Source organism: Salmo trutta, chromosome 24 (assembly GCF_901001165.1).
Source record: "Salmo trutta chromosome 24, fSalTru1.1, whole genome shotgun sequence".
Lineage (NCBI taxonomy): Eukaryota > Metazoa > Chordata > Actinopteri > Salmoniformes > Salmonidae > Salmo > Salmo trutta.
Window position 1 is genome coordinate 29195914 of NC_042980.1, and position 144068 is coordinate 29339981.

At 43.9% G+C, this 144068-nt stretch overlaps 2 protein-coding genes across 9 annotated transcripts; one reads left to right on the forward strand and one right to left on the reverse strand.

Moving 5' to 3' along the window:
- Positions 1-37711: 37711 nt before the first annotated feature.
- Positions 37712-41375, forward strand: LOC115161056 (stress-associated endoplasmic reticulum protein family member 2). Its single transcript, XM_029711750.1, has 3 exons — positions 37712-37902; positions 40160-40232; positions 40412-41375. The coding sequence occupies exons 1-3, from the start codon at positions 37819-37821 to the stop codon at positions 40450-40452; spliced, it is 198 nt and encodes a 65-aa protein (XP_029567610.1). The 5' UTR covers positions 37712-37818; the 3' UTR covers positions 40453-41375.
- A 2100-nt stretch (positions 41376-43475) lies between these two features.
- tsc22d1 (TSC22 domain family, member 1) lies at positions 43476-107713 on the reverse strand. 8 transcript variants are annotated; one of them, XM_029711753.1, is made up of 5 exons: positions 107478-107688; positions 104303-106961; positions 67696-67728; positions 46608-46659; positions 43476-45130 (listed from the first exon to the last, which is right to left on the reverse strand). In XM_029711753.1, the coding sequence occupies exons 2-5, from the start codon at positions 106936-106938 to the stop codon at positions 44870-44872; spliced, it is 2982 nt and encodes a 993-aa protein (XP_029567613.1). In that variant the 5' UTR covers positions 106939-106961; positions 107478-107688; the 3' UTR covers positions 43476-44869. The 8 variants fall into 8 exon arrangements, with proteins under 8 accessions (XP_029567613.1, XP_029567611.1, XP_029567612.1 ...); XM_029711751.1 differs by having other exon boundaries at positions 104303-107689; XM_029711752.1 differs by lacking the exon at positions 67696-67728 and having other exon boundaries at positions 104303-107687.
- Positions 107714-144068: the final 36355 nt, after the last annotated feature.

The window sequence follows — 144068 nt, forward strand, 5'->3', positions numbered from 1 at the left end:
CGGGCAGACGGGCCACTCTGGCAACTCCGGGCAGACGGGCCACTCTGGCAACTCCGGGCAGACGGGCCACTCTGGCAACTCCGGGCAGACGGGCCACTCTGGCAGCTCTGGGCAGGTGAATCCTGAGCCGGATCTGCCAGAGTGGCCCGCCTGTTCGGATCTGCCAGGGTGCTCCGCCTGTCCGGATCTGCCAGGGTGCCCCGCCTGTTCGGATCAGCCAGAGTGGCCCGCCTGCCTGGATCAGCCAGAGTGGCCCACCTGTCCGGCGCTGCCGGGGTGGCCCGCCTGTCCGGATCAGCCAGAGTGGCCCACCTGTCCGGATCAGCCAGAGTGGCCCGTCTGCCCATGTCTCCCCCCCAGGCTGGGGAGACATGAGGGAGGCCTGGCTCTGGGCGCAGGCCCTGGACTCACCAGGCTGGGGAGACCTGCTGGAGGCCTGGTCTGAGGAGGCGGCACAGGAGAGACCAGGGTGGAGGGATCCACCGGGGGACTGGTCCTTGGAGGAGGCACAGGACGAACCAGGATGGGGAGACCCACTGGAGGACTGGTCCGAGGAGGAGGCACGGGCTTGACCAGGATGAGGAGACCCACTGGAGGACTGGTCCGTGGAGGAGGCACGGGCTTGACCAGGATAGGGAGACCCACTGGAGGACTGGTCTGTGGAGGAGTCACGGGCTTGACCAGGATGGGAAGACATGCAGGAGGCCTGGTTCTGGGCGTAGGCACAGGACGTGCAGGGCTGGGAAGACATGCAGGAGGCCTGTTTCTGGGCGCAGGCACAGTCTTCACCAGACAACCAGCACGCACCTCAGGACGAGTATGGAGAGCTGCCTCAGGTGACATCATTTCCACGACACGCTCCGTAGGGCGAATGCCGTGCCTTATGCACCAAACTAGCAGCTCTCTCATCTCTCTCTCCTTTAATTTCCCCATTAACTCCGTCACAGTCTCTGCCTCGTACCTCTCGCTCACCTCCAATGTCAACCCGGCTGGCTCTGGTTCCGACCTCGACTCCGCCGACTGTCCCGTGTGCCCCCCCCAAAAAAAATTATTGGGGCTGCCTCTCGTGCTCGTTGCGCTCTCTCTCCTCATAATATCTTCTCTCCGCTCTCGCTGCTTCAATCTCCCACTGCGGGAGGCGATAATCCCCAGCCTGAGTCCATGGTCCCTCTCCGTCCAGGATTTGTTCCCATGTCCACGAGTCCATCAAGCTGTACTCCTGTTGCTCCTTCCTCCTCCGCTGCTTGGTCCTGGTTTGGTGGGTAATTCTGTAACGGCTGCCTTTAGAGAGAGTGGACCAAAATGCAGCGGAGTTAGTGTTCATGATATATTTAATGAAACACTATACAATCACAAAAACTATAAACAGACAGCCAAACAGTCCTGTCAGGTGAAACACACTAAACAGAAACAGAAACAATTACCCACAAACCCCAACGGAAAAACATGCACTTATGTGTGACTCCCAATCAACAGCAACGAACTACAGCTGTGCCTGATTTGGGAGCCACACACGGCCCAAAACAAAGAAATACAAATGCATAGAAACGGAACATAGAACGCCCACCCAATGTAACACCCTGGTCTAACCAAAATAAAGAACAAAAACCCCTCTCTATGGCCAGGGCGTTACAACAACAAAGAGCAAAACGTGCCGCTCTGTTCTGGGCCAGCTGCAGCTTAACTAGGTCCTTCTTTGCAGCATGACCATATGACTGGACAATAATCAAGATAAGATAAAACTAGAGCCTGCAGGACTTGCTTTGTGGAGTGTGATGTCAAAAAAGCAGATCATCTCTTTATCATGGACAGACCTCTCCCCATCTTTACAACCATTGAATCAATATGTTTTGACCATGATAGTTTGCAAGCTAAGGTAACACCAAGTAATTTAGTCTCCTCAACTTTCTCAACAGCCACACCATTCATTATCAGATTCAACTGAGGTCTAGAACGGTTTGTAACAAATACAATGCTCTTAGATTTAGAGACGTTCAGGACCAGTTTATTTCTGTCCACCCATTTTAAAACTGACTGTAACTTTGTTTGGGGTTGCAATGATTTCATTAGCTTTGGTTGCTGAAACATATAAGGTTGAATCATCAGCATACATGACACACAGGCTTTGTTTAATGACATTGGCAGGTCATTTGTAAAAATGGAAATGAGTAGATGGCCAAGAGAGCTGCCCTGCGGTACACCACACTTTACATGTTTAACATTAGAGAAGCTTCCATTAAAGAAAACCATCTGTGTTCTATTAGATAGATAGCTGTAGGGACCTCCTGAGTGGCGCAGCAGTCAAAGGCACTGCATCGCCGTGCTTGAGGCGTCACTAAAGACCTGAGTTAGACTGTGTCACAACTGACCGGGAGTCCCATAGGGCAGTGCACAATTGGCCCAGCGTCATCCGGGTTGGGGAGGCTTTACTTGGAATGGAGGAGAGAGTGTTTGTGTGACTCAGAGACATGAAGAAAAGAGGGTTGTTGTAAGCAGGACAGGTGTGTTGGTTAATTGGCTGTTCCCATGCGATGCACTCATTAGGGGGATCAGTGACAGTGTCTGGTGTCACTATACACAGGGTCAATCCCCAGGGACTGCATACACACATTTTCTAATACACACAAACCCACAACAGACTGGGCACAAACACACTATCCTATCTATACACTCAGTGCTACCTAACATTTGGACTGAGGTGTCAGTAGTACTACTGTACATGAGAAGAGCAGTGTGTTTGTCAGATTTTTCACCTACATTTGTGATAACTCAACGCCTTCAGCATTCTGTCCCTCCCAGAGACATACAGACTGTCTGGCTATATGGTCCAAATCTATCCCCATTGGACTCCCCGTCTCTATCTGCCTTTGTCTGTTAAAGTGATGCCAAGGAGCTTCAGCTGAGCAAGGCAGGGAAGAAGAAGAAGGAGAGAGAGGTCTGAGCACAGCACAGCTACACAAACAGCTACAGAGGAGATAGGTCTGTTTTACCTCTGGGAATATAAATAGTGGGAAAAAAGGTTTGTTTGTTTGTAGCTGGTTGTCAAGCTGGTTGTCGAGCACTGTGAGTGACATCACTTTCCTATTGACTCAACTGTCACTCCTAGAAAGACAAACTAGTTTCTTACTCTCTAGAAACGTTGTTTGTTTTGTTTAGAAAACGATAACGCTGATATGGAATAGTGCATACATGCCACATGTGTGTTCAAATATACATAATTGCAGACTTGTAAGTAGCAACGGTCATCAATATTGTTAAAATGTTTTTAAAACAATTCTAATAAATGCAAGTTGGACAATGGATGAAGATATTCCAAACTATTAGAATTGTTATAATCCATCAGATATTTACTGAATTATAGAACATAAAACATTTTACTGGCACGGACAAATAATGAATGGAGTTCAGGGATTTCGGTGGGAATTCAGGTATTCAAAAAATCTTAAAATGCACCCATATATACATTACCAGTCAAAAGTTTGGACTCACCTACTCATTCAATGGTTTTTCTTTATCTTTACTATTTTCTACACTGTAGAGTAATAGTGAAGACATCAAAACTATGAAATAACACATATGGAATCATGTAGTAACCAAAAAGTGTTAAACAAATCAAAATATATTTTATATTTGACATTCTTCAAAGTAGCAACCCTTTGCCTTGATGACAGCTTTGCACACTCTTGGTCTAATGTCCACAATTCAACAAGTGTGTCAATAAGCAGGATACCCTCAGATTAAAAATCAATACGGTTGGCTCTAGATTACATGTATCTAAACATACTTTACATTGTTTGTGAGATCAGACATAATCATCACCGTAATCCGAGTGTTCATTTTCGTAAGTTCCTTTAATTTCAGCGCTTCTAATTTGTAAACATTTCAACTGAACTAAATTATTACTTTTTTAATTGCACAAAAAATGAATACACATGAAAATAAAATTATCTTTCTTCTCTTTCCTTGTGATTTCCAATGCCTTCAGAAAGTATTCACACCTGTTGACAATTTCCACATTTTGTTGTGTTACAAGTTGGGATTAAAATAGATTTAACTGTAATAATTTTTTCAATGATCTACACAAGATTCTCTCATGTCAAAGTGAAACAACAATTCTAACATTTGTAAAAAAAAAAATATATGAAAAATGAAACACTAATATACACTACATATACAAAAGTATATGGACGCCTCTTCAAATTACAGGATTCGGCTATTTCAGCCAGACCCGTTGCTGACAGGTGTATAAAATCGAGCACACGACCATGCAATCTCCATAGACAAACATTGGCAGTAGAATGGCCTTACTGAAGAGGTCAGTGACTTTCAATGTGGCACTGTAATTTATTTTTATTTATTTTTTATTTTTATTTAACCTTTATTTAACTAAGAAAGTCAGTTTCAATAACGGCCTACCAAAAGGTAAAAGGCCTCCTGCAGGGACGGGGGCTGGGATTAAAAATAAAAATACATTTGGTAAAAATATAGGACAAAACACACATCACGACAAGCGAGACAACACAACATTACATAAAGAGAGACCTACGACAACAACATAGCATGGCAGCAACACATGATAAAACAGCATGGTAGCAACACAACATGACAGCAGCACAACATGGTAGCAGCACAAAACATGGTACAAACAGTCTTGGGCACAGACAACAGCACAAAGGGCAAGAAGGTAGAGACAACAATACATCACGCAAAGCAGCCACAACTGTCAGTAAGAGTATCCATGATTGAGTCTTGGAATGAAGAGATTGAGATAAAACTGTCCAGTTTGAGTGTTTGTTGCAGCTCGTTCCAGTCGCTAGCTGCAGCGAACTGAAAAGACGAGCGGCCCAGAGATGTGTGTGCTTTGGGGACCTTTAACAGAATGTGACTGGCAGAACGGGTGTTGTATGTGGAGGATGAGGGCTGCAGTAGATATCTCAGATAGGGGGGAGTGAGGCCTAAGAGGGTTTTATAAATAAGCATCAACCAGTGGATCTTGCGACGGGTATACAGAGATGACCAGTTTACAGTAGAGTATAGAGTGCAGTGATGTATCATATAAGGAGCATTGGGGGCAAATCTGATGGCCGAATGGTAAAGAACATTTAGCCGTTCGAGAGCACCCTTACCTGCCAATCTATAAATTACGTCTCTGTAATCTAGCATGGGTAAGATGGTCATCTAAATCAGGGTTAGTTTGGCAGCTGGGGTGAAAGAGGAGCGATTACGATAGGTGAAACCAAGTCTAGATTTAACTTTATCATGCAGCTTATATATGTTCTGAGAGAATGACAGTGTACCATCTAGCCATACTCCCAAGTACTTGAATGAGGTGACTACCTCAAGCTCTAAACCCTCCTGTGGGGGGCGGGGCATTCTTCTTACCGAACCACATGACCTTTGTTTTGGAGGTGTTCAGAACAAGGTTGAGGGTAGAGAAAGCTTGTTGGACACAAAGAAAGCTTTGTTGTAGAGCGTTTAACACAAAATCCGGGAGGGGCCAGCTGAGTATAACACAGTATCATCTGCATATAAATGGATGAGAGAGCTTCCTACTGCCTGAGCTATGTTGTTGATGTAAATTGACAAGAGCGTGAGGCCTAGGATCGAGCCTTGGGGTACACCCTTGGTGACAGGCAGTGGCTGAGACAGAAGACGTTCTGATGTTATGCACTGCACTCTTTGAGAGAGGTAGTTAGCAAACCAGGCCAAAGACCCCTCAGAGACACCAATACTCCTTAGCAAGGCCCACCAGAATGGAATGGTCTACCATATCAAAAGCTTTGGCCAAGTCAATAAAAATAGCAGCACAACATTGCTTAGAATCAAGGACAATGGTGACATCATTGAGGATCTTTAAGGTTGCAGTGACACATCCATAACCTGAGCGGAAACCAGATTGCATACCAGAGAGAATACTATAGACATCAAGAAAGCCAGTCAGTTGATTATTGACAAATTTTTCCAACACTTTTGATAAACAGGGCAAAATAAAAATAGGCCTATAACAATTAGGATCAGCCCATCTCCCCCTTTAAATGAAGGACGAACCGTGGCTGCCTTCCAAGCAATGGGAACCTCCCCAGAGAGGAGATACAGGTTAGAAAGGTCAGAGATAGGCTTGGCGATTATAAGGGCAGCAACCTTAAAGAAGAAAGGGTCTAAACTATCTGACCCAGATGTTTTTCGGGGGTCAAGTTTAAGGAGCTCCTTTAGTGACCGCCTGCAGGGACAAACTTTGTAGCAGGGCAGGGGAAAAAGAGGGAGGAGCATCGGGGCCAGTCGCATTAGAAGGGGTGGGAGATGAGGAAATGTTGGACGGGCAAGGAGGCATGGCTGAGTCAAATAGGAATCCTGACTTAATGAATTGGTGATTAAAAAGCTCAGCCATGTGCATCTTGTCAGTAACAACCACATCATCAACTTTAAGAGACATGGGCAGCTGTGAGGAGGAGGGTTTATTCTCCAGGTCTTTAACCATTTCCAGATCTTCTTGGGGTTAGACCCACAGAGAGAGAACTGCTCCTTAAAGTAACTAACTTTGGCCTTCCAGATAGCCTGAGTACACTTATTTCTCATTTGCCTGAACATGAGCCAGTCAGCCTAAGTATGCATGTGCCGAGCCTTTCGCCAAATGCAATTATTGAGGTAGAGTAACACTGCAAGATCACGGTCGAACCAGGGGCTTGAACCTTTTTTAAATTTTAATTCTATTTATGGGGGTGTGTTTGTTAACAATACCACTGAAAATTTAAAAAAAGAAGGTCCAAGCGTCTTCAACAGAGGGGATCAAGCTGATTCTATACCAATTTACAGAGGCCAGGTCGTTAAAGAAGGCTTGCTCATTAAAGTTTTTTAGCAAGCGTCTATGACAAATCAGGACAGGTCATTTCACTGAGCAGCCATTATGAACACAGGCTGTAAAACAGTGATCACTAAGGTCATTATAGAAAACACCAGACTGATACCTATCAGGATTATTTGTGAGGATAACATCGAGGAGAGTTGCCTTTTCTGGGTGTTTGGAGTCATACCTTGTGGGATTGGTGATAATCTGAGAAGTATTTAGGGAGTCCCATTGCCTTAGGACTTGGCCAGGTGGTTAAAGCATATCCCAGTTTAGGTCACCTAGCCGGACAAATTCAGACTTAGTGTAAGGGGCCAGGAGAGAGCTTAGGGCAGGTAGGGTATAGGCCGGTGCTGATGGAGGACAATAACACCCAGCAACAGTCAACAAAGAGCTATTTGAAAGTTTAATGGTTAAAACCAGCAAATCAAATTGTTTGGGGACAGACTTGATGAAGAGAACCGAGCACTGAAGGTGATCTTTGGTAAAGATTGCCACCACCACCTTTGGAAGATCTGTCTTGTCGAAAAAGCTTATAACCAGAAAGGTTAACATCAGTGTTCAAAACACTCTTTCTTAACCATGTCTCAGTAATGACCAACTCATCTGGATTGGAGCTGTGAACCCACACTTTAAATGTATACATTTTAGGTATTAAGCTTCTAGTGTTAACGTGCAGAAAACCCAGGCATTTACGAGAGCAGTAATCAGTGAAACAGATATCAGAGCACAAGTCAGAATTGGGGCTAGCAACAGTAGATGGGCCAGTGTGTACATGCACATTTCCAGATATCATCAGCAGTAATTCAATCAAGGCACGGCATAGTACAGGGAGAGCTCTGCAGTGCTGATTTATGACATTTGAATGTGCATTAGATGGCAACAAGATCATATTATACAGCAATTTCATCAGGTAACATGAATACAAAGCCGGCGAGAGGTGGTTAGAATAGGATGGGAGGCCAAAAGTCTGTGTAACCAATAGAGAGTCAGAGTCCCGAATGTGGGAACAAACATAGTCTGTCCCACAGTTGGGTAAACAAGAAGTTCATAATCAACAAAGCATACAGGAGTCATGAGGCAAATAGCAAAATAGCAAAATTCACAAGAAAAAATGTATAACGACTTGGGGCTAGACATTGTAAGTTCAGAGTCACTCAACCCAACAGTGCCTGTGTGCTGGAGGCGAGTTAAAGCTCGGGAGAGAGGGGTGAGTGTGGTGGAGGTACCTGTACCAGACAGGGGGAGACAGGCCAGGGCAGACGGTGAACAGATCGCCAGGTAGAATCCAAGCAGCAGTGCAGCCGGCAAAAAAAGTAGGTGTCACACCCACTTGGGAGAAGCTTTTATTTCTGGAACATGCCAGTGGATGGCTTCAAGGCCTCTGGATTTGGGTGGGTTAGCCTGCCATTTGTAGGCTCAAAGGCTTCGACACCTCTCACTTCACACTTCAGTGCTAATTGAAGTTGTATCTGGTCTGTCTCAGTTCCATGTTGAATGGTGTATTAATCCTTCCAGGTAATTTTGTACAAAATTAGGTTGTAGATTTGGGGTTTTGATCTGGAGTAAAGGTTATTCTGTATATGTCCCTGACAAAAAATCTAAGTTCATCTCACTCTAAATCTATATTTTTTGCAAAAACATGCTGGAAAATGTAGGAGCTCATCTGCTCATGACCTCTCTCTCCAGCAGCCGATGGCAAAGGATGTCACCTTTCCAACAAGTCAGTTCGTCATATTTCTGCCCTGCTAGAGTGGCCTTGGTCAACTGTAAGTGCTGTTATTGTGAAGTGGAAATGTCTAGGGCAACAACGGCTCAGCCACTAAGTCGTAGGCCCAGCCACTAAGTCGTAGGCCACACAAACTCACAGAACGAGACCGCCGAGAGCTGAGGCGCTCAGCGCGTAAAAATCCTCTGTCCTCGGTTGCAACATTAACTACCGAGCTCCAAACTGCCTCTGGAAGCAACGTCAGCAGAATAACTGTTTATCGGGAGCTTCATGAAATGGGTGTCTATAGCCGAGCTGCCGCACACAAGCCTAAGAACACCATGCACAATGTCAAGCGTCGGCTGGAGTGGTGTAAAGCTCGTCGCCATTGGACTCTGGAGCAGTGGAAATGCGTTCTCTGGAGTGACGAATCACACTTCACCATGTGTCAATCCGATGGACGAATCTGGGTTCGGCGGATGCCAGGAGAACTCCACCTGCCCGAAAGCATAGTGCCAACTGTAAAGTTTGGTGGAGGAGGAATAATGGTCTGGGGCTGTTTTTCATGGTTCAGGCTAGGCCCTTTAGTTCCAGTGAAGGGAAATCTTAATGCTACAGCATACAATGACATTCTAGACGATTCTGTGCTTCCAACTTTGTGGCAGTTTGGGGAATTCCCTTTCCTGTTTCAGCATGACAATGCCCCACTGCACAAAGTGAGGTCCATACAGAAATGGTTTGTTGAGATCGGTGTGGAAGAACTTGACTGGCCTGCACAACGCCCTGACCTCAACCCCATCAAACACCATTGGGATGAATTGGAACACCGACTGCAAGCCAGACCTAATCACCCAACATCAGTGCCCGACCTCACTAAAGCTCTTGTGGCTGAATGGAAGCAAGTCCCCGCAGCAATGTTACAACATCTAGTGGAGGCTGCTATAGCAGCAAAGGGGGACCAACTCCATATTAATGCCCATGATTTTGTAATGAGATGTTTAACGAGCAGCTGTCCACATACTTTTGGTCATGTAGTGTATCTTGATTAGATAAGTATTCAACCCACTGAGTCAATACATGTTAGAATCACCTTTGGCAGCGATTACATCTGTGAGTCTTTCTGGGTCAGTCTCTAAGAGCTTTGCACACCTGGATTGTACAATATTTGCACATTATTCTTTTTAAATTCTTCAAGTACTGTCAAGTTGGTTATTCTTATTGCTAGACAGCCATTTTCAAGTCTTGCCATAGATTTAAGTCAAAACTGTAACTAGGCCTCTCAGGAACATTCAATCTAGTCTTGGTAAACAACTCCAGTGTATATTTGGCCTTGTGTTTTAGGTTATTGTCCTGCTGGAAAATGAATTTGTCTCCCAGTGTCTTGTTGGAAAGCAGACTGAACCAGATTTTCCTCTAGGATTTTGCCTGTGCTTAGCCCTATTACATGTATTTGTATAAAAAAAACTCCCTAGTCCTTGCCGATGACAAGCGTACCCATAGCATGATGCAGTCATCACCATGCTTGAACATGAAGAGTGGTACTCAGTGATATGTTGTGTTGGATTTGCCCCAAACATAATGCTTTGTATTCAGGACATGAAGTTAATTTCTTTGCAATCTTTTTGGTTGCAGTTTTACTTTGGTGCCTTACTGCAAACAGGATGCATGTTTTGGAATATTTTTATTCTGTACAGGCTTCCTTCTTTTCACCTTGTCATTAAGGTTAATATTGTGGAGTAACTACAATGTTGTTAATACATCCTCAGTTTTCTCCTACCACGGCCATTGAACTCTGTAACTGTTTTGAAATTAACCATTGGCCTCATGGTGAAGTCCCTGAGTGGTTTTCTTCCTCTCTGGCAACTGAGTTATGAAGGACGCCTGTATCTTTGTAGTAACTGGGTGTACTGATACACTATCCAAAGTGTAATTATTAACTTCACCATGCTCAAAGGGATATTCAATGTCTGCTTTTTTATTTTTATCCATCTACCAATAGGTGCCCTTTTTTGCAAATCATTGGAAAACCTCCCTGGTCTTTGTGGTTGAATCTGTGTTTGAAATTCACTGCCTTTGTCACGCCTGCTCCCACTCTTCCCTCCCTGGCTCTCGAGGGCGCCAGGCTGCCCTGCATTACGCACTCCTGCCACCATCATTTGCGCACACCTGCGCTTCAGCGATATTGGACTCACCTGGACTCATTCAATCACCTGTTTATTACCTCCTCTATATTTGTCAGTTCCCCAGCTCTGTTCCCCTCTGCTGCATTGTTTATCATATGTCTGTGTTACCCGTGTGCTGACGCTGTTCCTGTCTTGTTCTATGTCTGTTCCCGTAATAATGTCTGACTCCCCGTACCTGTTTCTCCTGTCCGGCGTCGGTCCTTACAGCCTTAATTGAATCTGTATTTGAAATTCACTAACTTTACAGATAATTGTATGTCTGGGGACCACAGATGAGGTAGTCATTCAAAAATCATGTTAAACACTACTATTACACACAGAGTGAGTCCATGCAACTTATTATATGACTTGTTAAGCAAATATTTACTCCTGAACGTATTTAGGCTTGCCATAACAAAGGGCAAGACATTTCAGTAACACAACAAAATGTGGAAAAAGTCAAGGGGTGTGAACACTTTCTGAAGGCACTTTAAGTGTCGAGACTGTGCGTTAAATCACAGACGTAGCTTTAGCGTTCTTATAGAGACAATGGCAAGACAATGTATTCCATTGAGCCCATTTCAGCCATTACCGGGATTCGTTTAACAGGTCATTACAACATTTCCGCGGGTGTAATGTTAAAGGGGAAAAACAACAGGTACAAGCAAGAGTATAAAACTGTCGCAGGAGTAAAATTAAAGCAATCAATCCAGCGAGATTTAAGTGACAAGTGGATTTTGCTCTCATTAAACAGGAAATAGATGGTTGAAAAGACAGATTCTCAGTTGGGCGAGGCATGCACGTTGCTATTGTAAGTCTGGTTGTCAGAGCGTAAAGGTTAGGGCAATAGGGTTAGTATTGTAGTGTCTGAAAGAGGGGGATGTGTGAAAAGCCTCTCAGATTACTGAGCAGAGAATAGGATGTTCTGAGCAATTTTCAGGTTCACATACAATTACCATCAAATCCACAGGTGGCTGTGTGTGCGCGCGTGTTCTGTTCTGGCTCTGCCTGATACTGAAGTCCATTAGCAGTTACAGTGGATGATGATTCCTTCTGAGGGAAACCAGTGGAGACAGCTGGAGCCTCTCTGCCAACTCACTCTGTCTCATCTTGCAGCCATCAGTCCCAACCTGGTGAGCACTACCAGACCATTCATATTCTAGTACATTCCAATACTGTTCATGTGGAAATACTGTACATCACGGCTTTCCTATCCTGTGTAGCATCACAGGAGCTGGCAGGCAGGAGTGGGGAAGGAGGGTGCCACATACCTTTGTAATGTCCCATACACACACACACTGGCACACCGTGTATGGCTCCGCTCTCACACTTCAATGAGGAATGTCCAGTTCAAACACTTCAAAAACACACACACAAACAAATGGCCACCTCAAACATTACCTCACGGATGTCACTCGTGAGGGTACAGATATGTGTGTCTTATGGGGTCAAACCAACGTTCCCAAATAGCAACTCCTAACTCACTGCTGACAAACCTTGGCAGAGTCCTATGGCCAGGCACTAGGTACTGTTAGCAGAGTCCTATAGCCAGGCACTAGGTACTGTTAGCAGAGTCCTATGGCCAGGCACTAGGTACTGTTGGCAGAGTCCTATGGCCAGGCACTAGGTACTGTTGGCAGAGTCCTATGGCCAGGCACTAGGTACTGTTGGCAGAGTCCTATGGCCAGGCACTAGGTACTGTTGGCAGAGTCCTATGGCCAGGCACTAGGTACTGTTGGCAGAGTCCTATGGCCAGGCACTAGGCACTGTTGGCAGAGTCCTATGGCCAGGCACTAGGTACTGTTGGCAGAGTCCTATGGCCAGGCACTAGGTACTGTTGGCAGAGTCCTATGGCCAGGCACTAGGTACTGTTAGCAGAGTCCTATGGCCAGGCACTAGGTACTGTTGGCAGAGTCCTATGGCCAGGCACTAGGTACTGTTGGCAGAGTCCTATGGCCAGGCACTAGGTACTGTTAGCAGAGTCCTATAGCCAGGCACTAGGTACTGTTAGCAGAGTCCTATAGCCAGGCACTAGGTACTGTTAGCAGAGTCCTATAGCCAGGCACTAGGTACTGTTGGCAGAGTCCTATGGCCAGGCACTAGGTACTGTTGGCAGAGTCCTATGGCCAGGCACTAGGTACTGTTGGCAGAGTCCTATGGCCAGAGACTAGGTACTGTTGGCAGAGTCCTATGGCCAGGCACTAGGTACTGTTAGCAGAGTCATATGGCCAGGCACTAGGTACTGTTGGCAGAGTCCTATGGCCAGGCACTAGGTACTGTTGGCAGAGTCCTATGGCCAGGCACTAGGTACTGTTGGCAGAGTCCTATGGCCAGGCACTAGGTACTGTTGGCAGAGTCCTATAGCCAGGCACTAGGTACTGTTGGCAGAGTCCTATGGCCAGGCACTAGGTACTGTTGGCAGAGTCCTATGGCCAGGCACTTGGTACTGTTAGCAGAGTCCTATGGCCAGGCACTAGGTACTGTTAGCAGAGTCCTATGGCCAGGCACTAGGTACTGTTAGCAGAGTCCTATGGCCAGGCACTAGGTACTGTTGGCAGAGTCCTATGGCCAGGCACTAGGTACTGTTAGCAGAGTCCTATGGCCAGGCACTAGGTACTGTTAGCAGAGTCCTATGGCCATTCACTAGGTACTGTTGGCAGAGTCCTATGGCCAGGCACTAGGTACTGTTAGCAGAGTCCTATGGCCAGGCACTAGGTACTGTTGGCAGAGTCCTATGGCCAGGCACTAGGTACTGTTGGCAGAGATAATGTCGATAACTTCAAAGTGTCTGTTAGCTGAGAAAGTGTGTGTGTGTGTGTGTGTGTGTGTGTGTGTGTGTGTGTGTGTGTGTGTGTGTGTGTGTGTGTGTGTGTGTGTGTGTGTGTGTGTGTGCCTGTTCATCACAGGCAGGTGTTGTGGACAGTGACAGAGCCTGTCTGGTATCCAGCTCCATGACCTCATCCATCCAAACCGTCTTATGACATCATCAAGATGAGACGCTGTTTCTCTTGGAGGCTGTTTTCACAATTATTATTCAAAACATGTTTTAACAGGTGGAAATGGAAATGTTTTCCTGGAAATAGAATGTTATAGTGGTCGAACGTTGTTTCCAAACATGTCGACACATTTCAGACAGAAGGCACATCAGGGAGTGGGATGACGTTGCTACCTACTGATCTGTGGTCAGTTTAGAGTTTATTAAGTAAGCTGATCCTAGATCTGCCCCTGCAGCTACAAGCAACTTCTACCCAGGGCACCCAGACATGAAAGTCGATCTGATTGACTGGTTCAGCAGACAGGATGGTGTGTGATTTTAAAAAAGTATGTGAAGTAAGGAAGTTGAATCCTTGGATGCGGTTTAATTAGGGGCATACCTGGAATCAGCTGCCCTCTGGGTGTGTTCTATTTCTTTAAACCATAGGCCGTCACAGGACTTGAGACCGGCGAGAAAGACCATAAGAGGAGACAGTGGCCTTCTTACGTTGGCCTCACATGCTGCAACACACGCACTGGTTGAACCAACATTGTTTCCACGTCATTTCAATGAAATGATGTTGAGCCAACGTGGAATAGACGTTGACTGGATGTCCCTGCCCAGTGGGGTGGCATTAGTGTATGCTCCATCCACCCATAAAAGGCTAAATAAATACATGGTGGAAGGTCAAAATAAATACATCATCTCTTCATAACAACTTTACTGGATGGACCTCACGCTACACATAAAACAGGGATCATTTCTGCACCTCACCCGTGCAAGACAAATGTGTGTGTGTGTGTGTGTGTGTGTGTGTGTGTGTGTGTGTGTGTGTGTGTGTGTGTGTGTGTGTGTGTGTGTGTGTGTGTTTGGCCTATCAGAGCACAACCCAGTTTCCCTGCTGTGGGTTGGCAGCAAGGCTCAGCGCTAACAGACGTACAGTGGGTCATTCACCAAGACGTGTGTGCGTGTGTTGTGGAAACACTGCGTGCCGTGTGTGCGTGTGTGTGTGTGTGCATGTGGAAACCTGCCTTATGTGTGTGTTGACCTTGGCTGCCTGTAAGTGATCCAGCTGTCTTTGAACAGGCCTCAGCGTTTTACAGCAGGGCCGGTCCGAGGAGGGAACTCATTTACCAACCTGTTTACCTAAAACACACTGACACGCACACACACACACACACACACACACACTGGGACTGATTGTAATTCCATTGATCCAATCTGATGCTAATTTAGTTTTTGCTGCTATTCCTGCCAGTCTGTCAGAGAGTGTGTGTGTGAGAGAGAGAGAGAGAGAGAGAGAGAGAGAGAGAGAGAGAGGTGGTTGATGTTTATCTGATAAACGTGAGCTAACCTAGGTATCTCATTATAGTTTATGTGTGTGTACTGCCTCATGTGTGCAGAATGATGAGCAGGGTCTTTGAAAACATATACGCAGAGATTCACTCACACCTACAGTACCAGTCAAAAGTTTGGACAAACCTACTCATTCAAGGGTTTGCTTTATTTTTTACTATTTTCCACATTGTATAATAATAGTGAAGATATCAAAACTATGAAATAACACATGGAATCATGTAGTAACCCAAAAAGTGTTAAACTAATCAAAATATATTTTATATTTGACATTCTTCAAAGTAGCCACCCTTTGCCTTGATGACAGCTTTGCACACTCTTGGCATTCTCTCAACCAGCTTCACCTGGAATGCTTTTCCAACAGTCTCGAAAGAGTTCCCACATATGCTGAGCACTTGTTGGCTGCTTTTCCTTCAATCTGCGGTCCAACTCATCCAAAACAATCTCAATTGGGTTGAGGTTGGGTGATTGTGGAGGCCAGGTCATCTGATGCAGCACTCAATCACTCTCCTTCTTGGTCAAAAAGCCCTTAGACAGCCTGGAGGTGTGTTGGGTCATTGCCCTGTTGAAAAACATGATAGTATCAAATCAAATTGATTTATATAGCCCTTCTTACATCGGCTGATATCTCAAAGTGCTGTACAGAAACCCAGCCTAAAACCCCAAACAGCAAGCAATGCAAGTGTAGAAGCAAGGTGGCTAGGAAAAACTCCCTAGAAAGGCCCAAACCTAGGAAGAAACCTAGAGAGGAACCAGGTTATGAGGGGTGGCCAGTCCTCTTCGGGCTGTGCCGGGTGGAGATTATAACAGCACATGGCCAAGATGTTCAAATGTTCATAAATGACCAGCATGGTCAAATAATAATAATCATAGTAGTTGTCGAGGGTGCAACAAGTCAGTAACACAAGAGTAAGTGTCAGTTGGCTTTTTCATAGCCGATCTTTGAGAGTATCTCTACCGCTCCTGCTGTCTCTAGAGTGTTGAAAACAGCAGGTCTGGGACAGGTAGCACGTCCAGTGAACAGGTCAGGGTTCCAGCAGGTCTGGGACAGCAGGTCTGGGACAGGTAGCACGTCCGGTGAACAGGTCAGGGTTCCATAGCCGCAGGCAGAACAGTTGGAACTGGAGCAGCAGCACGGCCAGATTCACTAAGCGCAAATCAGGTGGGATAATGTATCACTGCAGAATGCTGTGGTAGCCATGCTGGTTAAGTGTGCCTTGAATTCTAAATAAATCAATGACAGTGTCACCAGCATAGCACCCCCATACCATAACACCTCCTCCTCCATGCTTCACGGTGGGAACCACACATGCAGAGATCATCCGTTCACCTACTCTGCGTCTTACAAAGACACGGCGGTTGGAACCATAAATCTAAAATTTGGAATCATCAGACCAAAGGACAGATTTTCACCAGTTTAATGTCCATTGCTCGTGTTTCTTGGCCCAAGCAAATCTCTTCTTATTACTGGTGTCCTTTAGTAGTGGTTTCTTTGCAGCAATTCGACCATGAAGGCCTGATTCACGCAGTCTCCTCTGAACAGTTGATGTTGAGATGTGTCTGTTACTTGAACTCTGTGAAGCATTTATTTGGGTTACAATATCTGAGGCTGGTAACTCTAATGAACTTATCCTCTGCAGCAGAGGTAACTCTGGGTCTTCCTTTCCTGCGGCGGTCCTCATGAGAGCCAGTTTCATCATAGTTCTTGATGGTTTTTTCGACTGCACTTGAAGAAACTTTCAAAGTTCTTGAAATGTTCCGTATCGACTGACCTTCATGTCTTAAAGTAATGATGGACTGTCATTTCTCTTTGCTTATTTGAGCTTTTCTTGCCATAATATGGACCTGGTCTTTAACCAAATAGGGCTATCTTCTGTATCATACCCCTACCTTGTCACAACACAACTGATTGACCCAAATGCAAATTAACTTTTAACAAGGCACACCTGTTAATTGAAATGCATTCCAGGTGACTACCTCGTGAAGCTGGCTGAGAGAATGCCAAGAGTTTGCAAAGGTGTCATCAAGCAAAGGGTGGCTACTATGAAGAATCTCACAGTTAAAATATATTTTGATTTGCGTAAGACATTTTTGGTTACTACATTATTCCATTTGTGTTATTTCATAGTTTTGATGTCTTCACTATTATTCTACAATGAATGAGTAGGTGTGTCCAAACGTATGACTGGTACTGTACATATACACACAGAGACACATACACACAGAGGTTTTTTTATTTATTTTATTTCACCTTTATTTAACAAGGTAGGCCAGTTGAAAACAAGTTGTCATTTACAACTGCGACCTGGCCAAGATAAAGCAAAGCAGCGCAACAAAAACAACACAGAGTTACACATGGGATGAACAAACGTACAGTCAATAACACAATAGAAAAATCTTTATACAGTGTGTGCAAATGAAATAAGGAGGTAAGGCAATCAATAGGTCAATAGTGGCGAAGTAATTACAATTTAGCAATTTACACTGGAGTGATAGATGTGCAGGTGAGGATGTGCAAGTAGAAATACTGGTGAGCAAAAGAACAGAAAAATAAAAACAAATATAGGGATGAGGTAGGTAGTTGGTTGGATGGGCTATTTACAGATGGGCTGTGTACAGCTGCAGCGATCGGTTAGCTGCTCTGACAGCTGACGTTTAAAGTTAGTGAGGGAGATATAAGTGTCCAACTTCAGTGCTTTTTGCAATTCTTTCCAGGCATTGGTAGCAGAGAACTGTAAGGAAAGGCGGACAAAGCAGGTGTTGGCTTTGGGGATGACCAGTGAAATATACCTGCTGGAGCGCATGCTAAGGGTGGGTGTTGCTATGGTGACCAGTGAGCTGAGATTAGGTGGAGCTTTGCCTAGCAAAGACTTATAGATGACCTGGAGCCAGTGGGTTTGGCAACAAATATGTAGCGAGGACCAGCCAACAAGAGCATACAGGTCGTAGTGGTGGGTAGTACATGGGGCTTTGGTGACAAAACGGATGGCACTGTGATAGACTGCATCCAATTTGCTGAGTAGAGTGTTGGAGGCTATTTTGTAAATGACATCGCCAAAGTCAAAGATCAGTAGGATAGTCAGTTTTACGAGGGCATGTTTGGCAGCATGAGTGAAGGAGGCTTTGCTGCGAAATAGGAAGCTGATTCTAGATTTAACTTTGGATTGGAGATGCTTAATATGAGTATGGAAGGAGAGTTTACAGTCTAGCCAGACACCTAGGCATATGTAGTTGTCCACATATTCTAAGTCAGAACCGTCCAGAGAAGTGATGGTAGTCGGGCGGGCGGGTGTGGGCAGCGATCGGTTGAAGAGCATGCATTTTGTTTTACTAGCATTTAAGAGCAGTTGGAGGCCACGGAAGGAGAGTTGTATGGAGTTGAAGCTCATTTGGAGGTTTGTAACACAGTGTCCAAAGAAGGGCCAGATGTACTGTATACAGAATGGTGTCGTCTGCGTAGAGGTGGATAAAAGAATCACCAGCAGCAAATCGATATAATTGATATATAAAGAGAAAAGAGTCGGCCCGAGAATTGAACCCTGTGTCACCCCATAGAGACTGCCAGAGGTCAGGACAACAGGCCCTCCGATTTGACACACTGAACTCTATCTGAGAAGTAGTTAGTGAACCAGTCGAGGCAGTCATTAGAGACACCAAGGCTGTTGAGTCTGCCAATATGAATACGGTGATTGACAGAGTCGAAAGCCTTGGCCAGGTCGATGAAGACGGCTGCACAGTACTGTCTTTTATCGATGGCGGTTATGATATCGTTTAGGACCTTGAGCGTGGCTGAGGTGTGGAGCCCCTAGTGCACCCATGACCAGCTCGGAAACCAGATTGCATAGCGGAGAAGATATGGTGGGATTAGAAATGGTCGGATATCTGTTTGTTCACTTGGCTTTCAAAGACTTTAGAAAGGCAGAACAGGATGGATATAGGTCTGTAACAGTTTGGGTCTAGAGTGTCTCCCCCTTTGAAGAGGGAGATGACCGCGGCCACTTTCCAATCTTTAGGAATCTCAGACGATACGAAAGTGACGTTGAACAGACTGGTAATAGGGGTTGCAACAATGGCAGCTGATAATTTTAGGAAGAGAGGGTCCAGATTGTCTAGCCCAGCTGATTTGTAGGGATCCAGATTTTGCAGCTCTTTCAGAACATCAGCTGTCTGGATTTGGATGAAGGAGAAGCGGGGGGCTTGGGCCAGTTGCTGTGAGGGGTGCAGAGCTGTTGGCCGGGGTTGGGGTAGCCAGGTGGAAAGCATGGCCAGCCGTAGAGATATACTTATTGAAATTCTCAATTATCGTGGATTTATCAGTGGTGACAGTGCTTCCTAGGCTCAGTGCAGTGGACAGCTGGGAGGAGGTACTTTTATTCTCCATGGACTTTACTGTGTCCCTAAACTTTTTGGAATTAGTGCTGTAGGATGCAAATATCTGTTTGAAAAGGCTAGCATTTGCTTTCCTAACTGAATGTGTGTATTGGTTCCTGACTTCCCTGAAAAGTTGCATATCGCGGGGGCTATTCGAAGCTAGTGCAGTACGCCACAGGGTGTTTTTGTGCTGGTCAAAGGCAGTCAAGTCTGGAGTGAATCAAGGGCTATATCTGTTCTTAGTTCAACATTTTTTGAAAGGGGCATGCTTATTTAAGACGGTGAGGAAAGCACTTTTAAAGAACAACCAGGCATCCTCTACTGACGGGATGAGGTCAATATCCTTCCAGGATTCCTGGGCCAGGTCGATTAGAAAGGCCTGCTCGCAGAAGTGTTTTAGGAAGCGTTTGACAGTGATGAGGGGTGGTCGTTTGACCACGGATCCATAACGGATGTAGGCAATGAGGCAGTGATTGCTGGTTGAAAACAGCAAAGGTGTATTTAGAGGGCAAGTTGGTCAGGACGATATCTATGAGGGTGCCCATGTTTACGGATTTGGGGTTGTACCTTGTAGGTTCCTTGATAATTTGTGTGAGATTGAGGGCATCTAGCTTAGATTGTAGGACGGCTGGGGTGTTAAGCATATCCAAATTAGGTCAGCTAGCGGTACGAGCTCTGACGATAGATGAGGGTCAATCAATTCACATATGGTGTCCAGGGCACAGCTGGGAGCTGAGGGGGTCTTTAACAAGCGGCAACAGTGAGGGACTTATTTCTAGAGAGATGGATCTTTAAAAGTAGAAGCTCGAACTGTTTGGGCATAGATCTTGTTCCGGCGCCGACAGAGATGGCCGCCTCGCTTCGCGTTCCTAGGAAACTATGCAGTATTTTGTTTTTTTTGTGTATTATTTCTTTGCAAGCGTTTCGCTACACTCGCATTAACATCTGCTAAACATGTGTATGTGACAAATAAAATCAGATTTGATTTGATTTGATCTGGATAGTATGACAGAACTCTGCAGGCTATCTCTAAAGTAGATTGCAATTCCGCCCCCTCTAGCAGTTCTGTCTTGATGGAAAATGTTGTAATTGGGGATGGACATTTCTGAATTTTTGGTGGCCTTCCGAAGCCCGGATTCAGACACGGCTAGAACATCAGGGATGGCGGAGTGTGCTAAAGCAGTGAATAAAGCAAACTTAGGGAGGAGGCGTCTGATGTTAACATGCATGAACCCAAGGCTTTTACGGTTGCAGAAGTCAACAAATGAGAGTGCCTGGGGACACACAGGGCCTGGGTTAACCACTACATCACCAGAGGAACAGAGGAGGAGTAGGATGAGGGTACGGCTAAAGGCTATAAGAACTGGTCGTCTGGTCCTTTGGGAACAGAGAATAAAAGGAGCAGATTTCTGGGCGTGGTAGGATAGATTCAGGGCATAGTGTACAGACAAGGGTATGGTAGGGTGTGAGTACAGTGGGGCTAAACCTAGGCATTGAGTAACGAGAGAGGTTGCATCTCTGGAGGCGCCAGTTAAGCTAGGTGCGGTCTCCGCATGTGTGAGGGGTGGGACAAGGGGGCTATCTGAGGCATGATGAGTAGGACTAGGGGCTCCGCAGTAAAATAAAACAATGAGAGCTGCCCTAAACAACAGTATACAAGGCATATTGACATTAGAGAAAGGCATAAAGCAATCATAGGTGTTGATTGGGAGAGCTAAGACAACAACGGGTGAGACAACAATGGGTAAACAGCTAGGACAACAACAACAGGTAAATGGCGATAAATGGGCAGAGAGGTTCAGTTAGCTACACATAGGGATGTAGCCGAGTGATCATAGGGTCCAATGAGCAGCAATAGATGAAACAGGGAGCCGTTCGGTAGTCGATTACTACGCTAGGCGATCAGGAGACACGGCGTTCAGGAAGCTAGCGGGCCGGGGATAGCAGATGGATCATCACCAACATCCATGACGCAGAGGCCGGTTGAGAGCACATCGGCCGAATTACGTCAGCAGACCAACAGACCAGTCGTGATGGATCGGCGGGGCTCCGTGTCGACAAAGGGTCCAGGCCAATTGGAAAGAGAGGTATTGTAGTTGGTGTACTTTGTTTGCTAACCGGGAGATGGGCCTAGCTTGAGGCTAGCTCGAGGTTAACTGGTTCATGCTTCTGGACAAAGGCGTTAGCCACAATAGCAACTCAGTAGCAACTAGCTAGCTGCGAAGATCCGGTGTAATGGTCCAGAGCTTGAGGCAGGAAACCAGTGTTGTAGTGGGAAAAAAAGCAGTACGATATGCTCAGGGCTGATATCGCGCTGTGCAGACTGGCAGGTATTATCCGGGCTATCTGGGCTAAAGCAGCTGGATTCCGAGCTAAAGGTAAAGAACGCTAGCAGTGACTAACGATGACTAAATTGCTAGTAGCTAAATAGCTAAATTGCTCGTAGCAAGAGAAGGAATGTTTTGGTGAACTGGAAGAGGGCACGACAAAACCTATTCCCCCTCAGGAGACTAAAAAGATTTGGCATGGGTCCTCAGATCCTCAAAAGGTTCTACAGCTGCAACATCGAGAGCATCCTGACTGGTTGCGTCACTGCCTTGGTATGGCAACTGCTCGGCCTCTGACCGCAAGGCACTACAGAGGGTAGTGCGTACGGCCCAGTACATCACTGGGGCCAAGCTCCCTGCCAATCAAGACCTCTGCACCAGGCGGTGTCAGAGGAAGGCCCTAAAAATTGTCAAAGACCTCAGCCACCCTAGTCATAGACTGTTCTCTCTGCTACCGCACGGCAAGCAGTACCGGAGCGCCAAGTCTAGGACCAAAAGGCTTCTCAACAGCTTTAACCCCCAAGCCATAAGACTCCTGAACAGGTAATCAAATGGCTACCCGGACTATTTGCATTGTGTCCCGCCACAACTTTTGATTTGATTTGGATGCTACTACAGGAGAGAAAGGGGCAGAGTAGAGATACAGAGAGAGAGAAGGGAGGAGATATACAGTGAAAACAGAGAGAAGAATGATATTGTTAACACAAGTACAAAGGAGGTCATGTCTCGCCTTACTGAGGGAGGAACAACAAAGTAGCAGAGAGTTATACAGCATTATACTGACACCCTCGATAGAGCGATAGAGGGAGGAAAGAGAGGGGGAGAGAGGCACACAGCAAGTGCAAGCTTCAATCCTTCCATATAGTGCTGTGTGCTTTTGTGCACATATTTCAACATTTGAGTGCATGTCACATCTTGCTGAACTCAGAAATCCCTGTGTGTTTGTGTGTGTGTTTGTGTGTGTGTGTGCTTCAGCCTATGTGTACCTCATTCTTGCGTTCTCTGGGTTTTTCAGGCCTGTGGTCATTGTGGTTCTATTGTCCAATGCTGCTTTGTCCCTGTAAAGGTTAGCAGCTAAAACAGTGAATGCAGCGCTGGTGTTTTGTAATGCACTGCAGTGTGGACAATATGAGCTGTGTGTGTGTGTGTGTGTGTGTGTGTGTGTGTGTGTGTGTGTGTGTGTGTGTGTGTGTGTGTGTGTGTGTGTGTGTGTGTGTGTGTGTGTGTGTGTGTGTGTGTGTTTCAAATCAAATACAATTTTAGGGTTAGAATTAGGTTTAGGGTTTAGTGGTTAGGTTTAGGGTTATGAGTTAGGGTTAAGTTAGGGGTTAGGGAAAATGGGAATCAATTGTTGGTCCCCAAAAAGTCCTCCACAAGTATAGTAAGACATAGCTGTGTGTGTGTGTGTGTGTGTGTGTGTGTGTGTGTGTGTGTGTGTGTGTGTGTGTGTGTGTGTGTGTGTGTGTGTGTGTGTGTGTGTGTGTGTGTGTGTGTGTGTGTGTGTGTGCATATTTACATTTACTTTTATAGTCATTTAGGAGACGATCTTATCCAGAGCGAATTACAGGACCAATTAGGGTTAAGTGCCTTGCTCAAGGGCACGTCAACATATTTTTTACCTTGTTGGATCAGGAATTTGTATGAGCTCAGAATACCCTACAGAACCACTAGAAGTTCTGGACAAAGAGAGAGAGACGGTTAATCACTATACAAAGAGAGAGAGAGACGGTTAATCACTGGACAAAGAGAGTTAAAAGCAGAGACCCAAAACCAACTGGTGCCCCAAAACCTGGGGGTACCACTCTCTCTGTTCCCCTAGCATCCTCTATTCCTGTCCACCTCTGCTGCTCTGTGCTATCTCTCTCTATCTCTCTCTCGCTCGCTCTCCCCCTCAATTCAATTCAATTCATTTCAAGGGGCTTTATTGGCATGGGAAACATATCTTAACATTGCCAAAGCAAGTGAAGTAGATAATATACAAAAGTAAAATAAACAATAAAAATGAACAGTAAACATTACACTCACAGAAGTTCCAAAAGAATAAAGACATTACAAATGTCATATTATGTATATATACAGTGTTGTAACGATGTGTAAATGGTTAAAATACAAAAGGGAAAATAAATCAACATAAATATGGGTTGTATTTACAATGGTGTTTGTTCTTCACTGGTTGCCCTTTTCTTGTGGCAACAGGTCACACATGTTGCTGCTGTGATGCGTTGCCAAAGCAAGTGCGTTTCTTGTGGCAACAGGTCACACATGTTGCTGCTGTGATGCGTTGCCAAAGCAAGTGAAATAGACTATAAACAACAAGGAAATAAACAAGGAAATAAAACATCTGAAATAAACATTAAACATTACACTTAAATAACTATAGACATTTACAATGTTATATTATTGCCTATGTACAGTGTAGTACATCAGTAGTGTACATCTCTCTCTCCACCTCTCTCTGTCTCTCTCACTCTCTCTCTCTTTTGCTCTCTTCCCCCCTCTCTCTCACTGTCCCCACCCCTGCTCACTCTGTCTCTCTCTGCCTCTCACCATTAGCTGATTATAGTCTCTGAGCCCCTGCTGCTGCTCACATGGCGAAGTGCTGCTGCTAACCACTTTCTCTCATCCTCATCTATCCTTCTCGCCTTCTCCCTCTCTCTCTCTCACCCTCGTCTCTCCTCTCTCTTGCTCTCGCTCTCTCACTCTTTTAGTGGCAGTCTAAAAACAGGCAGTTATTCTGAGGCGTAGCTGTAGACTGAGGCAGTGTTCTCTCCTGTTATTAAATATTGATTCCAGCTGTGAGAGAGATTAGAGACTAGCTCCTCTGGTTGTGGCTGCAGCAGACACCTGTTGATTCAGCCTCTGGCTGGGGGAATATAGTGAATCAGTAACCAGTGATTAAGTAGCTTACTAATATTACACTGATCTCCTCTACCCTGCCTCCATATCTCTGACCTCAATCGCCCTCCAAAACACCCCACCCCTCTCTCCTCTCTTTCTCTCTCTGTGTGTGTGTGTGTGTGTGTGTGTGTGTGTGTGTGTGTGTGTGTGTGTGTGTGTGTGTGTGTGTGTGTGTGTGTGTGTGTGTGTGTGTGTGTGTGTGTGTGTGTGTGTGTGTGTGTGTCCAGCCGTGCACACGTGCCTGCACGATGTGTGTGTGTCCTGTCTGGTACCCTGTGTTCTTTGGGATCAATACTACATTCAACTGAACTGAAGTTTCATTTCAAGCCTATTACTCAAGCGTTGCTGATGCACCAAGTCTGGAACCAACAGGACCATGAACAGCTTCTACCCCCAAGCTATAAGACTGATAAATAGTTAGTTAAATAGTTAACCACATAGCTACCCAGACTATCTGCATTGACCCTTTTTGCACTAACTCTTTTGACTCATCACATATGTTCTGTTATTATCTTTCCTGTTGCCTAGTCACTCTACCCCTGTCTGTATGTACATATCTACCTTAATGACCTCGTATTCCTGAACATGGACTCGGTCCTGGTACCAGGTGTATATAGCCAAGTTATCATGACTCATTGTGTATTTATTCCTTGTGTTATTCATTTTCTATTATTTCTCCTTTTTTCTCTCTGCTTTGTTGGGAAGGGCCGTAAGTAAGCATTTCACTGTTAGTCTACACCTATTGTTGAACAAGCATGTGACAAATCAAATGTGATTTACATGTGAAGGGAAAGAGAAAGCGAGAGAGAAAGAGAGAGAGAGAGAGAGAGAGAGAGAGAGATAGAGATGTGTCTGCTGCAGCCACAACCAGAGGGGCTAGTCTGTCTTATTCTCAATTCAATTCAAAGGGCTTTATTGGCATGGGGAACATCTTAACATTGCCAAAGCAAGTGAAATGATCTTTCTCTCTCTCTCTCAGCCCGTGACCCCCACCCCTTGTCACCTGCCCTACAGACACTTGTTTAAAACTTGTGTTGCAAAAGCTTAGAATTCAGAGGCCTTGCCGTCTCTACCCTCTTTCATCTTTGGCCTATGTCCTGTTTTCCTTTCTGAGAGTGTTTTTTCTCCTACCCTCTTTCTCCTCTCACCCTTTTCTTGCCCCTCATGTCCTTGTGTGACTGGTGTCTGAGGTGAACTTCAGTCAAATGGTCTGGGGCCACTAGGACAAGGGTGTGTATGCATGCCTGTGTATGAGTCCACATGTGCTGTCTTTAAGATGAGCCACATTCCTCTCTGTCATCCAGACAGGGTCAACAACAGTATAGGCTTATAATTGATGGCTTAATAAGGTACCATAACAATAACATTGTTAAAAGTGTCACTCTGTTGCTGGCAGCCCTCTATTAACTAGGGTTGCCTGTCTTGTCTGTCAGCTGTCATGCTGTTTGTGTTTGTGTGCTTGCTTAAGTGCACTATTGTTAACAAAGTGCATACATGCATGTGAGGGTAGAGAGCTGTGTGTGGTTGCAGCCCCAGCTCTAGTCCAGTCAGTCAGCCCCAGCTCTAGTCCAGTCAGTCAGCCCCAGCTCTAGTCCAGTCAGTCAGCCCCATCTCTAGTCCAGTCAGTCAGCCCCAGCTCTAGTCCAGTCAGTCAGCCCCATCTCTAGTCCAGTCAGTCAGCCCCATCTCTAGTCCAGTCACAGCCCCATCTCTAGTCCAGTCAGTCAGCCCCAGCTCTAGTCCAGTCAGTCAGCCCCAGCTCTAGTCCAGTCAGTCAGCCCCATCTCTAGTCCAGTCAGTCAGCCCCAGCTCTAGTCCAGTCAGTCAGCCCCATCTCTAGTCCAGTCAGTCAGCCCCAGCTCTAGTCCAGTCAGTCAGCCCCATCTCTAGTCCAGTCAGTCAGCCCCATCTCTAGTCCAGTCAGTCAGCCCCAGCTCTAGTCCAGTCACAGCTCCAGCTCTAGTCCAGTCACAGCCCCAGCTCTAGTCCAGTCAGTCAGCCCCAGCTCTAGTCCAGTCAGTCAGCCCCAGCTCTAGTCCAGTCACAGCCCCATCTCTAGTCCAGTCAGTCAGCCCCAGCTCTAGTCCAGTCAGTCAGCCCCAGCTCTAGTCCAGTCACAGCCCCAGCTCTAGTCCAGTCAGTCAGCCCCATCTCTAGTCCAGTCAGTCAGCCCCATCTCTAGTCCAGTCAGTCAGCCCCATCTCTAGTCCAGTCAGTCAGCCCCAGCTCTAGTCCAGTCAGTCAGCCCCATCTCTAGTCCAGTCAGTCAGCCCCAGCTCTAGTCCAGTCACAGCCCCGGCTCTAGTCCAGTCACAGCCCCAGCTCTAGTCCAGTCAGTCAGCCCCAGCTCTAGTCCAGTCAGTCAGCCCCAGCTCTAGTCCAGTCAGTCAGCCCCAGCTCTAGTCCAGTCACAGCCCCAGCTCTAGTCCAGCCACAGCCCCAGCTCTAGTCCAGTCAGTCAGCCCTAGCTCTAGTCCAGTCACAGTCCCAGCTCTAGTCCAGTCACAGTCCCAGCTCTAGTCCAGTCACAGCCCCAGCTCTAGTCCAGTCAGTCAGCCCCAGCTCTAGTCCAGTCAGTCAGCCCCATCTCTAGTCCAGTCAGTCAGCCCCATCTCTAGTCCAGTCACAGCCCCAGCTCTAGTCCAGTCACAGCCCCAGCTCTAGTCCAGTCAGTCAGCCCCAGCTCTAGTCCAGTCAGTCAGCCCCAGCTCTAGTCCAGTCAGTCAGCCCCAGCTCTAGTCCAGTCACAGCCCCAGCTCTTGTCCAGTCACAGCCCCAGCTCTAGTCCAGTCAGTCAGCCCCAGCCAGCCTAGCCCATGAGAGGGAACAATCCACAGCGGAGAGACACCCCAGGGAGAAAGCTGGGGAGGGGAGGTGGTCTGACGGAAACGCTTGGGCCACTTTCCACTTCTGACCTACATATCTGCTGCTGCTTCCTTTCTCTTTACTAGCCTGCTGCTTCCCTTCTCTTTACTAGCCTGCTGCTTCCCTTCTCTTTACTAGCCTGCTGCTTCCCTTCTCTTTACTAGCCTGCTGCTTCCCTTCTCTTTACTAGCCTGCTGCTTCCCTTCTCTTTACTAGCCTGCTGCTTCCCTTCTCTTTACTAGCCTGCTGCTTCCCTTCTCTTTACTAGCCTGCTGCTTCCCTTCTCTTTACTAGCCTGCTGCGTCCCAGCTGTGTCTGTCAAGAGACGGTGGGAGAAAGACTGTGGATTCGCTCGAGATATCTGGCTGTGCAGAAAGGTTGCTGGTTTTGAAGTTAGATGAATATTGTATCAACAAGGATGTTGCCACGTTGGATGGCTGTGCCTGCAGGTGCAGTGGTTAGAAGTGGTGCCCTAGCTTAGGATGTAGTTGAGTTTCTTGTGAAGAGGGACAATAACAAGCTGTGTCCTGTTGAAAAGGACTGTACATAAAGAGAGCTGTAGGAATTCAAAAGCAGGCCCATGCCAGAACAACAATGTATGTCATACCCGACACACACCTTACCAGTGGTGTAAAGTACTCAGTAAAAATACTTTAAAGTACTACTTAAGTACTTTAATATTTATATTTTACAGGGGGACTTTCACTTTTACTTTAGTAATTTTCTAATACAGTTTTTTTCAATTGCTAACAAGCATCGGTCAATACTGAAGCCACTTTTTCAAAACTCGTCACAGTCTGCATTACCAACATGCATCTTGGCCAAACAGTTAATCTCACCTCCAAAACTCACTCAAACCACCAAAACACTTCATACATGTCTCAAAATAAGCTCATTCGACCATAACACTGGCAACAATTCTCCCTCAGAAAGCATACAGTCACTCATAACACTCTGACCTACAAAACACTAACAGGGAGCATTACTTAAATGACAAACTTTTCTCTTTTGAAGTTGGAATGATTTTTCCCATAAATCAGTATTTTATTATAGAATAAGAATAACACCTTTTCACTTTATTGACTGTACTAAAGTATATGGAACAAGAATGAATCAGTAAAGCAGCAATATGCTTCAATAGCCTTTACTTTTTCTATATCTTTGCATATAGTAATTTACTTGTGAAAAAAAATTCTAACAAAATACAAATTCCTGAAATTCCAGGGCTGCAATAATAATACATGAAAAAACCATCAACAACATGTATAGTATAATCACTCATACTGTACAGTACTGTGAGGGTTCTAGTTCTCATCAACATGTGTAGTATAATCACTCATACTGTACAGTACTGTGAGGGTTCTAGTTCTCATCAACATGTATAGTATAATCACTCATACTGTACAGTACTGTGAGGGTTCTAGTTCTCATCAACATGTATAGTATAATCACTCATACTGTACAGTACCGTGAGGGTTCTAGTTCTCATCAACATGTGTAGTATAATCACTCATACTGTACAGTACTGTGAGGGTTCTAGTTCTCATCAACATGTGTAGTATAATCACTCATACTGTACAGTACTGTGAGGGTTCTAGTTCTCATCAACATGTATAGTATAATCACTCATACTGTACAGTACTGTGAGGGTTCTAGTTCTCATCAACATGTCTAGTATAATCACTCATACTGTACAGTACTGTGAGGATTCTAGTTCTTATCAACATGTATAATCACTCATACTGTACAGTACTGTGAGGGTTGTAGTTCTCATCAACATGTGTAGTATAATCACTCATACTGTACAGTACTGTGAGGGTTCTAGTTCTCATCAACATGTCTAGTATAATCACTCATACTGTACAGTACTGTGAGGGTTCTAGTTCTCATCAACATGTATAGTATAATCACTCATAATGTACAGTACTGTGAGGGTTCTAGTTCTCATCAACATGTATAGTATAATCACTCATACTGTACAGTACTGTGAGGGTTCTAGTTCTCATCAACATGTATAGTATAATCACTCATACTGTACAGTACTGTGAGGGTTCTAGTTCTCATCAACATGTATAGTATAATCACTCATACTGTACAGTACTGTGAGGGTTCTAGTTCTCATCAACATGTGTAGTATAATCCCTCATACTGTACAGTACTGTGAGGGTTCTAGTTCTCATCAACATGTATAGTATAATCACTCATACTGTACAGTACTGTGAGGGTTCTAGCTCTCATCAACATGTATAGTATAATCACTCATACTGTACAGTACTGTGAGGGTTCTAGTTCTCATCAACATGTATAGTATAATCACTCATTCTGTACAGTACTGTGAGGGTTCTCATCAACATGTATAGTATAATCACTCATACTGTACAGTACTGTGAGGGTTCTAGTTCTCATACAACATGTATAGTATAATCACTCATACTGTACAGTACTGTGAGGATTCTAGTTCTCATCAACATGTATAGTATAATCACTCATACTGTACAGTACTGTGAGGGTTCTAGTTCTCATCAACATGTATAGTATAATCACTCATACTGTACAGTACTGTGAGGGTTCTAGTTCTCATCAACATGTATAGTATAATCACTCATACTGTACAGTACTGTGAGGGTTCTAGTTCTCATCAACATGTGTAGTATAATCACTCATAATGTACAGTACTGTGAGGGTTCTAGTTCTCATCAACATGTATAGTATAATCACTCATAATGTACAGTACTGTGAGGGTTCTAGTTCTCATCAACATGTATAGTATAATCACTCATACTGTACAGTACTGTGAGGGTTCTAGTTCTCATCAACATGTATAGTATAATCACTCATTCTGTACAGTACTGTGAGGGTTCTAGTTCTCATACAACATGTATAGTATAATCACTCATACTGTACAGTACTGTGAGGGTTCTAGTTCTCATCAACATGTATAGTATAATCACTCATACTGTACAGTACTGTGAGGGTTCTAGTTCTCATCAACATGTATAGTATAATCACTCGTACTGTACAGTACTGTGAGGGTTCTAGTTCTCATCAACATGTATAGTATAATCACTCGTACTGTACAGTACTGTGAGGGTTCTAGTTCTTATCAACATGTATAGTATAATCACTCGTACTGTACAGTACTGTGAGGGTTCTAGTTCTTATCAACATGTATAGTATAATCACTCATACTGTACAGTACTGTGAGGGTTCTAGTTCTCATCAACATGTATAGTATAATCACTCATACTGTACAGTACTGTGAGGGTTCTAGTTCTCATCAACATGTGTAGTATAATCACTCATACTGTACAGTACTGTGAGGGTTCTAGTTCTCATCAACATGTATAGTATAATCACTCATACTGTACAGTACTGTGAGGGTTCTAGTTCTCATCAACATGTCTAGTATAATCACTCATACTGTACAGTACTGTGAGGGTTCTAGTTCTCATCAACATGTGTAGTATAATCACTCATACTGTACAGTACTGTGAGGGTTCTAGTTCTCATCAACATGTATAGTATAATCACTCATACTGTACAGTACTGTGAGGGTTCTAGTTCTCATCAACATGTATAGTATAATCACTCATACTGTACAGTACTGTGAGGGTTCTAGTTCTCATCAACATGTATGTTATAATCACTCATACTGTACAGTACCGTGAGGGTTCTAGTTCTCATCAACATGTATAGTATAATCACTCATACTGTACAGTACTGTGAGGGTTCTAGTTCTCATCAACATGTATAGTATAATCACTCATACTGTACAGTACTGTGAGGGTTCTAGTTCTCATCAACATGTATAGTATAATCACTCATACTGTACAGTACTGTGAGGGTTCTAGTTCTCATCAACATGTATAGTATAATCACTCATACTGTACAGTACTGTGAGGGTTGTAGTTCTCATCAACATGTATAGTATAATCACTCATACTGTACAGTACTGTGAGGATTCTAGTTCTCATCAACATGTGTAGTATAATCACTCATACTGTACAGTACTGTGAGGGTTCTAGTTCTCATCAACATGTATAGTATAATCACTCATACTGTACAGTACTGTGAGGGTTCTAGTTCTCATCAACATGTATAGTATAATCACTCATACTGTACAGTACCGTGAGGGTTCTAGTTCTCATCAACATGTGTAGTATAATCACTCATACTGTACAGTACTGTGAGGGTTCTTGTGTCTACCGGACCTCTGTCTCCTGCAATTGACTCTGACTCTCTACTGATCCTGGTAACTCGTGACAGTATGGTATAATCACTCATACTGTACAGTACTGTGAGGGTTCTAGTTCTCATCAACATGTCTAGTATAATCACTCATGTTGTACAGTACTGTGAGGGTTCTAGTTCTCATCAACATGTCTAGTATAATCACTCATACTGTACAGTACTGTGAGGGTTCTAGTTCTCCCTCTCTCTTGCATTTGGCCACAATTTCTCATCAACATCACATCTTATGTCTTCTCTGGCGATGCATCTTGGAAAGTATCTTCTGGAATGTCTAATCCAACCCTGGCAGTCTTCAGGAGAAGTGTCTCCACACCCTGGCAGTCTTCAGGAGAAGTGTCTCCACACCCTGGCAGTCTTCAGGAGAAGTGTCTCCACACCCCACATTCATGGCATCCAGTAAGGACATCTGGTCATGTGGATGGTGGTCATAAACCTTCCACCTCCACGCAGAGAGACACTCCTCTATGGGGTTTAGGAAGGGGGAGTACGGAGGAAGGAATAGTACTGACATCCTGGGATGTGCAGTAAACCAGTCTGACTGCAGCAGAGTGGTGGAATGTCACATTATCCCACACAACAACGAAGGTAGGAGAGTTTCTTGTCCCTCTCTCCTCCGCTGGCACAAATCAATTATGCAGGTCAACCAGAAAATAAAGTAGCCTCTCTGTATTGTAGGGGCCAATGAGTGGTTTGTGTAACAGCAAACCATCATTGGACAGTGCTGCACACATTGTGATGTTAACTCTTCTCTGGCCTGGGACATCCACGGTTGCTCTCTGTCCAATCACATGTCTTCCCCTGCGGTGTGTTTTCACCAGGTTGAATCCAGCTTCATTCACAAAGATGAATGTATGTGCAGTTTGCACTTCTATCTCCATTACTCTCTAAAATACAGTAAATACACAGTTTTACAGTAATTTACATTATGCATAGCTGTGTATGTACCCTGTTTGGTTACTGAACAGATGTCTTACCTGGACATATTGATACCGGAGTTCTTTCACACGTTCACCATTTCTCTCAAACTGCTTCATCCTTATTTTATGTTTCTCTAGGACTCTGGCAAATGTCATTGTGCTGACCGTATTCACATTCCCAAAACTGATATTGTCTGCCAACACTCTGTCCCGAATATCCTGCAGTTTTATTGCAAAACACAAAACAATCAATATATTTTAAAATCTCAGTACATGTAAAAATGTGAACATACTGTATTGTACTGTAATATGTAGTTAAATTATCCTTGAAGGATGCACATCTCACCTGTTGTTTTGCCAGAAAATTCGTACTATTGATGAAACTGTTGAACGCTGCAGATTTGGTTGCACCCTTAAACCGGCCTCTCTCAAAGAGAGAGTCCTCCACGCATTCACCCTCTCCCTGCCACTTTTCTGCCCCACCAACCTGTCTTCCTTGATCCATGTTTCCAAACTAAATCATTCCGAAGCCGTCCTCTTTTGTCTGTTTGGTAATGAGACTAAGAACAGGACACTTGGGTAGGCTTTCAGCTGAAATTGCAATCAGCTGTGTTTGGAATGATTAAATATTCTACTGAGATTTTCTATATGTTTCAATCTGGTTACTGCAGAAATGCACAACATTTGCCCTCCTTCTGTTTTGAATGTGTTTTTAACAGTTTTGTGTTAGCATTTGAAAACATGTGCTGCAAATATATAGTTTTGCAGGTGGTGGAGTGTGAATGAGAAAAGAGTTCATGGATTTTGGAGAATGTGGTGAATGGATGCATTTTGTGTGAAAGCAATGAAAAATGATTCACAGTTTGGTCCACACACACTTCTGTTTGCTGACTGTGTGGAGTTTTGACAATGTGACTTCAGTTTTGACTAATGCATGTTAGCAATTGAAAAAAACTGTAAGGTATCTTTACTTTTACTCAAGTATGACAATTGGATACTTTTTCCAGCACTGCACCTGACACACATGTCCATTGTTCCTTTCCCATTTCTCCCGCCGCCTCCCTCTCTCTCTCCCTCTCTCTCTCCCTCTCTCTCTCCCTCTCTCTCTTCACCCTTGTTCCCCTTCTCCTTCTGGCTCTCTTCAAGGCTTTCATGGGGTTAATTCAGTTTTCAATTCAGAAAGTGAATACAAGTAAATTATTAAAAGAAATTATCATATACATATACACCAATCAATGTATGTATGTATTGCTGTAGCATAGTAGCTTCGTACCATCCTGATCTGGCGAGGTTAGTGGCGTAGTGGGATGCAGAGCCAGTGTGGTAGTGCGGCAGGTTGAACCCAGGACACCAAAACACTCAGAGACAGAATAGAACGGCAGCAGGTAAAAGCTGGAGCTGTATGTGTCATCTCTTATTCAGCACCAGAGCAGAGTAGCACTACAGGAGCCTACCATACAGGGCCTGGGGAGAGTGGCAAGGAGAGCAGCACACAGAGACATGATGAATAAGATTAGCTCAAACAGTGCAGCAGGCAGATGCTGAGAAAGCCTTCCCTCCTTCCTGATTGCAGTGCTTGATAGGACTCTGAGAGCATCATCTAGTTGTATCTAAGATCAGTATGTTGAGTGTGTGTGTGTGTGTGTGTGTGTGTGTGTGTGTGTGTGTGTGTGTGTGTGTGTGTGTGTGTGTGTGTGTGTGTGTGTGTGTGTGTGTGTGTGTGTGTGTGTGTGTGTGTGTGTGTGTGTGTGTGTGTGTGTCAGACCTGGGTTTAAATACTATTTCAAATATCTCAATTACTTTCACATATAGTACATTCGATGTAAGTATTCAGATATATTTTATTTGAAAAGACAAGTAGTTTAATAGTTTCATGTATTTGGAAATACACTTAAAAAGTATTTGAAAATACTCAAATACACTCTTATGCATTTAACCCCTGTATTTGAAAATAGTTTTTGAAATATGCATTTGAAGACACTCCAATACAATTTGGTAGACAATTTGTTTTTTTACAAATAATCATTCAAATACTGAAATAAAAGTACTTGTTTTGGGCTGTGTATTTGAAAATACTGAAATACACAGAATACTTAAATGCAGAGAGCAAGAGAGGTAGAGAGAGAGCGAGAGAGATGGCCTGTTTAGATGTAAGTTGGATATAAACAGGTTTGAAACTAGGTCAGATATTTTCTCTGTTTCTCTCTAGAAATAAATGGTTTAGTGCAGAAGATAAAGTTGTCTTGCAGTGGAAAGGGAATTACTGTCAGGATGGGGTTGCACTGGTGCCTGGACTGTATTGTATAATGGGTTATTAGCACTGCATATAATCATTCCTAACAACAGTGTATGCATGCATGTGTGTGTGTGCAGGTGTGTGCAGCTGGGATCTATGGGTCTGTGTGTGTCCACTTCTTCATAATTGTCAACTATAACAGAATACACTTCCTGTCCTGCAGGTATTTTGTTTTCTATGACAAAGAAAACATCAGAGAGTTGGCCTCATTCCATATTGTGAGATGGGTTAGAATGGGGTTAAAGCAGTCAGAGGATAAATCAAAGTCTGACCCAGCCATGGGTAAGAGATAACAAAGGCTACAGGGAACTACAGGGAGAAAGATGACACCACATAACCAGGGTTGAGTTTCTGTTTGCCCAACATACCATCATCTTCGACAATGTTCAGACTGCCATTGAGATGATTTCCCCAGGCATTGACTGTCTAAGGAATGTTCTGTTGTACGAGTCTGTTAGACTATGCGACAGTGTCCTACTAGCACTATAACAACCCAGTATATTACTGTGAGATCCATCCTCATTCCCATTGATTAGAGCCCTGGGAAACAGTGTGTGTGTGTGTGTGTGTGTGTGTGTGTGTGTGTGTGTGTGTGTGTGTGTGTGTGTGTGTGTGTGTGTGTGTGTGTGTGTGTGTGTGTGTGTGTGTGTGTGTGTGTGTGTGTGTGTGTGTGCGTGTGAGTTTGTGCATGTGAGTTTGTGTATGTGAGTTTGTGTGTGTGAATGTGTCGGGTCACTTTCAGCCTCTTTACACGAGAGGAATCATTGGTCCTCAGTGCTGCTCGAGGGGTTGCGGGTAGGCTGGGACAAGCAATATAGTGGATCCCCATAGGAGCAGGCATGAAGGACCCCAATCTCCAATCTCTCTCTCTCTGTTCACCTTCTCTCATCTCCCCTTGCTGCCTTTTCTCCTTTAACTTCCCTTGCTCCCTCCTCTACTACCCTCTCTCTCTGCCCATACCTCCTTTCCCCTGTCCCCTCCTCTCCTCTTTCCCTATCCCCTTCCTCTTCCCCTGTCCCCTCCTCTTTCCCTGTCCCCCTCCTCTTTCCCTGTCCCCTGCTCTCCTCTCCTCTTTCCCTGTCCCCTGCTCTCCTCTCCTCTTCCCCTGTCCCCTGCTCTCCTCTCCTCTGCCCCTGTCCCCCTCCTCTTTCCCTGTCCCCTGCTCTCCTCTCCTCTTCCCCTGTCCCCTGCTCTCCTCTCCTCTGCCCCTGTCCCCCTCCTCTTTCCCTGTCCCCTGCTCTCCTCTCCTCTTTCCCCTGTCCCCTCCTCTTTCCCTGTCCCCCTCCTCTTTCCCTGTCCCCTGCTCTCCTCTCCTCTGCCCTGTCCCCCTCCTCTTTCCCTGTGCCCTGCTCTCCTCTCCTCTTTCCCCTGTCCCCTCCTCTTTCCCTGTCCCCCTCCTCTTTCCCTGTACCCTGCACTCCTCTCCTCTTCCCCTGTTCCCTTCTTTCATCTTCCCCTGTCCTCTCCTCTTCCCCTCCTCTCATGTGTCCTTGGGCTGGGCTGAGAATTCCCTCCACACGGTATAAAGCTGGTAAACTCATACAGGAGCAAGGCAGACCACACACACTCACTGAATGGTCACAATAAACACACACACATCTGTGCGTGTCAAAGCTGAGTTCTTCGTATTGGAGGTTGTTGCACTGCCCTTCAGTTTGGCTGAATATGGGCCTAGAATATAGATACTGAGGGCAAGAGGAGCCAAACTGTTGTTGCAAAGGGAACTGTCTGGATTACATGTGTTTGGGCTCACAATGTTCAGTGCTGTGCAACACCAGAACAACCCAATTAGTAAAACAGAGCATGAAGTCAACATTACACACTGTGCACATACAACACACACTTCATTGGTTGAAATTACTGGAAATCTTACATACAGTAACAGACTTTTAATAGACAAAGACAATGTTATTAGACGTTTATTAATTGTATGTAAATAAAGTAAAGATAATGAAATCCATCCATGGGTTGAGCTGTTGGACCCATGGTGCTGATAAGAGTGGTTGCCTATCAACTGCATCTAGGGGTGGGCCAGCTATGTCTGAAGTCCTCCCTGCCAAGGCACAGTGCGGCTGTGAAACCCTGGTTGGCCCACCCCTAGATGCAGTTGCTAGGCAACCACTCTTATCAGCACCATGGGTCCAAGTGCAGCACTGCTGTTCTCTTCTCCTCTCTCATCTTATTCTTATTATCTCTCTCCTCTCTTTCTCTGTACTTAAGCTAATCACATTTGGAGATATGATATCATTTTGTGAGTATTAGAAACCCCAGAAGCTGATAGTTATGAGTGGTGTAAGCTGTTGTAATTATAATTTATACTTTTGTCTTTAAAATAAATAAAAAACTGGTCACTCAAATGTTTCTAACCTACTTTTGCACCATTTTCTAGGCCACCACACTCAATGTCCTGTATGTAAGGTATTTGTCAGATGAACACATGGTGCTGTTTCTCCAGACATTCCAGGCATGTGCAGCACACAGACAAGACCCTGGCAACAGCTTCTGTTTGAGAAAGGTAGAAGAACTTTAGCCTACTGATTGAGTACTGGTGACAATTGAGGGTTATGCTACTGTTAAAAAGTTTCTATGGCAAATGAGAGAACTATTCATGCATGCCATGTTGAAGAATAAATAGTTTGACTAACTGCTAATGGCTGGTTGGATTGAGAGGTGAGGCAGAAAAAAGCTCTGTACCGGATCGCGCGCGCCACGCTTCATGGAAGAGCACTTCCGCCCGCGCGCACGTCAGCAGGTGCAGAGAGCAGTGGGGGTCTTGCGGCTTCATCATCACTGCATCGAAATTACGCCGGCATATAACAATTTTTACATCAATATTACATTCTCAGAAAATGGTAGCAAAACAAAGGATCCGTATGGCAAACGAAAAGCACAGCAAAAACATCACGCAGAGAGGCAACGTTGCAAAGACCCTGGTGAGACGAAGCTTTTCTTCATGCTGTGTGTGTTCCATCATCAGACGAAAGGAGATGCAAGCATGATGACACCGATTCAGTTAATCATCACTGAGAATTGCATGATTTCAATAAATGTGATCCATCCATTTGATAATGATAAATGATTGATTGTGTAGGCCTATCTGATGTTATGGTTCTAATTGGGTATCATCAAAAAACCCGCATGTTGTAGCCTATCTAATATGATTCATTTCAAACCATTCTGATCAATCACACGAAACATGAAAGCCGCAATTAATGCGTTTTCAAGCCCTTCTACATTCATTGTAATTCATGGGCCGTTGGTTGGGTGGTTTACCAATACTGATGGCTGTATGTTATATAATGGTCGATTATCTTGAATCGGCGGTTTGCCACAGGGTTTACAACCCGGTATTCTCCCGATCAATAAATAATGAGAGATCAATGCCACGTAGATAAAGATCGAGATTGTCGATAAGGATGATGTCATCATCTGATTGAACAGTCCATATAGAAGGCTTGAGGTTGTTGATGAACTCGATGGTCCATCTGTATCCTGACTGGGTCACAAATACACGCACAGTTTTGTATTGCTATGCTTGTAGGGACCATAGAATTCCCACCCAAAATCCTGTTTCCCCTAACCCTAAATCTAACCCTAACTCTAACTTTAACCCAAAACTAACCCCTAACCTTAATTATATTCCTAATTGTAACCCTAAACTTAACCCCTAAATCTAAAATAGCATTTTATGTCCCCACTTGACTGAATTTTCCTTGTTTTACTATTCTTGTGAGGACTTCTGGTACCCACAAGGATAGTTAAACAAAAACACACACACAGATAATATAGGACAGGTAGTGATACTGATTATTTTGTAACTCTGGAATTTAGGTTTCACCTCCTCATGGGAATTGGTTACACTGGCCTGTATTAGTTTAGATAGTGTACATTAAACACTTGTATAATTGTGCTGTAATAGCCTTAGGGGAATGGGAGGTGTTCATCATTTATTAAATGATCATAACTGCTGACTATAATGTTATAGTATTTGTTATAGTATTCCCAATTTATACACCGTCTAACTGATTCCTTTTTATGGCAGGCTGATTTGTTCTCTTGGTGTTCCTTAAGATGTCGGTTTTTCTTCTGACAACCTTGAATTATGAAACTATACCAGAAATCTTTACATCCCTTCAACATGACTTCATTGTGCAAGGTGACACTGAATGGAATAGCTCACTGTGGAATAGAGATTGTTTTCATTGTTTGTATTAGAATAAAGGAATACTTGGGGTTTGCGCTGTACATTCTAGATAGCTATTGTGTCATCCACAATAATAGTATAGCATAATCAGAAAGCACATGGGTGCTATCCAACTGTATTATGACATCACCCACACCAGACCACATCTTGTGGTTGTGATAGTTTATGATGGTGAGTCTCATGCTGCTGGTCTAGACAGCCAGGCAGGCTGAGGGTTTCCAGAGACATATTGTATATCATGTGTTTTTACATCAGTGGTTTGGTTTCCACTCCTGTTTTCCATAAGAACTAGATGTGTTCATAGCTGTCTGAGGGGCTACATGCTAACTCTGCAGAACTCAGTTTATTATTAGATCCAGTCTATTCTGGTGTAACTGGGTACAAAACACCCACACCGTGATGAGGACAGGGTTTAAAACAGTCAGACAGACTGGACTAACATGGTTTGAAACGTGTCCTATTCAGCATGTTGTTGATGTAGGCCTAAAGGTCATAACACTGTATGAAACTTCATCTAATGGATGTTTGTTCAACCTGCTTGGTCTTCCTCCACCAAGCTGTGTCCTGTAGTCGCATATTCTGCACAGTTTTGACCGCCCTTAAACAACAACTGTCCGACCTTGACCGTCATACTAACTCTGACCTTACGTCCGACCTTATGTCCGGTGTATGTGGCCAGTCGGAGGAGGATGCCTCTCAAGATTTCCTCCTTCTGTAGTGGAGGTTTCCTGGCCATTGTTACACTAAACTTGCTCACTGGGGTTTAAGGCCCTATCAGGTCCTAAAATGACATCTCTAAAACTAAAATAGTTAACTAACGGAAGAACACCGATAACAACTGTTTATTTCAGAAGGATCATGTTGTTTCCAAAGGGGTCCTAAGACAAGACATGACATAAGTAGTGACATTTGGATGACATTTGACCTGTACAGTATGTCTCAGTGGTTGAACATTCTTGTTGTTTTCTCTCCCCACTCCCTCTCAGCGACCTCAGGAGGAGAAGTACCCCGTGGGGCCCTGGCTCCTGGCTCTGTTCGTCTTCGTCGTCTGTGGATCAGGTAAGGCACAAACATCCAGTGTTCAACATTCTGTTTCACATTAGCCTTGATATTACTCACCTAGGGAACATTGGTTAACCACAGAACTAAACCAATTTTAGTTTCACTTCAGTTTTCTGCTCAATTATTTTGCTTAACTGGATGTTGTCTTGTGTAACAACAGCCACTTTCTCTCTAAGCCATCTTTCAGATCATCCAGAGCATCAGGATGGGAATGTGATCCAGAGGCCCCACAGACTCTCCCCACACCCGCTCATCAGACCTGAGGCTGCTCGCCACCCTACGTACCTCCCTAACACCTCCAGGAGGCCTGGAGGTCCGGACGGCTCTGTGTCCATCAGGGAAGGCCTGAGAGATGAGTGGACCACCCCCCTTCCCCCCTCGATTTTCTCGATCACATGTTTACAGAGTTCCAGACCGTGGAGATGAGAGCTTTTCTACTGACAGTCTAAACCACAACCAATGGCTGGCTCAATCTCGTACAGTGTGTTTTACACCTGCTCATATGTGTGAGTGTGAGACTGTGAGTGTATGTGTATGTGTGTGCAGTCAATGATGTGACTGGCTGCTGTGCAATACTGCTGTGTTTCTATATACACTCACCGGACAGTTTATTAGGTACACCACCTCTTTCACGAAAATGGATCGCTCCTACTGACAGTGACCATGGCTTGCTATATAAAGCAGGCAGACAGGAATCTAGACATTCAGTCACTGTTCAATTGAACGTTAGAATGAGCAAAACAATTGACCTAAGCGACTTTAAGCGAGGTATGATTGTCGGTGCCAGGCGCACCGGATCCAGCATCTCAGAAATGGCCGCCCTCCTGGGCTTTTCATGCATGACAGTGTCTAGGGTTCACCGAGAATGGTGTGACAAACAAGAAACATCCAGTCAGTGTGGGTGAAAACAGCTCGTTGATGAGAGAGGTCGTAGGAGAATGGCAAGAATCGTGCAAGCTAACAGGCGGGCCACAAACAGACAAATAATGGCACAGTTTAACAGTGGTGCGCAGAACGGCATCAAGGGACGCACAACTCGTCGATCCTTGTCCCGGATGGGCTATTACAGCAGACGACCACACCGGGTTCCACTCCTATCAGCTAAAAACAAGAAGAAACGTCTCCAGTGGGCACGCCATCACCAACACTGAACAATTGAGGAGTGGAAAAACATTGTCTGGAACATGACAGCGAGTTCAGTTTACTTGATTGGCCTGCGCAGTCCCCAGACCTCAACCCAATAGAGCCTAATGGGATGAGATGGAACGGGGTTCCGACCCAGTACTAGATGGAAGTACTTAATAAACGGGCCGGTGAGTGTATATCTGTGTTGTGTGAGAACCTTTTTCAAATAAATGTGACTCATTTGGGACATGTCTGTTGTCTGCTTTCAGTTCCACTTTGGCTGCTTCTATCCCAGCGCATGTTGTGCAGATTCAGCTTGCTAACAGTGTGGTTAATTTGGGGCTTCCTGGTGTGTGTGTGTACATATGTGAGTGTTATATAACTTAGCACTAAAGAACCACGGCTTCATGGAATGTCAGGTGTCTTAATGTTTAAATTCCAGGTGCTAAACCGTCACGACTATTTACCAGGATTCTGTCATGTCCTTTCTCCAACATACCTGTATGACACCAGGGTTATGTCATGTCCTTTCTCCAACATACCTGTATGACACCAGGGTTATGTCATGTCCTTTCTCCAACATACCTGTATGACACCAGGGTTATGTCATGTCCTTTCTCCAACATACCTGTATGACACCAGGGTTATGTCATGTCCTTTCTCCAACTTACCTGTATGACACCAGGGTTATGTCATGTCCTTTCTCCAACATACCTGTATGACACCAGGGTTATGTCATGTCCTTTCTCCAACATACCTGTATGACACCAGGGTTACGTCTTGTTACTCAGCCTCTCAAACTTATGTCTCCCGAAACCATCCTCTTCAAGGCAGATGCCAGCTTATCGTCATTTGAATGGAATGCTGTTCACACATTTATCCAGTGTGGTGAGTTGTGGCGTTATACAATCGCTGTTTGTTCACTTGAAGTAATGGGCGGGAGCAAGGTGCTGTTCCTGCTCAATTGGAGTGATTTGTGGACCATGTAATCTATGCAGCTGTTAACTAAGGCCGACCCTGGTGAGAAGCAGAGAGGAAAAACTTAACCTACAGCTTGCAGTATACAGGCAGTGCTCTGTTGCTGTCTGTTTCATATGTTCTCTTTTCAGTGTACAGTAGGATGATGTGGCCCCAGACACTGAACTAAGGTTAGTTTTACATTTCCCCTCCATAATGGTTAAGGTTGAGACTAAGGTTAAACTGCTGCCTACTTCTGCTGACAGCCCTGGCACAGCAGTGTTGAAGCATGCTACAGAATGAGGACAGAGAGAGACTCTGCAATAAGTAATCAGCAGACACACAGGTCTGATTGTTACAACAGTAACCCACAGCAAAGGTCTTTCTGCTGAACACCATGAGGTCAATGCTCGGCCTGGCATTTCTCTGCCTCGGGGAGATGGAGAACGCGAACACTGCCTGGCCCTTTCCTACACAGATCCCTGTGTGCATTTCCTATCCTATATAAACAGGTTTTCCCTAACTCACCCCTGAAACACAGGACATAACATAACCATGGCAATATGTTTTTTGTATTTATTTTATTTCACCTTTATTTAACCAGGTAGGATAGTTGAGAACAAGTTCTCATTTGCAACTGCGACCTGGCCAAGATAAAGCATAGCAATTTGACACATACAACAACACAGAGTTACACATGGAATAAACAAAACATAGTCAATAATACAGTAGAACAAAAGAAAACAAAAAGTCTATATACAGTGAGTGCAAATATGTGTCAAAGCTCATCTAGCAGCCCGGCTATAACATGCCTCCAATCCTACAAGTTGAGATGCAGCCAGCTGAACTGAAGCATGCCAATAGCCTACGTGACTAGAAAAAAGGTGGAGGAGACTACCATTGGACTGCAGGGGAGAGAAAAAATGGCAATCAGGGACCAGGTGCTGGTTTGTTATTTACATAAACATATGGTATCCATACAACCAGTAGGCCAAGGAGGACCACCAGTTCATCCACAAGACCTCAACTTTTGTTCACTTGGCAGGTCAGCACTAAGGAAGAAGTTGATGTTAAATGGCCTATAGGTTAAGGTTAATGATTTAAACTACAGAAGTAAATGAAGACTAAAGTAAACATGAAGAGGCATGAACAAGTTCATTATTCCTTTAACATTTTTATTGAAAGTTGTGAAGTGAAACTGTCAAGTGTAATTGTGTTATGTATGTTTACAATACCTCATCTGGTTTGAGGAAACATGCACGGAACATGAGATACAACTTATACATAGAATGCAAAAAATCCATTTCAGTTTTTCTTTATGATATTCAGAGTAACGTGTTTGTTATGTTTAAGAGTTGATCATCCGAAAGTACTTTACTGTCAAAAAATGAAAACAAAAGAAATTTACTTCAAATAATTTCAAGTGAATGATGGTTTACAGTAGGCGTTAATGTTGCAGCCGAAGATATGGATACTGGATATTTGTCAGTTAAATAACCTCCACAGCTCTCTATTGTCCTGAATTACAGCATTAAAAAGACAGCACATATCTTCAGACCAGCCCATTACTAGGCCTAGATCACTCACCATTTGTACTTCACCTAAATAGCATCTTGTCTTCTCTCCTTGTCACTATATTACACAGTACTTACACTAAATATACAGAAATATACACAATGTAGAAAGCCCATCAACTCCTCTTTGAAAATGCAGCTTAGCCAAACATTTCAGCCCGTGCTCCTTTACATGAGAAGAGAAGCCGCCATGATAGGTTTAACAGGGCGCAAGGCTGAGGGGTTCAAATGAAAATAATAAAAGAATATCATAATCATCATCTCTTTTAATAAGCAAGTGTAGGCTACTATACTCCATTCAATCCCACAGTTTAAATGATGTCCATGGAAATGTTGTCGTGTTCTCCCTTCAGATCTCCTCCCCCTCCTCCGCTCCACTCCACAAATGCCAGATGGGGACCATCACACCATGATAATCCTCAGATTTTTCACGTTGTCACCATGAGAGGTGCTCCATTCTCTGTCTGTCTCTCTTTAGCGCGCAGGCAGAAGAGAACCGCTGTATTTATTTACATTATCAGGATTCAGCAAAGCATGGCCGTTACTCTCTCCCTCCATCATCGTTACCAGTGAAGTCGACATCACTTGAAATCCATTGACACAGGCACAGTAACTAAGTCATGTCCACTTTTTGTTGGTTTTGTTTTTCTTAGTCAGACAATCTTGGTTTTTTTCTCTCCTAAGTCCATGAATTTTTTGGCAATGTTCATTCTTCTATAACAGCCCCTTTCCCTCCTCTCCTAGGCAGATTGTCTTTGATAGTGTTTTTAATAGTCTTGAAACGATGACACCACCCATCGCCGCTCTCAAAGTTAAATATGTGCAAATTCTTGTCTTAACAGCGTAGCCCCGTGCAATGAAGGCCTGGTTGTTCTGCAGCGTTAGAACAGGAGTCTGTCTGAGGACTTTCAAGTCAGTCAGGTCCTGGTTGGTTGATAGACTTTCTCATCTACCCCTCTCCGGGGGTAGGAGGTGATGCTACGCAGAGGGTCCAGAGTTGTGTGATGGTTGGGTCGGGGGTAGGGTTGGTGCCTGGGCTGGAGGCTGTGTGGAGGTGGGAGGGGAGCCTGTCTGGGTCTGGGCCTGGAACTGAGCCATCTGCTCTGGGCTGGCCAGGGTCTTCAGAAGGCTGTTCTCCTGCTCAAGCTGGGAGTTCCTTTCAATCAGCTCCTTGATCTGCTCCTTCAGAACCTCCACTTCCTCCCTCACTGCGTACATCAGGTGGCTCTTCACCAGGTCCTAAAGGGACAGAGAGATGAACAAACACAACAGGGACTTTAATATCTAGTTTTTTTTAACATGACAATTAAATATATCATATGAAAGAAGACAAAGATAGTGTTTTGCATAGTCATTTCACCCCTACCTACAAATTACCTCAACTAGCCTGTACCCCCCACACATTGACTCAGTATCGGTATATATATAGCTATTTTATTGTGTTACTTTTTATTATTTTTTTACATTAGTTTATTTGGCAAATATTTAACTCTTCTTGAACTGCACTGTTGGTTAAGGGCTTGTAAGTAAGCGTTTCCCGGTAAGGTCTACACAGGTTGTATTCAGCGCATGTGACAAATCAAGTTTGATTTGAAATGACATACAAAACAATGTTAAGTTTGTGTGTTCTGTTTTTTAAATGACCATGCATATACATTATTCTCTTGATGGAATCATAATAATGTATGCATAGCATTACTACTGTTCTCTGTGGGAATTACTATTACTATGTAATACATGTTTATTATTGTAGCTAGCTTCTGTTTGTTTTAATATAAGAAGTGGGTCTGATATTAAACACATAACCTGTTTGAGCATATGGTTAAAATCAAGACAAAGATTCTGTAGATTCTGGGCCAAATATTCCCAGGGTCTAAAACTCCCCTTCCTCTACAGCCAGGGCCGAGGACGCAACGTCACCAAACAGACAAAATGGCCGGCCCACATACACGTTTTAGCCAATCAGAGCCTGAGATATTTATATCCTATATCCAGGCGTCAAATATTTTCTGTTTGCCTAGCAACAAAGGGAAGCACAGTATGGCGCGAGTGAGAGAACGTCCTTAGCGGGCAGGGATCCAGAGACAATAAAACATTAGAATACTGAGGAAATTAAAATAAAATCCTGCACGCACGCTCATCTCGTTTTCCTTGTGCAAACTCAAATAAATGGTAACTTCAGGTAGAAATCGAAACAGTGTTTTACAGAAGTGGATAGTACACATTACATAAATGTACATATGGCCCATGTGCTACCATGGTAATGTGGATGTGAAATTGCATGTAATTTTGATACGACTTTGCGTGATGACAAACCTGGCTAACGTCTAGGCCCCCATAAATACACTTTGGCAAACTAAATATTACATTGACGTCAAGGCGCATAATAACACAATATGCTGCCTCATTGTTGCCTGAGCATCAAGCTATTCTCGATCTATGTAACAGCGCCAAATTAAATAGGTTACAAAGTAACGTGCAAATCGAAAGTGATCCGAGATTTTTCAAATCCAGTAGCGTTTAGAAAGACAAGCAGCAAAAGGCTGTATGTTGCGTGACTTCCCAGTTCTCGCTCGTTATGTGGTTATGTAATCCATTCATTGCGCTAACTGAAGCAACCTTTTCATTTAACTGATCATTCTCCGAATGCATTCTTCGAAATAAGTTATATTCGCATGTGATTTGTGTAGTATAGTTGTAGATTGCATAAACTTACCATAGCCTGTTCAATTTTGTTGTCTATGGCCACCACACTGGCTCCTGACGAACTGCAAGAATGAAAAGAACAGAAGTCTTAATACACTGCATCGGTAAGAATGAATGAAAGCAAGTACTGTCGATGTTGCAGGTCTAACACCAGTCATTTCAATACAATGAAATACAGTATAAATATCCTTATACAGGTGACATCACTTCGACTGAAGACCATTCTAGAGCCAAGTGTTCAGGGTGTACTGAGTAGACCGCAGACCATATTCCTCTCAAATGCCACAAATAAGCCGTACATGTTCTATTACTGTCATCAATGTAAATCAACTAATGTTCTTTTACTGTCTTCAATGTAAATCAACTAAGGGGCTTAGCTACATCATTTCCTGGGCCAGCAATAAGCAAAGACATTCTAGTGATGCCCCATCACGACAAGTGCATTTTCTCTCACTGAGCCCAATCAAAATGGCAGCCTCAGCATTAACGTCATACAAAGGCATTTGGCTATACTTTTATTTTAATAATCAAGTTCTCTATAATACATAGACTCAGTGTTGTATGATCAGTGTATAAAGTAGAGCTTATTTTGGGAATACAGAGAGAATATTAGCTGCCAGCAATAGGCATCCTCCTTGCAGCACAATGTCATCGTAAAATATATTTACCTATTGTCGAGCCTTACAGGTGAACTATCCGTGCCCAGTAACGAAGATAAAAACGAGATAGAAAAATTCCTTAACTGGCAAACACCGAGATCCATCGCCACTGTTGTATAGTACGGACTATTCATGCTATATCACAGATATAAAACAAGCTTTAAGCAACGAAAACTCCTCTCTCGACGATTATCGTGTATCACAAATCACATTATCTAGTTCCGTGGTTCGGAAAGGCGTTAGCAGGCACTTTGTGTCTCTTCAGAAAAGCCTCGTATCCCGGGAAGCCTGAACATCTATCTATCGCTGCAGCACAAAGAATCTCCAAGGTCAGCTCATCTCCGCTCGGCTGAAAATCTGCAGCCCGGGGACATTTGCATAATGCATCTAAGAAAAACAGCGCTCCGATGCACCCGATTGGTGGCGGGATACTAATATTTGCATAATCTATGTAGGAAACGCCCCTACCTGCGGCTCAGCTGATTTTATTTTCATAAATTATTTAGAGGATGCACCCGCTGCCGAAACTGGGAAAAACCGGATGAGATGGTGAGGAACACTACAGTACTTCAAAGACACAAAGAAGGGACATGTTTACTTGTCGAGAATCAGGCTACCAAGAATTGTCCGAATACCAGGAATTATAGACGAGAAATGGACAATGAAAACTGATGTATTTGGTACATTTACAACTACCAAAATGACTAAACGCGATGAAAGTGTATATTATGAACAAAAACGAATCAATCATTCACACAATAGAAAATAACCTTTCAAGATCCAAAAACAACTGAACATATCTGAATTGTATACAAGTTCTGCACGTCAACATACCGCCCCCTGGCGGTTACTATGAGCACAGCGGTTACTATGAGCACAGCCCCACACAAGGATAACACTCCAGTCCACACAGGGTTTACTCAAACCATTTAAGAATACCCAATTACAACAAGTAAACAAATGCATTCAGAACTCCTCCAGCACGTTTTGTATATGTGCCAGGGACACAGGCCCCTCAAACCATAGATGAGTCAGAGACTAACCCAATTCACTTGAAATGCTCCTTGCACCATGCCTCTATTTTAGATAGAGAAACATTGTCATTTTATTAGTGCTCCAGAAATTAGAAGAACTGTTGTGTGTCAGTCTCCCCCAAAAACGAATTTTAGCCACAAAAGACCTATTGACTGTAAGCAAAACACTAAGGAGTGGGTAAGTGAATTGACAGGTAAGATTGATAATAACATGTACTTGTTTTGTTAATGTCCTCGTTAGAAAAATCAAATCAGAGACCGTAGACCAGTGTTAACCAAACCTCCTCGAGTACCCTCAGCCAGCATTTGATGTATTCCAGAACTAGCACAGCTGATTCAAATGGTCACCTAATCATCAAGCCTCTCATTAGTTAAATCAGCTGAGGAGAGGTTTGGGAAACACTGCTGTAGACTATCCATCCAGAGTCCTTGACTTGTCTACACTAAGTCAGACATTTACCTGCCCTGTGCCCTACACACCTTACGACAACCATTACTGGAGATATTGGGCTTTTCCTACTCATGCCACCATGGCAAAACAAGATAACATTACCACCCATTCTATCAAAGACAGCACAAACACACCATCAGACCCAGAGCACAGATTCAACTGATCACTTCCTCATATTTACAGACTCAGAAACTATACTATAGGCTAGTGCCTGGTGAGGTGGCTTCTCCCTGACCCAAAGCTACACCTCTGAAATAAGAGCTGTAAGAACCTTTAAATGTTTTGATTCTGAGGTAGGAGATATCCATCAACTTAATTAAGGGGTTCATTTTAAATAGCACTTTCTATTGTATGGGGCAAAGAAACACACCATATCCATTATCTGTGTGTAGCAAGCAACTGGGTGATGCCATGGCAGCCATTTTGCACCAGAGATAAGCTCATCACACATCAGCCATCACAGGCTGATATCTGTTCAGTGCTGCTGAAACATTGGCATCTGAACTATACCAAACTATAGCTTGAAATCAAAGAAATATACTTTCTCTTGTTATACAACTTCAGTACTTGGATGTACAGAATACCCATGGACACATGCCTTGCTTGTCACAGAAGACACCGTAAAGGCCTAAAGGTTGTCTTTTATGGTGATCCATCAACAGTAACTGTCAGTAAAATAGCCTCGAGTTAGACAAAAAAAAACAGCTTCTGTTCATTTGCGTAAAAGTTTTGGCTCCACATGCGCAGGCTTGCCTCAGGGAGCTAGAATCTGCGAATATGGACGTTCCAGGGTAGAGAGGATTGCAGATTCTCCCTATGAGGACTTCTGAACAACAAGTCCCTAAAGTAGGCCTAAAGCTATGAGAGCACAGTTTATTTCAAAAGACAGGACTTAGGGAGGGTTTCATTCTTGTTGAACTCCAGAACATTAACATAGAGATCCTAGTTTCTATATTAATTTTAATGCAAACCAAACCATAACACGACAAGGATGTGGATGAGTATCCTGGTTGGCCTACTATGTGCAGCAGACAAAGCCTTCACACATACAGGGGATTGAGTGTTGCTGTCTCAGTACTTCTGGGGGAAGAATGGAAGTGTGGAACACTCATCCAAGACATCATATACACACAGATCTCAAACACACCCTAAACACAACTCAAAAACAGACATTACCCCTACACGCAGCCATAACACTCTTCACACACTGATTTCATTCACACAACTCGACCCACCCCACATCTTACATTCCACACACAGACACATATGACAGAAATCTGACCCCCGCTGTGTACAGGCTGTGTGCTGAGCTGGGGTAATTTATGCATGTGCCCCCTTTAACATAACCTACCTGGGAGGAAAGGAGGGAGAGAGGATGGGTGGGATACCTGGGAGCAAAGGAAGAAAGGTGGGCACTGTTGAAGAATGTCTTAATCCTGCCAGCAGGGTGTAGAGATTAATACCAGAGAGTTAGAGACACACTAGAGCCTTACACACTAAGAAAAATAGAACACGAAGTAGGGGTGTGTGGTTTCATAGGAAAGACAAAAAGGCTCATGTGTTTGGGCATGCAGAGGTGGTCCAATATCACCACATGATATTAAGATCCCATACAAAAATACAAAAAAATGTAGTATTTTATTTAACTAGGCAGGTCAGTTAAGAACAAATTCTTATTTACAATGACGGCCTACCCCGGCCAAACCCTAACCCGGACGAAGCTGGGCCAATTGTGCGCCGCCCTATGGGACTCACAATCACAGGCGGTTGTGACACAGCCTGGAATCGAACCAGGGTCTGTAGTGACGGCTCTAGCACTGAGATGCAGTGCCATAGACCGCTGCGCCACTTGGGAGCGCATTAACGATAAACAGAAAATAGGCTACTACATAGTAATTAAGGCCACCCTTTCATCCAGTTATTCACAGATCTATCAGTCATAGGAAAGGCATCCATCTTTACACACAATTCACAGAAAGTTATCTAGTTCTGCAGAACTTGGGTTGGTGTTAGTCTGAGGTTCAAACATAGCCCAGTGCTCAGTACAGAGTCCATCCAATAGTAACAGTGAATATACATTGAGTGTACAAACATTAGGAACACCTTGCTAATATTGAGTTGCACACCCCTTTGCCCTCAGACTGGCCTCAATTTGTCAGGGCATGGACTCTACAAGGTGTCGAAAGCATTCCATAGGGAGGCTGGCCCATATTGAGTGCAATGCTTCCCACAGTTGTGTCAAGTTGGCTGGATGTCCTTTGGGTGGTGGACCATTCAATCAAATGCAGTAGATGTCAAAGTGGTATACAGAAACCCATCCTAAAATCCCCAACAGCAAGCAATGCAGATGTAGAAGCACAGTGGCTAGGAAAAACTCCCTAGAAAGGCAGGAACCTAGGAAGAAACCTAGAGAGTAGCTATGCTCTGACTGTGCCGGGTGGAGATTTATAACAGTACATGGCCATTAAGGACAGATTTTTCTAAGATGACCAGCAAGGGCAAATAATAATCACAGTTGTTGTAGAGGGTGCAACAGGTCAGTACATCAGGAGTAAATGTATCTTGGCTTTTCATAGCCGGGCATTCAGAGGTTGAAATGGCAGGTGCGGTAGAGAGTGTTGAAAACAGCATTCTTGATACACACAGGAAACTTTTGAAATGGAAAAACCCAGCAGCGTTGCAGTTCTTGACACTCAAACCAGTGCGCCTGGCACCTACTACCATACCTCGTTCAAAGGCACTTAAATATTTTGTCTTACCCAATCACCCTCTGAATGGCGCACATACACAATCCATGTCTCAATTGTCTAATCCTTATTTAACCAGTCTCCTCCCCTTCATCTACACTGATTGAAGTGGATTTAACAGGTGACAATAAGTGATCATAGGTTGACCAGGTGAAAGCTATGTCATGGAAAGAGAAGGTGTTCCTAAATGTTTCTACACTTCCTGTCCTCTTTGCCTGGAGGTGTCTTTAACCTATTAGACAGACCCAAGTATACACCTGGGAAGAGCACAACCTAACCTCAGTCTACCTAAACACACACAACACGGTAACACTGCGACCAAAGCTACTTAGCCCTGAGCTATACTGGGCTCCATTCATAAAGCACCCAGGGTCATACTGGGACAGGCTTTCAGGAAGCTGCGCTTAACCAATGTTCTGTTCTGTACCTTCTCAGTGTCACTGACCTGTACGTACGCAGCCAATGACAAGCAGCATATAGCTGAGGTCAGAGGTCACTATCTGGCATAATGGAAAGGTTGGAAGCACAGTATTTTCCAATCACAGAAGTGATTTATCAACCCCACCCTTAACCCAAACCCTAAATAAAAATGAATTCTAATAAAAAAATAAGTAGTTAATGTACATGGGCCATTCTGGCTCGGACCCAGGTATTTGAGCCCCAATTCTGACAATACTGCTTCTTTTGTCCATTCAATATGTGATTTACTGACAAGCAGTTTCTAGGATGATGGCATGGAGTATGGGCTCAATAGGTAGATGTAGAGGTTCCCTAAACACAGATCTAAGATAAGCTCCATGTAGTCTAATATTTTGACCACTATGTAGCAGGGCCTTTAGTGCCATATGGCTGCATATTGCATAGTTAGGTTGGAGACCTACTGAAGTCAGTGATTCTCTGATCCCAATCCCACACTAATATCAGGACAAACACTCACCTACATCATGCATGCACCAACCACATACTGACCAACGCCATGCAATCAGCATGCAACCTCCACACAACCATCACACAACTAAAATGACAAATTAAGTGACACACTTTAAAGTAGTATTACTACTACACTAGGCCTATAGGCATTACCTACACTGTGTTGTATGCCTCGAGTAAATCTGAGCTGAAATTCTTTTTGACTCTATTCCGTTAAAACAGAAAGAGCCTATGCGCATGTTGTAATCAAAATTCTAATCTTAATTGGCGCATTTCAAACTGCCCTTTTGTGATGTGCAGCCAGGAACTATGTATGTATGATGGCGAGTGGTAGGGTCGATAAACCAGTAGGCTTCTCCATCACCGTTTAACCATTTAAGGTCGATGCCCAAATATAATTTGCATAATAATAAACAAATCCCCATAAAAAATGGGTCAGTTTAAGCTAGAGATATGCTTTTTTGCATTGGCTGGGTCACAATCCACCGCTTCCACCTAAGTAATACTTCCGAATCTGCGGTGAAAGGTGACAGAGCTAGAACGGCGTTTGTCAGACCATGAAACATCCCGAAAATCTGTCTTCTCACAAAATCGTCTGTAGTGTCCGAGCGGTTTGGCTCTACAAACCCCAAAAGCGTCTTGGGACTTGTCTGAAATCGGTACAGCCGATCTGCCAACTTCTGTCTGTAGCGTCCGAACAGTTTTGGCTAGACACTAATAAGACCCCTCTGTGTAAAGGTAAAACTCTCACGAACATGCTTTGTTCTACGACGCCCACAGGTCTCACAAGACTCGCCTGAAGGTCCCCCAGTACCAGTCGAAAAAATTGAAGTATATATGGAAACTTCAAGGAGTCTTAAAATTCAAAATCAATTAGCAAAATTATTATTGGTATGACCTTCTTAAACCAATTCCATATAGCTAAGTAGTAACTAGTAGTCGACTGATTAATCGGAATGGCAGATTAATTAGGGCCAATTTCAAGGTTTCATAATAATCGGTAATCGGCATTTTTGGACGCCGATTACGACCGATTATATTGCAATCCACCAGGAGACTGCGTGGCAGGCTGACCACCTGTTACGCGAGTGCAGGCAGCAAGGAGCCATGGTAAAGTTGCTAGCTAGCATTAAACTTATTTAAAAAAAATCTATCTTAACATAATCACTAGTTAACTACACATGGTTGATGATATTACTAGTTTAACTAGCTTGTCCTGCATTGCATATAATCAATGCTGTGCCTGAAATTGTGTCACTTCTCTTGCGTTTTAGTGTAAGCAGTCAGGGTATATGCAGCAGTTTGGGGTCGCCTGGCTCGTTGCGAACTGTGTGAAGACCATTTCATCCTAACAAAGACCATCATTCATTTTCCATAATTTTCCATAATTATGACATAACATTGAAGGTTGTGCAATGTAACAGCAATATTTAGACTTAGGGTTGCCAACGACGGTTCCGTATTTCACTGGAAGAACAAACGTTTTGTTTTCTAAATGATAGTTTCCGGATTTGACCATATTAATGACCTAAGGCTCGTATTTCTGTGTTTATTATATTACAATTAAGTCTATAATTTGATATTTGATAGAGCAGTCTGAGCGGTGGTAGGCAGCAGCAGGCTCGTAAGCATTCATTCAAATCGCACTTTCCTCCGTTTGCCAGCAGCTTTTCGCAATGCTTGAACCACAGCGCTGTTTATGACTTCAAGCCTATCAACTCCTGAGATAAAGCTGGCAATGCAATAGTGCCTATAAGAACATCGAATAGTCAAAGGTCTATGAAATACAAATGGTAGAGAGAGAAATATATAGCATTCTACAGCGATATAGCAGTCTGCAGCGTGGGCAAAAAGTTGCTCCAGAACACCCCACCACGAAAAAATACGCTGCACCAACACCCCCTAAGTACTTTCCGCAGCTATGCTTGCTACTGTAGCTAGCTAGCTTATTTGCAATGATTTGATGCAGTCAAGACAGGCACTACCAGATGGTATGATAGACAAACTTGTTGATGCCATAGGTAATCTAACTAGCACGAGTCGGTTTGGCTACTTTCGCTATCTTCCTCCGTGCCACACACAGCCTCTCACACACACCGGCTCTTGCACCTCTTGCCCTTCCCCCACCCTTCTACTAAAACGAGTGCAGCGCACCAGCTCTCTCAAGTCGCGCGATCAAGTCTCCATTGACATTTGAAAATTACGTTATGGAAAAATAACATATTTAGACTATTCGGATGTCTGAAAAAACATATTCATATTCTGAAATCATTTCAAATGCCCATCTCTACACTTAACACCAATCGTCAGACCAATCATTAGGCTGACCAAGACAAAAGAAAGACAATGCAGCTTAGTGCATCCCTTCCTTGGCTTGTTTCCAGACTCCTGTACAGTAAGAGCAGACATACAGTCTATACCTCTTCAACTACAGTATTAAGACACTAACCCTGTTAGCAGGCATGGTAGGGGAGGACTAGGTCGGTATAGTCAACAGTAGACTAGCTCCAGTATGGGAGGACTAGGTCGGTATAGTCAACAGTAGACTAGCTCCAGTAAGGGGGGGACTAGGTCAGTATTGTCAACAGTAGACTAGCTCCAGTAAGGGGGGACTAGGTCAGTATTGTCAACAGTAGACTAGCTCCAGTAAGGGGGGACTAGGTCAGTATTGTCAACAGTAGACTATATCCAGTAAGGGGGGACTAGGTCAGTATTGTCAACAGTAGACTAGCTCCAGTATGGGAGGACTAGGTCGGTATAGTCAACAGTAGACTAGCTCCAGGAAGGGGGGACTAGGTCGGTATAGTCAACAGTAGACTAGATCCAGTAAGGGAGGACTAGGTCAGTATAGTCAACAGTAGACTAGCTCCAGTAAGGGGGGACTAGGTCAGTATAGTCAACAGTAGACTAGCTCCAGGAAGGGGGGGACTAGGTCAGTATAGTCAACAGTAGACTAGCTCCAGGAAGGGGGGGACTAGGTCAGTATAGTCAACAGTAGACTAGCTCCAGGAAGGGGGGACTAGGTCAGTATTGTCAACAGTAGACTAGCTCCAGGAAGGAGGGACTAGGTCAGTATAGTCAACAGTAGACTAGCTCCAGTAAGGGGGGGGACTAGGTCAGTATAATCAACAGTAGACTAGCTCCAGTAAGGGGGGACTAGGTCAGTATAGTCAACAGTAGACTAGCTCCAGGAAGGGGGGGACTAGGTCAGTATAGTCAACAGTAGACTAGCTCCAGGAAGGGGGGACTAGGTCAGTATTGTCAACAGTAGACTAGCTCCAGGAAGGGGGGACTAGGTCAGTATAGTCAACAGTAGACTAGCTCCAGGAAGGGGGGACTAGGTCAGTATAGTCAACAGTAGACTAGCTCCAGGAAAGGGGGACAAGGTCCAGTAAGGGTGGAATAGGTTGGTATTGTCAACAGTAGACTAGCTCCAGGAAAGGAGGACAAGGTCGATATTGTCTATCTCCAGTTTCAGTCTTAGTTTACCTCTTGAGGTGCTGCTCCAGTTCCCAGAACAGCAGCTTCATGGCCATCTCGTCCTGGCCTTGCACCCGGACCACCCGCTCTCTCATCGGGCTGTCTGTTCACTCTCCTCCAGTAGAATCAGAAATTCCTCTTTTCTAGTCCCTAGCACCCTTTCTTTTTATCTTCTCTGAGTCCCACCGGAGTGTGGAGAGCATTGGTAGAGATGAGGGGACAAGCCAGGGCTGCGTGTGTCAGTTGGTGTGTGTGTGTGTCAATCCTCTGCATGCATCTCCAAGGCAGGAGAACTAGCGACTGATTGAACAAAAACAAGTGTAGGGCAGACGTGACATCACAGCACTGCAAGGTCATGTGACCTAGTGTTACATAAAAGCATCAACACAGATTAGCTTCTGCCTTGATGAGCATCGCTTCTCCTCCTCTCCCTGGTGAGCCCTCTCCCTCCAGAATGGGGTACATTTGGAGCCCTCTGTGTTTAGGACGGACCCCTGACCCCCCCTCCCTTATCTAAGGCAGGGAGTCTGGCCCCTGTACTTGAGCCAGGTCTTTTCCCGTCACTTCTCATCAGTAGGGTGGGCTAACAGTGGGCTTAACACCTGCACGCACAGAACGAGTACAACACACACGACTGCAGACTGTCAGCCAGCAGCCTGGGTTAGGGGAACACCACAGGCAAGGACAAAGCAGGGGGGGCTTACCTGTTCAAATACACTGAGGGCTGAGTCAGAGGGGGGCTTTCTGTTGGTCACATGTCCAACTGTGGCAGTTTAGACTAAAGAACACTGACCTGACCCATGATGAGACATTAAATCATACACAACTGACCACATACTTCATGCTCTATCCAATAACTTATGTTGATTACGACACCTTTAGGGCTACAAGTGCTCTGATTGTTTGGTAAATTCAAGTGAATGGTTATGGAGGACTAGTGAGGCCCACAGATGGCGATTTGGTGGAAAATAATATGTTGTAGAACATCATACTGTATTTTTATTGTTAATTGTTCTCCTAATTATGCCTGGCCAAATTAACCCTAAGGGGATTGATCCAGTCATATTGTATTTGTTTGGGAAATTTGGGAAACAGCGGGTTAAAGATGCTGCCCCTGTCCTTTCAGTGTAATCCCTACCATATATAATAGCCTACTTATTACACAACTCCCAGTTTATAAATAGCAAGTCTTAACATTCACTGTCTGATGGTGATTCCATGTAGGTCTATTTTACAAATATCCCCCAGTTTATACTGTCATATCACCAATGGGACATCTAGGCTCTCATTTCCATAGCCCAAAAATGCAGACTATACCGGAAGTTTCAAGCCTGGATAGGACAACTATGGGTGGAGTAATTCACTGTGGCAAAATGATGAGTAGCCATTTTGGCATTACGTTGTGGCGTGAGAGAGGTAGAAAGGGAGAGGGTGAGAGGTGCCATTTGAACATTTGGGCTGACAGCAGCAGGTCAAACAACAGAGCCGAGTCCTGCTCTCTCCGGCTCTCACCAGGGGAGAATGGACCAGATACACCACCTCAGCATGTTGCTCTGTCTCAGAGAGCGACAGATAGGAATTGCCAGGGACCTCACGATACGGTATTATCACGATACTTAGGTGCCGATACGATATGTATTGCAATTCTCACGATTCTATATGTATTGAGATTCGATACTGCAATTCTATTGTGACTTGATGTTCGAAACATATTGCTCACTATATGTCTGCTGCAGAGACAAGAGAGCATGATAAAATTAGTTGATCATTCATGGAAATAAAAAGTGCTGAAAACATGTTGGCCCACTATTTAAAAAAAGATGGAGAACAAGCTATGATAAATACCGGAGTTTTGATGTAGGTACACCCTACTAGCATTCGATAATTCTACCTAGTGAAAAAAACAAGTATGGAGTCAAGTATCGATATAATATCATCCAAAATAATACTGTGATAGGTTACTGTATAGTTTCCCCCTCCCCCCATCACTAAACATCATGTGGTCAACTGGATCCAATACATCTTGACAGGTTCAGATAGAGCTTTACAGTGCACCATTCAACAAGTATGCTCAAACATTACTATCAGTACAGGTCAGTACAGGTCTACTAAGCTGAGTTATCACATAGGTGCTCTGCTAGGCGCATGCATGGTCTGATAGAGATCAATGGAGAGGTGTCTGATTGAAAGTGCAGGCTGATCCGCACAGCGGTCACTACAAAGGTGTTTGTAAGAAAAACAAGAGCAGCAGGTATGACTAATGTGGCGTGATACCTGGTATTAGCAGGACTAACACTCCGAAAACACAAACGCATGATGCACTGCTCAAAGACCTGTTGAACACACACAGCGCTCAAAGAGAAAGACCTGGGGCGGAAAAGCTGGCAATTCTTACATGAACCATGAAGAGAGGAGGGGCAACAGAGAGAGGGAAGACAGAAAAGTCAGACAGAAAGCAGAAAGAGAGAGGAGGACAGAGACAAAGAGAGAGGGGGACAGAAAGGGAGAAGGGGACAAACAGAAACCGAGAAAGCAGAGAGAGAGGGAGAGAGAGAGGGACAGAGAGATGGGGAAATTAACAGTCAGTCGTGCCTGCATCTGTAACAGTGGTGTCCCTCCAGTCTGTCTTTGTGGAGCCACTGGGCTGTTGATGAGAAGTGACACGAGGGGGGTGGTGATGTGAGAGGCCTTTACTATAGCCTAGAACCAACTGCTGCTCCCCTCCACATGCAACCACCAACACGGCTAGGCCACATCAATGTGTGTGTGGTATGAACTGGGGCTTATCCACAGAGACAAATGGTAGATCTGTCCGATTTGGGGCGATGGGAGATAAAGAGGTGACAATGACGCTAGAGGGAAGAGGAGGAGAGGGAAAGGGGGGGGGGGATCTATACATTGGCCTAGAATACATTGGCCTAGAACTCCAGACGGCTAGCCAAACCAGAACATTACTTCCACTTTCCACTGTAGCAGCTGAGGGGATTGGGAGGGCTAAGCTGAGTTGGATGTATAATACTGCACACTCATCAAGTGTTAGGGGTCAGTCACATGTTATAGTGCATTAAATGGACCCCCTGCGTGATAGCTTAATCAAACAGGATTGGTCGGCGCTTCCACACTATTAGCCTGGGGACACACACACACACACACACACACACACACGAGACAGAAAGACAGACGGGGCAGATGGATGGTTTGTGATTGTAACTCCAGACCAGGCCTTCACACTACCTGCTGGTTTGAACCAGATAATAGATCATAATCCATAATCTATTATGTACCAATTGTTTTTCTTTTCTGGGAAATTAGACTGGATAAGTCTAGATAAAAATGCATAAAAACAATCATACAGTATTCATGTGAAGTAACCAAGTACAGGTCCTCATCAATATACTGTCATTATAAAACTAGATATCTAAATGAACAGTGTGTCAGTAATCAACAATGCCAAATTCAGCACATACAACCTCACACACAATTAGGCTGATTTTTTCACAAATAGGTATTTTGGCCAACCAGATCTGATGTGAAAAAAATATCAGAATTGGGTTGCCTGTGAGAACGCAGACATATTACCTGCCACAGTTAACAGAAGGGTTATGCTAAGGGCAGATGTGTACCATTCATGTAGAGCATGCCTGGACAATTATTTTCCATGGAGGGCCACATTAGAATATATTTTTGCCATCGTGGGCCAGAATCATATTACAGGATTATACATCATGTTTATGACTGTGTTGACAGACATCTACTATAAATCACATCCAGATATGCTACTTATTTTACTTTTCTAACATGCACAGAAATAAACCTCTTCCATGTTCTCCTTTTGGTAGGTATTTTCATTATTAAACAGGCAATGAACTACACGGAGGGACAAGTACACTGTTCATTCAGCACCACGGACAGAACTCTTGTTAACGGGTATGCACAAAAACACAAGAAAGAGAGAACGCTCAAGATTACATTTAAACTACTCAATCAACTCTCTGATGGACATTGACTAGAGCAGTGAAGTCAGGTATAGTTTCTGACGTCACTATGTGCAGGATTGCTGAGAGGTGAGAGTCTGTAACGGATTATCTGTGCCTTGACGTGTTATATTCTGTTCACATACATAGGTTGACCCAAACATCTTCTGAGCATAACTCCTAATCTTTAGAACGTTTTGTTCATCCAGGGATGCATAGAACCTCGTCAGTGACATTGTTTGAATAGTTCTCCAATCACTGCATCAGACTGAAGATCGATAAGCTCAAGTTGCAGGTCAGTAGAAGCGTTATCCACATTGAAGGTGAAAGGAGAGGAAACCAACACCATGTCATTTCCAAAACTTTGAAATTCTCAAAATTCACCGTTCAAAGCACGCAGCAGCGATGTATGCTTCTCCCGCTGGTCATCTGATAGGGAACAGACTAGTCGTGTCAGGTGAGTGAGATTGTTGGCTTCTACTTGGTGGGTCAGGATGAGTCATTTTCCCTTGAAGGCTTTGACAAGGCTGTACATCTGATGTGCAAAAAGGACCTTCCCTTGTAGTTTGGAATTCAGTTCATTCATGAGGGCCATGATGTCCACAGTGAAGGCAAAATCAGCCAACCATTCTTTATCTTGCAGTTGAAGGAAATCCACATATTTCCTTTCATTTGTAAAAACTCAGCAATCTCCGACTTCAGGTCCCACACCCTTTTAAGCACCTTCCCCAAACTCAGCCATCTCATGTTTGTGTGGAAGGGGAGATCTGCATGACCCGACTGTCTCTTCCAACAGTGAGACAAACTGGCTGTGGTTTAAAGATTTTGCTCTTAAGAAGTTTACCACTTTAGTGACTGTATCCACAACATGGCTCATTTTCAGAACACATTTACAGAGCACCTCCTGATGAATAATGCAATGCAGGAAAATTATTTTCTGATCTGAGTTCAGCTCAGCTACTTGATGTATCCTTTTCAGAAGGCCAAAGTTTTATCCTGTCAAGTTTGGGCACCCTTCAGTGGTCACACTAGATAACTTTTCAAAACTCAGTCCCAGCTTTGCCACACACTTATTAACCTCCTCCAATAAATATTTCCTTGTGGTTGTGCTCTTCATTGAGTGCACTGAAGCAAGCTCCTCTGTAATTTAACAGTCTGGGGTTATGACTCGTAAGAAAATCAACAATTGCACCGTGTCACGTGCATCACTGCTCTCATCCAGGGCCAAGGAGAAATAGGAGAAATCCTTTACCTTGTCTTTCAACTGTTGTTCCATATTCTCTGCGATGTCCTCAACACGCCGTGTCATTGTTCGTCTTGACAGGGAAACATTTTCAAACAGCTCTTTTTTTGTCGGGGCAAAGTATTGCTGCAGAGTCAATAAAAAAATGATTTAATGAATTCGCCCTCAACGAATAGCTTGCTATGTTTATCAATTTTGTGGGACAGTACATAGCTAGCTCTTATGCAACTGAGAAAGCAACTCTTTCGATGCCCTCTGCTCAGAAGACATTCCTATATTTCTCTGCATGCTTTGTCTGGAAGTGTCAGGACAAGTTGTAGTCTTTCAAGAAAGCAATGCTCTCTTGCACACTAAGTACACAGCTTTACCTGATACCTCAACAAATAAATATTTCAATATCCACTCTTGGCTGGAACACCCTACATTCATTGTCTACTTTCCTTTCCTTTGAAAAACTCATTTTTGCACAATTTCTAGCTAGCTACTATTTGTAACTGTGACGTGTGTCAGCCTGTCAGTCACTGTCTGTCCCCGTGCATTTATTTATATATTTATATTGTGCCTTCGAAATAAAAGTCCCACAAGCGGTGGGAGTTAAATCATGACAAAGGTGAGTATTCATTGGGCTTTTAATTTGAATAACAAATACATTCTTCAAAACTTTACAAGCCAAATTCTTTGTGACCGGAGCATGATTACGCATACCGCCCCCGGGCCGGCCTTTGCCCATGCCTGACGTAGAGTGTAAACCAGCCACCTGCTTTTAAATGCATTGGACAGGCTGTGTGTTTGTGCTTTTTCCAAAGATTCTTTGGAACTAGAGCAAACACAAACGTGTCAAGTGTACTATAAGTTGGGGACATTGTGTTCTTGTGGACTGTTGCTCTATTAGAGGGGAGTGTGTTCATGCATGCATGCATGCGTGTCTGTGGATGCATTTGTGTGATGTGCTCTGTACTCCTGTGCAGCTCATGTTCTACTGAGCAGCTTTTACCTGGCATCGGCAAGGATACTTCAGAACACAAAACTGCAATAAAACACACAACCCATCCCCCACTGACATACACAAGAGAGAAAGAATAGTGTGTGAAGTGAGTTAAGTACACAGACTGTAGTCAGAACTGTGTGATATTTCAGAAAAGCAAGGCCAAACCTCCCCATACATAATGTTTGTGTTTATCTCTAACCTCTTCAAATAGAACATCCCCATTCTAATCCCAATTCTCCACAATATAGCCTCTCTGTGTCCGAACTAAGGGATTTAATTTGTATGTAGTTCTATCCTTGAGCTGTTCTGGTCTATTAATGTTCTGTATGACGTCATGTTTCATGTTTAGTCTGGACCCCAGGATGAGTAGCTGCTGCTATCACAACAGCTCATGGAGATCCCCAAAAATAACACTTACTACACTACCAGATTTACGGCTCATCAAACTCCCCCTGCCCTCCCACCCTTCCCCCCTCCATCCCTCTCTTCATCTGTCCATCTGTCTGGTCTAGCATATCAAATTGGGTGTCAAATGAAAGCTAAGAGTATAGATTTTTGGGAAATTAAGGCATATACATTTTTTAACCCTTTCCCCATCAAAAATGAGGCATAAGTAAAGGCTTTGATTTCTGGATAAACATGGAAAAGGGGTTTTAGAAAACATCTACCAGAAAAAGCTATCAGAAATGCATCAAAACAATAATGTTCACAGAATATCAACACATATATAGTTAAATTGATTGCCGCCTTTAAGAAATATTGCCTTGTAATTCCGTTACCAAAACCCTGCATATCTTCAAGATATTTTCTAATTTCTCACTCATGAGGGAGGATAATGAAAGTTCAGAGTAACAAATAATGAAAGACCTACCAATCATAGTGATTTTACTGATATCAATTTTATTCATGAATTATTAAGTGATTAAAACGCATAACTCCGTTACCAATTTGGGAATGGAATTACCCAAAAAACCAAATGGAATTACTGCAACTAAATTGGCTACAATGGGAAATCATAAGTCACAAACCACAGTTGGGTCACCTACTAATGTCCTCCCTTCTACTGGCATGCTGTTATGTTCCGCTCATAGCGGTTCTCTTACTCTTTCTGTTGTCTGGTTGTCAAACCAAGAGAGTTAAAACAGTCTGGACAACCCCTCCCTCTCACTCTCCAGTGAATATCACCTCTTCCCAGCTCTTACTGACACCTACCCATGAGCCCACTATTTCCATTCACTGTGACCAGTATCCACACCCGCTGAGCACTGACCAACACCGGACATCCATGGACGTTGAAAAGTAGTTGAAATATGGTCACTCCACCCTGGCCTTGATGTTAACATCCACAGACGAACCTGACTGGACCAAATCTGAACCCATCATAGAATTATGTTTCACACGTTTGGATAGCACAGTACATTACAGTACAATGAGTAGAGCACAGTACAATACTACAGTAAAACATAGTACAATACTGTACAGAAAAGTAGAAGAGTACAGTATATTGTACTGTACTGAACTCTACCCTACTCTGCTGTATTGTACTGCACTGTAGTCTACTGTGATGTCCAGATTTGTGAAACATGAAAATGACATTCATATCCATAATTATGCATTTCTGTGTAGTAGAGATCAGGGATCCATGATGTAATTCCGTTGCCATAATTCCATTACAAGGTGTAAATCCACTTCACTTACAGTAGTTCAATAACCAAAAGAGATTTCTTTAAACTCAAGGTGCCATGTCATAGCTGACATCCCATTCTTTCTGCAGACATCTATAAATCTTAATTCGGAGCAGATATTTAACAGTCTTTGAAAAACGTGGTTGCATAAAAAAACCTGAGGGGGATTTTACCGTAATTCCGTTTCCAAAGATTGCATCTGTACATTTCTTGCACTAAATTCATTTTTGTACATTTTTCAGTAGAACTTGTTAAACGTAGTCCTTGTGCATAGATTTGTATGGTTTGTTAAACTTCGATAATGTTTTTTGTGTGACATACATTTTAAAGTGAATGAGTCAAAGCGTAATTCCTTTACCGTGGAATTGCCCTGCTCTGTCCTACTTCTGACTGGAACAGTAGTGGAAAACCGGTACAATCTGGTTTGGATGAAGAGAGAGAGAGAGAGGACAGCCAAATAGCTTTCCAACCTACAGCTCCATGACACAGCAGAGAGCTGAGGGTAGAGGGTATAGAGAGGACATAAGATGGCAGTGGGCAGCCACAATCACCCAGCCCTGCCCATCCATGCCCTCTCACAGAGACACATTAACTATGTGGCTCAGTGATATACCAACTTATCATTCGCTCTATCAGACTTGAATACTCATGTACACAGAGAAAACAAAGGTAGGCTACTACCAAGAGACACAAACAAGCCTAACGGAGCCCCGAAATTCTTCTGAGCCAGAGGGTCTCAATATGGCTTTTCCTCACCGGTTCTCTGAAATGCCACAGTAAAGCCTAATAATAAGTATCCAAAAAAGTGACACTTCACTGTAGTCACTCTCCAGGTTATTTTTCTATTGCCTACACTATGCGTGCTCTACCCTCTTGGTTAAAGTGGATGTAAGATTTTCTTATGGCATGCATAACCAACGCAGACATACAGTGCCTTCGCAAAGTAGTCACACCCCTTGACTTTCTCCACATTTTGTTACGTTACAGCCTTATTCTAAAATGGATTAAATTTAAAAAAATTTAAAACTCTGCAATCTACACACAATACCCCATAATGACAAAGCGAAAACAGATTTTTAGAAACGTTTGCAAATTTAATACAAATAAAAAACAGAAATACCTTATTTACGTAACTATTAAGGCCCTTTGCACTATTAAGGCACATAACATGTCTATATAATGATCTCACAGTTGACCGTGCATGTCAGAGCAAAAACCAAGCCATGAGGTCGAAGGAATTGACTGTATAGCTCCAAGACATGATTGTGTCTAGGCACAGATCTGGGGAAGGATACCAACAAATTTCTGCCTCATTGAAGGTGCCTAAGAGCAAACGGTGAAAAAGGGCCTTGGTCCTTTTTCAAGGGAGGTGACCAAGGGAGGTGACCAAGAACCCGATGGTCACTCTGACAGAGCTCCACTGTGGAGATGGGAGACCCTTCCAGAAGGACAACCATCTCTGCAGCACTGCACCAACCAGGCCTTTATGGTAGAGTGGCCAGACAGAAGCCACTCTTCAGTAAAATGCACATGACAGCCTGCTTGGAGTTTGGCAAAAGGCACCTAAAGACTCTCAGACCATGAGAAACAAGATTCTCTGGTCTGATGAAACCAAGATTGAACTCTTTGGCCTGAATGTCAAGCATAACGTCTGGAGGAAACCTGGCACCATCCCTATGGTGAAGCATGGTGGTGGCAGCATCATGCTGTGGGGATCCTTGATGAAAACATGCTCCAGAGCGCTCAAGACCTCAGACTGGGGCCGAAGGTTCACCTTCCAACATGACAACGACCCTAAGCACGCCGCCAAATCAACGCAGGAGTGGCTTCAGGACAAGTCTCTGAATGTCCTTGACTGGCTCAGCCAAAGCCCTGACCTGAACCAGATCAAACATCTCTGGAGAGACCTGAAAATAGTTGTGCAAGCAACACTCAACATCCAACCTGACAGAGCTTAACCTCTCTAGGCAAAAGGACCATTTGTGATGTTTCTGGGACATATTGGCGTGCCAACAGAAGAAGATATCAAAAAGGTAAGGCATGAATTATATCGTTATTTCTGACTTTTGTGTCGCCACCTGCCTGGTTGAAAATGATTGTTATGCATTTGTATGATGGGGCTCTGCAGAGAAGAATGGGAGAAACTCCAAATACAGGTGTGCCAAGCTTGTAGCGTCATACCCAAGAAGACTCGAGGCTACCTAAAGGTGCTTCAACAAAGTACTGAGAAAAAGGTCTGAATACTTGTGTGATATTTCAGTTAATTTTGGACACATTTGCATTATGGGGTATTGTGCGTAGATTGAGGGAAAAAACAATTTAATCAATTTTAGAATAAGGCTGCAACGTAACAAAATGTGGAAAAAGTCACGAGGTCTGAATACTTTCCGAATGCACTGTATGATGGGATTTTTATTGGCCTTGTGGGCATGTCCAATGCACTTGTACATGTGGCTTGTCATTTCTATACTGAAACAGGATTAACAAATCCTCACACATTGTTTACATTTTGTTGAGATGTTTCCTCCATTATAAATGATACAATTAGATATAGGAACAGCACTCACATCTGAGAACTTGTGTGGAAAATAATTTGCTGATACTAGCAAGATCACTGGGTTTTTGTTTTTTTATCAGACAATTAACGAGGCTAACCATGTTGAAGGACGACAGCTACTGTACATGCCGACATGAAATGGATTAGTGCAAGCCCCACCCTTGTAATGAAGGTAGGCTCAGGAGAGAGACATCACTATCATGAGGGTGTGCAGAATGGAATATTTTAAGGTTAATTTGCAATTTGTTTGCTTCATGTTATATATCATCCTGGTCTAATTAATATGCAGTTCACAATTATTACCACAAGGTGTCAGCGCTAGCATTTGTAAACAAACCACTGGCTAGGTCTCATAACGTGAGGTTGATAATACATGCCTAGCACAAGCTAGCAGTTCATTAAAATTACAGTATGTTTGTTGAAACTAAGTGGGCAATACACCTGGGTAAAATATAGTTGCGTTTTGGAGGAAGCAAACAAAGACCTAGGAGAGAGACTGGTGACGGGGGGGAGGTTGATTGTACTGCTGCTAGCCAACTTTTGATGTAAACAATTAGTTATTTTGTTGGCTGTCGTGAGGGAACTTCATCTATCTAGCTGAATAACCAGGTTAAGCTCAGCTTTCTATACCGTCACATCACGCTAGCTATGTGGTTATTCCTGTGCTAGCCAAATGTAGCCAACACCACCAGAGATAAAACAGGAAATAAACATTGATCATTTTGTTTAGTAGATCTGATAGCAACAAGTCAGTGTGTGAATATAACTCGCTTGTTCAGTTTTTTGGTTGGCTCAAGAAATATGAACTTGTCATTTTGTGCTAGCAAGCCAACAAACTAGCAAGCTAGAAATGATGGGGTGCCGCAGCACCGAATGTTTACTGGGGAACCTCTTGGTTGTGCGTGCATATAGAACTTGCTATTGTTTTGACAGTTGAAAAGGTCTTCATAATAATAGTTCTCCCTGAACGAGCCGACTGAAGCTCCTGATTACATGCTCCAATACACCCAGTCTCCATAAGTCTGTCAGGCCAGAATATAGGAGAAATTACATCATTTACACATTAAATGATGAACACAGAGCAGTCACTGCTCACTCTCAAATCCTCCTGTGTTCACTGTGTGAGAAACTGGACCTGTAGAAAACCTAAAACGCAGGTGGAAGAGTGAAAATTGGTACACTACACCCGCAATAACATCTGCTAAACACGTCTATGTGGCCAATACAATTTGATTTGATTAACACTTGAATATTGACTTAAAGAGATGAGTTTTGTTGATCTGTAATCTGCAGTTCATTCTGGGAGGCCGTCAATCTTAAACCCTGGCCTGTAGAACTATAGGATCTTACCCATTCCTTCCTTCCTCCGTGTGTGCGTTGTATCTTATTAGATGTCCAGAGAGAGAGAGAGAGAGAGAGAGAGAGAGAGAGGGAGGAAGAAGTGAGTGGATTAACTAGAGACTGCGTCAGGCCAAAAGGCAGTGACGACGGAGGGCTAACATAAGAAGTGCGTGATCCCACACACACACGGCTCAGTGGCTGCAGCGCCATACATGGACTACGGAAGTTTACATACACTTAGGTTGGAGTCATTAAAACCTCTTCGGGATAGGGGGCAGTATTTTCACGGCCGGATGAAAAACGAACCCAAATTAAACTGCCTGCAACTCGGGCCCAGGAGGTAGGATATGCATATTATTAGTAGATTTGGATAGAAAACACACGTTTCTAAAACTGTTTGAATGATGTCTGTGAGTATAACAGAACTCATATGGCAGGCAAAAACCTGAGAAAAATCCAACCAAGAAGTGGGAAATCTGAGGTTGTAGCTATTTCAAGTGATTGCCTTTACAGTATACAGTGACTATGGGTTCATTTTGCACTTCCTAAAGCTCCCACTAGACGTCAACAGTCTTTAGAACCTTGTTTGAGGATTCTATGGTGAAGTTGATGGGAATAACAGCCCAAGGAAGTAGGTGTCCCATTATAAGGCATGGTTACAGTCACGCGCAAGGACTTGGGAGCGAGCTGAGTTCATATTCACTCCTAAAGAGAATGGATAGGTCCGGTTGGAATTTTATTGAAGATATATGTTAAAAACAACCTAAAGATTGATTCTATACATCGTTTGACATGTTTCTACAAACTGTAGTATAATTTTTGTCTGGACTAAGTAAGCACGCGTTATGGGTTTGGATAGTGAACCTAACGCGCAAACAAAATGGATGTATTTGGACATAAACATGAACTTTATCGAACATTTATTGTGGAGCTGGGTTCCTGGGAGTGCCTTCTGATGAAGATAATCAAAGGTAAGTGAATATTTATAATGTAATTTCTTAGTTTTATTGATTCCACGATGGCGGGTTTCTGTTTGCTAGTTGTTGGTGTCTTCTGGGCTGTACTCAGATTATTGCAAATTGTTCTTTCGCCGTGAACCTTTTTTGAAATCTGACAAAGCGGTAGCATTTAGGAGAAGTCCATCTATAATTCTGTGCATAACAATTGTATATTGATCAAAGTTTACGATGAGTATTTCTGTAATATGTGTGCTCATTCACCAAGAGGTTTGGAGGGAAAACATTTCTGGACATTACGTGCCAATGTAAAATGGGGTTTTTGGATATAAATATGAACTTTATCGAGCAAAACATACATGTATTGTGTAACATGAAGTCCTATGAGTGCCATCTGATGAACATCAAAGGTTAGTGAATATTTTAGCTGTACTTTTGGTTTTTGTGATGCATCTAGTTGCTTGAAAAATGGCTGTGTGGTTTTTCTTGTGAAGTTTATGTCCTAACATAATAAAATTTTATGCTTTCGCCGTAAAGCCATTTTGAAATCGGACAATGTGGTTGGATTAACGAGAGTCATCTTAAAAATGGTGTAAAATAGTTGATTGTTTGAGAAAATGGAATGAGATTTTAGCTGTTTTGAATTTGGCGCTCTGATTTCCCACTGGCTGTTGTCAAAATCAATCCCGTTAACGGGATCCTATCTCGAAGGGGTCCTCAACAGGTTAACCTCTCTAGGGTAGGGGGCAGTATTTTCACCGCCGGATGAAAAACGTACCCAAATTAAACGGCCTACTACTCAGAATATGCATATTATTAGTAGATTTGGATAGAAAACACTCTGAAGTTTCTAAAACTGTTTGAATGATGTCTGTGAGTATAACAGAACTCATATGGCAGGCAAAAACCTGAGAAAAATCTAACCAGGAAGTGAGAATTCTGGTGCTTGTAGTCCTTTCAAGTTATTGCCTATCGAACACACAGTGACTTAGGGTTCATTTTAGAAAGTTGTTTGAGACGTCTATGATGAACAGAGAGCGAACAGAGGAAGTTGGAAGTTGTTGACTCAGGAAAGTGCTGGCGTTCATTGGCACGCGTTCAGGTGAGAGTTAGCTGTGTTCCAAAACGTTTTTCAAGACATTGCAATCGTCCGGTTGGAATATTATTGAAGTTCTAAGTGATAAAGGCCCTAAAGATTGATGCTATACAACGTTTGACATGTTTGAACGAACGTAAATATAACTAACTGAACGCGCTAACAACAAGGAGCTATTTGGACATAAATAATGGACTTTATCGAACAAAGCAACATTTATTGTGGACCTGGGATTCCTGGAAGTGCCTACTGATGAAGATCATCAAAGGTAAGTGAATATTTCTAATGCTATTTATGATTTTAGATGACTCAAATGGTGGGTATCTGTATTGCCTGGTGTATTTTTCTGAGCGCAGTACTCAGATTATTGCAAAGTGTGCTTTCCTCATGAAGCTTTTTTGAATTCTGTCACAGCGTTTGCATAAAGGAGATGTTCATCTATAATTCTTTGAATAACAGTTTAATATTTTATCAACGTTTATGGTGAGTATTTTTGTAAATTGTTGTGCTGTTTCACCGCAAGTATTGGAGGCAAAATATTTTCTGAACATCATGCGCCAATGTAAAATGGGGTTTATGGATATAAATATGAACTTTATCGAACAAAAAATGCATGTATTGTGTAACATGATGTCCTAGGAATGTCATCTGATGAAGATCGTCAAAGGTTAGTGCATCATTTTAGCTGGTTTTCGTGACGCCTGTCCTTGCTAGGAAAATGGCTGTGTGCTTTTTATTGTGGTGGAACTGTCCTAACATAATCTAACTTTATGCTTTCGCCATACAGAATATTTGAAATAGGACTGTGGTTACATGAAGGAAACGTGTACCTTTAAAATTGTGTAAAATAGTCCTTTGTTTGAGAACTTTGAATTATGACATTTTGTGGTTTTGAATTTGGCGCTCTGATTTTTCACTGGCTGTTGAATAGTGTGAACCGCTAGCGTCCCACCTGCCCAAGAGAGGTTAAGTGTATGTAAACTTCTGACCCACTGGGAATGTGATGAAAGAAATAAAAGCTGAAATAAATCACTCTACTATTATTCTGATGAGTTGCTATGCGCATATGAGTGTGTTTATATTATGATATTAAGAAAGCAGAGGCCAGAGGGACAGAGGAAAAAGAGAATATCAAAGGAAGAAAAAGCCAGAGGGATGGAGCGAGAGAGAGTAGCTGTGGTGCATGGGTGGAAGCGACCGGTTTGAACCGGTCAGCTGTGACTCTTACTGAGTGTCGATAGGACAGCCCCTTTTACACCAATGCATCCCTGCAGGACAGTTAGAATGCTTTAGCCAGAGAATGCTTTAGCAGAATGCTTTAGCCTGCAGTAGTAAGTAAATACATGGGGCCTGGGGCCATTTGGGGTCCACCAACTGATGCCATTACTGGTCAACGCTGTCAAGTGGTCAAAGTGAAGTCTTAAATTAACATTTAACACACGTCACAGTTTTATGCAATGGCAGAGGAAGAGAACTCTTACCTACAGATGGGTAGCGAAAGGGCAGGTCAGGAGAGAACATGGAAAAAAGAGAGGGAGACAAACAGATTAACATATAGTACACAGATCTACAATTGTGCGACTGTGCCACAAGTCACTTCTGAACAACGAAATTATGCCGAGACTCTGATTTTTCACTTTAAAAAGGTATGCCAAACAAAAAAACATTGATTTCAAAGTCTAACAAATCATACAACTCTATTAACAAGGACTACTTTGAACAATTTCTACAGAAAATTTCACAAAAACACATTTACTGGAAGAATGACGGTAAAATCTGTTTCATTCTGTTACCAAATGTATATCTGCATAGTTATTCATGTAAATGTCTTTTTGTAAAATGTTCATTGAAAATTGTTAAAAGTATTCCTTGTGCATAGAGTTGTATGGTTTGTTAAACGTTGAAATCAATGGTTTTGTTGGTATACATTTTAAAGTGAAAAATCTGAGTTTCAGTGTAATACCATTGCCATGGAAGTTCCCTTAGGTTTACAGTAAATATGTCTGTATAATACACAGGCAAATAGTGTGTATGTGTTGATGTATGAGGGGTTTCATGTTAGGCAAGGGCAGGACCAGTGACTAGGCCAAAGGGGAGGGTAGAGCAAAACAAATAATGGCTGTTCCTGTGTGTAGGCTACACACCCTTACACCACAGAAAAGCACTTTCTAATAAAATGCCCATATAGTATATATGCCACCTGTGAGTCACCCCACTCATGCACACACCCTCTTGCTCTCGTTCTTTCTCTAGTCCCTAAGCCTGCTGACTCATTCAACCCAGAGCCATAGGGCCTATCCTCACTCTACATCATTACTATAAATAGGCATACATTGTGTTCCATACATTCAGAGGCAGACTGAGGCCAGGGTGTGGTTTTGTCATGGTTAATCATCCTTAAAATCAATCAAAACAGTCACCTTGCAGGTGTTTCCCGGGCTCAAAGTGGGGCTAGGAGATATCGAATTAATCCGAATGCATGTTTTTGCACTATATTACATTTTACATTTTTACATAGTCATTTAGCAGACGCTCTTATCCAGAGCGACTTAAAGTAGTGAATACATTTCATTTTTCATTTCATGCATTTTTTTGTACTGGCCCCCCGTGGGAATCGAACCCACAACCCTGGTGTTGCACACACCATGCTCTACCAACTGAGCCACAGGGAAGGCCATATTCTAAAATGCCTGTATTGCAGAATCTAGGTTTTTTGTATTTTATTTTTTTATGTGCATTTATGTCCGCTTGTTCTCATGTCTTTTTGGTCTTGTCTCATTTGCTCTTTCTGTGCACCTTCCCATTTAAACCAGAGATCTGTATATAATGATGTCTCCGCCCTAACAATGGGAGTTGTCCCAAAGAAGGGGAAGGCATGCAACAAGCTTAGGTTCAAAATAAGCGCATCGAAATGCATTGGGCTTATTTTGGACAGATATCGACGAGAGTGAAACCTCTCGCTTCGCCTATTTCTCCCAAGCCCTTCCCTCTACCACTCACAACAACAAAGATGAAAGATCACTTCTTCCTCTCTGACAAACGGTTTCAACTCGCTATTTGCATTGGAGGTTTAGTCCAACAGAATCGGTTATATGGACACATTATTTGACTGTAAGAGAGGAGAAATTAACCTTTCGATCCCTACCCTGTTTATGTTTCAACTACTCAAATTTCGAGCAGAACAGACACTACTAAAACAGATCTACCAATGAACATTCATTCTGGAAAATGAATGCTTAGTTTGTCACGCGCACGTTAACTTCTTTGGGGTAGGGGGCAGTATTTTCACGTCCGGATGAAAAGTGTGCCCAGAGTAAACTGCCTGCTACTCAGACCCAGAAGCTAGGATATGCATATTTATTAGTAGATTTGGACAGAAAAATCTCTGAAGTTTCTAAAACTGTTTGAATGATGTCTGTGAGTATAACAGAACTCATATGGCAGGTGAAAACCTGAGAAAAATCCAACCAGGAAGTGGGAAATCTGAGATTTGTAGTTTTTCAAGTGATTGCCTATCCAATATACAGTGTAAATTTGGTCAGATTGCACTTCCTAAGGCTTCCACTAGATGTCAGTCTTTAGAACGTTGTTTCAGGCTTCTATTGTGAAAGGGGAGTGAATAAGACCAGTCACAGTAACTGCCTCAGCTGAAAGCCTTTAGTTGTTGATCGCGAGCTCCGTTTCCTTTCCTTTCTAAAGACAAAGGAATTGTCCGGTTGGAATATTATTGAAGATTTATGATAAAACATCCTAAAGATTGATTATATACATCGTTTGAGATGTTTCTACAAACTGTAATGGAACTTTTTTGACTTTCATCTGGACTTAGTGCCCACGCCTTTGTGCATTTGGAATAGTGAACTAAACGCACGAACAAAAAGGAGGTATTTGGACATAAAGATAAACTTTATCGAACAAAACAAACATTTGTGGAACTGGGATTCCTGGGAGTGCATTCCGATGAAGATCAAAGGTAAGTGAATATTTATAACACTATTTCTGACTTTTGTTGACAACATGGCAGGTATCTGTATGGCTTGTTTTGGTGGCTGAGTGCTGTACTCAGATTATCGCATGGTGTGCTTTCACCGTAAAGCTTTTTTGAAATCTGACACAGCGGTTGCATTAATCTTACATCTAGACGTTCCGCTAGCGGAACACCTGCTCCAATATCCAATGATGGGCGTGGCGCGAAATACAAAGTCCTCGAAAATCCGAAAACTTCCATTTTTCAAACATATGACTATTTTACACCATTTTAAAGACAACTCTCCTTTATCTAACCACACTGTCCGATTACAAAAAGGCTTTACATCGAAAGCAAAACATTAGATTATGTCAGCAGAGGACCCAGCCAGAAATAATCAGACACCCATTTTTCAAGCTAGCATATAATGTCACAAAAAACAAAACCACAGTTAAATGCAGCACTAACCTTTGATGATCTTCATCAGATGACACTCCTAGGACATTATGTTATACAATACATGTATGTTTTGTTCAATCAAGTTCATATTTATATCAAAAACCAGCTTTTTACATTAGCATGTGATGTTCAGAACTAGCATTCCCACCGAACACTTCTGGTGAATTTACTAAATTACTCACGATAAACGCTCACAAAAAACATAATTATTTTAAGAATTATAGATACAGAACTCCTTTATGCAATCGCAGTGTCCGATTTTAAAATAGCTTTTCGGTGAAAGCACATTTTGCAATATTCTGAGTAGATAGCCCGGCCATCATGGCTAGCTATTTTGACACCCACCAAGTTTGATACTCACCAAAATCAGATTTACTATAAGAAAAATTGGATTACCTTTGCTGTTCTTTGTCAGAATGCACTCCCAGGACTTCTACTTCATCACCCAATGTTGTTTTGGTTCCAAATAATCCATAGTTATATCCAAATAGCGGCGTTTTGTTTGTGCGTTCAAGACACTATCCGAAGGGTAACGCGCCCGGCGCGTTTCGTGACAAAAAAATTCAAAATATTCCATTACCGTACTTTGAAGCATGTCAAACGCTGTTTAAAATCAATTTTTATGCGATTTTTCTCGTAAAAAAGCAATAATATTCCGACCGGGAGTCGTTGTTTTGTTTAAAGACAGACTTTGGAGTGTTTTCTATCCAAAGCTAATAATTATATGCATATTCTAGTTTCTGGGCAGGAGTAATAATCTGATTAAATCGGGTATGTTTTTTTATCCGGCCGTGAAAATACTGCCCCCTATCCATAACAAGTTAAATGCAGTGTATTTGACCTTTACATTGTACAACAAAGCTTATTTAGAGATAATATATAGATATTTTTAAATCAAGATATATATCATGAATTGCCCACACGTTTCAAAAAATGTGAGATAATAGTTATAGACCATATCGCCCAGCACTAGATTAAAGTCCATGTGCTAGACTCTAAACCACTTCAATAGACCCCGTGGGGAATATTTACACAGTATAGGGCTACGTTTAGTCCTCTCTCTCTCTCTCCTCTTCCTCCAAACCCAGCAGACAAAACCTATCAGGGAGATTGTCCAGTGAGCAGTAGAGGGAGGAGGCTGATTAGAGGAGTGACACTGACAACTGGTGGACATCAGCGGTAACAGCATAGTTCACAGGTCTCAGATTTATGCAGCACAATGGTTGTCTAGCCAACATGAATTTGATCTCTAGCTAGCTATATGCCAGAAATAGCCTAGGGCCTTATGCTTACTAGATTACTGCCAATGATACAAATTGAGGTTTTAGAGGACAATGGCAAACAAAATAATGATATAGGGCCTATATTATAGGCAAGGGCCAGATTAGAAAAAGGTTATTTACAGGGGGGCCAGACATTTATTACTCTTCCTAAAATCAGTATAAAAACAATGGCAAACAATTATAATCTTATAAACTCACTTTTATTAAAATGTTGCTAAAAGTTCATTTTAAGTGCTTTAAGATTAGCCTAATTCAGTGCAACAAATTCTTTAAATAATGGAACACATTTCTGTTGAGGACAGACGTTCTGCTAGCGGAACCCCGTTCCGCCTGCGGAACACCTAGCCAACAGCCAATGGCATCGCACGGCGCGAAATACAAAACCAACTAAAATACCACAATTCAATTTCTCAAACAATCAACTATTTTACACCATTTTAAAGATAAGACTCTCGTTAATCTAACCACATTGCCCGATTTCAAAAAGGCTTTACAGCGATTTTTTTGTACTCTTCCCAGATGACCATTAACACTTGAGAAAATCCTGTATTGGGCAGGTTTTTATCTCAAGCTATCAGAGCAGATCACATGGAACACCTTTTCTGAACAATCACAATACATACATTTGGCACCTTCCCAAGTTCTCAGACATTAAATGGTCGATATATTGTGGTCTCAGGGACTCTGTATAATATTCTGGTGGTTCTGGCAAATATTTATGCCCCTAATATGGACGATATATAAAGTTCTTGAAAAATGTGGTGTCTATACTGCCTGATCTAAACACCCATCCAAGGCAAAGACTTCAACAGTGTGCTGGATCCATTTTTGTACCGCTCTTCTAATAATAAGAAAAGAATGTCCCTCTTCCTCCCTCTATCCAAATTATAGTGCATTCAGAAAGTATTCAGATCTCTTAACTTTTTCCAAATGTTGTTACGTTACAGCCTTATTCACATCAATCTACACACACCCCATAACGACAAAGCAAAGACAGGTTTTTAGAAATTGAAAAATCACATTTAAATAAGTATTCAGACCCTTTACTCAGTACTTTGTTGAAGCACCTTTGGCAGCGATTACAGCCTCTAGTCTTCTTGGGTATGACACCACAAGCTTGGCACATCTGTATTTTGGGAGTTTCTCCCATTCTTCTCTGCAGATCCTCTTAAGCTCTGTCAGGTTGGATGGGGAGCGTCACTGCACAGCTATTTTTAGGTCTCTCCAGAGATGTTTGATCGGGTTCAAGTCCGGGCTCTGGCTGGGTCACTCAAGGACATTCAGAGACTTGTCCCGAAGGCACTCCTGCGTTGTCTTGGCTGTGTGCTAAGGGTTGTTCTTCTGTTGGAAGGTGAACCTTCGCCCCAGTCTGAGGTCCTGAGCGCTCAGGCCAAAAGAGTTCAGTCTTAGTTTCATCAGACCAGAGAATATTGTTTCTCATGGTCAGAAATCTTTAGGTGCCTTTTGACAAAATCTAAGCGGGCTGTCACGTGCCTGTTACTGAGGAGTGGCTTCCGTCTGGCCACTCTACCATAAAGGCCTGATTGGTGGAGTGCTGCATAGATGGGAGAGCCTTCCAGAAGGACAACCATCTCCACAGAGGAACTGGAGCTCTGTTAGAATGACCTTTGGTTCTTGGTCACCCCCCAGACCAAGGCCCTTCTCCCCCGATTGCGCCGTTTGGCCAGCTCTAGGAAGAGTCTTGGTGGTTCTTCCATTTAAGAATGGAGTTCCAGTGTTCTTGGGGTCCTTCAATGCTTTTTTGGTACCCTGCCATAGATCTGTGCCTCAACACAATCCTGTCTCGGAGCTCTACGGACAATTCCTTCAACCTCATGGCTTGGCTTTTGCCCTGACATGCACTGTCAACTGTGGGACCTTCTATAGACAGGTGTGTGCCATTCCAAATCCTGTCCAATCAATTGAATTTACCACAGGTGGACTCCAATCAAGTTGTAGAAACATCAAGAATGACCAATGGAAACAGGATGAACCTGGGCTCAATTTCGAGCTCACAGCAAAGGGTCTGAATAGTTATTTTCATAAGGCATGTTATTTTTATAAATTTGCAAAAAATTCTCTAAACCCGTTTTCGCTTTGTCTTTATGGGGTATTGTAGATTGATGAGGAAAATGTTTTATTTAATCCATTTTAGAATAAGGCTGTAAAGTAACAAAATGTGGGAAAGTGAAGGGTCACAATACTTTCCGAATGCACTGTATATTGTCATTTTTAGAACAATTTGGTGTTTGATGCATGGTGGGCACTATTTCCCATAACAAGGCAATACTATTTTTTCCCCCTCATGTATACCATACCTTTTCACATATTGACAAAAAAAATGGTCACTTGTCAACCATGACAGCTTTGCGATATCTGACCATGCTCCTCCAGTTTACATTCCCTGGTAGAAAAAGCCCTAAGAAAGTCTGGTCCTTAACTCACTGAACAAAGTTTTGTTGATTTTATCACAGCTCAAATGGTCTTTTTTGGAAGTCAATAAGACTCCTGATATTTCTCTTCTATGGGAAATGTCTAAAGCTTTTATTCAAGTAGAGATAATCTCATACTCAGCCAACAAAAACAAGAAAACGAACAAAGGTGGCTGAGATTAAAGACTGTATTCAGCAAACTGATCATGAGTACTCCATCTCCCCCTCCCCTGACCTGTACAGAACTAGACTCTTTACAATTTGTAAGAAATCAAGTAAAACTAATTGTTTGACCTAATACCCCAGCTTCATATTGAAGCAGGGAAGATTTCAAATGATAGTCATGTGATCAATAATCTGTTGAAGAAATTTTACTTTGTTTTATATAAATCGCACTGAAGACTCTGGAGATTCCCTATTGACAGACGCTTTCCTCTGAAGTTTACCAATACGAAAGCTAAACGACAAAGTGAGAATGGATCTTGAAAAACCACTTACCACTTCAGAAATTTTACAACTCAGTCTTTAAAGAATGGCAAAGCACTAGGACCAGATGGGTTCTCAGCTGAATTTAAGACATTTGCTAAACAGCTACCGCTTTTAGCCTCAGCCTTCTCCCACTCCTTTAACACGAAATCTCTACCCCAGACTTTTTACCAAGCCACAAAAGAAATCATTCTAAAAGAAAGATAAGGATCCCCCCTCGAGTGTGCCTCCTAAAAGCCTATTTCACTTCCGATGTAGACTAAAATATTAGCTAAAGCCCTAGCACTTTGCCTTGAGACTTCTATAAATCAACCCTGATCAGACACTATTTTCTTAATTTGAGACGCCCGTTTAATATTATATATACACTCCACCCTCTGCAAACACAGAAATAGTTATTTTGATGGATGCAGATAAAGCATGACCATATAGAAGGTGATAATTTATTCAAAGCATTAAAAGGCTTTGGTTTTGGAGATGCATTTATTTCATGGGTTTAAATAATACACACATCTCCACTGGCTTCCGATTGAACAGCATATTTATTTTCTGAGTACTTTTCCTTCACAACGTTCCACTGGGAAGTGCTGTTTGATGTCTCCACTCCTTTTCTCTATTACCATAGAGCCACTAGCCATCGCTGTACGTAGCAGTGAGGTTGTGAAAGAGGTGATAAGAGGTCATCTCGAACACAAAATCTCACTTTATGCTGATGACATACTTTTATTTATCACCGATCGAATGTTACAGTTGGTAGGAAGTTTACATACACTTAGGCTGGAGTCATTAAAAATCGTTTTTCAACCACTCCACAAAATTCTTGTTTACAAACTATAGTTCTGGCAAGTCGGTTAGGACATCTTTCTGCAAGACACAAGTCATTTTTCACAGACAGATTATTTCACCTATAATTCACTGTATCACAATTCCAGTGGGTCAGAAGTTTACATACACTAACTTGACTGTGCCTTTAAACAGCATGGAAAATTCCAGAAAATGATGTCATGGCTTTACAAGCTTCTGATAGGCTAATTGACATCATTTGAGTCAATTGGAGGTGTACCTGTGGATGTATTTCAAGGCCTACCTTCAAACTCAGTGCCTCTTTGCTTGACATCATGGGCAAATCAAAAGAAAATCAGCCAAGACCTCAAAAAAATTGTAGATCTCCACAAGTCTGGTTCATCCTTGGGAGCAATTTCCAAACGCCTGAAGGTACCACGGTCATCTGTACAAACAATAGTACGCAAGTATAAACACCATGGGACCCCGCAGCCATCATACCGCTCAGGAAGGAGACGTGTTCTGTCTCCTAGAGATGAACGTACTTTGGTGCGAAAAGTGCAAGTCAATCCCAGAACAACAGCAAAGGACCTTGTGAAGACGCTGGAGGAAACAGGCACAAAAGTATCTATAGCCACAGTAAAACGAGACCTATAGGAAAAAGCCACTGCTCCAAAACCGCCATAAAAAAGCCAGACTACGGTTTGCAACTGCACATGGGGACAAAGATCGTACTTTTTGGAGAAATGTCCTCTGGTCTGATGAAACAAACATAGAACCGTTTGGCCATAATGACCAAAGGAGGAAAAAGGGGGGGAAAGGGGGACGTTTGCAAGCCGAAGAACACCATCCCAACTGTGAAGCACGGGGGTGGCAGCATCATGTTGAGGGCTTGCATTGCTGCAGGAGGGACTGGTGCACTTCACAAAATAGATGGCATCATGAGGAAAGGAAAATGATGTGGATATATTGAAGCAACATCTCAAGACATCAGTCAGGAAGTTAAAGCTTGGCCGCAAATGGGTCTTCCAAATGGACAATGACCCCAAGCATACTTCCAAAGTTGTGGCAAAATGGCTTAAGGATAACAAAGTCAAGGTATTGGAGTGGCCATCACAAAGCCCTGACCTCAATCCCATTGGAAAATTTGTGGGCAGAACTGAAAAAGCATGTGCGAGCAAGGAGGCCTACAAAACCTGACTCAGTTACACCAGCTGTCAGGAGGAAATGAGCCAAAATGCACCCAACTTATTGTGGGAAGCTTGTGGAAGGCTACCCAAAACGTTTGACCCAAGTTAAACAATTTAAAGGCAATGCTACCAAATACTAATTGAGTGTATGTAAACTTCCAACCCACTGGGAATGTGATGAAAGAAATAAAACCTGAAATAAATCATTCTCTCTACTATTATTCTGACATTTCACATTCTTAAAATAAAGTGGTGATCCTAACTGACCTAAGACAGGGAATGTTTAGTAGGATTAAATGTCTGGAATTGTGAAAAACTGAGTTGAAATGTATTTGGCTAAGGTGTATGTAAACTTCCGACTTCAACTGTATCCGCACCAATGGTTTTGAATACTCTTGAAATCTTGAGGAAAATATCTGTGTTTAAACTGAATCTGCATAAATGTGAAATGTTTTGTATTCTCCCACATGATGGATCCACCAGTTTGTCTACACTTCCATTCAAAAGAGTCACAAACAAATTCACATATCTGGGTGTTTCAGTTACCCCCCACTTTAAATACCTCCTATTGGCAAACTTTGCAAAGCTACAATAACATACATACAAACTGGTCTTTGAGCGCTGGTTGCTTCTCCCCTTTTGCTATCTGGAAGCATAAATACTGTGAAAATGTATGTCTTTCCAAGGTTTATTCAACTATTTCAATGTGTTCCAGTTTTTTCTTTCTAGATCAAGTTATTACCTCATTCATTTTACAGTTCTACAACTGGTCTGCCAACATCAGAAATAGTATGTACTGGGTTGAATCTCAGTTATTCAAGTCATCCCTCTTTGGTGTTGTTGAGTTCTGAGAATAGGAAATATACTTATTCATGTCACTGAGGGAGTGCTGAGGTTTAGAGGGTCTATAGTGTCTGCAACTAAGCTTGGAATGTGTTGAGTGCAGGGAAGCAATTACATGTGGCAGGCATTGATAAGCAGAGAGAGCTAAGGATTGGTGATGGAGGGGGGGGTTGAGGTCAGGTCAGGACACCTTAAGGGAGAAATAAAAGTTGATGGCCCGTATCACTAGTGTCCTGCCTAAAAGTAAAGAACGATGTTTGTACAGATGGGTAGGAGGAGACTCAGCCTATGAGGAACGGTTAAATATCAGTGCTTGTGTGAAAATGCTTTTGTCTAATGCAGCCCTATTGATCCTCTGGAAAGAATAAACTTGGTTAAGCTTTCATAATGTCCGTTGAGTGTTTCACTCAGAATTAGAAAGAACCCAACAGTGTAAATGGAAGAATCAGCCTGTAACACACTAATGTTCACCCTTACCTTTGCCGATATCCAGGTACACATCTAATCCCATCGTTAAACAACCTATGAGAATATGGATCCAATTTCGACAACATTTTCAGCTTCACTCTACACATGTTCCCATCACCATGTGAAGACAGAGCATTTGATGTATGGCAGAGGAAAGGTGTTCATGTATTCGATCTTTATCTGAACAATAATTTTGCCTCACTTGACAAACAAGTCAAAAACATTGATCTTCCTAGATGTATTTCGTTATCTTCAGGTACGCAACTTGTGAGTAGGACCTTCACTACCTTTCATTAACTCCCCCCAGCTTCACTATTAGATACTATTTTAATCCAGGGCCTGAAAAGAAAAAGGTGAAAACTGCAACAATATATGCCTCCATCTTATTGGTACAATCCTCCCCTGTTCCGAACATCAAAACAAAATGGGAAGATGATCTGAACAATGAATTCTCAGATGAGGAATGGAAGCCAGCATTGTTGAGAGGGTTCATGCATTGTCTATTTGTACTAGGCATGCACTTGTTCAGTTCAAGCTGCTACACCAAATCTATTGGACTAAGTCCAGGCTAAGTAAAAGGTATCCTAACCTAGACCCTCTATGTGACCGATGTAGAGAGGCTTCTGCAGCTCTTACTCATATGTTTTGGTCCCAAGATCATTACGTTTTGGTCCAGCGTTTTTGCAACAATATAACATTTTTGGAGTCAATGTATAACTGTGCCCTCTGGGGGCCCTTTTTGGTCTACCACCTACTGGGTTAATGGTGTCCAGACTAGGGGGTCGACCGATTATGATTTTTCGACGCCGATACCGATTATTGAAGGACCAAAAAGGCTGATACCGATTAATCGGACGATTATTTATATTTATATATATATATATATATATATATATATATATATATATATATATATATATATATATATATATATATATATTTTTTTTTTTTTTTTTAATTTTTTTTATATATTTGTAATAAATGACAATTACAAACACTGAATGAACAATGAACACTTATTTTAAATTAATATAATACATAAATAAATCTATTAGGTCTTAAATAATGAAACATGTTCAATTTGGTTTAAATAATGCAAAAACACAGTGTTGGAGAAGAAAGTAAAAGTGCAATATGTGCCATGTAAAAAAGCTAACGTTTAAGCTCCTTGCTCAGAACATATGAAAGCTGGTGGTTTCTTTTAACATGAGTCTTCAATATTCCCAGTTAAGAAGTTTTAGGTTGTAGTTATTATAGGACTATTTCTCTCTATACCATTTGTATTTCATAGACCTTTGACAATTGGATGTTCTTATAGGCACTATTGCATTGCCAGCCTAATCTCAGGAGTTGATAGGCTTGATAGGCATAAACAGCGCTGTTGTTCAAGCATTGCGAAAAGCTGCTGGCAAACGGAGGAAAGTGCGGTTTGAATGAATGCTTACGAGCCTGCTGCTGCCTACCACCGCTCAGACTGCTCTATCAAATCATAGACTTAATAGTAATATAATAAACACAGAAATACGAGCCTTGGGTCATTAATATGGTCAAATCCGGAAACTATCATTTCGAAAACAAAACGTTTATTCTTCCAGTGAAATACAGAACCGTTCCGTATTTTATCGAACGGGTGGCAACCCTAAGTCTAAATATTGCTGTTACATTGCAGAACCTTCAATGTTATGTCATAATTACATAAAATTCTGGAAAATGATTTACGGTCTTAGTTAGAAAAAATGGTCTTCACACAGTTCGCAACGAGCCAGGCGACCCCAAACTGCTGCATATACCCTGACTGCTTACACTGAACGCAAGAGAAGTGACACAATTTTAGGCACCGCATTGATTATATGCAACGCAGGACAAGCTAGTTAAACTAGTAATATCATCAACCATGTGTAGTTAACTAGAGATTGTTAAGATTGATTGTTTTTTATAAGATAAGTTTAATGCTAGCTAGCAACTTACCATGGCTCCTTGCTGCCTGCACTCGCGTAACAGGTGGTAAGCCTGCTACGTAGTCTCCTCGTGGATTGCAATATAGTCGGCGTCCAAAAATGCCGATTACCGACTTATGAAAACTTGAAAATCGTCCCTAATTAAATCGGCCATTTTGATTAATCGGTCGACCTCCAGTCCAGATCAGTGCAGGACGCACTTTCTCTACTATCCTTGCGAAGAGATGTATAATTCTTGAGAGAAAATGTTCACCCTCCATTGCAGTCAATGGCTGCACAATTTCATTCACTTTTTAAAACTATAATTTTGGGGGGGGGGTGTGCACCCCTTTGGGTTCCCAGGGCCAGGAGTTGGGAAGCATTTCCCTCCCAACAATGTAAAAATGTCCATGTCCTTGACTGTACATGACCGATATGAAAATAAATAAATATATGAAGTGATCTGATATTGTATACCATGGAATGTAGGCAAAATATTTGTGAAATATGAAATCTGAATAAAAAACAAAAACGTCTAAATAAATCCTGACAGCCAATAGCCACTAGATGGAGCAAGAGACTAACACTACTCAGTGACCGTAATAGCTGAATCAATACAATAGACCCATCACCTCTCTCTCCTCAGTTCTGCCCCGTCATAGAGTCATTACCTCCTGAGTCCTGCAGTCTGCAGATAATACTGACCCTGTAACTAGCAGCCCTGCTCACCCAGGCCTCTACACTGCAGCAAAATGCTCCTCTCAAAACAAAATTGGTAAATCATTCCTCCATTTTACCCAAAGTTTATGGTAACAGAGACCTAGAAAGAGAGTCAAGGTAACGCATCAGTGTGCCTTAAAAAAATATGTTTCAATAAATAGTCCATGAGAGGTGTTGTGCATATAGTTGATGCATGAATGTTTTACAGAGTTATGATTTCAATAACTATTTGAGTATGTGTGTGCATGAGTATGTGTGTGCATGAGCATTTAAAGGTTAGCTAAATGTAACCTGAACTAGCTGGCCCAAAAACAAACAGCACAAAGTCATGTTAAAACGATTCTCCCTCGTTCTGAACACAACCATCAGAGATGACAGCTCCTCTACTACATACACCTCTCCATCACTGCAGGACCACACGGGTGAAGCTAGGTGGGTGATTGTGTGCCTCCAATCCATGCAACTTTAGAAAAGAACCCAGTGCTCTCTTTGCCTGTGGGTGTGTTCTGTCAGCTGATGAGACATGATAAAACCGACACTCACACACTCCACACGTTCCACCATGTAGAAACCAGGTGGAAAATATGATCTCTGACAATGGATCTGTGTAATATTAGGACTTTAACAAGGTCTGACTCACTGCCCATGACCTCAGTGTGTGTTTGAGACTAAACAGGAGGTTAAAATAAAACAAACTGTTTTGAGGTTATTGCAGGACATGGCCTACATTCACCCTGTTGGGCGGCGCACAATTGGTCCAGCATCGTCCGGGTTTGGCCGGTGAAGACAGTCACTGTAAATAAGAATTTGTTCTTAACTAACTTGCCTAGTTAAATAAAAAAGTTAAATAAAAACATGTTTCAAAAATGTACATCAAAAATGTGTTTCTGATGCAACAATAAACAGTTGTGACAGAACAGAGTGATGATGCACGTGATATATTAATCTGTCAACAGGACGACAACATCAAATAGCCATGCCTGAACACCCCCGCACCCACCTCACACGTTACCTATTACAGCTCACAGTGCAAGCCTGTGTGTGTGTTAGTATGCGTGTCCACAGGAAAAGCTATTCAACAACAGTGCATGATACCAACACTGGAGCTCAATGTGTGAGTATATGTCTGCTTACGCATGTGTATGATGTGGCACAACAGACTGGATACCATGAAAACCTGTCATCATAACACAATAAACTCCTTAAATAATCTGTGATTTTATTAATTTTAAATATGAAAAGCTCATAACCTGGGTACAGTCAGACAACACTTGCTACGGAACCAGCAACAATGAGTTCCCAATTTATGACCTGGCACACGCACCCAAGCACACACCCTGCAGTGCAAAGATCAGAAGGACTCATGGCTGCCTGTTATTCAGAAGCAGTCACCAGCCTCTTAAATTTAGATAAACTCAAAGCACCTGCCACACCAAGCAACACGCACAGACACAGCGCCTGGTTGCAGTGGTGAAAAAAAACCTGAGTGAAAGAATAAACAAACAAATGGTCATTAATTATAGGAGGAAAAAAATTGGGCAAGGAGCCCAGATAAGCAGGTACGGTAAGATGTACCCGGGGCAACACTGCAGTAAATACAATCTGTCAGACATATACTGACAAAACAGCCCTGTCATCATCATCATCATCATCATCATCATCATCATCAGAGGTTGGTTAACCCAGCTGACTGACTGAACAGGCTCTTGGTTTAGTTAGGGGTTACATGGCTGACTGAAGCCTCAATCCCCAGGGCCCAGTTTTCAAAAGTTATCGGATAGGTTTAAATGCATAGAAATAGAATGAATGGAAAGGGACGAATCATTGACCAGCCAGAGAAAAGAGGCAGTCAGAGGTGTGGTGAGGGGTGAGGACATCACAGGGAGCCAGGCAGCCAAGCAAGCTCTGGCACTGACGCTAAAGAAATGATTCAGTGCTAAGCGCTAAAACAAGGGCTACTCAGAGCTGAAGGGTCGCACAAGGGATGAGCATGCTACAGAGGGGCTATTTCTATTGGTAATATAAAAGGCTACACTAAAGGCTAAGAGAGAAGGGTCATGCTGTATGCTAATGCTAACATGCTAGCCACAGAGTCACAAAACCCATGGGCTCTCCTTCAGCTCTGTCACCATAGAAAAAGGGATTAGGAGTGAGGGGGAGCAGCTATCAAATCCATAGAGACAGGATTATACACCACATATACCCTATCAAATGATATGGATACATTTAAATAGACAGATTGTTTTAGAGCCCAAGGCTGTCATTTAACCTGCACCAGGCTCCAACAGTATCTAATAAAAGTTAAAAACCCAAACGTGTCTCAGTCCTTCAAGAATGTGAGACTACGTACTACTGCGCAGAAAGGTGGAGATTTGAGGAAGCTCATTTAGGGGTGAGAATATGGGAGTTTGAGTACAGAAGAACTTCATTCTTGGATTTTAGGTTTAGGTTAAAAAGTAAGAGACTGAAGTGAGAGAGCAAGCGAGAAAGAGTGAGAGAAAGGAGGGGGGAAAATGATTTTGTGCCAAGCTATTGTCTCCCCCAGTGACCTCATTTCACACGGGCCGGACAGGCAGGGTTAGACTGGGGCTGTTCAGCCGGTGACACAAGGAAGGGAAATGTAATTGTGCCTGCTCACTAGAGCAGCAGAGACACATGGGCCTTCACTCAAGGCAGCAGCATGCTCACAGATACAGATCGTTAGAGAGAGGGGGGTGGGGTAGGTTGAGGCAGACGGTGTGTGATGTGCAAAGTAATCCATTGCAAGTGTGTGTCCCTATGTGCACGAGTACATTCCTGGGTCCAGGACTGGACAGCGTATTGGTCACAGGAATTCCAGGTATGATTCAGCACATTAGTGTTCAGAGAGCTAACAGACTAGTAGACAACCTCTATCAACACCATTCAATACTAATACAGGGAGAGACGGGACCAGACAGACAGAGGGGTGAGAGATGGTGAGACAAAGAGGGACAGAGTGAAAGAGTGAGTGACTTACCCATAAGTTTTTCACAATGACTGAAGTTTAAATTAAAAGTTACAATACAATGACGTCATACCCCTTTAAAGAGGTACAGTGAGGGAAAAAAGTATTTGATCCCCTGCTGATTTTGTACGTTTGCCCACATTAAGGTTTCGAGGCTGACGTTTGGCAACTCGAACCTTCAGCACCCTCCACAGATTTTCTATGGGATTAAGGTCTGGAGACTGGCTAGGCCACTCCAGGACCTTAATGGGCTTCTTCTTGAGCCACTCCTATGTTGCCTTGGCCATGTGTTTTGGGTCATTGTCATGCTGGAATACCCATCCACGACCCATTTTCAATGCCCTGGCTGAGGGAAGGAGGTTCTCACCCAAGATTTGACGGTCTATGGCCCCGTCCATCATCCCTTTGATGCGGGGAAGTTGTCCTGTCCCCTTAGCGGAAAAACACCCCCAAAGCATAATGTTTCCACCTCCATGTTTGACAGTGGGGATGGTGTTCTTGGGGGTCATAGGCAGCATTCCTCCTCCTCCTCCAAACACGGCGAGTTGAGTTGATGCCAAAGAGATCCATTTTGGTCTCATCTGACCACAACACTTTCACCCAGTTGTCCTCTGAATCATTCAGATGTTCATTGGCAAACTTCAGACGGGCATGTATATGTGCTCTTGAGCAGGGGGACCTTGCGGGTGCTGTAGGATTTCAGTCCTTCACGGCGTTGTGTGTTACCAATTGTTTTCTTGGTGACTATGGTCCCAGCTGCCTTGAGATCATTGACAAGATCCTCCTGTGTAGTTCTGGGCTGATTCCTCACCGTTCTCATGATCATTACAACTCCACGAGGTGAGATCTTGCATGGAGCCCCAGGCCGAGGGATATTGACAGTTCTTTTGTGTTTCTTCCATTTGCGAATAATCGCACCAACTGTTGTCACCTTCTCACCAAGCTGCTTGGCGATGGTCTTGTAGCCCATTCCAGCCTTGTGTAGGTCTACAATCTTGTCCCTGACATCCTTGGAGAGCTCTTTGGTCTTGGCCATGGTGGAGAGTTTGGAATCTGATTGATTGAGTGCTTCTGTGGACAGGTGTCTTTTTTACAGGTAACAAGCTGCGGTTAGGAGCACTGCCTTTAAGAGTGTGCTCCTAATCTCAGCTCGTTACCTGTATAAAAGACACCTGGGAGCCAGAAATCTTTCTGATTGAGAGGGGGTCAATTACTTATTTCCCTCATTAAAATGCATATCAATTTATAACATTTTTGACATGCGTTTTTCTGGATTTTTTTGTTGTTATTCTGTCTCTCACTGTTCAAATAAACCTACCATTAAAATTATAGACTGATCATTTCTTTGTCAGTGGGCAAATGTACAAAATCAGCAGGGGATCAAATACTTTTTTCCCCTCACTGTAAAAGGCCTAAAAGGAGGATCTGTGCCTGTTGAAAAGCTTTAGCCTAAAATGGCATCCCACATCTGCTTTATATAAAGGTGGTTCCTCCTACTCCCATCTATTGGTGAAGGAGGGTGTTATGCCATCGAAAGCTCCAAGGCCTCTGAGATGAAAGGTAGACTACAAACAGTCCATTATAACCTATTAGCAATAACTAGGCCTAGACACGCGCAAATGCACCAATCGATCCCCTTTACGGCTTGAATTACAACAGATATCATCAAAACAAAGAGAAATAAAGTCAGAAAGAAAAGGCACATCTGCACCTGGATCAAAGAGGCCACTCACTAATTGGCCACTCACACAAGTCGCTGCTGTGCTGTGTTCGCTGGGCTGTGTAGTATGGGAGCAGAGAAGGAGAGAGAGAGATATACACGTGCCGCAGCAGATTGGATAATGGGCAATTTTATTCTTTGGCAAACAGGTTGTTTCATGGAAGCCTTTAGCCTAGCGTATTTACTTGACAAAAAGTCACCATAAAATCAAAGCACACGCATAATTGACACTGCCAGACTGCACATGAGAACCGAACACAGTTTAGAGTTCTCATCAGAACTGAAAATGTGCTCCCGGTTCGACCCAATCCCGGCAAACTGAAGCCCAGGCCTGGTCCGACATCACAGAAATGAGCCCGAACCCGTTACATTTTTTATTTATTTTTTAAGATTCCAAGAAAACAGTAGGCTATATTGATTTCAACTGGTGTTGAGAACAATGTGGCAGAGGCGGGCAGCAACAAAGTGAGGAGACGAGGAAACCATTGGGCCTAGAAAAAGCAGAGGAAAACGCACCTTAGTTATGATCAACTGAATTATGAAAATATTGGAATAGTAGGCTAATGCAATTGAAGGCATGTATCAAATTCTTGCTTATACGGAAACTCTTAGTCATATACAACCGTTATACTTATTTAAAACAATAGTCGTGTGTGGTCACCTAGATTATCATTTCAGCACTGTTTTGAGTGGGACAGTGCCAATCACGCTGCTTCTAGACAAGCGTCGGGGACTCGTCTACATAAATCAATCAATGTCAGATCCTTGTTTTCACTGAATCTCCGTTTGGATATTTAGTAACACTTAGGCTGCTGAAATGTTAGCTAAATTGAGGTGAGTGCTAATGATCATCTTTATTCTAGTTTGCTCATATATCAGCTGATTACAAAATTGTTAGCATGTTATACAAGTGGATTTTGCTCTTCACTCACGCAGTAGCCTGTCCTACTCCCAACCAAAACCTGTGACTTGTCTGAATCAAATCAATGTGATAATGTTTCACTGAATCTCTGTCTGTATATTTGGTTAATTGATCGCTGGCTGGACAAGTGGAAGTGGTAGCTCATTTATTAGTTCGCTCATCAATCACTGATCATGCAACAATGTAGTCTAAATCAAGTGTATTATTTATCCATATTTTCCTATCGTCCCAATCCCACTGAAACCCAAAATTCGGACTCCTGTCTCACATGAAAATTCCCAACTTTATTGTTATCCATAGGTTGCATTATCAAAGCACGTCTCGCCTATGCATGCCAAAATACCTCTAACATTTCCCCCATTTCTCTGCGCTGCCTCGTATTGCTGCCCATAGAGCTTCGGTAGATCAACAAATGGTATGAGAATAGATATGGATTTTTTTTTTAACATAGTTGGTCCCCATTAAGATAACTTGATATTTAAACAATTTCTCTTCATCTCCCCATTATTCATGAGCTGATCTGCTATCTGTTTAATCAACTTGATTTGGTCAAATAGGAGATATTCTGTCATTCGTTGGAGGTTATCTAGAAAGCTTAGCAACTTTGGTCATTTTACTTTTGTTTGACTGCCGTTAAAGTTTATATGATTCGACAACGCTATGGCCTACTCGGGGTGTGTCTTGTGCGTCCTGAGTGCACCATGTCGAGAAAAAGCATTTCAGAAGTAGGTCTAGGCCGAATTGAGGAACATAACGCTCTGAATTTATGAACGGCCTGTTACGCAATTCACAATCAAAGTTACTCTTACATGACTAAATATTAGTGTCACTTGCTGTGCAATCTTTACATAGTGCCGCAGACAAGACAGCAATGTAACGCAGGGACCATCTTATTTTGGGAGAACACAAAGTAACCATACCTTGATAAAAGCTTTACATTGTCACTTACAATTTTTGCAGTTTTGCCAGAACTCTGGACAAATATGAATTATTCCCGGTATTGAAACTTGGTAGATTTTGTGGAAAATATTACTCCCTACTACATAAAAAAAAAAGTTACCTTTATTTCCCAAAATCTTATTTACAATGACAGCCTACTGGGGAACAGTGGCAGAACGACAGATTTTTACCTTGTCAGCTTGGGGATTCGATTCAGCAACCTTTCGGTTACTGGATCCAACGCTCTAACCACTAGGCTAGCCAACTTGCCTAAATATTCTAAAATAAAACATTTTTTTTTAGAAGGACAAGTTTGAAAAGGGAATGATCTAATTGACTCAACCAAAACACATATCTAACTTAAGCTTTCTTAAATGAATCAGAAAAATACCAGAAAAAACTATTGGTTATCAAATGTTAGCTGGCTTACTCGTTGATCCTGCTTTGTAGTATAACCCTCTGGAGCACAGAGCGGAGTACTGCAACAGTACTTGGGGAAAAAAATGTATAAAATGTATGCATTCACTACTGTAAGTTGCTCTGGATAAGAGCGTCTGCTAAATGACTAAAATGTAATGTAAATGTACTTAGTTAATTTAGGCCTACACTGACTGCTAAATGGAAATAATACGGTCCGGGTATGTTGTCTGGGTTCCAACACTGGTATTATAATAACAGAGAGCAACACATACGCTACATGAAGATACATATTCCAGAATTAATGGATCTCAACTAATACCATCATTGTGTCGCTCTCCACCGTTGCTATTTATGACTAAGCGCAATGTGAATACTGCTGTGGTAGTCTAATAAGGAGGCCTATAATCAATCAATGCTTGCAGACCATGACAAGTATTTTAATATCCAATAAACCAGAGGGGAATAATTAGTATAAAGCCAGGGATCTAAATACAAGAGGTAGCTAACCACATACGTCAGCTGAATAAACTCAATACTGCTGTTCACACAGACAGCTGGGGTTGTGTAAGGACAGGACAAGACAGGCAGGGCAGGTGACAGTGAGACTAACTCTGCTGATGCCGTTTTGGCTTCCAGATCATGTTTCAGTCCTGCTAAAGCAGTCATTTATCTTAGAGCTCCAGGAACAGACACACACTAGTGTTTTAACGATATAAGAAGTTTAACTTCGATACAGATACCAAGTTTAGTATCACAATACTCAATATATATATATATATATATATATATATATATATATATATATATATATATATATATATATATATATATACACACACACACACACACACACACAAGGTCGACCAATTATGATTGACACCGATGCCGATTATTGGAGGACAAAAAAAAGTCGATACCGATTAAATCGGCCGATGTTTTTATCTATTCGTAATAATGATAATTACAACAATACTGAATGAAGACTATTTTAACTTAATATAATACATGAATGAAATCAATTTAGCCTCAAATAAATAATGAAACATGTTCAATTTGGTTTAAATAATGCAAAATCAAAGTGTTGGAGAAGTAAAAAGTGCAATATGTGCCATGTAAAAAAGCTAATGTTTAAGTTCCTTGCTCAGAACATGAGAATATATGAAAGCTGGTGGTTCCTTTTAACATGAGTCTTCAATATTCCCAGGGAAGAAGTTTTAGGTTGTAGTTATTATAGGAATTCTAGGACTATTTCTCTCTATACCATTTGTATTTCATATACCTTTGACTATTGGATGTTCTTATAGGCACTTTAGTATTGCCAGTGTAACAGTAAAGCTTCCGTCCCTCTCCTCGCCCCTACCTGGGCTCGAACCAGGAACACATCGAAAACAGCCACCCTCGAAGCATCGTTTCCCATCGCTCCAGCATATGGTCTCACAAGGGGTCTGAGGATCTCATCTCGGTACCTAATGGCAGTCAGGCTACCTCTGGCGAGCACATGGAGGGCTGTGCGGCCCCCCCAAAGAAATGCCACCCCACACCATGACTGACCCACCGCCAAACCGGTCATGCTGGAGGATGTTGCAGGCAGCAGAACGTTCTCCACGGCGTCTCCAGACTCTGTCACGTCTGTCACGTGCTCAGTGTGAACCTGCTTTCATCTGTGAAGAGCACAGGGCGCCAGTGACGAATTTGCCAATCTTGGTGTTCTCTGGCAAATGCCAAACTTCCTGCACGGTGTTGGGCTGTAAGCACAACCCCCACCTGTGGACGTCGGGCCCTCATACCACCCTCACGGAGTCTGTTTCTGACTGTTTTAACAGACACATGCACGTTTGTGGCCTGCTGGAGGTCATTTTGCAGGGCTCTGGCAGTGCTCCTCCTGCTCCCACTTGCACAAAGGCGGAGGTAGCGGTCCTGCTGCTGGGTTGTTGCCCTCCTACGGCCTCCTCCACGTCTCCTGATGTACTGGCCTGTCTCCTGGTAGCGCCTCCATGCTCTGGACACTACGCTGACAGACACAGCAAACCTTCTTGCCACAGCTCGCATTGATGTGCCATCCTGGATGAGCTGCACTACCTGAGCCACTTGTGTGGGTTGTAGACTCCGTCTCATGCTACCACTAGAGTGAAAGCACCGCCAGCATTCAAAAGTGACCAAAACATCAGCCAGGAAGCATAGGAACTGAGAAGTGGTCTGTGGTCACCACCTGCAGAACCACTCCTTTATTGGGGGTGTCTTGCTAATTGCCTATAATTTCCACCTGTCGTCTATTCCATTTGCACAACAGCATGTGAAATTGTCAATCAGTGTTGCTTCCTAAGTGGACAGTTTGATTTCACAGAAGTGTGATTGACTTGAAGTTACATTGTGTTGTTTAAGTGTTCCCTTTATTTTTTTGAGCAGTATATATTAGCCAGTCACAGAATGGCACTTGATCCAGACAGAAACTCAGCTACTGTTGTGTTCAATATTTGGGCATCTTTTGAGTTCAATATCATTACGTTTAAACCTTTATATGTCCTTTTTTTGTTGTTGCCAAAAACAAGACGTCCTGATCTTTCTTACATATCTCAGATAAAGGACAGACGCTTGAGAACAAACTTCCTCTTTTGGGGGGAACGGACAATCTGTTGATCCATGTAGTGAATCTGTTATTCAATAGCAGTAGACAGGGCTTAGACTGTAATGGGTTTTTAAGAAATTAATGACGTCATTCGAGGTTGAATGTGGCTATGGAATCTGAATTTTTGGCTATGGAAGTTGAAACCAGACGGGAGGCAAAGGAAGTCAGTGAATGATTTTTGGTGACAGTCAGCTTCGAAATTAGCACATTTTGCATTATGGTTTGCATATCGCAAACAGTACTACAAGGCAGTGAATTCAGCTGTAAGCTAGCAAGGAAAGTTAGACTACAATTAAAGCTGGAAGCTACTGGTATCGTCTTGCATTGTAAAACTGAAAGGACATTTTTTTTGTGAACAGTAATGAACAGTTTCAACATTTATACATACCATGTTGCATTATTCAAGGGGCTGCACTGACAGACGTGATCCTCTCAATCAAGTGAGACACATTTGACAGAAGTACAGAGCGTAATTGATTAGTAATTTATTAGAACGTAGTTAATTACCTAAAATTGATCATGTCAAGATCTGGGCCTCTCAGGCAGACCTTGATATTTATATTGTATCTGAGACCTGGTTAACTGATAAAACCCTGGACTAAAGTTGCTATGGATGGTTACAATGTGTTTAGGGCTGATAGGAAAGGCAAAAGGTGGTGGTGTTGCTATTTACACAAATAATCTTCTTTCTGTGTCACTGTTAAAGGCTACTTCCAGTCCTAAACCATTTGAAATGCTGGCTTTAAGTCTTCAGATGTTTTCAAACTCAAGAATAACAGTTCTAGGAATTTATTGTCCACCTTCCGCCAAGAAGTGTGTTCTAAACGAACACACTGATTTAATTGCCATTTTTATTACCCCACATGTGTTGATTGCTGGAGATTTTAATCTTGCATGGGGAACGCAGGATGCCGATTGTCTAAATTATTTTTGTACTAATCTAAATTTGACCCAGCTGATTAAAGCCCACTTGTCCAAACTTAAAGGACCCTACAAAATCGACTTTGATTGACCACATATTTACAAATATTCCATAGAAATATGCTGGGAGTGGGGTATTTGCTTTGGATATTAGTGACCACTGTCCCATTGCATTTACCAGGGATATAGGGACGCCTCGATTCAAACCTCATTTTATCAAAGAGAGAAATTTTAAACATTTCAATTAAACAGGCCTTTTGTAACCTTTATTTTGGTCACTTTGATTGTATTGCATCTATACCTGACCCAAAAAGCTCTGTTTTCAATTGTATTGTAGATAAACATCCTCCCTTTAAAAAATCTTGAATTAAAAATCAGTCTTGCCTTTGGTTCAGTCCAGAGCTTTCTGAAGTCATACAACAGAAATGCTGCCTGGGCCAAAGCTGGATTCACAGGCTCGGGCCCAGACAGGCAGTTGAGAAATCTGTCTGCAAAACAGGTTAAAAAGCTAAATCTGACTACTACAGTTGAAGTCAGAAGCTTACATAAACTTAGTTTAAATGTATTTGGATAAGGTGTTTCACAATTCCTGACATTTAATCCTAGTAAAAAAATGCCCTGTCTTAGGTCAGTTAGGATCACCACTTTATTTTAAGAATGTGAAACTTAAGAATAATAGTAAAGAGAATGATTAACTTCAGCTTTTATTTCTTTCATCACATTCCCAGTGGGTCAGAAGTTTACATACACTCAATTAGTATTTGGTAGCATTGCCGTTAAATTGTTTAACTTGGGTCAAACGTTTTGGGTAGCCTTCTACAAGCTTCCCACAATAAGTTGGGTGCATTTTGGCTCATTCCTCCTGACAGAGCTGGTGTAACCAAGTCAGGTTTGTAGGCCTCCTTGCTCGCACACGCATTTTCAGTTCTGCCCACACATTTTCTATAGGATTGAGGTCAGGGCTTTGTGATGGCCACTCCAAAACCTTGACTTTGTTGTCCTTAAGCCATTTTGCCACAACTTTGGATGTATGCTTGGGGGTCATTGTCCATTTGGAAGACCCATTTGCGACCACGCTTTAACTTCCTGACTGATGTCTAAAAGATCTTGCTTCAATATATCCACATAATTTTCCTTTCCTCATGATGCCATCTATTTTGTGAAGTGCACCAGTCCCTCCTGCAGCAAAGCACCCCCACAACATGACGCTGCCACCCCCGTGATTCATGGTTGGGATGGTGTTCTTCAGCTTGCAAGCATCCCCCTTTTTTCTCCTTTGGTCATTATGGCCAAACGGTTCTATTTTTGTTTCATCAGACCAGAGGACATTTCTCCAAAAAGTACGATCTTTGTCCCCATGTGCAGTTGCAAACCGTAGTCTGGCTTTTTTATGGCGGTTTTGGAGCTGTGGCTTCTTCCTTGCTGAGCGGCCTTTCAGGTTATGTCGATATAGGACTCGTTTTACTGTGGATATAGATACTTTTGTACCCGTTTCCTCCAGCATCTTCACAAGGTCCTTTGCTGTTGTTCTGGAATTGATTTGCACTTTTCGCAACAAAGTACGTTCATCTCTAGGAGACAGAATGCGTCTCCTTCCTGAGCGGTAATGACGGCTGCGTGGTCCAATGGTATTTATACTTGCGTTCATCTGTACAAACAATAGTACGTGGTACCTTCAGGCGTTTGGAAATTGCTCCCAAGGATGAAACAGACTTGTGGAGGTCTACAATTTTTTTCCTGAGGTCTTGGCTGATTTCTTTTGATTTTCCTATAATGTCAAGCAAAGTGGCACTGAGTTTGAAGGTAGGCCTTGAAATACATCCACAGGTACACCTCCAATTGACTCAAATGATGTCAATTAGCCTATCAGAAGCTTCTAAAGCCATTACATCATTTTCTGGAATTTTCCAAGCTGTTTAAAGGCACAGTCAACTTAGTGTATGTAAACTTCTGACCCACTGGAATTGTGATACAGTGAATTATAAGTGAAATAATCTGTCTGTACGCAATTGTTGGAAAAATTACTTGTGTCATGCACAAAGATGATGTCCTTACCGACTTGCCAAAACTATAGTTTGTTAACAAGAAATGTGTGGAGTGGTTGAAAAACGAGTTTTAATGACTCCAACCTAAGTGTATGTAAACTTCCGACTTGAACTATACATACATACATACATACATACATACATACATACATACATACATACATACATACATACATACATACATACATCCTACAGTAGAAACAACACTATATACAGAAAATAAGGCACTTACTTTGATAGGAACGCACACAAGTCCAAAGTTATTATTTGTAAGGAAAACAACAATGGAGGCAATGCGAGCACCAACCAGAAAATGTGCCAGTTCATGCAAGAATGAGCAAATGTCTGCATACTTGATGTGCGGAAGAAATGGGGAAGGGCTCTCCTCGAAGAGTGAAGTTTGTCCGGCTCAGTAAAGCCTCAAACATAAATTGTCCGCCACACTGAAATGGGCTACTTCTATGTGAATGAATGAGGAGGCGGAACAACCATCAATTCAAACTGTTAGAAAACACAACTTGTTAGAAAATACTTTGAAATTGACAAGTTGAAACATAGCCTATACATAATTAGCAGGCAGCGCGTGTTAAATGCGTAACAATCACATTATGGAACAGACAGTCCATTCTGACATCATGTGCAATAAACAACTCACGCTGGGACGACCGTTAGAGATATTTGGAACTCACGTATGAAAAGGTTAAACTACTTTCATATTTACCTTGAATTTGTGTATTTTGAAGTACAGGCTACATTTGGCCTTTATATTTGCCCAATTGAATGTTCTTTTTAACATAAAGTAGAATACAAAGTCTCAAGATAAGGATTTCCAGTCAACCAGATTTCATAGTTTTTGGCAATGGCTCACATAACTTGGCACTCACATCTGTCCCCCTGTTTTTCTGACCAAATTGAAAGGTTAATGAAACCATATCTAATTCATTTTACTCCATTGAGTGTTAGTACGGAATTATGCAATCTAGTAAAGATCAAACTCTGATTTGGACATGCAGTGTTTCTCATTCATAACATTTTTGATTGAAAGTTATTGTAGATGCGTTTTGAGTACGATTGTATGCAAACTTTCTGTGCAAAGCTAACTTTTTCACATTCACAGCCCTAACTCTGATTTTGTTGGACATAATAATAAAAATCTCAGTGAATTGTAATTTTGTTAGTTTGGGACCGTTACGAACACTTCATAGCGTGTTCATGGACTAGTTAGCATCACTGCACAACGCAATCATGATAAATGTTCATGCCCTTCCTACTGTATCTGACGTGTGTTTATGTTACCAAACTAGCCAGCAGGCAATCTTACTCTGTGTGATTGTGATTCATTTCTGGTATTACTCACATTCTTACATGAACTGCAAATCACACGTTGTTCTGCTAACTGGAGCATTGCATGTGATCACATGGCATAATAAAAGTCTTAAATTCATAAACATAATTCAGGTCTTAATCCATAAGAAACTTTCAGCGGTCATGCAAAGTTTATTTTAGGGCTGACCCCAATTATTCGACTTGTCGGCTGTTGGTCGACCAATAATAAATATATATATATTTTTTCTTTTTAAATCGAGCAGTGGCAAATATATTAGGGCTGTCGCCGACTAAAGAAAATCTTGGTCGACCGAGAGTATTCTTTTGACCAATAGCTTGGACACCTTATAAAACTTTGACCAAACTTTTGACTGGTTCTGTATATAGACACATCCTGTTTTTTAATCAAATCAACTATACGCAGTGACGAAAAGAATGAGATAATGTTTGATGAAATAATACATGCAGTGATGAAAATAATTAGAGAATGCTTGATGAAATAAGACATACAAATGACTAGAGGGGGTCCGACCGCAATTGATTAGATTGAGCCGGGCTAGGCTCAGACTTGCTGCACTGTGTTAAAATAAATGACAGCGAGTGACAATGTGACTAGCACCCGTTGTCTCACTCATTCCTCCCTGCTGCAGCTACCACCGCAGAACATCAGTGTTTATCACGCTGTCCGCATTACTGAAGCTGCAACATAATTACAGCCATTTCTGACTGAAAAGTTCTGTTATCAAAATTCCTCATTTGTTTAGGAAATACATTCCCTATTCCCTCAACCCTTGCTCTCTTTACGTGACATGTGTGCATTGCATGCACGTGACCAATAGGTCCTGACCTATAGCCTATATCATAATCTAATCAATAAATTGGTTAAAAAAAACACTCCGAACACAGTGACATGCTGACCAAACCGGACGCGCGCATGTTGATTTTGTACCCCCACACCAGACACAATCAGGACACGCAAGATGAAATATCAAAAACTCTGAATCAATTATATTATTTTGGGGACAGGTTGAAAAGCATTAAACTAGAGGTCGATCAATTAAAAATCGTGAATGGCCGATTAATTAGGGCCGATTTCAAGTTTTCATAACAATTGGTAATCGGTATTTTTGGCCACCGATTTGCCTTTTTTTTATTATTGTTTTTTAAAACACCTTTATTTAACTAGGCAAGTCAGATTAAGAACACATTCTTAAAATCAATAAACAAGTATATATTTTTAAACCTGCATATTTAGTTAATATTGCCTGCTAACATGAAATTGTGTCACATCTCTAGCGTTCATTGCACGCAGAGTCAGGGTATATGCAACAGTTTGGGCCGCCTGGCTCGTTGCGAACTAATTTGCCAGAATTTTATGTAATTATGACATAACATTGAAGGTTGTGCAATGTAACAGGAATATTTAGACTTAGGGATGCCACCCATTAGATAAAATATGCAACCAAAGATGCTAACGTGATGAAACCTTAGGCCTGTGTGTTTTGGGGATCCAACTAAACAGAAGATTATGTCAGCAATATGACTCAATATACTTAGCATTTCATGGGCTGAAAAAAATCTGACCACTGTCAGCATTACAAGTAAGTACAGTATTTCTACTTTGCACATTTATCCACTGCAAATCTACCATTCCAGTGTTTTACTTGCTATATTGTATTTACTTCGCCACCATGGCCTATTTATTGCCTTTACCTCACCTCATTTGCTCACATTGTATATAGACTTGTTTTTCTACTGTTTTATTGACTATGTTTGTTTTACTCCATGTGTAACTCTGTGTTGTTGTATGTTGTTGAACTGCTTTGCTTTATCTTGGCCAGGTCGCAGTTGTAAATGAGAACTTGTTCTCAACTTGCCTACCTGGTTAAATAAAGGTGAAATAAAAGATAAAAATAAATAAAAAACAAGGACGAAAGGGAAAACGATGGAAGGCATGATGTCAATTAGCCTAGTACAATAGAGACCCAAATTTAGAAGGCAGAAAGCAGTCATTAGTTATCCATCTCCAAACACTAACGCCTAGATCACACTGACAGCGTCATTTGGCAAAATGGTAACAGCATTCACCTTTTGCTACCATTTCTGTCAAGCTGTCTACGCATACAGTTTGATGCACACGTTCGATAAATCCAACATATGCACCACACAGAACGCACTGCAACTTCCTCTGCAATGCAATGCTGCAAGGCAAACGCAGCGTTCCATTGGAAATGAATGTACTTCTGGTGTACCAAAACGCAATGACCGAGGCGTAACACCCTGATTTAGTGTGCAGCCTAGCAGTGTGTGTAATGAGGGGTTAACATGGAGTAAGTATTCATTAATTCCTGCTGCTTGCGCTGATGAACTCTGACAGTGGAGCTGCCTGGGCAGTATAGGTGTCACTGACACAGCCACTCAACATCATCTTACTGACATCTGCTACATACAGCACGCTTTGTCAGGTACTGAAAAAACTAGGTCTATACATCTACATGTCACAAACATCAATCTCCATTCCATTTGCAGAACATTTAAATTGTACTTCTTGTCACAAATTAATAGATTATCCTTTGGTGGCTAAGGCTAAACTCAATACAAGTCAATGTAAATGTCTTCATACAAAAGGTAAACCGCTGACTAGGAGGCTAATTCACCAAGATGATCTGCTCATTTGTGAAGGGCTTTGGGCTGTGAGAAGACTGTAATCCACATTACCCTCCTAGATTATACATTCCTCAGAGTACACCATCATGTGACAACAGTTGCCATCCCTCAGCTCCAATTTCTAAACATATTAAAGACTGAATTTCAATTGGCTTTCCCTTCCATTCATAGCACTGCCAAAGTGTTACATCCATCTCAACAATTTAACAGTTTATTCTTCAGCATAACATAAGAAGTTTTCTATGTACTGCTGCATCCACCTGCATTATCCCACCTCTAGGCCTGTGTCAGATCAATACATGTGTATGGGCCCTAAACCCCCTTTCCAGTAGAGTAAGACAAAGCGCTGAGTGTGTAGGGCAATCCACCCTCTATTTTTCCCCTGCTCATCTGCACAGATCAGAAAAGGTGAAAACAATATGGTAGAAGTAGAAACACTGCTCTGTCTGTCAAAATCTGACATGACTTGGGCATTGTGTGTGTGTGTGTGTGTGTGTGTGTGTGTGTGTGTGTGTGTGTGTGTACCTATGTGTCTGTGTTAGGGGTGTGAACGTTTAAAACATATTTGGGATCCTTAACATTAAGAAAAATACCCAAATGAAAAAATATTTTGGGGTGGTTTTTCCACACAAAATTAAAATCACAGTGCAGCTGGCTCACCTGCTCTTTCTCTTCGCTAATGAATGTGTGTGTTCAGTCTTCAGTCTGTTGCATGTAAAATATAATAGCCTATTCATTGATGATAGGCCCTGCTTTACTGAAGTTGCAATGCAAGCCAAGAAACTGCAAAATAAAGCATTCCTGGTGGCCGAACCCTCTCTCTCCGTCCCCTGCTAGCTCGCTATGAAAGATGCGAGTGTTTGTGTTCTCTGAAGTACAGCAACTAAGTCTCCTCTGTAAATACTGAATCTTAGGAGGCGATTCCTAGCAGATGTTTTCTTTCAACTAAATGTCTTGGTAAGTCACGGTATTTAACTAATTTTAAAAGTACTTTTTTTAGGTTAGAGTGGTCTGCTCTGCACGCAGGTAGCAGGCAGCAAGCGCAAGCAGGTCGAGATTATTTGATGGAAAATTCTGTCCGCCTAGTGATGGACATTAGTCCCGCTTCAGAAGCGGCATTCCTTTACAGACAAGTAAAATGCCCATTCAGTGGCGTTTCAAAACTATCTTCAGACAAGCATTTGTGTCGGCATTTCAAAATAAGTAGTGTACCCTTATGGACAAATATACCCTTGAAAGCGCCTCAGCTACGGCATATGACTGCCCGGCCATAGCGGTCGTACATACCTAACAGGACCATTATTCTGCATTGAAGTGGATTTTTTTTAGACAGAAAACCGATGTAAAAAAATTGTAGCTTAAACATCAAGCAAAATGATCCATTTGTTAACCTCTATGGGACCGGCGGGACGAATTCGTCCCACCTACGTAACAGCCAGTTGAATCCTGTGGCGCGATTTTCAAAACGTTTGAAATGCTATTACTTCAATTTCTCAAACATATGACTATTTTACAGCTATTTAAAGACAAGACTCTCGTTAATCTAACCACACTGTCCGATTTCAAAAAGGCTTTACAACGAAAGCAAAACATTAGATTATGTCAGCAGAGTACCCAGCCAGAAATAATCAGACACCCATTTTTCAAGCTAGCATATAATGTCACAAAAACCCAGAAGACAGCTAAATGCAGCACTAACCTTTGATGATCTTCATCAGATGACACACCTAGGACATTATGTTATACAATACATACATGTCTGTTCAATCAAGTTCATATTTATATCAAAAACCAGCTTTTTACATTAGCATGTGACGTTCAGAAAAAGCATACCCCCCGCAAACTTCCGGGGAATTTACTAACAATTTACTAAATTACTCACGATAAACGTTCACAAAAAGCATAACAATTATTTTAAGAATTATAGATACATTACTCCTCTATGCACTCGATATGTCCGATTTTAAAATAGCTTTTCGGATGAAGCACATTTTGCAATATTCTAAGTACATAGCCCAGCCATCACGGGCTAGCTATTTAGACACCCACCCAGTTTAGCCTTCACCAAAATCACATTTCCTATTCTTCCTATTCACCTTTCCTGTTCTTCGTCAGAATGCACTCCCAGGACTTCTACTTCAATAACAAATGTAGGTTTGGTCCCAAATAATCCATCGTTATGTTCCATCAGCGACGTTTTGTTCGTGCGTTCTAGACACTATCAGAATGGTAAATCACGGTCGTGCGCATGGCGCAGAACGTGACAAAAAAATTCTAAATATTCCATTACTGTACTTCGAAGCATGTCAACCGCTGTTTAAAATCAATTTTTATGCCATTATTCTCGTAAAAAAGCGATAATATTCCGACCGGGAATCTGCAATTAGCTAAACAGCCGAAGGAAAATACTGCACGGGGTCGAATCGGGCACGCGCCTAATTCCATTGTCCTCTGATGGGCCACTTGGAAAAGGCGATAATGTGTTTCAGCCTGAGGCTGCCTCGTCATCGTTCATGTTTTTCCCGGGCTCTGAGAGCCTATTGGAGCCGTAGGAATTGTCACGTTACAGCTAAGATCCTGACTCTTCAATAAACAGAAGCAAGAACAACAACACCTTGTCAGACAGGGTACTTCCTGCATGAAATCTTCTCAGGTTTTTGCCTGCCATAGGAGTTCTGTTATACTCACAGACACCATTCAAACAGTTTTAGAAACTTTAGGGTGTTTTCTATCCATATATAATAAGTATATGCATATTCTAGTTACTGGGTAGGATTAGTAACCAGATTAAATCAGGTACGTTTTTTATCCGGCCGTGTAAATACTGCCCCCTAGCCCCAACAAGTTAAATCCCTAGTCTGTGTGTTTTAAAATGCAGAGTCACTGCAGTCTGAAGTATACAAAATGTCACTTCCAGCTGAGCACTGCTCTGTCTAGTGTCTAAGGAGTAGCATAGAGCTCTTTCAGACAGTGAGACCGCACACATGGTTGTGTCTGCCATCTCACATACACACACTGTCTGGCATCCCACTCACCCACACACAGTGCTGCCGTGGCGACCTGGATTCACCCAATCCAAACAATTCCTAACCACCACCAGGCACTCAGCCGGCTGCATCAATCCACTAGGAAGAACTCCCCCCCGCAGGCTAGAATGCAAGGTCATGTCCAGGACACTGTGTTTTAAGGCCAATGCTGACTAAACATTTAATGGTCTAAATGTCATTCAGCACATCAGATACAACATTATGGAAGGAATGTTAAAAGCAGCATGCTGAAGGTAAAAAGAGACAACATGGGACAATCTCTTTAGTGATGTGTCTATCAGCTGGCCTACTAGTGTAGGACATACTGTCACTTTTATACCCCAATATCAATCAATCAATCAAAAACATATACTAAAAGGTACTGATTTGGGACTCACCCATCATCGTCTCCATCCACGGCTTTGAGGAGTCCGGCAGAGGAGGTTAAGGCACTGACGGCCGTGGCGGCGGCAGCGTTACTGTCGGTCCCCAGGCTTGTGCCTGCCGCAGTGCCACCCTCCCCAGCCAGCTTGGCCATGGTCTGGGCCAGCAGGGCAGACTGGTCCTGGAAGAGCAGGCGCTGGGCATCCTCCAGCTGGGTGGTGGTGAAGGAGGGCAGGCTGGCGTACAGGGCACTGGCTTGGGAAACCACAGCCTGGGTGTGGGCCTGGGCACTGCTGAAGTCCTGGGGCATGCTGACCCCGGGTGGCTGCGCCTGGGGGTGAGACTGGGCCAGGCCACTGCCGTTCTGGGGCTGGGGGTCACTCTGGGGGTTAGGAGGAAGCACATTGGAGACTAGACAGCCCTGGTTAGGGGGGGCAATGTTGGACAGCTGGGTGGCAAGTCCTTGGGATTTGCTTGGGAATGACTGCTGTTGTTGCTGATGTTGGTGGTCCAGGGGGAGAGAGTGTCCTTGTGGCTGCTGCCCAAACCCAGTCATTCCTCCGGGGCCCATCTGAGGCATTAACCCCCCTCCTACAGCAGAGGCCTGGACTGAAGTCTGCTGGGGCTGCTGTTGGACGAGACCCTGGGGTTGGAGCTGGGGCATGGAGCCAACCACCTGCTGCTGCGAGACTCCCATCATCTGCCCGGATCCAGGCAGGGCCTGTGGGACTGCAGGTTGGGGTAGGCCTGCCTTGGGCTGGGGGTAGTCTGGAGGCATGCCCCCTCCCTGGCTCAGCCTGTGCACCGGGGCTACCTGGGGAGTCGCAGAAGGCTGCTGTGTAAGAGCATAGCCCATCTGCTTCTGGAGCACCCCCATTAGGCTCTGAGCTGAGCCAGGAGCCGGGATGGAGGCTGCCTGGGCGTAGGTGAGCGGCTGCTGGGGCATAGGAGTGGTAGGGTGGCCTATGGTGGTCTGGAGGCCCGCCATGTTGATGGGGGCAGGCTGGTGAACGCTGGCAGGGACTGAGGGAGCCACAGTGGTCAGCAGGTGAGACTGGGGGTGGGACACCACCATGGGGAAACCTGGGCGGGAGGTCTGGAAGGCCTGAGGGGGGTTGGAGTAGTCCTGGTAGTGAGGGTGGGGCTGGAGTAATGGGGGGCCTCCAGCCTCTCCACTTCCCACACTCTCTGTGTAGTGACTCAGTGTGCTGACTGTGCTGCTCACTGAACTCCCACTGGTGCTCTCCCTCTCCGACCCCCCTTTCACACTCTCAGGCCCACACGGCCGCATGCTCTCAACAACCCGGCCACTAGGGGCAGTAGCCTCAGAGGACAAGGGGGCAGGGGCCGAAGCTGGGGTCTCCTTGTCATAGTACTCAGCACATGTCCATCTGCCCTTTTTAAATGGCTCTGAGCTGGAGTCAAGCTTGACCACTCTGAAACGGGAGCTAGTGGTGGCAGGAGCTGGGGTTGGGGGGGGCTGGGAGGAGGGGACTGAGGCTAGAGCCATGCCCGAGGAGCTCATCCCTGGCTGAGATATGGCAGCTCCTCCACCCTGTGTGCCACTGGAGGGCCCCAACACCACAGAGCCACTGGCAGCAGCAGAAGTCATAGTGATGCTCGAGTTCACAGTTCCAGAGCTTTGGTGTTGGATCAGATTGACATTGGGGTTGCCAAAGTTACTCCCCATCAAACCTCCAACCCCCCCACTGCAACTCATCACACTAGGGGGGAAGCCACCACCACTGCTGCTAACACCTCCCATCACAGATACATTGGAAGAGTTGTACATATTCACATTACAAACATTGCTGGTCAGGGGATTAGCTATGCTAACGGTAGCTACTGTAGCAGAGCTGTGCATTCCAGGGAGAGAGACAGCTGCTACAGGCTGAGCAACACTGGCAGAACCCACTGAAACATTCTCCAGCGGTACCTCCATGGTAGAAGGCATCTTTAGGGCACCCCCAGCCCCTCCAGAGGTGGGGGTAGAGTGGGGGTCAGAGGAAGGAGGCTGAGCCAGGGCCTGCTGAGGATGATTATGTTGCCTCTGGTGATGGTAGTGGTGCACATTTCCGTTCACCATCCCTCCGTGCTGGTGTCCCTGGGGCAAGGAGTGGGGGGGCTGGTTGGGGGAGATGGCCCCGGGGGTGTCCGCCTCATGAAAGTTATTCAGCGTCTCCTCCGAGGAGCTCCTTGCACCCCCGGCCATGTCATTGGCCCTGGAGAGGGACACATCCAGGATCTCTGAAGAAGACAGGTCCTCTGTATGAGACTCATCCAGATCATCATAGCTCTCCGTGTCTTCCGCTATGCTGTTGTTGGTGCTCACAGAGATCTGTGCTGGAGTCACGCTGGTGATCTGGAAGCCGCTCTTCTTCTTCATCATCATCTGAGACCCAGAGGAGAGAGCCTGGGGCTGTGGCTGGGAGTGCAGGTTAAGGCTGTGGGGAGGGTGCTGAGGCCCAGGGGAGGATGATCCAACAGGAGGTTGAGACTGCATCAAGAGGGGGGATTGGTAGTCTTCAGTGGGAACGTGGCATTTGCTAACAGCTGAACTAGTCGGTGTTGACAACGTGGGAACACTCCCGGCCCCGGTGTTAATGTTGCTAACATTACCCCTTCTTGGAAAATTCGCCGGGTGCGCCATCTTTCTGACGCTGCCAGAGTCTCCTGCAGAATGAGGATGGTGCATTTTGAAAGATTCCAGGGGATAACGTTGCACTTCGTTAGGGCCGCCGTTTTGACAAAGACTGATATTTAACAATATAACTTAATATCAACCGACAATAAATAAATCTGTTTTAAAGACAAGGTTCAAACATTTAGCTTTTTGGGATATCTAAACGTCTCCCCTCGTGACGGAGAATGCTCGCGTTTGACAATCAGTTGACGAGCCGAAATGCTAACACGCTAACTAGCTTGTTAGCTGGTCTAACGTAAGCGTATGTGCTTGCTAGCCAGTTACAGACGCGTATGTTCTCACATACAAGCCAGCATTTCGTCGTTGTACTATATTATCTCAATAGGTAAAATAAATTGTTATAACACAAACTGAGTAAACAGTAAGCATCCAAAGCGAGAGCTGATACAGAAGTGCAACGTTAGCTCCATCACTATCCACACACTGTGGTGAGTTGCATTATTGAATTTCTCAAAAGCAAAAAATGAAAACAAGCAATCCTTTACCGATATAAGGTTGTCCTTAGGAGAATATATCCACTTAATTCTCTCGCAAAACGGGTTAATCCATTCTGAAAAGTCTTTGTTATAGCTAACGTTAGCTAGTCCAATGTTTGCTGTATCACTCCCTCTTCCAAAAGCTATTCACAGCCAGTCCGCCTTCTTGTTCTTGCACTGTGGCTCGAACCGTTGGAGTGTGACGAGACCGACGGGAGGAGGGTTTCCACTAGTTACCACAGCCACAGAGTCAAAATTGGCTATATCGTAAAAATTCGTGAAAACAAAAATGCTTTTTGGTCTTGATATAAGGTTAGGGTTAGGCATAATATTAGCAGTGTAGTTACGGTTGAGGTTAGGTTAAAAATATGAAGAGAATTGTCAGAAATGGGCGGGGTTTATGAATGTGTGGCTGTGGTAACTAGTGACGACAGGGGAGGAGAGAACTTGCTAACATGGCGACCGCGCATGCTCTTTGATGCCCAGACGAGTCAGACAAAAAGCAGTCTGGAGAGAAGAGGCTGAGAGGACAACAGGGGAGAGGCAGGCAACCGACAAAAAATAGTTTCAGTAGGCCTAGATCATGTTCCGGAAAATACCAAACGACAGAGACGGTGGGGCAAAACGACTCTTACAGAATATTCCCATTCCTTTACCCTTTTGCAACCCAACTGGATAAAATCATATATGCTTGCAGCTTGTCATGATTTTAAATAGGCTTATGAGAGATGGATAGGGAAATGTGTTATGGGTGTCATAATGCCAATCACATTATTTTCATGAACAGTAGACAAGAGTATCAACATGGTACGATAAATCACTCAAAAAAATGTATATTCCATCAGCCATATTGTTATGTTGTTTTCGTAGGGCCTCAGAGTTCTGTTTTACCTTTAACTTCTAACAAAAACAACAAAAGGAAATGTTTTGGTCTGAACAAAACTTTAACAACACAAACAACAAGATCAGTTGTGTGTTTTTACTGTGAAACAAAAGGCATGCAGACAGAATGTTCTGCAGACAGAATGGAGCCGGCCAGACGTGTTCACTGCACTGACGATTATTCTACATGCATGTATTGTGAGTGTGTGTGTTAATTGTGGTGGGTACTCCAGGTCAGCAACCCCTCCCGTTGCCAGGAAGTCTGTTCTGGATGTGTGTGTGTACCTCCACCTCCCTGTATTCTGGTGCCTTCTGTTTTATCACTGTTGGCTGCCATCGAGACCAGACCCACCTGTTGTTGTGAATGTCTTAGTGAATAACAGCAGATAGTCTGGTACCATCTGAATGTGCTTTGTTTGGCCAACTTCTCTGACTATCATTGTCATGACATACTCCTCTCTTCCTATTCTCTCTTCCCCTGTCATACTATTTCCTCTACTTTCCTCTCACCTCCTCCCATCCCTGACTCATTTGCTCAGTCACAGCCACCAGCTAGTTAATTAAAACACCAGGAGGCCCTCAGGACTCTTACACTCAGGACTGTTACACTCAGGTGGGACGCTGTATGGAGCGTATGAGCTGAGTTAGGGAGAGAGAGAGATGTGTGTTTGTGGAGAGGACAGAGGAAGATTAAGTAAGTGACTGAAATACAAAGAATCAGAGAGAGGGGCTATGGGGGAGATAGACAGTACAGATAGGGAGCAACAGACGATTGAATTGAGAGAGAGCGAATGAGAGCATGTGCCCATTGTGGGTGACTGGCAGGCAGACAGGCAGCAGCAGGCTGTGACCAGACCGTGCAGGCAGACAGATTGTGCTCATCCATACAAATGACGGAGGGAGAGAGAGGCGAGCGCAATGTAAGCGTCTGGTACAGTCAGCAGCTTTAAATCACTCTGGCACTCCACAACAAAACACACTGAGCACTATTGTCCTGCCCTAACAATAATGCTCAATTTATACACCCGGCACGGCTGTCATTTTGTAAACACTAATTTCTTTGATGGGAATGACAAAAAAAATCTTCCCTCCTCGTCTTCATTTTTTACGTCCAGAGGCGGCGCTCGTCACTTCCTCTTGAACTCTCAATGAGGGAGAGCTCGGTTAGTTGTTTGGAAAGTTTGTAGTTTTGGAAATCTTTGAAAGTCTGTTGAAAAAGTTTGGTTACTAGCTATCTACCTTTTGAATTTGGATCCCACGCTGCGGTTGGCATCAGTTGCTGGGACCGCTACTGTCTGTCCAGTGATCCTGCCAACCAAGGCCAGGTCTGAGGAGCTGTTTGTTGTAACAGCTAGCCTAGCTGCTAGCTAGCAGCCTATCAAGCTAGCAGGGCTTTCTTGAGGGCTTGAACGCAGCCCGCAACGCACTTAGCCATTGTGGCTAGGACCACGGATTGTCCTGAGCTTGTGGCTGTCTAGATCCCTGCTGTTTGTTGTTGTTGTTTTCAATCATCCCTGCGACCTGCCCTGTCTGGAACTGCGAGGAGTAACAGCGTAACTTAAGTTGCTACCATGACAAAGACCAAAGCCAGCGGGAGTACCGTTGAGGACAATGGTGTCTCTATCACAGGTGAAGGATCTTTTAAACAAACAAAAACGGTTCTACAAGCAGTTGTTACAACAACAAGAAAATAGCTTCAAGTGTTTTGTTCAAATACTGTTGGGAGTCAACTATTATAAGAATGGACAACCTGACCAGAGAGGTCCAGGACCTGAAGAACAGTTCAAGAAGTTTAAACGTGAGAAGGCAAGATGACAGCAATCTGTAAGTCATTGAGAGAGGATGTCAGTTCTGTATGTGAATCCATGATAAAAATGGCAAAGAAATCTGATTATCTCGAGGGACAGTCAGCCCCCTCCTGTACTCCCTTTTCACCCATGACTGTGTGGCCATGCACACCTCCAACTCAATCATCAAGTTGGCAGATGACACAACAGTAGTAGGCTTGATCACCAACAATGACGAGAGAGGAGGTGAGGGCACTCAAAGTGGGGTGTCAGGAAAATAAAATCTCACTCAACATCAACAAAACAAAGGAGATGATCGTGGACTTTAGGAAACAGCAGAGGGAGTGCTCCACATCGACGGGACAGCAGTGGAGAAGGTGGAAAGTTTTAAGTTCCTCGGCATACCCATCACGGACAAACTGAAATGGTCCACCCACACAGACAGTGTGGTGAAGAAGGCACAACAGCGCCTCTTCAACCTCAGGAGGCTGAAGAAATTTGGCTTGTCACCTAAAACCCTCACAGACTTTTAGAGAGGCACAATTGAGAGCATCCTGTTGGGCTGTATCACTGCCTGGTACGGCAAATGCACCACCCACAACCGCAGGGCTCTCCAGAGAGTGGTGCAGTCTGCACAACGCATCACCGGGGGCAAACTACCTGCCCTCCAGGACACCTACAGCACCTGTTGTCACAGGAAGGCCAAAAAGACCACTCGAGCCACTGCCTCTTCACCACGCTACCATCCAGAAGGCGAGGTCAGTACAGGTGCATCAAAGCTGGGACAGAGAGATAGAAGCTATTTTTCAATCTTAAGGCCATCAGACTGGTAAACAGCAGTCACTAACAAAGAGAGGCTGCTGCCTACATACTGACTTGAAATCTTTGGCCACTTTAATAAATAGATCACAAGTCATTTCAATAATGCCACTTTAATAATGTTTACATATCTTGCATTACTCATCCCATATGTATATTCTGTATTTTTATACCATCTATTGCATCTTGCCTATGCTGCTCGGTCATCGCTCAACCATATATTTATATGTATATATTGTTCTTCCATCCTTTTACTTAGATTTGTGTGTATTAGGTAGTTGTTGTGGAATTGTTAGGTTACTTGTTAGATATTACTGCACTGTCGGAACTAGAAGCAAAAGCATTTCGCTACACTCTCAATAACATCTGCTGACCATGTGTATGTGACCAATACAATTTGATTTGATTTGAAGGCGGAACAACATGGTTGTGGACAGAATTGCAGAATCTCCACATGAGACCTGGACGGAGTCTGAAGACAAAGTGAGGGAAATTATCTCTGAGAAACTGAAGATGGACAGCAGATTGAGGTGGAGCACGCCCACAGGACTGGTAAACACACCACCGGCCCAGGTAACAGTCCCAGGCCGATAGTGGTCAAGTTCCTGAGGTTCAAGGACAAGGTAGCTAGTCTGGAAAGAGCCAAGAACTTGAGTGGAATGTATATCTTCCTCAACGAGGGCTACTCGGAAGCTGTGCACCAGAAGAGGAAAGAACTTACCTGCCAAAGCGCATGGGGACATTGCTTACATCGACTATGACAGGCTCATTGTCTACCCTCCCTCTCAAATGCCTAGAAGGGATGAGCGAGCCAAGCCTATGGGTTCAGAGCTTCAACCCAACAGCATACACACATACACACACCAACTGATTAATGGACTGCTGAATGTACAGTATATATATTTTTTAATTGCTTTGTTTGCTCTTTTCCATAATATGTCTATCTGATAAGCTACCCAGGAAAGGGCTGAAAATAGAGCACATATTAATATATGTAGCCTTAGAAATAAGGTTCATGAAATCAATAACTTGCTAACATCAGATAACATTCATATATTATACATTTTTGAGACTCACTTAGATAATTAATTTGATGATACAGCAGTAGCAATACAAGGACATAACACCTATAGAAGAGATAGGGATGCTTACGCGGGAGATGTTGCTGTATATACTCAGAGCCTTATCCCTGTAATGCTTAGGGAAGATCTTATGTCAAGTGTTATTAAATTGTTGTGGTTGCAGGTGCACCTGGCACATCCAAAGCCTTTTATTTTGGGGTGTTGCTATTGGCCACCAAGTACTAACAGTCATTATCTACACTGAACAAAAATATAAACGCAACTTGTAAAGTGTTGGTCCCATGTTTCATGACCTGAAATAAAAGATCCAAGAAATGTTCCATATGCACAAAAATACTATTTCTCTCTAATTGTGTGCAGAAATTTGTTTACATCCCTGTTAGTGAGCCTTTTGGCCTTTGTCAAGATAATCCATTTCTGTCAGTAATAAAGCTCTTTTGTGGGGAAAAACTCATTCTGATTGGCTGGGCCTGGCTCCCCAGCCAAATGGGTGGGCCTATGCCCTACCAGGCCCAGCCATGGCTGCGGCCCTGCCCAGTCATGTGAAATTCATAGATTAGGCACTAATTAATTTATTTAAATTGACTGATTTCCTTATATGAACTGTAACTCAGCAAAATCTTTGAATTTGTTGCATGTTGCTTGTATATTTTTGTTCAAAATAAATAAGTGGTGACAAATGATTGATAGTGTATGTGATATAAACATATAGGTCTACTTTCTTGGGGTCCTGAATATTGACTGGTTTTCATCAAGCTTTCTGCTCAATAGGAAGCTTCCCACTGTAACCAGTGCCTGTAATCTGGTTCAGGTTATTAATTAACCTACCAGGGTGTTTACAAACACTATAGGAACAAGATCATCCACATGTATTGATCATATTTTTAGTAATACTGTAGAACTTTTTTCTAATGCTTTATCCGTACCTATCGGATGCAGTGATCACAATATAGTGGCTATATCCAGGAAAGCCAAAGTTCCAAAATCTGATCCAAAAATAGTGTATAAGAGATCATACAAAATATTTTGTATGATGTGTCTCCAATCATCCCAGTGCCCAAGAAAAACAAGATGACATGCCCAAATAACTATCGCCCCGTCGCACTCACACTGCCACGATGGGGCGCTCTGTTCACAACGTTGACATCAGCATACCACTTGCCCACACAACGCCATACACGCTGTCTGCCATCTGCCCGATACAGTTGAAACTGAGAGTCATCCATGAAGAGCACACTTCTCCTGCGTGCCAGTGGCCATCAAAGGTGAGCATTTTCCCACTGAAGTCGGTTATGGTGCATGTACACTAGATAGCGGTAAATTGCAGCGTGCTGCCCATTGTGACTTGCTTGTGGGCGTGCTGGCAGCATATTGCAGCACGTTCGATTTTGCGTCAAGAATTCAGCATAGCAAGTTTGTATGAAGGTCTGGTTATTAAATGGGTACATACAGTTGAAGTCGGAAGTGTACATACACCTTAGCCAAATACATTTAAACTCAGCTTTTCTCAATTCCTGACATTTAATCCTAGTAAAAATTCCCTGTTTTAGGTCAGTTAGGATCACCACTTTATTTTAAGAATGTGAAATGTCAGAATAATAGTAGAGAGAATGATTTATTTCAGCTTTTATTTCTTTCATGACATTCCCAGTGGGTCAGAAGTTTACATACACTCAATTAGTATTTGGTGGCATTGCCTTTAAATTGTGTAACTTGGGTCAAATCTTTCGAGTAGCCTTCCACAAGCTTCCCACAATAAGTTGGGTGAATTTTGGCCCATTCCTCCTGACAGAGCTGGTGTAACTGAGTCAGGTATGTAGGCCTCCTTGCTCGCACATGCTTTTTCAGTTCTGCCCACATATTTTCTATAGGATTGATGGCCACTACAATACCTTGACTTCGTTGTCCTTAAGTCATTTTGCCACAACTTTGGAAGTATTCTTGGGGTCATGGTCCATTTGGAAGACCCATTTGTGACCAAGCTTTAACTTCCTGACTGATGTCTTGAGATGTTGCTTCAGTATATACAAATAATTTTCCTCCCTCATGATGCCATCTATTTTGTGAAGTTGATGCATGATGCTGCCACCCCCGTGCTTCACGGTTGGGATGGTGTTCTTCGGCTTGCAAGCCTCCCCCTTTTTCCTCCAAACATAACAATGGTCATTATGGCCAAACAGTTCTATTTTTGTTTCATCAGACCAGAGGACATTTCTCCAGAAAGTACAATCTTTGTTCCCATGTGCAGTTGCAAACCATAGTCTGGCATTTTTATGGGGGTTTTGGAGCAGTGGCTTCTTCCTTGCTGAGTGGCCTTTCAGGTTATGTCGATATAGGACTTGTTTTACTGTGGATATAGATACTTTAGTACCTATTTCCTCCAGCATCTTCACAAGGTCCTTTGCTGTTGTTCTGGGATTGATTTGCCCTTTTTGCACCAAAGTACATTCCTCTCTAGGAGACAGATCACATCTCCTTCCTGAGCGGTATGATGGCTGCGTGGTCCAATGGTGTTTATACTTGCGTACTATTGTTTGTACAGATGAACGTGGTACCTTCAGGCGTTTGGAAATTGCTCCCAAGGATGAACCAGACTTGTGGAGGTCTACCATTTGTTTTCTGAGGTCTTGGCTGATTTCTTTTGATTTTCCCATGATGTCAAGCAAAGAGGCACTGAGTTTGAAGGTAGGCCTTGAAATACATCCACAGGTACACCTCCAATTGACTCAAATGATGTCAATTAGCCTATCAGAAGCTTCTAAAGCCATGACATAATTTTCTGGAATTTTCCAAGTTGTTTAAAGGCACAGTCAACTTAGTGTATGGTAACTTCTGACCCACTGGAACTTTGATACAGTGAATTATAAGTGAAATAATCTGTCTGTAAGCAATTGTTGGAAAAATTACTTGTGTCATGCACAAAGATGATGTCCTAACCGACTTGCCAAAACTATAGTTTGTTAACAAGCAATGTGTGGAGTGGTTGAAAAACAAGTTTTAATGACTCCAATCTAAGTCTATGTAATCTTCCGACTTCAACTGTAGTTCAAAAGTAATATCCTCTAAAACGCTGTGGTAACAAACAAACTTCGTGGGGACTCAAAGGGGTGCACATTTTTTTTGCCTTAGCACTGCACAGCTGATTCAAATGATCAACTCATCATCAAGCTTCAAGTGGTATTTATGATGATTTGTGATGCTATCCTTGATATGATCCTGTTATTGTCACATGCTACACATGCACATATGTATGCACATATGTGTGCCCATGCCTCTATCAATCCAATGTTATCATGATATGTTATCAGGGATATTATACTTTAGTAATCCACAATGACCTGGTGATGTAAAAGTCTTATAATTACATTGTCTTCCATATTCCTACAGTTACCTTGTAACTGGAAATTCCTTCAAAATGATTGCCTACAGTTAATGTGTAGGGCACTGCAAGGTTGGGTGACCAGGGCCGTCTGGGATTGCCTCCTGGAGGAATTCATGTGTGTGAAGGCTACTGTGTGCGGGAGATCTTCACCTCCTACCTCTTTGAAGAGGGTGCTGTTCCCTGGCAACACCATAGACTACACTATGCACAACCAAAGGCTCTTTTAAGAGCCATTCACATTGCAATAAGAGTACATTTCCATTTACTTATCTATGTCAACTGCAATTATTACATTTCCAGTTTCTCTCCCTTTGATTTCTACTTCTCAGGTGAGGGTGCTGTTTAGGTAAGGGTATGATGTCTGTGCAAAAACAAAACAGGCTATTTTAAATCACCCATATTGAAAACATTTTGAACAATTAGACACCATATAATCCACACCTACACACTCATATATCAATCTGATTGATGGATTTTGTTGTGCAATAAGCACGCTCAGGTGTATAACTGGCTCCTTCCACCTTCAAAGAATAGGCAAGAGGGCCAACCATGGAGAATAGTAAGACACTTCATTATTTCTATTACTACGCTATATTGTTTGTCCTCATGTGTCCGTTCATGTTTTTTGGCATAAAGTACACTGCAGCCACTTAGTGTGGTGTGGACACCAGGTGAGGCCACACATACAGATTCCGGTTGAACACTGTCGCTTTAACTTCTTTATTTTCTCAATAACAGTTTCTCTCCACTTCATCCCTCTCTCTTCTCCCTAAATCCTCTAGGCTATATCAGCTGTGTCGGTGAACCCCTCCCACATCTGAACTGGCTACATAGAGGGCACAGCATGATCCGAGGTGAGAGGTCACTTGGTCAGATTAACAGGAAGTATTATTAAAGAGAGTCTACATTGAAATACAGATATAGATGCAATAGTCACAGAGTTAATGATCCAAGGTCAGTTTTGCATTTCTCCTCCTGATTATTATGATGACTAACAATGTTAGAATAAAAAATAAAAACAAGGCTTAAACATGCTCTCTCTCGTCTGCAGATATGTTTTAATGTGAGAGGATGCCAACCCCCAGGCCCATCCTCGCCACCTCACCCGCTTTTAAGATAACCTTCAGGCCGACTAGAGACACTATTATGTAGTTGTGATGAACTGAGAGAATATTTAGGTAGCACTGATTCATTAATCATATACTGCCTTCCCTGCTCCTATGTTCTTACCTCTTTCTGTCTTTTACACCTTTCTCGCTGCCACCTCTTTCTTCCTCTGTTTTTATAATGCACAACAGATGTGCATTGAAGCTATCCTGTGTTTATCAGATCAATGCAGATGAAGGGCATTAGATATTGAGATGAACCGGTTTTAGAGTATTTACATGATGCATAGGAAGTGTAGTGTACTGTTTATATGAATTACAAATCAGCCTTTAACTAGTTAAATCTTGTTTCTAGTCTATTGGTTACAATGTGTAACCATTGATGTCCCAGGACCAAGATTGGTAAACACTGTTGAAGTGTATAATTGTAATACATACATGCAGACACAGCATCATTCAAAGACTGGAAATTGATACTCCTGGTATTGGATATGACTGAAAAACTATCTCAAAGACATTCATACCTGAACTGCACCTTTATTTGCCAAGGTAGAGTACATGATCAGTGAATATATTAAATGTACGGACTACAATGTGGGGATCTCATGCATGGTAATAACTACATGTATATACTTCTTGCATTCTTGGCACAAAGTTGTATTATATTCTACTCAATCCATAGACATCATTAATGTCAGTCAGACTGCTCTGAAGTTGGTACAACTGGCTATGATAGCTGAGGTTCATAGCAAAGTTCTGAACTAATATGTATACCAAACATTTGGGTCCATACACAGATCGGCTAGATAGCTAGCTACACATCCATAGACAAACAGGTATTTTTATCCTCCACTGCACCATAAGAAAGAACATAGCTAGCTCCGTTATTTCATCTATCTGCATTGCATGGCAAATATCAGCAAGGCAAGCTTACAAAATTGTACATTCAATTTGCAGTAAATTCTTTAGCTAGCTAGATTCTTTACATCCACTGTTTTACAAGACGACAGCCTGGTTTGCTGGTTGTTTCAGGAGTCCCTAAAACATTAAACAACCAGAATTACAATTTCATACTCATGTCACAACACCCACAAAGCTAGCCAGCTAGCTAGTCAGATAGCTTGCTAAATTGTGATTTTCGTAAATTAACTTTATGATAAAAAAATATGCTTCATCGTTTGTCTCTACATTAACTAACATATTCCTGTCAACTGTAAACATTTTTAATGATTCTTTATGACGTTATAATCAATTACATTTGCTTCTATCCTAGTTTTTTGTGAGTCATCTTTGCTGAAGAAAGTCTCCAGCCTTGGGTCGCATAGCGTCAAATTCGTCATGGGAACCACTCGATATGATTGGTCATCGCCCAGCTGTTCGCCGCTGGTGATTTGCATAAAGTTGGAAAAAGTTTATATTTTTCACCACCTCCCACGCCACCTTCGCACCGCCCAAAGGTCCCCCGCCCTCTCCGCTTCTCACCACTTTCCTTCCATTGAAATGAATGGGAAGCGAAGTTTCACCGTGTGGTATCCTGTGCTAGTGTATCATGACGGGACTGCAGTCAGGTCAAGACTTCCCTGAGATGATTTCTGACAGTTTTTGCATACATTATTTGGTTCTGAAAACTGACAGTTTCATCAATTGTCTGGGGTGGCTGGCCTCAGACAATCCCACAAGTGAAGAAGACAGATGTGGAGGTCCTGGGCTGGCGTGGTTACACGTGGTCTGCGGTTGTGAGGCCAGTTGGACGTACTGCCAAATTATTCAAAATGACGTTGGAGGTGGCTTATGTTAGAGAAATGAACATTCAATTCTCTTACAACAGCTCTGGTGGACATTCTTGCAGTCAGCATGCCAATTGCTAGCTCCCTCAAAAATGTTGGCATCTGTGGCAGTGTGTTGTGTGACAAAACTGCACGTTTTAGAGGGGCCTTTTATTGTCCCCAGGACCTGTGTCCTGGGGACAATCCCCCAAATCAGCTTCTTGATTTGCCACACCTGTCATATTATCTTGGCAAAGGAGAAATGCTCACTAATAGGGATGTAAACAGATTTGTGCACAAAATGTTAGAGAAATAAGCATTTTGTGCGTATGGAACATTTCTGGGATCTTTTATTTCAGCTTATGAAACATGGGATAAGGACATCCCAGCCAGCCAAATCCTCCCCTAACCCGGATGACGCTGGGCCTATTGTGCGCCACCTCATGGGTCTCCTGGGCACTAACCTGAAAGTACGGTTCAGATTTGGCCACATGGTGGCACTATTGGACAGGAAAAAACATTAATGCAAGCTGGAAAACTGTCATATCCTGACCAGCAGAGGGAGCAATTGGATTAGTTTTGGTCAGGATGTGGCAGGGTTTTTGTGTGTGTGTGAATGGTTGTGTTGGTGATTAGGACTCCCAATTGAAGGCAGGTGTGTTGAGTTGCCTTTGATTGGGAGTCCTATATAGGAGTGTGTGTTTTTCTTTGGGGTTGTGGGTAATTGTTTCTGTTCAGTGTGTTATGCTGTCAGTACTGTTGAGCTGTCGGTATTTTCTTGTTTTGTAGTGTTCCAGTGATCTTTTTTTGAATTAAATGATGCTGAACACTAACTCTGCTGCATTTTGGTCCACTTCTTCTCTCCATGACGACAGTTGTGACAGAATTACCCACCAAACCAGGACCAAGCAGCAGAGGAACGAGGAGGAAGGATGGACGTGGGCAGAGATAAGGAGGAGCATTTCCAGGGCTATGGAAGAGTTTAGTAAACCCGGGAGGCAGCCCCAATATTTTTTTAGGGGGGGGCACAAAGGCTATTTGGTTGGGCGAGATTGGAGCCCCAGGCCAGCTCCCCGTACCCTTGTAGGGCAGACTGGACAGGTCCCGTGCTTTGGGGTTGGGGCTGTGGTGAGGCCTGGGATTTTCAGGCCGGTAGGCACAGTACCAGCGCCCCGCATGTGCCAGGGCGAAGCAGGCATCGAGCCTGAAGGGGTGATGCCAACCCTGCGCTCAAGACCGCCGGTGCGCCTCTACGGTCCGGTGTTTCCCGCTGTGCGCACTAGCGTGGAGGTGTGTGTCTCCAGGCTGGCACGTCCAGTACCAGCCCCACGCATCAGGCGTCTAGTGCATCAGCCCAGCCTCGCCAGTCAAGAGTCACCAGAGCTGCCCGCCAGTCAAGAGTCGCCAGAGCTGCCCGCCAGTCAAGAGTCGCCAGAGCTGCCCGCCAGTCAAGAGTCGCCTGAGCTGCCCGCCAGTCAAGAGTCGCCAGAGCTGCCCGCCAGTCAAGAGTCGCCTCAAGAGTCGCCAGAGCTGCCCGCCAGTCAAGAGTCGCCAGAGCTGCCCGCCAGTCAAGAGTCGCCAGAGCTGCCCGCCAGTCAAGAGTCGCCAGAGCTGCCCGCCAGTCAAGAGTCGCCAGAGCTGCCCGCCAGTCAAGAGTCGCCAGAGCTGCCCGCCAGTCAAGAGTCGCCAGAGCTGCCCGCCAGTCAAGAGTCGCCAGAGCTGCCCGTCAGCCCGGAGATGCCAGAGCTGCCCGCCAACCCAGAGATGCCAGAGCTGCCCGCCAGCCCGGAGATGCCAGAACTGCCCGCCAGCCCGGAGATGCCAGAGCGGCCGGCTGTCCTCCGGCCCAGCCCGAGCGGCCCGCCTGTCCTCCGGCCCAGCCCGAGCGGCCCGCCTGTCCTCCGGGTCAGCCCGAGTGGCCCGGCTGCCCGGCGCAGCTATCGGCACCGCCGAAGTGGGCGACGCCGAAGGTGGAGCGAGGTCCACGTCCTGCACCTGAGCCACCTCCAGGATAGGTGGGTTGGGGAGGGAGGGTGTAGCACAGTGCCGTCGTTGACGGCAGCCACCCTCCCTTCCCTCTCTTATTGTTTAGGGGTTATTGTTTATTGGTTTTGTTGGGGTATTGGGGATTTTTTGTTGTGTTTTCTTTTTGTAAGGTGCATTACGGGGTCTGCACCTTGAGGGGGGGGGCTACTGTCACATCCTGACCAGCAGAGGGAGCAATTGGATTAGTTTTGGTCAGGATGTGGCAGGGTTTTTGTGTGTGTGTGAATGGTTGTGTTGGTGATTAGGACTCCCAATTGAAGGCAGGTGTGTTGAGTTGCCTTTGATTGGGAGTCCTATATAGGAGTGTGTGTTTTTCTTTGGGGTTGTGGGTAATTGTTTCTGTTCACTGTGTTATGCTGTCAGTACTGTTGAGCTGTTGGTATTTTCTTATTTTGTAGTGTTCCAGTGATCTTTTTTTGAATTAAATGATGCTGAACACTAACTCTGCTGCATTTTGGTCCACTTCTTCTCTCCATGATGACAGTTGTGACAAAAACATTGCATTTTGGTGCCGAACGGTCCAGCGGTCCTGGAGATGCTGTTTAAAGTAGTCAACATCATTACAAATTGTTCAAAATACATCAAAAATATATTGCATGATCAGTTTGATTTTGAGTTCTGATATTTGGCAAGTGTGGTAAATAGTACAGAAGTAGCTCGTCATAGGGCGATGTGTCCAATTTGTCTTAGGGTGGCACAGTGGTCCCACAGCTGAACACCGGCATTGCTGCTTCAGCAATATTTTCTTATTGTTGTTGCATTGTCGAGAAGGAACCTGCAAGTAAGCATTTCATTGGACAGTGCATACCATAATAAAAACTTAACTCAAAAGCAAACCAATAGGCTATACTGTATTTCACAGCTCTTGACATTAAGGAGGCTGATGTAAATGTAGTTCAGTGCAGCATGCTGGTGACAGGTGAACAGAGCAGGAATTACTGAAACAACAGGGGCTTAGGGCCAGTAGAGGAGCGAGCCATGCCCAGTGATGTGGGATGGAGTGTCTGTGCCGGTCCCTGGCCTTCTATCTGGGCCCTGTGTCCACACAGCCCCCTGTGTGTATGTGTGTTTCCCCGCTCCTAATGGGAACCAATGGCTTATTTTTGTTGGACAGTCCTCCTACCAGAAAATGTGTATGTTGTACTAGGTATTTTAAATATTATTTTTTTAATGTATTTTTTGGGACTTTGTATCATTTGATTTACACAACACGCCTACCACTTTGAAAATGAAAAATATTTTTTATTGTGAAACAAACAAGAAATAAGACAAAAAAAAAACAGAAAACTTGAGCGTGCATAACTATTCACTCCCCCCCCAAAGTCAAAACTTTGTAGAGCCACCTTTTGCAGCAATTATAGCTGCAAGTCTCTTGGGGTATGTCTCTATAATCTCTTGGGGTATGTCTCTTGGGGCGGCAGGTAGCCTAGTGGATAGAGCGTTGGACTAGTAACCGAAAGGTTGCAAGACTGAATCCCCGAGCTGACAGGATAAAAATCTGTTGTTCTGCCCCTGAACAAGGAAGTTAACCCACTGTTCTTAGGCTGTCATTTAAAATAAGAATTTGTTCTTAAGTGCATAGATAACATGTATTTTTTTTCCCCTGCTACTGTTTTTAGGCAGATGCATGATAATATTCCATTCTAAATCAAAACAAATTTCACACATATAATATTTAGAATATGTAAAGACAAGATTAAATCAAGAATAGTCTTCTGATGGGTGACATTATTAGCCTATGACTTGTGAATGATGCCCAGCTTGTATGCAGTAAGGCAAGAAACAGCGCTTCAAATTATAGTCGCACACCCATAGGCCTATATGTTTTCGTAAGGTTTGTATCACAACTAAAGTGGCCAAATAACTTCTTAAAATTAAGCATATTAATCTGCTTTATAACGTGTGTAGAGCCTAACTGGCAAACATAGGCGGTGAGTGAGTTTAAAATTTAGGGAAGATAATTTTCACCATAAAATGCACCTTTATAATAAAGCATTACATGCATGATCGCATTTGCTGTCACTTTTGAAAATGGTGTTTTCTTCTAATGGAACATTTGCTGTTTGCGCATTGCTGCGCCTATAATGTGAAGACCCCTTGTTCCATGTGTCTCTCCTCAGGCCGATGGTGGCTGGCCCGCTCCAGTAGGCAGAGGTGCGGGAGGTTCCTCCGCCCCCTCTGGACATTGAGGGGGCCCCGGCGTACTCCGTTCGATCCATCCTGGATTCGAGACGTCGGGCGTGGGGCCTTCAGTACCTCGTGTACTGGGAGGGATACGGTCCGGAGGAGAGATGCTGGGTTCCGGTGGAGGATGTGTTAGATCCTTCCCTGCTGCGAGAGATCCATCGTCTCCATCCGGATCGCCCTGCACCTCGTCCTCCGGGTCGTCCCCGAGGCCGGTGTCGACGCACGGCTGGAGCCGCGCATCAGAGGGGGGGTACTGTCACAACTTCTGCCGAAGTCGATGCCCCTCCTTGTTCGGGTGGTGCTCGGCGGTCGACGTCACTGGCCTTCTAGCCATCACTGATCCATTTTTCATTTTTCACTGATTTTGTCTTGTCTTCCTACACACCTGGTTCCAATCCCATTGATTACATGTTGTGTATTTAACCCTCTGTTTCCCCTCATGTCCTTGTCATAGATTGTTTGTTGTTATGTGCTCGTGTCTTTTGTATTGGTGCGCGACGGGTTATTTTACCCATGTTATTTTTATGTATGTTGGTTTTTGGAGTTTGTTTTATCTTTATTAAAATACTCCAGTTACACAAAGTTGGTTTCTCCTGCGCCTGACTTCCCTGCCACCTACACACACGAAAATGACACTAATAGTTTATTAACATTTTAAGCTAAACGTTCTGATCTGTTGCTCATTGATTTTGAAAGTTTCTTTGATGTTAGTGGTTGTATTCATTTGGGCTCTATCGCATCCCAAAACTGTTGCAGTCTATGATTGGAATATTTATTTCTCGCACAGTATAGAATAGGTCAACTGTTATACTATGGGGGATAGTAGATTGACATAGGCTAGTGCTTTTGCTGTTCGTTAGGCCTACACGTCTGGTTGGCTGACGAAAAGTATATGTGGACAGTTCTTCCAACATCTTCAATATGCGCCTCAGAATTCAATAAGGATGCACGCAGTTGCAACCCTGATGGGTCTGTGGATACCACTGGGAAATTTGATGCATTATCTGTGGTCAAACGACCACCCCTCATCACTGTCAAACGCTCCCTAAAACACTTCAGCGAGCAGGCCTTTCTCATCGACCTGGCCCAGGTATCCTGGAAGAATATTGACCTCATTCTGTCAGTAGAGGATGCCTGGTTATTCTTTAAAAGTGCTTTCCTCACCATCTTAAATAAGCATGCCCCATTAAAAAAAATTAGAACCAGGAACAGATATAGCCCTTGGTTCACTCCAGACCAGACTGCCCTTGACCAGCACAAATAAATCCTGTGGTGTACTGCGTTAGCATCGAATAGCCCCCGCAATATGCAACTTTTCAGGGAAGTTAGGAACCAATATACACAGGCAAATAGGAAAGAAAAGGCTAGCTTTTTCAAACAGAAATTTGCATCCTGTAGCACAAACTCAAAAAAGTTCTGGGACACTGTAAAGTCCATTGAGAATAAGAGCACCTCCTCCCAGCTGCCCACTGCACTGAGGCTAGGAAGCACCGTCACCACTGATAAATCCATGATAATTGAGAATTTCAATAAGCATTTTTCTACGGCTGGCCATGCTTTCCACATGGCTACCCCTACCCTGGTCAACTGGCCTGCACCCCCCACAGCAACTTGCCCAAGCCTCCCCCATTTCTCCTTCACCCAAATACAGAAAGCTGATGTTCTGAAAGAGCTGCAAAATCTGGACCCCTACAAATCAGCAGGGCGAGATAATCTGGACCCTCTCTTTCTAAAATTATCCGCCGAAATTGTTGCAACCCCAATTACTAGCCTGTTCAACCTCTCTGGCGTATCGTCTGAGATCCCCAAAGATTGGAAAGCTGCCGCGGTCATCCCCCTCTTCAAAGGGGAGACACTCTAGACCCAAACTGCTACAGACCTATATCTATCCTACCCTGCCTTTCTAAGGTCTTCGAAAGTCAAGTTAACAAACAGATCACCGACCATTTTGAATCCCACCATACCTTCTCCGCTATACAATCTGGTTTCCAAGCTGGTCATGGGTGCACCTCAGCCACGCTCAAGGTCCTAAACAATATCATAACCGCCATCGATAAGAGACAATACTATGCAGCTGTATTCATCGACCTGGCCAAGGTTTTCGACTCTGTCAATCACCACATTCTTATCGGCAGACTCAACAGCCTTGGTTTCTCAAATGACTGCCTTGCCTGGTTCACCAACTACATCTCAGACAGAGTTCAGTGTGTCAAATCGGAGGGCCTGTTGTCCGGACCTCTGTCTCTATCGGGGTGCCACAGGGTTCAATTCTCGGGGGACTCTTTTCTCTGTATACATCAATAATGTCGCTCTTGCTGCTGGTGATTATCTGATCCACCTCTACGCAGACGACACCATTCTGTATACTTCTGGCCCTTCTTTGGACACTGTGTTACCTAACCTCCAGACGAGCTTCAATGCCATACAACTCTCCTTCCGTGGCCTCCAACTGCTCTTAAATGCAAGTAAAACTAAATGCATGCTCTTCAACCGATCGCTGCCCACACCCGCCCGCCCATCAAGCATCACTACTCTGGACGGTTCTGACTAAGAATATGTGGACAACTACAAATACCTAGGTGTCTGGTTAGACTGTAAACTCTCCTTCCAGACTCACATTAAGCATCTCCAATCCAAAATTAAATCTGGAATCAGCTTCCTATTTCGCAACAAAGCCTCCTTCACTCATGCTGCCAAACATACCCTTGCAAAACTGACTATCCTACCGATCCTTGACTTCGGCGATGTCATTTACAAAATAGCCTCCAACACTCTACTCAGCAAATTGGATGCAGTCTATCACAGTGCTATCCGTTTTGTCACCAAAGCCCCATATACTACCCACCACTGCGACCTGTATGCTCTCGTTGGCTGGCCCTCAGTTCATATTCGTCGCTAAACCCACTGGCTCCAGGTCATCTATAAGTCTTTGCTAGGTAAAGCCCCACCTAATCTCAGCTCACTGGTCAACATAGCAGCACCCACCCGTAGCACGTGCTCCAGCAGGTATATTTCACTGGTCACCCCCAAAGCCAATTCCTCGTTTGGCCGCCTTGCCTTCCAGTTCTCTGCTGCCAATGGAACAAACTGAAAAAATCACTGAAGCTGGAGACTCATATCTCCCTCACTAACTTTAAGCACCAGCTGTCAGAGCAGCTCACAGATCACTGCACCTGTACATACCCCATCTGTAAATAGCCCATCCAACTACCTCATCCCCATACTGTTATTTATTTAATTTATTTTGCTCCATTGCACCCCAGCATCTCTACTTGCACACTCATCTTCTGCACATCAATCACTCCAGTGTTTAATTGCTATATTGTAATTATTTCGACACTATGGCCTATTTACTGCCTTACCTCCCTTATCCTACCTAATTTGCACACACTGTATATTGACTTTTTCTATTGTATTATTGACTGTATGTTTGTTTATTCCATGTGTAACTCTGTGTTGTTGTTTGTGTCGCACTGCTTTGCTTTATCTTGGCCAGGTCGCATTTGTAAATGAGAACTTGTTCTCAACTAGCTTACCTGTTTAAATAAAGGTGAAATAAATACAATAAAAAGTGCTTGTCAAATTATGAATGAGAGACTGATGAAAAAACAGAGCTCATGCCTATCATGAGACTTTTTTCAAATCATCATTAGAGTCGCATCATGAAGCCTGAATGTATAAAAAATCTAAACATACGTTTGTATCACAACTAAAGTTGCTTCGCTCCACAGTCGCACTTCGCTTCGCTCCACAGGTAATATTACACTTCTTTACATTACAACGGTTTGGTTTGTTTGATCTGAGCAATTTTTTTCTTAGCTATCAAAGATAATTGTGTAGTTTAGAGTAATTAGAGTAATTATCGAGGCCAGCTATTTTTTGTATAATAGCCAACCTCTACCGACTAGCAGCACTGTAGAAACTATTACATTACAACGGAACGACTTGATTAGTGTAGTGTTGTGTTAGCTAGCATTTTCGTCATTTTAGTCAATAAGATTTTCGCAACGTAAGCTTAACTTTCTGAACATTCGAGACGTGTAGTCCACTTGTCATTCCAATCTCCTTTGCATTAGCGTAGCCTCTTCTGTAGCTTGTCAACTATGTGTCTGTCTATCCCTGTTCTCTCCCCTCTGCACAAGCCATACAAACGCTTCACACCGCGTGGCCGCTGCCACTCTAACCTGGTGGTCCCAGCGCGCACGACCCACGTGGAGTTCCAGGTCTCCGGCAGCCTCTGGAACTGCCGGTCTGCGGCCAACAAGGCTGAGTTCATCTCAGCCTATGCTACCCTCCAGTCCCTAGACTTCCTGGCGCTGACGGAAACATGGATTACCACAGATAACACTGCTACTCCTACTGCTCTCTCCTCGTCTGCCTACGTGTTCTCGCATACCCCTAGAGCATCGAGCCAGCGGGGTGGTGGCACTGGAATCCTCATCTCTCCCAAGTGGACATTCTCTCTTTCTCCCCTGACCCATCTGTCTATCTCCTCATTTGAATTCCATGCTGTCACAGTTACCAGCCCTTTCAAGCTTAACATCCTTATCATTTATCGCCCTCCAGGTTACCTTGGAGAGTTCATCAATGAGCTTGATGCCTTGATAAGTTCCTTCCCTGAGGATGGCTCACCTCTCACAGTTCTGGGTGACTTTAACCTCCCCACGTCTACCTTTGACTCATTCCTCTCTGCCTCCTTCTTTCCACTCCTCTCCTCTTTTGACCTCACCCTCTCACCTTCCCCCCCTACTCACAAAGCAGCCAATACGCTTGACCTCATCTTTACTAGATGCTGTTCTTCCACTAATCTCATTGCAACTCCCCTCCAAGTCTCCGACCACTACCTTGTATCCTTTTCCCTCTCGCTCTCATCCAACACTTCTCACTCTGCCCCTACTCGGATGGTATTGCGCCGTCCCAACCTTCGCTCTCTCTCTCCCGCTACTCTCTCCTCTTCCATCCTATCATCTCTTCCCTCTGCTCAAACCTTCTCCAACCTATCTCCTGATTCTGCCTCCTCAACCCTCCTCTCCTCCCTTTCTGCATCCTTTGATTTTCTCTGTCCCCTATCCTCCAGGCCGGCTCGGTCCTCCACTCCTGCGCCGTGGCTCGACGACTCACTGCGAGCTCACAGAACAGGGCTCCGGGCAGCCGAGCGGAAATGGAGGAAAACTCGCCTCCCTGCGGACCTGGCATCCTTTCACGCCCTTCTCTCTACATTTTTCTCTTCTGTCTCTGCTGCTAAAGCCACTTTCTACCACTCTAAATTCCAAGCATCTGCCTCTAAACCTAGGAAGCTCTTTGCTACCTTCTCCTCCCTCCTGAATCCTCCTCCCCCTCCCCCCTCCTCTCTCTCTGCGGATGACTTCGTCAACCATTTTGAAAAGAAGGCTGATGACATCCGATCCTCGTTTGCTAAGCCAAACGACACCGCTGGTCCTGCTCACACTGCCCTACCCTGTGCGTTGACCTCTTTCTCCCCTCTCTCTCCAGATGAAATCTCGCGTCTCGTGACGGCCGGCCGCCCAACAACCTGCCCACTTGACCCTATCCCCTCCTCTCTTCTCCAGACCATTTCCGGAGACCTTCTCCCCTACCTCACCTCGCTCATCAACTCATCCTTGACCGCTGGCTACGTCCCTTCCGTCTTCAAGAGAGCGAGAGTTGCACCCCTTCTGAAAAAACCTACACTCGATCCCTCCGATATCAACAACTACAGACCAGTATCCCTTCTTTCTTTTCTCTCCAAAACTCTTGAACGTCCTTGGCCAGCTCTCCTGCTATCTCTCTCAGAATTACCTTCTTGATCCTAATCAGTCAGGTTTCAAGACTGGGCATTCAACTGAGACTGCTCTTCTCTGTGTCACGGAGGCTCTCCGCACTGCTAAAGCTAACTCTCTCTCCTCTGCTCTCATCCTTCTAGACCTATCTGCTGCCTTTGATACTGTGAACCATCAGATCCTCCTCTCCACCCTCTCCGAGCTGGGCATCTCCGGCGCGGCCCACGCTTGGATTGCGTCCTACCTGACAGGTCGCTCCTACCAGGTGGCGTGGCGAGAATCTGTCTCCGCACCACGTGCTCTCACCACTGGTGTCCCCCAGGGCTCTGTTCTAGGCCCTCTCCTATTCTCACTATACACCAAGTCACTTGGCTCGGTCATATCCTCACATGGTCTCTCCTATCATTGCTATGCAGACGACACACAATTAATCTTCTCCTTTCCCCCTTCTGATAACCAGGTGGCGAATCGCATCTCTGCATGTCTGGCAGACATATCAGTGTGGATGACGGCTCACCACCTCAAGTTGAACCTCGGCAAGACGGAGCTGCTCTTCCTCCCGGGGAAGGACTGCCCGTTCCATGATCTCACCATCACGGTTGACAACTCCCTTGTGTCCTCCTCCCAGAGTGCTAAGAACCTTGGCGTGACCCTGGACAACACCCTGTCGTTCTCCACTAACATCAAGGCGGTGACCCGATCCTGTAGGTTCATGCTCTACAACATTCGCAGAGTACGACCCTGCCTCACACAGGAAGCGGCGCACGTCCTAGTCCAGGCACTTGTCATCTCCCGTCTGGATTACTGCAACTCGCTGTTGGCTGGGCTCCCTGCCTGTGCCATTAAACCCCTACAACTCATCCAGAACGCCGCAGCCCGTCTGGTGTTCAACCTTCCCAAGTTCTCTCACGTCACCCCGCTCCTCCGCTCTCTCCACTGGCTTCCAGTTGAAGCTCGCATCCGCTACAAGTCCATGGTGCTTGCCTACGGAGCTGTGAGGGGAACGGCACCTCCGTACCTTCAGGCTCTGATCAGGCCCTACACCCAAACAAGGGCACTGCGTTCATCCACCTCTGGCCTGCTCGCCTCCCTACCTCTGAGGAAGCACAGTTCCCACTCAGCCCAGTCAAAACTGTTCGCTGCTCTGGCACCCCAATGGTGGAACAAGCTCCCTCACGACGCCAGGACAGCGGAGTCAATCACCACCTTCCGGAGACACCTGAAACCCCACCTCTTTAAGGAATACCTGGGATAGGATAAAGTAATCCTTCTAACCCCCCCCCCAAAAAAAATATTTAGATGCACTATTGTAAAGTGGTTGTTCCACTGGATATCATAAGGTGAATACACCAATTTGTAAGTCGCTCTGGATAAGAGCGTCTGCTAAATGACTGAAATGTAAAATGTAAATGTAACACAGAACAGCCGCATGCGCGAATTCCCTCAAATCGTTTGGAGAAAATATCCTTTCTATTTTATTCAGCTATGTTCAATTGTATTCTTCACACTATAAAATAATGCCACGGAATTCTAAGCAAATCTTGTCTGTTAAATGAACTAGTGTAGCCCACAGCCATATGGCATAGCCAGATCAGGGCCTAACATAAGGACAAGTCAGAGTATGCTATTCTGTTCATCTGAAATAGACTACATTTTCTTCATATAATGTTTCTTTAGACCTGTCAAAAATAAACAATGGACTTATTGGGATGGTGTAGGCTATATTAAATGGATTTATTAGACTTTTTTAAATGTAGATGTGCCGAAGGTCTGCATCAGTGTCTTGTAGTCTATGCATAGAAGCCAGGAGATGCATAAAGTGTTTATGTTAATCAACGGTCAATTACAGTGAGACCGGCAGATATTTGCTTGACACTTACCGGCTGACAAAATGTTAGGACCACCACAGCCCTAGGTGTGTTGGACACAGTCACTCATATATAGAGGTCTATGTCTGCATTCATGATTTCTGTAACTGTTAGCTTACCTGTGTAATATTGACATCAGCTCAGAAACATTTGTTTCGCAAACATGGTCCTGTTTTATCAATTGCTGTGCTGATCAATGGGCAGTTAATATATATCTTAAAGTTATATGTGTATTTGTATTTATTTTTGCAATAAACATGGTGACACTACAATAATACACATTTACAATAGGCCTGTATCTAAAAATACATACAGCCTAATGATATATAGTGCCAGTCAAAAGTTTGGACACACCTACTCATTCAATGGTTTTGCTTTATTTTTACTATTTTCTACATTGTAGAATAATAGTGAAGACATCAAAACTATGAAATAACACATATGGAATCATGTAGTAACCAGAAAAGTGTTAAATAAATAAAAAAATATTTTAGATTCTTCAAAGTAGCCACCCATTTGCCTTGTTGACAGCTTTGCACACTCTTGGCATTTCAGCCACACCTGTTGCGGACAGGCAGGGGCACAACTTTCACTGGGGATGGGGGGACATGACCCCCACACATTCTGAATTGCATTTTTGTCACCCCCAGATGTATTTATTTAAAAAAAAATGTATTTCACCTTTATTTAACCAGGTAGGCTAGTTGAACAAGTTCTCATTTACAACTGCGATCTGACCAAGAATAAAGCAAAGCAGTTTGACACATACAACAACACAGAGTTACACATGGAATAAACAAAACATACAGTCAATAATACAGTTGAAGAAAATCTATATTCAGTGTGTGCAAATGAGGTAAGATAAGGGAGGTAAGGCAATAAATAGGCCATGGTGGCGAAGTAATTACAATATACCAATTAGACACTGGAGTGATTGATGTACAGAAGATGAATATGCAAGTGGAGATACTGGGGTGCAAAGGACCAAGATAAATAAATGAATACAGTATGGGGATGCGGCAGTTGGATGGGCCATTTGCAGATGGGCTATGTACAGGTGCAGTGATCTGTGAGCTGCTCTGACAGCTGGTGCTTAAAGCTAGTGAGGGAGATATGAGTCTCCAGCTTCAGTGATTTTTGCAGTTCGTTCCAGTCATTGGCAGCAGAGAACTGGAAGGCAAGGCGGCCGAAGGAGGAATTGGCTTTGGGGGTGACCAGTGAAATATACAGTGGGGGAAAAAAGTATTTGATCCCCTGCTGATTTTGTACGTTTGCCCACTGATAAAGAAATGATCAGTCTATAATTTTAATGGTAGGTTTATTTGAACAGTGAGAGACAGAATAACAACAAAAATATCCAGAAAAACACATGTCAAAAATGTTATAAATTGATTTGCATTTTAATGAGGGAAATAAGTATTTGACCCCCTCTCAATCAGAAAGATTTCTGGCTCCCAGGTGTCTTTTATACAGGTAACGAGCTCCTAACCGCAGCTTGTTACCTGTAAAGACACCTGTCCACAGAAGCAATCAATTAATCAGATTCCAAACTCTCCACCATGGCCAAGACCAAAGAGATCTCCAAGGATGTCAGAGACAAGATTGTAGACCTACACAAGGCTGGAATGGGCTACAAGACCATCGCCAAGCAGCTTGGTGAGAAGGTGACAACATTTGGTGCGATTATTCGCAAATGGAAGAAACACAAAAGAACTGTCAATATCCCTCGGCCTGGGGCTCCATGCAAGATCTCACCTCGTGGGGTTGCAATGATCATGAGAACGGTGAGGAATCAGCCCAGAACTACACGGGAGGATCTTGTCAATGATCTCAAGGCAGCTGGGACCATAGTCACCAAGAAAACAATTGGTAACACACTACGCCGTGAAGAACTGAAATCCTGCAGCGCCCGCAAGGTCCCCCTGCTTAGAATACATATACATGCCCGTCTGAAGTTTGCCAATGAACATCTGAATGATTCAGAGGACAACTGATGAAAGTGTTGTGGTCAGATGAGACCAAAATGGAGCGCTTTGGCATCAACTCAACTCGCCATGTTTGGAGGAGGAGGAATGCTGCCTATGACCCCAAGAACACCATCTCCACCGTCAAACATGGAGGTGGAAACATTATGCTTTGGGGGTGTTTTTCAGCTAAGAGGACAGGACAACTTCGCCGCATCATTTGACGGGGCCATGTACCGTCAAATCTTGGGTGAGAACCTCCTTCCCTCAGCCAGGGCATTGAAAATGGGTCGTGGATGGGTATTCCAGCATGACAATGACCCAAAACACACGGCCAAGGCAACAAAGGAGTGGCTCAAGAAGAGGCACATTAAGGTCCTAGAGTGGCCTAGCCAGTCTCCAGACCTTAATCCCATAGAAAATCTGTGGAGGGAGCTGAAGGTTCGAGTTTCCAAACGTCAGCCTCGAAACCTTAATGACTTGGAGAAGATCTGCAAAGAGGAGTGGGACAAAATCCCTCCTGAGATGTGTGCAAACCTGGTGGCCAACTACAAGAAATGTCTGACCTCTGTGATTGTCAACAAGGGTTTTCCCACCAAGTACTAAGTCATGTTTTGCAGAGGGGTCAAATACTTATTTCCCTCATTAAAATGCAAATCATTTTATAACATTTTTGACATGCGTTTTTCTGGATTTTTGTTGTTGTTATTCTGTCTCTCACTGTTCAAATAAACCTACCATTAAAATTATAGACTGATCATTTCTTTGTAAGTGGGCAAACGTACAAAATCAGCAGGGGATCAAATACTTTTTTCCCCCACTGTAGCTGTAGCTACTGTAGGCCCACCCATCATCTCAAGATGGAACTTTGTTATCATTCACTGATTGTTATAATATACTGAAAAATTAACCTGAGGTCCGTAGGCGGGTCTTCCCTGGCTGTCTGACCCTGCTGGGACACCTGCTTCAAACAAATGCTTTCTCACTTAAAACATAGTTTTTTGTTTTTAATTTCCATGTTTTTTACACCGGAAGGTGATTATGCAACATTATTATACAACATTATATATAATACAGCATAACTTAACATAGCAATACAAGTAAAGTAAAAATACACAATAATGGCAATGGCAACTAAAATAATGTAGTTATTAGTATTTATTTAATATTAACAGCTGATTTTCCAGAGTCAACAGAAAAATCAACTGGTTCAGTCAATCGAACGGGTGTACGCATTTCAGGAAACACAATCTGCCACCCTGCAGTTATTAAGCAGTGTGTCCCTGGGATGTACCTTTGTCACGATTCCCACCGACGGTGGCGCCCTCTCCTGCTCGGGTGGCGCTCGGTGGTCGTCGTCACCGGCCTATTAGCTACCACTGATTCCCTTTTTGGTTTTCCCTTCTTTTTAGTTTTGTGCACCTGTGTTTAGTTTGGTTAATTAGCGGGGCTATTTATGTTAGCTGGTCCGCTTCCGTGTTGTGCGGGATTATTTCTATTGTGACGGCTCATGTTCGTGTTGGCGCTATTTTACGCCGTGTGTATTTTCTCCCCTGTGTTTGGGAGTATTTTGTTTGATGAGTGAGTGTACATTAAATACGCCACTACCCTGTGCTCGCTGCTTCCTGTGCCTCATTCCTTCACCACGACTGCCAATCCGTTACAGAACCCCGCACCTGAAAAGGCATGGAATCAGCAGGAGCAGCGGCCACCCCTGTCCCCTCGATGGAGGAACGCGTCCTCCACCACACTACGGTCCTCCACCGCATAGGATCCGCGATGGACCAGATGATGGAGAGGATGGACCGATGGGAGAGAAGTGGTCTCCTCTCTCCACCTCCGGCTCCTCCGATGCAGCCTCCTCCTCCCACTACGTCTGGCTCAGGCGCGCTTCGTTTGGCGCTCCCGAGGGAGTATGATGGGGCGGCGGCTGGGTGCCAGGGCTTTCTGCTCCAGCTCGAGCTGTACCTGGCCACCGTCAGACCTGCTCCCTCAGGAGAGGAGAGCGTGAGTGCCCTCGTTTCCTGCCTGACGGGCCGAGCTCTGGAGTGGGCTAATGCGGTCTGGAATGGCCCGGACTCGGCGAGGGACCATTATCCAGAGTTCACCCGCCGCTTTCGGGCCGTGTTCGACCACCCTCCGGAAGGAAGAGCGGCGGGTGAACGGCTGTTCCACCTCAGGCAGGAGACGAGGAGCGCTCAAGACTTCGCGTTGGAGTTCAGGACCTTGGCTGCTGGGGTGGGGTGGAACGACAGGGCCCTCATAGACCACTATAGATGCAGTCTCCGGGCGGACGTCCGCAGGGAGCTGGCCTGTCGAGATGCCGCTCTATCCCTGGACGAGCTCATCGACATGTCCATTCGTTTGGACAATCTGCTGGCTGCCCGCGGGCTTTCGGAGAGGGTCCTGCCCGTTCCACCTCCGTGCACCCCTGCCCCTACCCCTATGGAGGTAGGGGGGGACGTGCCAAGGGGCACCGGAGGAGCTGGCTCCTCCTGCACCAGCTATGGTCGGAGAGGACACACGGCCGACAGGTGCTGGAGGAGCCAGTCTGGGAGTCGAGAGGGCAGGCAGAACACTTCTCGGTCACCCCAGGTGAGTCAGCACCAGATTCACCCAGAACCCCCTGTTGGTCACGTGTTCTTACCTGTTTTGTTTTCTAAATTTTTTCCCTCTTCCCAGCATAGGGCGCTAGTCGATTCAGGCGCAGCTGGGAACTTTATGGATCGTGGACTTGCCATTAAGCTGGGCATTCCGCGGGTGCCGATAGATCCCCCCTTCCCCGTGCACTCCCTAGATAGCCGACCATTAGGGTCAGGGCTAGTCAGGGAGTCTACGGTGCCACTGGACATGGTAACGCATGGGAATCATAAGGAACGCATTAGTTTTTTCCTTATTGATTCGCCTGCGTTTCCGGTGGTGCTGGGGGTCCCCTGGCTGGCTGGTCACAATCCCCGTATTTCCTGGAAACAGGGGGTTCTCCAGGGGTGGTCAGAGGAGTGTTCAGGGAGGTGTCTAGGAGTTTCCATAGGTGCCACGTCGGTGGAGAGTCCAGACCAGGTGTCCCCCGTGCGCATTCCCCCTGAGTACGCCGATTTGGCGATCGCCTTCTGTAAAAAGAGGGCGACTAAATTACCACCCCATCGACAGGGGGATTGTGCGATAGACCTCCAGGTTAACGCTGCGCTTCCCAAGAGTCACGTGTACCCCTTGTCACAGGAGGAAACAGCGGCTATGGAGACATATGTCACTGAATCCCTGGGACAGGGGTACATTCGGCCCTCCATCTCACCCGCCTCCTCAAGTTTCTTTTTTGTGAAGAAAAAGGAGGGACGTCTGCGTCCGTGCATTGATTACAGAGTTCTAAACGCTATCACGGTGGGGTTTAGTTACCCACTACCTCTCATCGCTACGGCGGTGGAATCATTTCACGGAGCAAAGTTCTTCACGAAACTGGATCTCAGGAGCGCGTATCAGGAAGGGAGACGAGTGGAAAACCGCCTTTAGTACCACATCGAGCAATTATGAGTACCTCGTCATGCCGTATGGGTTGAAAAATGCTCCAGCCGTCTTTAAATCCTTTGTTGACGAGATTCTCAGGGACCTGCACGGGCAGGCGTGATTGTCTATATCGATGACATTCTGATATATTCCGCCACCCGCTCCGCGCATGTGTCCCTGGTGCGCAAGGTGCTTGGTAGACTGCTGGAGCATGACCTATACGTTAAGGCTGAGAAATGTGTGTTTTCCAAACGAGCCGTTTCCTTTCTGGGTTATCGCATTTCCACCACGGGGGTGGTGATGGAGTGTGACCGCGTTAAGGCCGTGCGTAATTGGCCGACTCCAACCACGGTGAAGGAAGTGCAGCGGTTCTTAGGCTTTGCCAATTACTACCGGAGGTTTATCTGGGGTTTTGGCCAGGTAGCGGCTCCCATTACCTCACTGCTGAAGGGGGGGCCGGTGCGTTTGCGATGGTCGACGGAGGCGGACGGAGCCTTCAAGAAGTTGAAGACCCTGTTCACCGACGCACCCGTGTTGGCGCACCCGGACCCGTCTCTAGCATTCATAGTGGAGGTGGACGCATCCGAGGCTGGGGTGGGTGCCGTGCTATCACAGCGCTCAGGTACACCATCGAAACTCCGCCCCTGCGCTTTCTTTTCGAAGAGGCTCAGTTCGGCGGAGCGTAACTATGATGTGGGGGACAGGGAGTTGCTAGCGGTGGTAAAAGCTTTGAGGGTGTGGCGGCACTGGCTTGAGGGGGCTAAACACCCCTTTCTCATCTGGACCGACCACCGAAACCTGGAGTACATCCGGGCAGCGAGGAGACTGAATCCGCGTCAGGCAAGGTGGGCCATGTTCTTCGCCCGGTTTAGGTTCACTATCTCCTATAGACCGGGTTCCCTTAACACTAGAGCCGACGCGCTGTCCCGTCTCTATGACACGGAGGACCGGCCCATCGATCCAACTCCCATCATTCCAGCATCTAGGCTGGTGGCACCGGTGGTATGGGAGGTGGACGCGGACATCGAGCGGGCATTAGTGTTGGAACCTGCGCTTGCGCAGGTGCCTGTGGGTCGCATGTATGTGCCGCTCGGTGTTCGTGATCGTTTGATTCGATGGGCGCACACGCTACCAACTGCGGGTCATCCTGGTGTGGCGAGGACAGTGCGGAGTCTCAGGGGGAAGTACTGGTGGCCCACCTTGGCTAAGGACGTGAGGTCCTATGTCTCTTCCTGTTCGGTGTCCCTGAAGGAGGCCAGTGGATGGCAGAAGAGGAGTGCTGACCGCCACCGCAGTGAGGCACCCGTGTTCTTACCGGGAGACAGGGTCTGGCTCTCGACCCGGAACCTGCCCCTCCGCGTGCCCTGCCGGAAGCTGGGGCCGCAGTGTGTGGGGCCCTTTAAAGTCCTGAGGACGATAAACGAGGTGTGTTATCGGTTACAACTCCCTTCCTATTACCGTATTAACCCCTGGTTTCATGTGTCTCTCCTCAGGCCGGTAGTAGCTGGTCCCCTGCAGGAAGGTGAGGTGCCGGAGGTCCCTCCACCCCCTCTGGACATCGGGGGGTCCCCGGCGTACAGCATACGGGCCATTCTGGACTCGAGACGCCGGGCGAGGGGCCTTCAGTACCTCGTGGACTGGGAGGGGTACGGCCCGGAGGAGAGGTGCTGGGTGCCGGCGGAGGACGTCTTGGACCCATCCATGTTGAAGGATTTCCATCGCCTCTGTCCGGATCGCCCTGCGCCTCGCCCTCCGGGTCGTCCTCGAGGCCGGTGTCGGCGCGCTGCGGGAGCCGCGCGTCAGGAGGGGGGTACTGTCACGATTCCCACCGACGGTGGCGCCCCCTCCGGCTCGGGTGGCGCTCGGCGGTCGTCGTCACCGGCCTATTAGCTACCACTGATTCCCTTTTTGGTTTTCCCTTCTTTGTGACGACGGGGCGGGAGTGCATCTGACGGATAAGGGCACAACGTATTCCTTGACAGTTGAGTGTTGGTCTTTCCAGTCTCCACAGTTCTCTCCGTAGTAACAAGATGGAGAAGGGTGCAATTGCATTCCTGTATGTGGGCATTGCAGCATCTGCAGGAACCCCTCTTTATACTTATTTTGGTACATTTTTAAGGTAGGACTCCGGTACACAAGCGGGATCGCTCCAGTACAGTAGGCGGCAGTAATGCACCATAACATTGGATGCCAACCGCCGATAAACCCCACAGAAGAAGGGGTGGGGGTGACAATGCCGATATCTAGCTAGGTACAATGGTAGACAGTGTGCTTCACCCTCACCTGTCGGCACTGTTTTGCCACAGTTCTGTTAACGATGGCGGGGACAGGTGTTTGGCAGGCATTAGCGAAGGACACTGGGTGCTAGCCAGTTAGCTAGATAACTAGGACTCCGGTACACAGCAGGCGGGATAGGTAGTTAGCTAGCTAACAATATCTAGGACACCGGTAGTAGGTGTCCTTAGCCCCTGCCTGTCAGGCACTGCTTTCTCACAGTTCTGTTAACAACGGCGTTTGGCATGCAGGAGTGAAGGACACCATGTGCTAGCCAGTTAGTTAGGTAGCTAGCTAGATAGGAGAACTCCGGTACACAGCAGGTGGGACACTAGGACACTGGTAGACAGTGTAGTTTTCCCCCGAAAACTCAGACAGTATTTTAATTTCCCTTTTCTTTGGACCCACATTTTAATCGCATAGACAATCAAGGAAAATCCAGAATATCAGAAGTGTCGCACTAGCATGAAGATGGTTTTATCAAGGGGGTGGATATGGTTTGAGGCTCAGTAATGGGACATTAACTACTAGATGTGAGTATTGTACGTGATGTATCCCTGAACCCCAAGCCTTTTGTATTCATTTTTCTATTTTTTATTTCAGCTTATGAAACATGGGATGAAAACTTTACATGTTGTGTTCATATTTTTGTTCAGTTTACATTGCTAAGCAATCCAGGCATAACGTTAGCTAACGTTAACGTTAGATGAGCAATGCCCATTGCATGTATTACACATTAGCAGTGTGGCAGTTTCCCATAGTTTGGTGTTGACTATGAACTTTACTTAGCTAGCTAGCTGTGCTTTGTGGAAGAATGTGGGAGATATTGTAAACATTGAGATGTGCTGGTGCATCACAATCTGTTCATACAGCTAATGTTACAGCCTTTTTGGCTTGTAGCTAGCTAACTAAGGTTACTGGCTAATGTTAATTGGCTAGCTAATTGGTAGTGATGGGGAAACAAAGCTTCTTGAGGTTTTACATCCAATTGGGTCAAAAATAGGGGTATTGCTTGAGGATTTGATCAACACAGTGTACACTACTGGCACCTGCTGGTAAAAATATTTTAGAGCAGACAAATGATTATAGATGACGTATCAAATCAAATCAAATTTTATTTATCACATACACATGGTTAGCAGATGTTAATGCGAATGTAGCAAAATGCTTGTGTTTCTAGTTCCGACCATGCAGTAATATCTAACAAGTAATCTAACAATTTCACAACAACTACCTTATACACACAAGTGTAAAGGAATGAATAAGAATATGTACATAAAGATTGATGAATGAGCGATGGCCGAACGGCATAGGCAAGATGCAGTAGATGGTATAGAGTACAGAATATACATATGAGATGAGTAATGTAGGGTATGTAAACATTATATAAAGTGCCATTGTTTAAAGTGGCTAGTGATACATTTATTTCATCCATTTTTCATTATTAAAGTGGCTAGATATGAGTCAGTATGTTGGCAGCAGCCACTCAAAGTTAGTGATGGCTGTTTAACAGTCTGATGGCCTTAAGAAAGAAACTGTTTTTCAGTTGCTCGGTTCCTGCTTTGATGCACCTGTACTGACCTCGCCTTCTGGATGATAGCGGGGTGAACAGGCAGTGGCTCGGGTGGTTGTTGTCCTTGGTGATCTTTTTGGCCTTCCTGTGACATCGGGTGGTGTAGGTGTCCTGGAGGGCAGGTAGTTTGCCCCCGGTGATGCGTTGTGCAGACCTCACTACCATCTGGAGAGCCTTACGGTTGTGGGCGGAGCAGTTGCCGTACCAGGCAGGGATACAGCCCGACAGGATGCTCTTGATTGTGCATCTGTAAAAGTTTGTGAGTGTTTTTGGTGACAAGCCGAATTTCTTCAGCCTCCTGAGGTTGAAGAGGCGCTGCTGCGCCTTCTTCACCACGCTGTCTGTGTGGATGGACCATTTCAGTTTGTTCATGATGTGTACGCCAAGGAACTTAAAACGTTCCATCTTCTCCACTACTGTCCCGTCGATGTGGATAGGGGGCTGCTCCTCTGCTGTTTCCTGAAGTCCACAATCATCTCCTTTGTTTTGTTGACATTGAGTGTGAGGTTATTTTCCTGACACCACACTCCGAGGGCTCTCACCTCCTCCCTGTAGGCCGTCTCGTCGTTGTTGGTAATCAAGCTTGATGATTGAGTTGGAGGCGTGCATGGCCACGCAGTCATTGGTGAACAGGGAGTACAGGAGAGGGCTGAGAATGCACCCTTGTGGGGCCCCAGTGTTGAGGATCAGCGGGGTGGAGATGTTGTTACCTACCCTCACCACCTGGGGGCAGCCCGTCATGAAGTCCAGGACCCAGTTGCACAGGGCGGGGTCGAGACCCAGGGTCTCGAGCTTCATGACGAATTTGGAGGGTACTATGGTGTTAAATGGTGAGCTGTAGTCGATGAACAGCATTCTTACATAGGTCTTCCTCTTGTCCAGATGGGTTAGGGCAGTGTGCAGTGTGACTGCGTCGTCTGTGGACCTATTGGGGCGGTAAGCAAATTAGAGTGGGTCTAGGGTGTCAGGTAGAGTGGAGGTGATATTGTCCTTGACGAGTCTCTCAAAGCACTTCATGATGACGGACGTGAGTGCTACGGGGCGATAGTCATTTAGCTGAAATCTGACAAGCCGAATTACCTTAGCTTTCTTGGGAACAGGATCAATGGTGGCCCTCTTGAAGCATGTGGGAACAGCAGACGGATAAGGATTGATTGAATATGTTCGTAAACACACCAGCCAGCTGGTCTGCGCATGCTCTGAGGACGCGGCTGGGGATGCCGTCTGGGCCGGCAGCCTTGCGAGGGTTAACACGTTTAAATGTTTTACTCACATTAGCTGCACTGAAGGAGAGCCTGCAGGTTTTGGTAGCGGGCTGTGTTGGTGGCACTGTATTGTCCTCAAAGCGAGCAAAGTTGTTTAGTTTGTCTGGGAGCAAAACATCGTGGTCCGCGACAGGGCTGGTTTTCCTTTTGTAGTCCGTGATTGACTGTAGACCCTGCCACATACCTCTCGTGTCTGAGCCGTTGAATTGCGGCTCTACTTTGTCTCTATACTGACGCTTAGCTTGTTTGATTGCCTTGCGGAGGGAATAGCTATACACTGTTTGTATTCGCTCATGTTTCCTGTCACTGTAGTGACCAGATGCTGTAGTGTCCTTATCAGATGCCTAGATATTGAGCTAGGTCGGGCAAGAAATTGTCATTTTTTCCTAATGCTAACGACCCTGTTCAAAATCCTGTTCAATAATCTGGTATATGGTTCTCGGTAACTGCCGGATGGCTTATGGCGAGAGGCGGGTGTGTTGTGTACCTCCAGTCTAGTTGATTTGCAAATCTTCATCGACATTGTTGTCATATCGGCTTAGATATGATGGTAGGGAGATTTGAATTTGACATTGAGTTTCAACCAATGCATATACTATTGTGGAGTCTATTGTCCCCACAGTGATGACCAGTACATGACCAGTTAGTTAGACATACTGCTCTGATCCTGCTCCTTGGACTTGTCTTTCTAGTCCAGAGGAGAAAGGAGGGCAGAGGCTGATCAGAGTGACAGAGACAGGGACATATTACATCTCTGTTAGATGATCCATGAACAGAGGTAAGTTAAACACACCTGAAACAACCTGTTCAAGCTCCTCCATGGCGCCACTTCATAAACACACATCTCAGTTACAGCTGACAGAGTAGCACTTATATATTTCACAGATATCACTGATTTGACAGCAAGGAAAAATAAACAAATATCTGACTGATAGTCTTTCAAATTAACAAGAGTATTACAGTATACAGTGCCAAGCAGCGTACTTTACACAAATATTTAGTTCTGTGTAAAACAACATTGCTCTCTTTCTTTGAAAAACTTAACAGTAAGTTAAGTGACCATAGCATGATTTCATTTGGCCCCTCATATATAGATTTATGAGTCTGGAAAGTATTGCATCATGTAGATACGCTGCCTAGCTAACTGAATCTAATAATGTTTATGAATGGTCCATCCTTCTCATCCTGCAGTGAGTAATAGGAAAATAGAGAGTTTATGAACCGAAGCAACAATAGAGTGGTGAATGAAGCAAAATCCTCTGGCTCTCTCTCTGAATTACGTAAATGCAAACCTCAAAGTAATGTTGACCCTGACAGGGGAATCAAAGCCCTGAGTCATGACCATGGCAGTGTTAATTTAGGGTTAGAGGAGGTCTGTCAACACTTCTCTCAGGTCTGAAGAAAAACCACAGAGACAGCCAGAGTGAAATCTGAGCCCTGAGAAAAAGGTGTGGAGAATCTACTGAGTAGGAACTCTGAGTATACGCCAGGTATTCTCCATAGTACTGCCAATCACACTACGTTGTATCAGCCCGACTGGTCCTGAAAGCGTGTATCTTGCAATTGTACTGTATGTATGCATGTTTGTGCATACATTCATGTGTATGTGCTCGAGCTTGACTGTGTGCCTGTGTGGATGCTACTGTACAGTAACTGCATGATCTGTCGGCCTCTGTCCTTGTTTATAGCCTTTTGATACACTCCCATAATGAAGATAAGACCTGCCAGGCTGAGGGAAGTCTGTGGGTGAAGTGCCCTGATGTGGTGAAGGGTTCTGAGGTAAATGTTAAGGTGGTGAAAGGTAGGCAGGCGAGAGGCTCTGAGATCAGTCCTTTAGGAGTCAGAGGTTTGTGTGGACCAGGGCATGGTGCTACTGGGTCACAATGTGGTGAGAGATCTCTGAGGAACAGAGGAAATGTGCCTAGTCAACAACACGAGGAGCAACAGGTGACAGTGTTGACCTGGTGGTCTAAGCTCAAAATACTTATAGTTGAGAACTCCAATGTTCAGGTTATTCACATGAATACCCTACATGTAGGCCCTCATATCTGCCTCAGCACCCCAATTGTGATTGAAGTTGCTCCCTTCCCTTGATCTAGTCATGTGGAACAGCTCCATCTAGTGATAAATAAGCTTATGTCATTCAATCATAGAGTGAACATCTAGAGTTGAACTCTATATTTATACCAGAGTTGTGGACTTGAATCACATGACTTGGACTGGAGTCTGACTCCAGTCATGACTTTTATGACGAGACTGGACTTGATAGACAATAACATAACTTGAGACTTGATTTGGACTTGGAGCCTCAAGATTTGGGACTCAACTTTGACTTGAGACTGAATACTTTATTTTATTTGTCCAGGTTTTGTAATGTTTTAACACTCATTTTGTTGCACAGAGTCTACGTGGATTACTCTACATGCTGCCAAAGACAGTAGCCGCAGCAACGCCCTTGCAAAAAAACTGAAACAGATTGGCTAGTGAAACTTACACTTTGCACTCTGATTGGACCAATAAACTGTCAATCAACACAGGTAGGGGGGTAAACTAGCAAACAGATTGCCGATTTTCTGTACCGATATAGGATCGGATGCAGCAAAAACTTCAAATTATAGGAAGAGAGGATTGCCATAATAAATGAATATGCAGCGCCAAAAAACTGTTTGGTGATCAAGCTCATCAGCAATAGGGCAACAATTACTAGCATAGGTCTACTGGTATTTTGGTATGTAACAACTGCTTGAAATGTATAATTTAATGCATTTGGTATTTGTTTAAAATGAATTATTACTGTGCCAAAGATGCACCACAGGCGCGGCTTTTCACCTGCGCTCTACAAACTCCCGCCAGTGGAGAGTGCTTTTTTTATTGTGCTCATGAATATTCACCAGACTCATGAGGTAGAAGTTCTGTTTATTTAATTCAATGTATGGTTTCCTTTGTTCCATTGGAGGTTCCTCAGACGAGGAAGGGGAGGACCATCCTCCTCTGTGAATAATTCATTACCAGTGACTCGCTCAATACGGAAGTGGTCAGATGATGCGGATGCTACGCTACAGGACAGTTTTGCTAGCAGAGACTGGAATATGTTCCGGGATTCATCCAATGGCACTGAGGAGTATATCACCTCGGTCATCGGCTTCATCAATAAGTGCATCGACGACATAGTCCACACAGTGACCGTACGTACATATCCCGAACAAGAAGCCATGGATTACAGGCTGCATCGAGCTAAAGGCTAGACCTGCCGCTTTCAAGGAGCGGGACGCTTATAAGAAATCCCGCTATGCCCTCAGACGAACCATCAAACGAGCA

Excerpts from the sequence above, each read along its gene's own strand:
- LOC115161056 (XM_029711750.1), top strand. The coding sequence starts at position 37,819 with ATGGTAGCAAAACAAAGGATCCGTATGGCAAACGAAAAGCACAGCAAA. Across the intron at positions 37,903-40,159 it reads GCAACGTTGCAAAGACCCTG|CGACCTCAGGAGGAGAAGTA; the intron begins GTGAGACGAAGC and ends ACTCCCTCTCAG. Across the intron at positions 40,233-40,411 it reads CTTCGTCGTCTGTGGATCAG|CCATCTTTCAGATCATCCAG; the intron begins GTAAGGCACAAA and ends TTTCTCTCTAAG.
- tsc22d1 (XM_029711751.1), bottom strand. The coding sequence starts at position 106,983 with ATGCACCATCCTCATTCTGCAGGAGACTCTGGCAGCGTCAGAAAGATG. Across the intron at positions 46,660-67,695 it reads ACGGAGGAAGGAAGGAATGG|TTCGTCAGGAGCCAGTGTGG; the intron begins GTAAGATCCTAT and ends TCATTCTTGCAG. Across the intron at positions 45,131-46,607 it reads ACAAAATTGAACAGGCTATG|GACCTGGTGAAGAGCCACCT; the intron begins GTAAGTTTATGC and ends CTGTCCCTTTAG.